Source organism: Salminus brasiliensis, chromosome 1 (genome assembly GCF_030463535.1).
Source record: "Salminus brasiliensis chromosome 1, fSalBra1.hap2, whole genome shotgun sequence".
Lineage (NCBI taxonomy): Eukaryota > Metazoa > Chordata > Actinopteri > Characiformes > Bryconidae > Salminus > Salminus brasiliensis.
The window spans coordinates 28,600,171-28,725,389 of NC_132878.1; the positions used below are offsets into that span (position 1 = coordinate 28,600,171).

Here is a 125,219-nt window from a genome sequence, read left to right on the forward strand (position 1 = left end):
TCATTTCCATATTACTTCATTTCAATTTCAAGTGAAGGCCCTTATAATGGTTTCTCATATACAAACAACAAAGCTGTTGTAGATGGGTGTATCTAGAACCTTTTACCAAATGGTTCTTTAAAGTACCAAAAAGAGTTCCATTACTAGTTGAAGGACTCTTTCTGCTCAGAGTTTAGCGGTGTGTGTTGTCGACACACTCACAAGTCTGCCAGCACCACGTAGTCCTGCAGCGAGCGAGCGAAGTGCATCTGGACGAGCGTGTCGGTGTGCGTGAGTGCCTGGTGCCCGCCGGCACAGAACAGTGCCACGCCCGCGTAGCACAGCAGCGTGGCAGCCAGGCTGGCGTACGGCACTGCGCCAAGGCAACGCACACAGCAGTCATAGCAACCTGCGGGCGAGTAACAGATCAACACACACACCGCACACACTGCGCACACTATACACACACACATCTGGAACACTGGCACAGGAATATAGCGGCTACACACTAACTAAACTTACCACACACACACACACAGTGTAGGAGTCTACTAGCTACATGCTACACTATGTTTAAGCTGTGTCTTACATTCTCATCACACACACCTCCTCCTCAGCACCTCTAGCTAAGTAAGCTAGCTTAGAGAAGCTAATTACTACAGTGTTATTAGCAGGCAGTACAAAGCTTTACCAACTTGAAGCTGGGTCATATACACATGCAAACACACACACACACACACACTTGCAGTGAATACACACACTAATCGTAAACAAACATGACTCTATGCATGGCAAACAAACACACAGCATGTTCTACACACTGTACACACTCCTTGCATTACGCTGAATCTGTTAGTAAATGAGAGCAAAGCACCCAAATCAGCAGGATCCAGAGCAATCATAGCCTAATATGGCACTGTGCGGCCAATCAAAACCTTTCACTCCATGAACAAACATACATCATCCTGAATCACCAAAAACAAGCCCAGAAACCAAAGCAACAGCACTCAGAAAAACTACAAATCCCAGGATGCCGAGCCGGCAGGGGCATGTGAGTGGGTCAGTGGGTGAGCACCAGCGCTGCTGATGCTGATGATGTTAAGCTAGCGGAGGCCGATGGTGCACCTAGGGCTTTACACAGCCACGGCTGCTTCACCGGAAACATCTGCGGCAATGGCGGGGTCCAAGCGCCGGGGAAACGTTGAGAGTCAGCTCAGGTGCTCCGTGCACACAGGGGTTCTAGAGCAATGGAGAACCACTGTCTAAAAGAGACAGATTAATTTGGACCAAAGAAACTGTAGATGGAATGTGTTTCAGGATGTAGATGCTCTAAAAAAAAGAAATGTCAGGCCAAAAAAAAAAAACGAACCTTCCAGCTGAAGATGTTTTGGACTGAAAACCTTTCAAAAAAGAGAAAAGTTTCAGTCTGAGAAGAAGATCTAGAAAAGAGGAAGTTTCAGAAGTGCCGGTCTTCTTCTTAAAAATGCTGACGCTGTAAAACATGAAACCATCCGAGAGTCTTAAGGTGCTCTTCCACCTCAAGGAGGGAAAAAAACACTCTTCACATCTGAAATCTCGCCCACTCACTCATCACTCAGCTCCACACCTCCCTCTCCAATCCTCGTTCCCTCCCTCCCTCTCTCCAGGCTGAGTGTGTGAGTGTGCTCTACGTTTTGCGGTCAGTAAAAAGCCTCAGTGTGTGATCTACAATGGCTTTTGTTTTAGCAGCAGAGACAAAGGCAGGCAGTGTCATTCACAAACAAAACCACCAAGAACTCCACTACACCACACACTCACACACTCACACACATACACACTTATGTCACTGCCTCAGGGCAGCTCACACTGGCACCAGCAGGTCAGGCGGGTTGGGGGGTCAAATTGGGGTCAAGGTCATGGCAGGACTGACCACAATGGGGTGACTAACGTGAGTTACAGTGATATATATATATATATATAAATGTACTGTGTTTGCAATCTGTTACCTGCTGACATTTAGGTTTGTTTCCTAATTAGTTTATTTACTTGAAACATCAACAAAGCTTGTCATTTGATCCGAAGTCCCCAAATTTTTGCATGAGACTGTATATGTACACACATACAGACAAAGAAATACACACATATATATATATATATATATATATATATATATATATATATATATATATATATATATATATATATATATGTCTGTATTTCTTTGTCTGTATGTGTGTACATATACAGTCTCATGCAAAAATTTGGGGATGGTGATCAGTGGTGGGCCTGGACCACTTTTGAAAAAAACTATAATTACTGCTGCTAGTGTATGTTTAAAACAGCAAATTTACAGTAGTGGTGATTATACATTTAACAATCAACTTTAAACTAATAAACATAAAGTCAGTGGTCAGTGAGTGTGTTTACTGTAAAACTCTATATAACATTAGAATAAACCCTAATAAACATAAAGTCAGCGGTCAGTGAGTGTGTTTACTGTAAAACTCTATATAACATTAGAATAAACTCTAATAAACATAAAGTCAGTGGTCAGTGAGTGTGTTTAGTGTAAAACTCTATATAACATTAGAATAAACCCTAATAAACATAAAGTCAGTGGTCAGTGAGTGTGTTTAGTGTAAAACTCTATATAACATTAGAATAAATCCTAATAAACATAAAGTCAGTGGTCAGTGAGTGTGTTTAGTGTAAAACTCTATATAACATTAGAATAAACCCTAATAAACATAAAGTCAGTGGTCAGTGAGTGTGTTTAGTGTAAAACTCTATAAAAACATTAGAATAGACCCTAATAAACATAAAGTCAGTGGCTCATGGAACTCTATTATACAGAAGAGCAGGTTTGGAAGCTGTCTGAACTCCAGACACTGTGTTTCTCCTGTTCCACCAGCAGCTCACCTGACTTACTTTAAAGGAAGGACTGATTACATAACCCAGGTGTTAATGTAATGGGAATATTGGCCTTCCTCTGGGAGAGAACTGAGAATGGGTAAGGAAATAAACGCTTTGATTGTTTACTTGTAGAGAATCAGTAGTGTACAAATAAACTCTCACTTCTTTCTTTTTTTCTAATTTTCTCACTATTTCCCTTCCATAGTTCTATTGACTTAATTCTTAACTTTCTCTTTCCTTTCTTTCCTTTTTCTCCTCCCCTCCCTATCTTACTCTCTATAGTTTTGTCATTTTACTCCTTTTTTCTTTTCTCACATTCTCTCTCTATCCTTCTCTCTCTCTCCCTCTCCCCCCCCCCCCCTCTCTCTGCCTAAAACATTTCCTGATCTGAAAAAGCTCTTACACACACAGACAAAACAGTAACACCACTGAAAATGGATCCACAATGTAGATGTAGCAGTCTTTCTGTGCATGTGCGTGTGTTAACTTGCTAAACTTGCAATGTGTACAGGCAGAATTAGGCAGCCACAGGCGTATGGACTTGTTGTTCTATGTATGTATGTGTATGTAATGTTCATTCATTAGAGCAGAGTCAATGATCATAGAATTAAAACATGTCAACCACCACTTACATCATGTGTAATCATAAAGGGACCAAAAGAAATTATCTAAAATTACTGCAAAATGAAATCCTGTTACACTAATCATTCTGTAAAGATCTCACTTGCATTGAACTTCAGGTTTTATATTTTAAGGTTCTGTAGGATCTAATGTTATATACTGTAAATGTTCTATAGAATTTAATGATTTATTTTGTTTTATATTTCATAATGGAATATTGAAATGAAAAATTATATGTCCTATTGGAAATTTATATTTAACAGAATTTGTTATATAGAAAAAGTCTATGGAATATAACATTTTTCAAAAAGATTTCCATAGAACAGAATGTGTAATATACGATAACGTCTGTAAAATAAAATGTTTTATAGAGAAAGATGTCTTATGAACAGAGCATAATAGATAGATATAGATATTTCAATATAACAGAATTTGTTATAAGATTTCTATGAAACTAAATATATTATACTAGTAGAATTATCTGTAGAACAAAATATTATATCGGAAGATTTCTATAGAACAGAATGTATTATATGGGATGTTTTCTATAGAACAGAATATTTTAGATAAGAAAATAAGATAATAAAAAATAAAAAATTAGACTTTTAACAGAACAAAATGTTTTACTGACATGATTTCAATACATAATGTTTGATAATGGAGAATATTTATATTTTGATATTTTATAGTAGTATTTTATTTTGTAAGATTTCTACCAAACAAAATTATATTAGAAATCTTTAATAATAATTTTCAGTCAAAAGATTGCTTTAGAACTAAATATTTAATATTACAAATTTATTTAATCTATACAGAATATTCGTTTTCTATACCACAGCATGTTTCAGACTAGAAATTGTATATATAACAGTATACTTATATTAGAAGATTTCTGTAGATTAACATTTGCTTTAAAGTGGAAGATTTCTACAGAAATATGTGTTTTGCTAGTTCAGCATATGATCATTTGGGAATAGACTGTAGAGAGGGCAGAGAATTCTAACTACAAAACTAAGAACTTTGGGCTGGAGTTCAGATGGCTTCTTCTTTGTTGTAGGAAGCTGGTCCCTCATCTGATAAGTGTAGCCAGAAAGGAGCTATAGGAGATATGAGTTAACTCCTTAATGCAGCAAGGCTTATAACACACAAAGTCACAGTATTCAGCAATTACAGGGACTTCTGTACACACTGGTGGGGCTACTCTTTGGTAATAACAGTTTGTATAACACTTTCAAGTGAGCCACAGACTGTTTGAAGGGTTAAAAGGGAGGAGAAGGATGGTGAAGGGTTGCAAAGACTACTGCAAAAGACTGACACATGAACAAGGTAGATGTGGTATTTATAGGATGTTAAATGGGGAGGAGGGGCTTTAGGCAGGTTCTTCCTCAGAAAATGTAGTTATTCATAATACCTCTGGATGAACATTCATTTCTACTGGAGGATTTTTATACAAGAGAATGTATTAAATGGGATGATTCTGTAGAACAGAATCTTTTGCACAGTGTTTTACATTTGAACATAATGTGTAACATTAGAAATATTCAATGTCTATGTTCTTTGAAGATTTGTGTGTCATTATATTCTATGTTTCCTTTGTTTAGAACAGATTGTATTGGAAGACTTCTATAGAACGAAACATTTAGAACAGTCCTTTATATTGTAGGTCATTTTTTTTTTAGAACAGATTTTATTGTATTGGAGGATTTCTATAGAACTGAATGTTTAGGTCATTTCTACAGAGCAGAATGTGTTAGATTAGAAGCTTTTTGTGGAACATAAAAATTCTCTATATTTTAATATTACTACAGAACACATCTATATTAGAAAACCTATGTAACAGAATGGTATTATATGTTTGCTTTAGAACATAATGTTCTATATCAAAAATGGTTATAAAAAGTTCTATTTTTATGAGACAGAATGTTTTGTATTCTGTGGAACAAAATCCTAACAAATTTTCTATTTTCAAAATGTTCTATTGAATATCATTTCTATGAAGCAGGGTGTTACATATGTATACTGAATGGTCCTATATTAGTTTGCAGTGAAACACAATGTTTGCATATTAAAAGATGTCTATTAACAAACAAGTTGTCTGTGGAACCCAATGTTCTATATTCGAATCCAGATTTTCAGAACTCTCCCTTCCCGTCTCCCTTCCCACATTAATGATTCACGCTCACCAAACATCTTTCACATTCCACCACCATTACACTCAACTCTACTGTACACGCCTATGCAAATCTATGCAAATATTATGTTAATACATCGTAAGCAGCTGCTACTTGAGATGAGGGGAAAAAGCAAGCGAGAGAGATAGAGCGAGTGAGTGAGAGAAGGAGAAAGAGCGGAAGACCCGATCTGACCCTGAGCAGGAGCTTCTGAGGGGAAGGACACACACATGCATGCACACACTCTCACAAACACATATCAGTAGCTGTGAGGACCTGGATCAGCAGATGCATTCATTAGAACAGCTGAACCAATTAAGAGCCAATTAGCACCAGCAGTGAATAATCACTGCATCTTACCAACACAAACATCTACCTAACACACCTGTCTATACACTCACACATCTACACAACACCTATCAAACACACCTGAACAAACAGATGCTCACTCTCTGACCAGTCACTGGTTTCTACTGAACACTGTATCAGCTGTTCACTAACAGCACACCCAACACACCAACCAAACACCTCACTATAATTAACACTCCTGTCAGTCACATGGAGACAAGCATAAGGTATATGTTTATGCATTCAGAGGAACTTACCCATGTGTGTATGTGTGTGTGCGCGCATGTGTGTGTATGTTGAGCTGAGTATTGGTCCGAGGGTTTTCTGCTCGGCTGCCTCTGATGTGGTGATAAAGTTACTCTCACACTTCTCTTTTAACGTTCTCACTCACGCTTTTGTTTCCAAAACAATAAACAGACCCGCCGTCCACACACATACACACACACACACACGCCACTGGGTGCAGATCTTAAAGACACAGCATCTTCCTATGCCCCAGGCCTTGTTTTTTGTTGTTGTTGTTGTTGTTGTTTAGGGTTATTTTGTCCATTTCAGGTTTAAAGCAATAGAAGTCTATTACATCATTACGAGACACTGTCCATTTCCTTTATCCTTTAACCTATTATCCCGTATCCCCTAATTCTTCTACCATTTTCTCAATTTTCTGTAATTCATAAACCTATACCCTAGGACCATTATGCCCTATTCCATTTGTCCCCTAGCCCCTAATCCTTCTACGATTATCCCTGACCCTACCCTATTCTCTATATCCTCTTAGCTTATTCCCTTATCCTCTAATCCTTATACACTATTCCATTTATCCCCTAACCAGTATATCCTATTTTCTCTATTTTTTAACCCTTATACCCTCTCTCTTTATACTCTTCATGATATAACCCCTATATCCTATTCCTTTTACCTCAGTCCCTACCACATTAAATTTCTCCTCTGACTCCATTGCCCTTGTCATTAACCCCTATACCCTATTTCTGTACCCCTTTACCTTTTATCATTATCCCTTATACCCTTTATCCCTAACCCATTCCCATTCGATTCCCATCTAACCTCTATTCCCTATTCCTTATATCCTTTAACTCCTATACCCTATTTCCTTATGATCTACCCCCTTTAACATATTTCAATAGAATGTCCTTATTCCCTTGATCATCTAACCCCTATACCTCCATTCTATACCTATACCTTCATTCTTTGAGCTCTAATCGGTTCTGGTGGCGGTTTGGATCTGACCACACAGGCTGTGGATGTCCATCTGAAAGTATTTTAATGTCTCTATGCTGTGACCTCAAGACAAAAACACTAAATAATGTAGAATGTGAGCTGCAGACCGTTAGAGTGCTGATAGCAATGTTAAAATAAATAAAACATGCTTCACCTGCAAATGCAACCTCACTGTACGAACTTAAAAAGGGGATCCTCCAAGGGTTAGGCAGTGGAATAGGCAGTGGTTTTGTATAGACCCCAGACAATTCAAAGAACTGTATGGATACCCTGAATGCTTCTTGCCTGCTTAAAGCAATCTTAACTAGAATGGAGGTATTCCTTCAAAGAACGGCTCTATATAGCACCAAGAAGGGTTCCACTGTTGTTACTAGAAGAATAAAGACTCTCTAAATGTCTGAGGTAAGGGCTGTTACAGGGCGTGTGTAATGTTAGGTAAAATCTTTTTAAAGACCGTTAAGGTCATAAGTGTAAAATAACTAAGGCAGCTATATCAACAAATGGGATCAAAGGTGCACTGTAGGTAACCATAGATACAGTCACCACACACTATCCCTTTCATTCATTTAGGATTCATTATTAACTCATTTGAGATGCTTTCATTTACACTACCATGATGCACCACACACACACACACACACACACACACACTGCAGCAGAAATCTGCAGGACTACTGCTGCAGTGTGTGTGTGGGAGAGAGAGAGAGGGAGATGTGGAGTGAGATTGAAACAAGGGCACATTGAGCACAAACTAGCACAGCTGGGAGAGGGAGGAGAAAACACACACACACACACACACACACACACACACACACACACACACATACACAGAAGCTCCACAGTCCCAAACAATAGCGGCAGTGTGTGAGGTCTGTAGTAAACATTTTATGGCTTCGCTAAAAAACATCTCCATCTTCACCTACTCAGATAAAAATAACTCTCTCTCTCTATCTCTCTCTCTCTCTCTCTCATACACACACACACATAGACACAGTGTAAGAATGAGACCGAGACAGCAGCAGTAAGCAAACTGAATATTTACTGCAAATCTGAGGATAGACATGTGTACAGCGTATAAAAGGGGATGAGAGAGGGAGATAAAAGCTTCTATAGAGAGAGACAGAAATAGAGAGGAGAAAGAACTAAGACAAGATGTATAACAGAAGAAAGAGGGAGGGGATAAAGAGAGAGGCAGAATGAGGAAAAGAGTAGGAGAAAAAATGACAGAGAAATGGAGAGAGAGAGGAGAAGAAGGTGGAGAGAAAGAGAGAGGTTTCAGATCTAATGAGAAGGACAGAATAAAGAAAGAGAGAAGTGTTATAAAGCAGTAAGTATTTACAGAGAGAGAGAGAGAGAGAGAGAGAGAGAGAGGACTGGAACATTTGTTCTGCTGGTCATGAGAAAAGTTGTATTTATAGAAATTTGGCACAAACTTTAATGTTCGCCATGGGTCAGTATTCAAGGGGAAAGTCAGCACTGGGCTAAAAGCGACGCAGCCCGATGACATCACCACTGGCATTGCTTACCCAGCGGTCAGCTGTTACCATGGTAACACTCTCCGAGCTCATCGTGCCTGTGATTGGCACCGGCAGTTAGCGCTTTCGCACCATCCCAGTTACCACACACACACACACACACAGCTATAGAAGCCCTATAATGTTCATATATTCACACATTCATATTTCATTAGAAACAATAGAGCAATTTGTCCCATTGAGCAAAAGCCGGCGAGTGGCGAACTATTTAAAAACATCGTAAACATACAGAAATAACGACCATAATCTGAAAACACGGAACGCAAACGTACCAAATCAATCAGACGCAGAAACACGTAGAATTTAAAAGTGACAGATCTGAAAAGAGAGATATATCCGCCAATAGGATGAAGACATTCAGAAAGACCCCAATCAGAGAAAACACACACACACACACACACACACACACACTCTCTCTCTCTCTCCTTCAGTCATAAAACTATGGAAGTCTGTTCCCACCAAACAGAGGAGAAAGGAATAACCTGTTTTTTGTATCTGGCTGCAATGTGTAAAAAAAAAAACTATTTTTTAAAATCAAAATATTTTTGTGTTAAATGTGTGTGTGATAAAAAGTGTGATAAAATGGGCTACAGTCATGTCACATCAGGAGCATCAGCTGATTTGCTGTGATGTTATGGGGAAACAACATTGCAGTAACGTTGTCTCCTTTCGAAATAAGGATTACCAAAGGTTTTACAGTGATTTACTATGAAATCTGGACTCTTGCTTTGTCCATACGATTGCACTGTCTTTAGTGAATCATAACACCACACCGTCATGCAAAAAAAACACACATGGATTAACCCAAATGATTTCACCTTCTTGGTAGCCACATATTTAAAAAGCTTATTCTGATCTGTTGGGATTGAGCATTATGATGAACATTACAGCTGCAGCTGAGAAGAACTCAACTCTCTTAAAAAAGCATTTCAGAGCATTAATATAAAACTTTATGGTTATGATTTAGCCTTTTTTGAATCCATCTGAAGTCAAAGTTTTCTGCCAGAAGTTAAAAGAAGGGAAAAAATACAGGTGAGCAATTTCTCCTGCACCTGGTGGGATTGAGCTTCTGTACAAAACTCCCTTGGCGAAACTCTACCAAGAGATGTGTGTGAAGATTAATCTAAACTGCTGTTCTTCGTAATAAAAGCCCTCGAGCTGAAGATGAATCTATCATTCCTCCATGCGGAGAAACAAAGTGAATAAATGAAAAATAAAATACAAATAAAAACATCATTGTAACATCAATCCATTTCGGTTTGTTCTCTAACAGCTTTCCTGGCTGTGAAAATAAGCAAAGCGTTAACAAGATTAGTGATAATAATCTCCAAACCAAAGCGGCCTGTACAGAGAGTTAATAGAGCTAATACTGAGACTGTACAGACATAGTTATTACTCATTATTACACGTTATTACTGTCTTATTACAACAGACGTGACAGATGGTTTGAAGAGTTGTCCATGGCTCGGTGGAGAAAGTTCTGGAGCCTCGGTTTATTTTTCTGATTGTCTATAAAGGTTTGAAAAGTGAGTTTTATGCCAGACCGCCCCCTACAGTCCAGCCGCAGCACCGCAATACAGTACAGTACAGCCTCTCAGTCCGCGAGCCAACACGGCACAGTCCTGAAACCCAACCTTCGTAATCCAGTGTGTGGATGAACACTTCTTAAACAGCATCACTGTCAGTCCCACAAAAGATAAGAAAATTGGCACATGATTGGACGGAAAAAGCGCCCTGCTCAGGGTAGCACAAAATAACCAGTAATCCACTGACTGTGAGAGATGCCGACTGATCCAGTCAGGGCAGGGAGATCAGAATGGTCCTCCTCTCCAGGCTCTGTCTGCCCACAAATGAGTTCTTCTGTAGCTACTGTTGTGAGAAGCTGATTTAAACTGAGATACATGGACAGGTGAACTGGACATGAAATACTCATGAAAACGTTACTTGTTAATCTTGAAATTTAGGGTTTTTTTATAGTGGTTGATGTCAATGTTCTGAGATGTTTAGTCTAGAGCACTGTGACCCATCACTCTCCAATAAATGCCATCATTCTCTACCAAACCTCATCATTCTCAAACCAAACTCCATCATTCTCCATCTAACACCGCCATTCTCTAATCAAACACTGCTATTCTCCACCAAATACCACCATCATTCACCACCAACCATCATCATTCACCACCAACCACCATCATTCTGAAACCGAACACCAACATTCTTCAGCTAACACCATCATTCATCTAACCATACACTATCAATTTTAACCAAGCACCCCTATTCTCCACCAAACATTCCATCATTCTCCATTTAACACCACCATTCTCGAATTAAACACTGCTATTCTCCACCAAATACCACCAACATTCACCATCAAACACCATCATTCTCCACCACACCATCACTCTCAAACCAAATACTAACATCCTCCAACAAACACATCATTCTCCACCACCATTCTCTAACCAAACATCCCCATTTTCCACCAAAACACTACCATCCTCCAACAAACACAATCATTCCGTCTCCACAGGTACACCCAACCCGTGATGATGTGTTGGAGAATACATACTGGTGCTTTCAGGTATTGGGTACTGGTACTGGTTTCAGAAAGAGGACAAAACTCTACTAGCAACAGACTCTTTTGTTTTCCTGCCTCAGAATTCGCTGGCTTTAACTGATTTAGCATTTTAACTCAAGACATGTGCTGTGAACCTAACGGGTGCTCACCTGGAACTACTACTAAAGAATACTTCCTGGATGCAACTCTGAAGGTGGACTCACAAGAGACCACTTTCTAGGCCAAAAGCAAGTTCTATGAGTAGTATTGTACTAACTCTTGAATATTCTTCTAGAAGCCACCAAGCAAGAGAGACTGTAAGTCAATAAGGTAGCTAGCAAACTTGCTGTCTCCATACATTACCAATTGTTAGAAAAAGAATTTTTGGATCAGCGTTACATAAGCAGCTAAACAATAAGGTCTAGAAAATGGACTAAATATGCTCTATGATAGCATGACAGCAGTATCCTGCTGCAATTTGGCATTTATTTTATGTAGCTTGTTTGAAGTTGGCTCCATTTCATCTCACCCATACACTCCCACTGTAAATCTTGTAAACAAGAGAGTGGAGGGGCTTCACGCTGTCAGGTGATACCATCTGCTGTCCGTCTGTTAAAGTCAAAACTGGCATAACCATAAAAGTGCCCTGTGGGGAGTAGGGATTGGCACAAGTCAGTTAACCGTTACATAACTGTCTGGTTGATGTGTGTGTGTGTGTGTGTGTGTGTGTGTGTGTGAAAGTGTACATTAATACTGGAGGTCTATCGAGATCTGCTGGATTACTGTACTCCTTTCTACTGGTGCTAAAATCTGACTGTGTTGCTGTGTGACCAGGTTTGAACTGGTGAAATTGTAGCTGTAAATGCTGGTTATGCTTATATGTGGCTGAATATAACTGGCTGAAACTGGCTGCCTTGGACCAGTGGTCAGTGCTGTGTTATACTCGAGTTGTTGAGTGTGAGTGGGGAAGGCCGGTGTTGTTGTATCCGTGCGTGAAGGTGTTATAGGGGTGCATGCTCGGATATCCCATTAGCGAACTGGGCGACATTGTGATCGTGTTGGGCGACATGGTGACACTGTTGGGCGTCATGGCGACGCTATTAGACGTCATGGTGGAGGCGGAGTTGGGGGTCATGAGCGGGATGTCGTCGGGTGAGCGCCGCAGGGTCAACGTGTAATCTCGTGGAGATGAGGCCGGCGTCAAGCGCAGCGGGTCACAAAGTGACCCTTCCTCCTTCTCACACCCGCCAATCGAAGTGGGTGTGTAGTTGAGGTCGTTGGGCAGGCCCTGGCGCTGGGGGACAGGCTGTGGGGGCGTGTCCTGCCGACTGCGCTTGTCCTTGCGGTAGTAGAGCGCAGCAAAAGCCAAAACGTTGAGGAATAGCAGTGAAGCTCCCACAGCGATGGTCACGCTAAGCTCAGTGGAGTAGTCCCGTGGGTTAGCAATGACCAATGGGCCGCTGCGGGCCGTGGACTGAGGTGGTGGGCGTTTGCCGGGTGTCCGGGCCTTGCCGCCCCCTCCCGGCCGGGGCGTAGAGCTGCGGGTGCTGTGTGTGGTCTGAGCCGGTGGGACACGAGTGGTGGTAGAGGTGTAGTGGAACATGTCATGCAGGTTGTACAGGTGGGGCACCAGGTGCTTCCAGAAAGCCACCTTTGTGGCACGGTAGTGGTCGCGGACCCGGGGCTTCAGACCGATGTGCAAGTACAGCTGATCGTGAGGGCTGTACTTCGACCAGGAAACCTCTTCAAAACGGTTTGCCTTCGTGTGGATGAACTTGGTGTCCTGAGGAACAGGCTTGTTTGGGTCTCTGAGAGAAGAAAGGCAGAGAGAAAAAGAGAGAGATAGAGGAAGAGAAAGAGAAAGAGAAAGAGAAAGAGACAGTTACTACATTATTAATTATTACGATTGTAAATCATCCTGTGACTGGTATTATCGTTGTAATGTTGTAATTGATTATAATCAATCATTACATTCAGTAAATAATGCACTTATTTTGGTCCTAAATAAAATGTATTCTTTTTAAACATAAAGGTGAGTCTGATTCTGATTCTCTGCCTGATTTTGATTCTCTGCCTGATTCTGATTCTCTGTATGATTCTAATTGTCTTGATTCACAGTCTGATTCTGATTCACAGTCTGATTTAGATTTTTTGCCTGATTCTGATTTTCTTGTTCAGATCCAGTCTGGTTCTCATTCTCAGTTTGATTCTGATTATCTTTGTGATTCTGATTCTCACCTGGAGTCTTAGTTTCCCTCTGATTCTGATCTTTGCATAATTCATAATTCTCAGTCTAAGTCCTCCATCTGATCATATTTACTGATGCTGTCACATATCTCACACTGTCCTAGAGGGTGCTGTTTCACATCACAGTCTGCAGCTGAATTCCTGCATCTCCTCTCTCTCTCATTCTCTCTCTCTCTCTCTCTCTCGCTCTCTCTCTCCTACTGTGACCTACTTCAGGATTCTTTTTCAGGCCATTTCTACGCTATGCACCTGCTGTCCACACCAGCAGAGCAGCAGATGAAACTCTACACACTGAGGATGATGCTGGACCCATGCTGGGTCACTTTGGACTATTTGCTGCCAAAATAATCGGTACTTGCAATGAAATGAAACCATGTCCTTTTCAGTCATTGTAGTTCATTCTTTAAGACTCTTCCCAAATTTCTCCCCAGTTTAGTCCCCACTAGCTAGAACTCCACCCATCACAAGATTCTACCAGCATTGCGAGGGTGAAGGCTTGCACAGTCTTCCTTCTGAGAATGCAATGCTCCACCACATCCCTTCAAACTGCCTCTAACACACAACACTCAACGTGTTTGGAGGAGAACGCTAAAATTATTGTTTGTTATTGTTTATTAGTAGCTCTGTGTTACAAAAATTTAGTTTACAGTAAATGTGTTACCCAGTCTTGGCGAAGTTGGTCCAGTACGTCATGACAACGGCACTGAGCATGATGTCATTGCGTGAGAAGTTGCAGGGGAAAAGCTCGGTGGGTCCTATGAGGGGAATTCCAAACACGTAGGGGATCTCGTCTCCGTGGGCGGAGTCGGCCCAGGCGGGCTTCATGGGGCTCTGGCAGTGGTGGTAAAAAGCGTAGAAGAAAGTTGGGGAACCGTAGCGGGCATGCAGGTCCGCAGTCACCATCGCAGGCTCCACCCACTGGTGGTCAGTGAACATGGCCACCAGTGTTTTGCGGCGGGTCTCAGGGTTGTCCCTGTCAGCCCAGTCCGTGTACATGAACTTTATCGTTTCTCTCAGTGTGTCCTTCCCTTCCGGGTAACCATAGAGACCATCCACAAAGTCTGACACGGCAAAATCAAAATCAGATCCAGAGACTCCACCCTCCTCAGGTTCCACCACGCCTTCGACGAAACGGAGCCCCTCACCCTGGTTAACGCCCAGCATGATGTCGTAGTTGAGGAACTCGCCCTGCTCCATTAACACCTCCGGGTCATCCGGAATAAGATCGCCATCAATGACAGGGCCAAAGGCAATGTGGAAGCGTGCAGGCTGGATATCTTGTTCCACCAGCTCCCTGTAGCTGCGCTTCTGCATGCACAGCACCAAGTCCTGCACACAAACACAAACACAAACACATATAACATAAATCATAAATCTAAAAAACATAAAAACATTAAAAAAAAAAACATAAATCCTAAACATAAACATAAATCCTAAACAGTTAAGTGTTTTACCTGCTCTAATGGCATGTGTAGAAAAAACACAGAAAAACTTTCAATATAACAAATAATGTGGACCTTCATGATAATTGTTATCTTCATTATTTCTAGAAAGTCAAAACATTGACTTACTATCACTTGTAGCAGGATGGAAAAACAATTGATTACCTTCATAAGGAATATGATTGTGATTGTGATAAATACTGAAATAGCAACAGTGATATGTGGTTTTAGTGGAAACACCTACATGGGTGTCCAACACATTGCAGCCCACACGCTCGGCCAGCAGACGGGTGTACTTTACCGGCTGGTAATTTACTGACCAGCTGGACAAAGCAGATCCACTCTGGATGATCGCTCGGTGGAACAGACCTAAAGAGAGACAGAAAGAGAGAGAGAGAGAGAGAGAGAGAGAGAGAGAGAGAGAGAGAGAGGGAATGAAGCTCTAACAACATTAATATCCAGAATAACATAACAACATTTTAATAGCATAAATAACTTAGGGAGCAAATGAGTGAAAGCAGAACAAGAGTGAGTAAATGAGTACATGAGCATGTAAGTGAGGGAATAAGTGAGTGAGTGAATGAAGGTAGTAGGTACATAATTAAGTAAGTGGATGAGTGAGTGAGTGAAGGAGTACACGAGTATGTGAGTGAGTGAGTGAGTGAGTGAGTGAAGGAGTACATGAGTATGTGAGTGAGTGAGTGAGTGAAGGAGTACATGAGTATGCGAGTGAGTGAGTGAGTGAGTGAGTGAGTGAAGGAGGGAGCAGAAAAGTGAGTAAATAAGAGAGAGTGAGACAGTGAGTAAGGACGTTAATGAAACAGTGAGAGAAAGAATGAGTGAGTGAGTGAGTAAGGAAGTGAGTGAGTGAATGAATAAGGGCACTTCCTTATTCATTCACTCACTTACTTCCTTACTCACTCTCACACTCACAGGGAGTGAGTGAGGGGTTGAATCAGTGAGTTACAAGACATGCTTTATATCTTAAAATAATAGCAATTATTAATATGGAAAGGGGATTCACTTTTTGAACAGTAATCTGTGTGTGTGTTGTGTGTGTGTGAAACTGAAACACCATCCCGATTACACACACAGCTCACACAGCTCAAACACTGCACACACCATTTAAACAGAGAGAAGAGCTAAGTGGGTCAAGTAAGCAGGACACTGAACCCACATACATGTTCACACACACACACACACACACACCTATAGAAATATATTCACATAAAGGTCTGCACACACATAGGAAAGGAAGAGAAGAGAGAAAAAAGAGAAGAGAAGAGAAAAGATGAGAAGAGAAGAAAAGAAAAATGAGAAAAGAAGAGAAGAGAAGAGAAGAAAAATTAGAAAAGAAGAGAAGAGAAGAAAATGAGAAAAGAAGAGAAGAGAAGAAAAATGAGAAGAAAAGAGAAGAAAAAGGAGAAAAGAAAAGATAAGAAGAGAAGAGAGAAAAAAGAGAAGAGAAGAAAAATGAGAAGAAAAATGAGAAGAGAAAAGATAAGAAGAGAAGAGAAAAAAAAGAGAAGAAGAGAAGAGAAGAAAAAAAGAAGAGAAAAGATAAAAAGAGAAGAGAAGAGAAAATAAGAAAAATGAGAAGAAAAGAGAAGAAAAAAGAGAAGAGAAAAGATAAGAAGAGAAGAGAGAAAAAAGAGAAGAGAAGAGAAAAAAAGAAAAACGAGAAGAAAAATTAGAAGAAAAGAGAAGAGAAAAGATAAGAAGAGAAGAGAAGAGAAGGAAAGAGAAGAAAAAAAGAAGAGAAAAGATAAGAAGAGAAGAGAAAAGAAGAAAAATGAGAAGAAAAGAGAATAAAAAAGAGAAGAGAAGAGAAATGAAGAAAAATGAGAAGAGAAGAGAGAAAAAAGAGAGGAGAAGAGAAGAAAAATGAGAAGAGAAGAGAAGAAAAAAGACGAAAAATGAGAAGAGAAGAAAATAAGAGAAGAGAAGAAGAGAATAAAAAAGAAAAGATAAGAAGAGAAGTGAGAAAAAAGAGAAGAGAAGAGAAATGAAGAAAAATGAGAAGAGAAGAGAAAAAAAGAGAGGAGAAGAGAAGAGAAGAAAAATGAGAAGAGAAGAGAAGAAAAAAGACGAAAAATGAGAAGAGAAGAGAAGAGAAGAGAAGAGAAGAAAAGAAGAGAAGAAAAGAGAAAAGATAAGAAGAGAAGAGAGAAAAAAGAGAAGAGAAGAGAAGGGAAGAGAAGAAAAGAAGAGAAGAAAAGAGAAAAGATAAGAAGAGAAGAGAGAAAAAAGAGAAGAGAAGAGAAGAGAAGAGAAAAGACGAAAGATGAGAAGAGAAGAGAAGAGAAGAGAAGAAAAGAAGAGAAGAAAAGAGAAAAGATAAGAAGAGAAGAGAGAAAAAAGAGAAGAGAAGAGAAGAGAAGAGAAGAGAAAAGACGAAAGATGAGAAGAGAAGAGAAGAGAAGAGAAGAAAAGAAGAGAAGAGAAGAAAAAAAGAAGAGAAAAGATAAAAAGAGAAGAGAAGAGAAAATAAGAAAAATGAGAAGAAAAGAGAAGAAAAAAGAGAAGAGAAAAGATAAGAAGAGAAGAGAGAAAAAAGAGAAGAGAAGAGAAAAAAAGAAAAACGAGAAGAAAAATTAGAAGAAAAGAGAAGAGAAAAGATAAGAAGAGAAGAGAGAAAAGACGAAAGATGAGAAGAGAAGAGAAGAGAAGAGAAGAGAAGAAAAGAAGAGAAGAGAAGAAGAGAGGAGAAGAAAAGAAGAGAAGAGAAGAAGAGAGGAGAATACAGAAGAGAAGATGAGAGAAAGAGATACAAGATAAAGAAGAGAATAGAGGAGAGGAGAGAAGAAGAAAAAAGAGAAAGGAAGAGAAGAGATAGAAGGAGAAGAGGGGAGACGAGAATAGGGGAAGAAAAGAGGAAAAGAGAGGAGGAGTGAGAGGAAAGGGAAGAGAAGAGATGAAAAAAGAAGGAAAAAGAAGAGCAGAGATGTGGTGTAGTAGGCTACCATGGTTTTTTAGCACAGATTACCATGGCAACACAAGAGGTGCTGGATCTGACCATAGTACAGGTACCACAGTGTTTCTTTACCCAGCACTGTTCATATGACTGTTATTAACACTGACTCTGCTGGAGTTTTCTCTTCAGCTCTTCAACATCTGTGTTGTCTTAGCAGTTTCTTTGGATCATTATCTTTGCTGTAATTTGAAGCAACTGCCAATGAGTTTGGTGGCATTTACTGGAACTTAGAGCAGATAAGATATCCAATTCACCTCAGCAGTAACATCATTACTGAAGATAAGTGCACCAGTACCTGTGGCATCCATATATACCAAAGCCATGACACCCCCCATCATGTTTCTCAGATGCGATGGTATGCTTTGGATCGTGGGTAGTCCACACCTTGCTCCTGCAATCACTCTGATAGAGGTAAATCTTGGTCTCATCTGTCTATACCTTTTTTTTTTCCAGAATACTGTAGGCTTTCTGTTTTAGTGGTCTGCATCTTGCAGTGTAGCCTGGATTTCTGTTCATGAAGTCTTCTGTGCATATTAGTCTCTGATAAATACACACCCACTTCCTGAAGGCTGTTTGTGATCTGCCGGACAGACAGATCTGTTCTGGATTTGTTCTGAAGATTAAAGGATTCTTCTGCCATCAGCATAGGAGGTCTTCCTTGGCTTACCAGTCATTTTGTGAATAATGAGCTCACTGGTGCGCCAATTCTACTTTCATCAGACTCTAAAGGTGTTTCGAAACTTAGAAGCAAGCCTAGGTATCTTACACCTGCACTAATGAAGCAATGGATCACACCTGTGTAAACATAAACACCTGTGAAGCTAAATGTCCCAAACATTATGGTGCCCTGAAATCAGGGGGGTGGTGTAAAAAAAAGCCTTGGAATTTCAACATGGTGCAGCTGAAATGTACGACAATACCCTTGAATTAAAGCTGGAATGTCTGGAATGTTAATCATGTCTGATTGGTTTGATTTGAAATGTTCAACTGTACAGCAGAGGGGCTTTGTCCCAAACATTATTGAGGGCACTGTATGTGGAGATCTGGAATTCTGGGATAAGAGAATGGGGTGTTTGGCATGTGTGTGCTATTTGGCAACTGAATTAAGTGAGGTGGGATTATGTGGTGTTTGGGAATTCTATGATATTTCTATCGTGTGGTGTCTTGGAAATTGTGAGGTATGAGAACTGTGTAATTCTGGGAGTTTGAGAGTGTGGCATTCAGGGATCTGGAGTGCTCTTACCCTCCGAGTGGTGGGAGAGAGTGAGCAGGCTCACACACGATGCTCCGATTCCTGATCCAAACACGGTAACGCGACCTGGGTCTCCTCCAAAAAATCCAATATTTTTACTGATCCAGCGCAGAGCCTGGATCTGATCCAGCAGCCCGTAATTTCCTTTAGCAGCCTGATCACCGGTACTCAAGAAGCCTGAGAGAGAGAAACACACACACACACACACACACACATACATTTACTATACTTAATTTCTTTCCATATAAAAAGATAGACACAACTGGAAACACATGTTTTACAGATTCTTAGTCTGTTAAAGGTGGCAGTTCATTTAGGACATCAAAATTCAGAAACAAAGGAAGTAGCATTTCCAAAATAGGCAAGCTCCTTATAACTGCTGAGATGGAGCAGGATTTTGCCAGCTGTTTAGCTTTTGCCTTGATTAGAAGTCCACACACTGCACATAGGCCAAACACTTGGACTATAAGCTGACATTTAAGTTTCCAGTTTCCAGTGGCAGGAATTAAAGACCTGGTCCTTCTGCAGTATATGAAGCCTACAAATCACAGAATAGCACAGGATATTTCATACATGAGTCATTCTATGATCTGGATGTCAGTCGCCACTGCAGTGTTTGATGCATTAAGCACAGAAATGTTTCAGAAAGGTTTGTTTCCAAAGCTTAAAGCCGTTAATGCAGGTGCTCTTTTAACAGAAAACATTATTTCTTAAAGAGTAACATACTATTTAAATCATTTTTCATTAGTACATGGCCATTTCACATGTCCAAACTCACTAACACTAACTAAATGTTTACATGTATACATACATTTATATATACTATCATGTCCCTGTTTGCATACTATATATGTAATAAATATAATAACATATATAATAAATACATTTTTGTTCAAATGTAATGGCGTGTGTCCCTCATTTTGACTTACCACCTTGTTACACTAGGTTGTTTTGCCTATAAATAACGAACTGTTGCTTTAAATGACATAGCAGAGAGGACAAGACATCATGTCAGCCATTTTTCACCTTTAGGTTCTGATGCTCTTTCAAGGTCAGGAACATGACCAAATTAAGAACTGTGGCCATTTTAGGATGAAATCTACCACCCAGACACATACCACCCGTCAAATTTTAATTGTAAGCATGGCTCCCGTGTCTGCATAAAAACAATAACAATATTAAGGTTTTTATGCCTGAGTGGGAAAATATGCTTTTTTGGACAATGAACATATCTTTCATTGTGTGTACTTTATTAAACGTGTTTGCTCCTGATGAAAACTTTGAAAACTGCATAGTGGAAACTGCAGCCATTTCGAAGAATGACTCATATAATCACTTTCTTTTGACCTGCAGAAATGGAAACAACACATTTGGTGTATTTGCAATTCCTGGTGCACTGCAATAGAGTGCTTAAAGTATCTCATCCAGGGAAACATGGAGCCTTCAAGAGAGCTACAGCTGTTTAGGATGACTCCAGATGTTGAGAGGAGTCATGCAGCAGGCAGAAAGGTGAATGACTGAACGGGTACCAAAGACACACAGACACAGGCACTCGTTAGCCCCCCCAAAAAAGAGTGGGAGGATTGTCTATTGCTTTGTATGATGCAATTCCTTCCTTCTTGAGCTCTTTAGAAATGTGTGTGTACATGTGTGTGTGTTTTCTGTCTGATCACAGCCACACGACTCATAAAATGTTGAATAAAAGCTTTCTGGGGCTGATGTATTTCTTTGGTCTATTCATCTAGAATTATTTGCACAGTGTACAGAGCAGCAACATGATTCACACATTGGGGAAAACTAAAAATGGACAAAAAGGGAGATACATGCTTTTCATTGGACAGCAGTGATATGTTCTTATTTCGTTTTATTGTGTATTCATCAGTGACAGCTCCTATTAATGTCCTTAATATAGGATATAGGATATCTTATATAGAAATGCATGCATTGTTTTTTATGACACTATATTACTACAAAATTACACTGTAAGCATGATATTAAAGCTGGTGTATTGATAAAGCAAGCATTAACCAGAAACAGTAAAAACTGTGGAAAATGTTATGTGTATTGAAGCGTGTTACAGTGAAGATCTGCCATTGCTGAACTGCACTGTGTTCTTTTATAGCACTTTCACTGATCTTATATCTCTCAGGGACTTAGCTGTACATGAAAGCATGCACAGACACGTTATAAAGCATTTATAAAGCACTCTTACTGCTTCTGGGCTTTTTATGACAGCACATATGTTTCATATGAGAGAAATCGTGTCTGAGGCATAAAGCTCTCAAGCTGCAGAGTGACATATACAGCTTCTGAATGATTTATACAGCATTCATTAAATGATTTAGGGCAGAGAATTCATATATATAAAGTGGGGAAAAAAGTATTTAGTCAGTCACCAATTGTGCAAGTTCTCCCACTTAAAAAAATAAGAGAGGCCTGTAATTGACATCATAGGTAGACCTCAACTATGAGAGACAAAATGAGAAAAAAAAATCTAAAAATCACATTGTCTGATTTTTAAAGAATTTATTTGCAAATAATGGTGGAAAATAAGTATTTGGTCACCTACAAACAAGCAAGATTTCTGGCTGTCACAGACCTGTAACTTCTTCTTTAAGAGGCTTCTCTGTCCTCCACTCATTACCTGTATTAATGGCACCTGTTTGAACTCGTTAACAGTATAAAAGACACCTGCCCACAACCTCAAACAGTCACACTCCAAACTCCACTATGGTGAAGACCAAAGAGCTGTCGAAGGACATCAGAAACAAAATTGTAGACCTGCACCAGGCTGGGAAGACTGAATCTGCAATAGGCAAGCAGCTTGGTATGAAGAAACCTACTGTGGGAGCAATAATCAGAAAATGGGAGACCTACAAGACCACTGCTAATCTCCCTTGATCAGGGGCTCCACGCAAGATCTCAGCCCGTGGGGTCAAAATGATCACAAGAACGGTCAGCAAAAATCCCAGAACCACACGGGGGACCTAGTGAATGACCTGCAGAAAGCTGGAACCAACGTTACAGAGGCTACCGTCAGTAACACACTACGCCGCCAGGGACTCAGATCTTGCAGTGCCAGACGTGTTCCCCTGCTTAAGCCAGTACATATCCGGCGCGTCTGAAGTTTGCTAGAGAGCATTTTGATGTTGCGTTGTGTTTGGAGGAGAGTGAATGCTGAGTTGCATCCAAAGAACACCATAACAACTGTGAAGCATGGGGGTGGCAACATCATGCTTTGGGGCTGTTTCTCTGCAAAGGGACTAGGACGACTGGTCCGTGTACATGAAAGAATGAATGTGAGATTTTGAGTGCAAACCTCCTTCCATTAGCAAGGGCACTGAAGATGAAACGTGGCTGGGTCTTTCAGCATGACAATGATCCCAAGCACACTGCCAGGGCAACAAAGGAGTGGCTTCATAAGAAGCATTTCAAGGTCCTGAAGTGGCCTAGCCAGTCTCCAGATCTCAACCCCATAGAAAACCTTTGGAGGGAGTTGAAAGTCTGTGTTGCCCGCCGACAGCCCCAAAACATCACTGCTCTAGAGGAGATCTGCATGGAAGAATGGGCCAACATACCAGCAACGGTGTATGCCAACCTTGTGAAGACTTACAGAAAACGTTTGATTTCTGTCATTGCCAACAAAGGATATATAACAAAGTATTGAGATGAACTTTTAACCATTATTTGCAAATAAATTCTTTAAAACTTATAACTTTTTTTCCCTCATTTTGTCTCTCATAGTTGAGGTCTACCTATGATGTCAATTACAGGCCTCTTTCATCTTTTTAAGTGGGAGAACTTGCACAATTGACAGAATACTTTTTCCCCCACTGTATATATATATATATATATATATATATATATATATATATATATATATATATATATATATAAAGAGAGAGAGAGAGAGAGCGCGAGAGAGAGAGAGACATTTGAACTGTTTGGCCAGAATCAGTGAAAACTTACATCTTCATTGGAACCAAAAACAATATTTTTATAGATTTTTAAGGGGGAGTCAAAGTTATACATACAGCACACCTGCCTGCTGGAAAAACAGCCTGGCTGGCTCTTGACCACCCTAGGGTATGTTGTTATTTGAGTTGGATGGTTTAGCTGATCTACAGGCATTAACAACCTGACCAAGCTAGACCACCAGTATGACCATGCTTGACGCATGTTTGTCAACCAACATGACTAGCATCACCATGCTGGTGGACCAGTATGACCAGCCTCACGAGCAGGTCGACCAGTGTGCCAAGCATCCCCAAGCTTGTGGACCACCGTGACCAGTTTGACCACGAATGGCCAAAACCAAATGAAACATTATGTGTTTAAATGTCCCTTAGCAAGAGGCACTTTGACCAGATGCTTTTGATCGGCAGCAGAATTCAGGTTGTTTGTTTGATCACTATTCTTGGTTGGCAAACCAACTTTTGAACACAGTGGTGGTTCTGGCTTGTATGTATTTAGTTCATTAGAAATAACTGTTTTTTTTGTTGTTTTATGTTCCGAGAGACACTTTGGTGTAGTCGGTTGGGTGTTGTAGTATATTCATTAGCTATGCAGATGTTCATAGACCTGAAGGAATGGTATGAAGTTGAGGGAATAATATAGTGAGGCCCATGGGTTAGACTTGGGGAGCGAGATCCATTCCCAGGCCTAATTTGGTAAACTGTACATGAACTGAACAAATATAGGAAATTGTTTAGATTGGACATACTTTCCATTGTATGTGACCGGGATGTTAAGGGGTCCAGCTGTGTCTTCATGTGTACTATGTATGTTAAACAATGGTGGGGGCTGATTTATATCCCTTATGGATAAGATACTGACATCCTGCATATGGGAACAGTACAACAACATATGACGTGTAGTAGGGTATATATAATGTTCCTCTGTCTAGGGAGAGAGAGCAGAGGGGCACCGAAAATTGGCAGGCTCTCTCCACACTGTACTTTTGATTGGAATAAAATGCTTCATTATTGCAACTGAAAGACGGTGGTCATGAGTCCTTTCCAAAAGAAGTCCTTCCAAGAACACTTCAGTAATCACCATCATGATATCAACTAAGCAGAGATGGAGCCTCATATAGCAGCTATCAAACAGTCCTGTTGGAACACAAAATTGTAAATAGGTTTCAACCATCTAACCGTCTGAGGCTGATTGTCTGAGTTACGCTGAGTCCTCCTATTTTATTTATTATTCCATGGATGCTGGAAGCAAAACGGAACATGATGCTACACCACAATGCTTAATAGTTGGTCAAGGTTTATGAGTTCTCATCTGTACTTCTCCAAACATACATACAGTCATTGTGGCCAAACACCTCCTGACGTACTTACAGCCTATCTTAACCTGCTAGTAACCTCTCGACCCGGACAATGTGTCCTCTCAGGCGCCAGCACTCTGATCTATGGGTCACAGCGACCTGAACAATGTATCTCTTCAGACGTCGGTGTGGCACGCAAACCCTCTCCCCCTCCCTTTTCTCAACTCCCTAATCTATACTATAAATATGTATGTTAAATGCTTTTACCTCAGTCTGTATCGTGGTCACGAGCTGCGTGCAGACTCAATAAAACTTTGCTACTCAATGCATATTCTTGTCTGCCTTATCGATTCTTGACAGAATTCCACGACACACCTCAATCTTTGTCTCATTTGACTATAAAGCTTTCCTCCAGAATGCTTTTTATTTGTTCATGTGGTCAGCTGCAAACCTCTGTCGAGCTTGAGGGTGTTGATTTTGGAGCAATGGTTGGTTCTTGGAAAGCAGCCTTGATATAAACCTCGCCTGACTGTTGACAGTGACACTGGTGTTCCAGAAGTTCCCAGCTGATGGCAGGCCTGTGTCTTGGTGGTTGTTGGATTGTTCCTGACCATCTAAACAAATTTCCTCTGAGCTGAAGCTCCAGACCTCTGCAAAGTAGCTACACCTCCCAATAACTTGCGCATATGCACAATTGTTTGAACTTGAAGATCTTGGAACCTGCAGTGGTTTAGAAAAGCGTCTAAGAGATGTTCCAGACTTGTGTTAAACAATGATCATCCTTCTCAGACCTTCTCAGATCTACACTGAACTCCTTGGACTTTCCCATTGTACTGTGTGTTCGTCAATCAAATGCGTGCTGTCAAGCTAACCTATTTTATAAGTGCAGAGAGAAGCTACCAGGGAGTAGCTAACAGGAAGTTATGACACTGTTATTGACTGATATGTTATGACACTGAACATGTGACTCTGTGATGATTTTAGAAACCCCTAACCAAAAAAAAGAAAAAACAGAGATATGGCTTTCATGTAAATGATGAGGATGTGTAAATGTTTTTCTTTAAAATATTAGTTTTCAAAATAATAATCTTTATATTATTAATTATTATATTACAAATGTAACAAATCATGCAACCATGAAAATAACCTATATATTTTGTCAAATGTAATTTTTGTGATATTCTGTGAGTATTCAGTAAATAAAAATAAACATATATTGTATATATGTATACAAATGTGTGTGTGTGTGTGTGTGTGTGTGTGTGTGTGTGTGTATGTGTGTGTGTGTGTTTGTGTACCCAGTATTCCCACTCTGTAGTTAAGCGTGATGACGATGACATTGCCGTAGCTGGCGAGGACACTGCCATCCATGATGTTTCCAGTTCCCTCCATGTACGATCCCCCATGAATAAACAGCATCACTGGCCGGGGGTCCTCACGTGCCTCACGCAGACCTAACACACACACACACACACACACACACACACACACACACACACACACACACACACAAATAAAAACAGCATGTAAACAGTATGCTTTCAATAACTAGAATATGGCTGTATCCACATGATTATCCTAAATTACACTGTAAACATGTAATCCAACCTGGTCTGACCATTAAGTTAAGCTACATTATACAGTAAATGATAAAGGGAAGCTACATAAAATTTTAAACATATTTCAAACTGAATAGCATCTATTACACTGATGGACATTTGCAAGTTAACACTGTATAGTCAGGGTGTTCAAACACATATGCTTTACCCATCCACACAAGCACAACAACACTGAGAGTGTTTTCCAAGAGCTGCATTTTCAGTAATGCTGTTGATAAGCAGCCAGGAAGCCAAATCGCTTTCAGATATATCCGTCTACATGTTAATGATGTCTTATAAACACAGAAAAAATAGCATTTTGATAAAAATCCAGATTACTGCAGATGTCAAAATAATGATGTTAATGTTGTTTAGTGCTCTGAGTGAACGAAGGCTGAATAGCTGTGTGTGTTGAGTCTGATTCATGTCTGTAAACGCTGGAGCTTCATACAGCATTCTGAATGAGTGTGTGTGTGTGTGTGTGAGTATGTGTGTGTGTGTGTGTAAAAAGCTGAAGGCGGATAGCGCTGTGTTTACACACTCGCTCTGAATCCCTCCAGCTGACGCAAGGCTGCAGAAACCACAGCGCCAATCCCCTTTACCAATTACAGATCGATGAAAGGATTATGAATAAATATTTAACAAGATAAATATTAAAAATGAATAAAAAGAAATAAGATTGATGAAAACAGGAAATACCATCATCTTCCGAATCACCGCCTGCTTTCTTAGTGCCTGCAGAGAGACAGAAAGAGAGAGAGAGAGAGAGAGAGAGAGAGAGAGAGATTAAAACATAAGCCTGTATTTGAGGATCAGATCATCTGTGTTAGAGCTGTATAAGCAGGTTTTCATGCATGCAGATTATATGTAGATATATTACAATCCCCGTCTCCAGGCTCCGCCAAAAATTTGTTCTTCCATAGCAACTGTTGTGAAGTTGGACAACACGAGGTTTGCAAAAAGCAGACAAAGAAATCCACTAGACTAGTGAGCAAGGATAGGCAGGCTTTATGCACCTAGTACATTTTATCTGAGGAACAGGGGAAGGAAGGCGGGGCTTATGCATCTAGTACATTTTATCTAAGAAAAGTGGGCCATGAGGGGCGGGGCTTATGCATTTTAGTGCAGAGTATTAGTGTGCAGGAGAAGCAGAGCTTATGCAGTCTTGGGCATCCTATCTGAGTAAAGTTGAACCAGAGGGGCGGGGCTTAAGCACCTAGTGCATTCTATCTGATTAATGTGGACAAGAGGGGGCAGGGCTTATGCTTTTAAATGTAACCAATCATATTGCGAGAGAGGCAGGGGTTTTGCGTCTAGTGCATTCTGTTTTAGCAAAGTTGGCAAGGAGGGGCTGGTCTTATGTATCTTAAGTATTTTACCTAAGGGGCAAAGTGGCATTGGTTACATATCTGGGTGCATCCAATCAGAATAAAGTGGGTAGGGTGAGGGAGGGGCTGATGCTCTGTTCACCAAATTTACATAGGTTCTACATGAGGTAGTTTAGATGTCTGTTTAGCTTAGCAGAAATGCTCCGTAAGATCATTCTTGTGCACAGAGATATGATACTTTATTTTTTTTTTTCATTTTGAAATAGAGAGTATTTAAACAGTATTTACTGTTTTGACTCTGGAGGTTCTGGAGGTTAAGTCTAAAGAACAAGTTAACATCTAAAGAACATCAGATCCTGTCCTATGGGCATAAATCTGAAGGCCCCTAATGGAAATGTGTACTGACCACTCTGTGTGGGGACGTATATGTTGAGGTACAGGCAGTCCTCGCTCTGCTCCTGCAGGTACGTCGCCACTGTGTCCAGGTTGTACGTGGCCCAGATGGGCATCATAATATCTGGCACAGCATTGCGGACAGTCTGGGGGCAGACAGGCGGGAACCGCGTGGCATTCCGGACGCCAGACCAGGCCGAAGGGGCATCGGGGGGCATGAAGCGTTTCTCCCCCACTGGGGGGGCAGCGTATGGCACGCCCAGATACTGATCCACCGGGCCCAGCCCCTCCGCCGCCACGGCGACCCGCATCCCTCGCAGACGCCCCAGAGCAGTGTTCACTGTGGGCTGGTAGCTCAACGCCGTCACCATGGAGACACACCACGGCAACCACACCCAGCACAGCCCACTAAGGGCAAAGGTCAGAGGTCGCCAGAGTCGGTGAGTGTGTGACGGGTGATCTCTCGTCCGTGTGTGCCACATGGTCTCTTTCACCTCACACACCCACACACACACTTCACACTCAGGTAAGTGTGACTATATTCACACACTCACGTGCATGTTCACCCTTTTCCATAAATTACAACCTAACAAGCTCTCTATTTCTCTCATACACACACAGACTCGTTCATCACCTCACACACACACACACACACACACTCGGGTGGATGTGAAGCTCCGCCCCTCAGCCAGGTGGTTTCTGTATGGATGATGCCATTGGTCAAGGAATCCACAGGTAAATCTCGGCTGCTCCTCACAGTGTGGGCAGACTCCTTTACACCCGGTGCACACCTAAACACAAACACACACACATACACACACACACAGACACACAATAGTCAGTACTGATCTTGCTCATTTTTCCCCATGATAAAAAATGACACTTTTAATATTAAAATTTTTGGGAGTGAAATTATCTTCAACCTAGTAAGCACATCTACTATTTATTTATCTTTTATGTATTTATTCATTTAATTAGAATGAATTTAATCTATTTCTTGACATTTGTATTTTTATAATTTTATCCAGCGATGGTCTTTTCTTCAACTGAAACGAAAATTATCATATAAAACTTACAAATTCTAAACTCAAAACACCATCAAAAACACACATGTTAAATGTAGGGATGTCCTGATCTTGTCCAGCAAGGCAGCAGAAACACATGTTTGCACTGTCATCACTGACAAAAGTGTTAAATATGGTGTATCAGTTAAGCCCTAGCAAAGCTAGATATACTGCCCAATGGTTGTGGGCCCTTGAGCACGGCACTTCACCCTCTCTGTTCACCGGACACCGCAGCAATGGCTGCCCACCGCTCCGGGCATGTGTGCTCACTGTCCACTGTGTGTGTGTTCGATCACTAGTGTGTATGTGTGTGTTCACTGTACTGATGAGTTACAGGCGGAGGCCAAATTCCATCTGTGTCCAACACTAATGGTGATTATGCTTGTCCTGTCTAAAGATTTAGGGAGTGAATCTACACTGATAACCGTTAGCATTATCTTAGCAGGCAGGCCGAAACAGCTTCAAACAACAACCCAGACTCAAATCTATCTTTCTGGAGCTCCACTGACCCACGTTCAGTGCAAAGACCTGGTTCTGAGCGAGGGACTGGTGTTGGAGTGACAGGACGATCGAATCTAATCAGCTCTGTGGTGTTGAGCTGAGTCATTGCCCTGCCATGCTAACGCTAGCGTAATGAGCTCCAAGGTACTCTTCTAACCACTGCTCAACATTTAGCAGCTGCTGTTGAATTTATCACTCAACATTTTTTTGGCGGATGAACTGCAAACCCTAGCTTCTGGTTATTAAGGTTATAATGGAAGATCATTTTCCTGCTCAGTCTGTTCACCACAAGCAGTGTAGCAGGAAAGGGATGGGGTTAAGAACGCAGGAGTTGAGGGAATATACAATTTGCAAAATCATGCATATTCATAAATCATTGATCTTTACACTGAATTTTTAGACATGCTCCTGTGCTATTTCTTTGTGCTATCACACTTTCCTGGGCATAGCAATAAGAATGGAATTTTTTGCAGTTTGGGTTTGAGACATTAATGCCATTTAATTTACAATACATAGATTTTCATGTTTATTCAGTGTTAAGCTCTTCAAAATCAGTCTGGATATTAGTAAGTCTGGATATTAGTAATAGGTCTTTACACTTCATCAAAAAAAGTCACACTAGCATGACTGCCTCTGTAAGCCAGGATCAGTCTACAGTCTTTACTCATGTGGAAAATGACTTTGAGGTAAGAAGGAAAAATCAGATGGGCCCAAATCATTTTTTATTTTTTTTTGCGTGAGCTCCGTTCCCCTCCACATGTTTCCGCTCAGATGGTTCGGACCTGAACGAGTTTGGCAGCTTGCCGTTGCTGAACTGACGGCTGTGTCATCCATAAATAACGCAACACAAATTCTACAGCTGACACGTCTCTACACTGCTGTAAAATTAATGAGGGAAATGAAGTTAAAGTGATGATTGCCTTTCATATACTTTATAAAATATTTAGTACAGAAGCCTCTATGAGACTGAACTGATAAGCCAGCTGTGAAAATGTGGAAAGCCAGCGTTAGCATCATTTGTACTGGCTCATCAGTTTAGTCTCATAGCATGTACATTAGCATTGATGCTAACACTGCATTAGCACATTTGCAGCACATGCCAGCACACATTTTCAACATTTATATTGTAGTTTATAGGATCAGTCTGAGAATTGACCTTAGCAGAGATACTAGCACTATATTTCAGCACTTTTACTGTGGCTTATCAGTTTCCTCTCACCAAGTATACATTAATGGTGCAATGTATACAGCAGCCACTGCTAGCTTTCAGTATTTTTAGAATGTCTAAGCAGTGACGGAAATGCTGTTTTTCAACAATATTACCGTGGTTTATCAAGCTCACTGGCAGTGATGCTAAATATACATTAGCAGTGATGCTAACAGTGCCTTGGTTGTGATGCTAGCATTGGCTTTCACTGTGACTTAGCAGTCAGGTCTCGCAGACTGTACCTAAGCAGTGATTTCAACATTAATATCATTTTTACTGTGGCTCATTTAGTCCAGTAGAATGTGGCATAATACTAATGTGCCGAACAGCAGGAATAGAAAACAGCCTGTACAAAATGTCAAGAGTAAAATGATGAAACAAAATGGTGCTTTAATTATCGTCTGCACTGATTAAATGGGCTGTATTTTCTCAGCAGGCCCAATCAAACTGACATTTTTTAAAAACATAAGTGACCCCTTGAAATATATGAGTTTTTTAACTGTGTGTGTCAATTCTGCAGGTATGTGGAATTTTCCTGGATTAACTCGCTACTGCATGTAATGAACAGAGAGGGCACAATACAGGTCCTGCAGGAGGCCTCTTCCAGCCAAGACTGTCAATCACTTCATTCCTAAGTGAAACCCGCCTTCTTATATTATAGTAAACAAATTTCTGGGGGGAAAAAATGGGCCAGTATTAGCACAGGAGGAACTAACTGCTGGAGTTAGACAATGGAGATGGAAATGTTGCACTATGCTAACTTCGTGCAAAGTTCGTATTAGAATTAGCGTTGGTTTTTTTTATCTCTCCAGCAGCCCAGATGTGAAGCGGGGGGCTATGGGTAAATGTGTGTGTGTTGTTCGCATATTTAAATGCAAGTGTAATTAGCCTGAGGGTAAGTAAAGAAACATCTGCAGAGAAAACACTCACAACATCCCACAACAGTTAAACCTTACAGCAGATTTAGCCTACAAGAACACCACCCAGCTATATTTCCATAGTCTGACAGTTCTGCTGGTTCTGTGCGTGTTTAAATTGACCAACAGAGCATACGAAAGGAAGTGTCAGGATTCTCAAACTGGCTCTTCTGCTACAACCGAGCACTGTTAGCAGCACCTCAGTTTTTACATCTTGAACGAAGGGGTGGGGACCACTGCTCATACCACCCAACCCATCCTGTGATTAGTGTTTTATAAGCATTGAGGCCGTGTTGCACTATTAAAAGGGTTCTATTTAGCAGGGTTTCTCAAACCTTCTGCAGCCAGTGACCCCTTCCTCCACAAACCTCCATAGATTTCTTTTAATGAACACAGTTCTACTCAAATACATATTAGGCAAATATGTCCCATAAGACTTATTGGACTGGAGAAATAACTCTTCTCCAGTGGTTCATCCATTTACTGTGCTGGCCAGACTCACTGTTCACTTATTCTAGAGACAGTGCTCCTCATTCCTACGTTTAAAACAATATTCTGTTCGGCTGGAGTAGTCAGGGTGCTCTGTGACCAAATGCATTGCCTCATTTGTGAGAATCCTTAAGACAGAATATAGTTCACCCCCCCCCCAGGGTGAAGGCTAGCACAAACTAGCATCAAGACTTGTGAAGCTACACCACATCTCTCGCCATGTTCCTTTCGTGATGTCTGCAGTCACATTTTTCAGTGGCCAACATATGTTTTTAAAAAAGCCCAAGGAACCACACCCCCTGAGCGGTATAATGCTAATGAGACTGCTTTTGATGTAGAAGGCTGAGCCAAATCAGAATGCCGTGTTGAATGCCCTGTCTTCTCGCAGAGAGCTTACAAAAATGACTAGGTTGTCTTCTTCTCAGTCTGTGGGCTGGCAGGCTCTCGAGATATATATGTGCAGAAGCACTAAAACCGAGAGCTTTTCATAATATGCCCCCTTTGAAATGAAATCTTGTTACATTAACTTTGGGTGAAGTTACTGTTTTTGAGATACAAGCAAACAGAAATGCCTCAGAATGGAGATCAGGTTTTAATAAAATTCAGTAGTATTTTATTCAAGAATTATTAAAGTAGGAGAGCACCAGAAATAACTGAGAATAGGTAAACAGTGTGTTTTTAAGGGTTTCAGGGGCAGCTTTGTGTGTGTGTGTGTGTGTGTGTGCGTGTGTGTGTGTACAGATAGTAATAGGATTGTGTTTATGCTGAGGCATCAGAATCTGTAGGACACCAAAAGAGTCACAACACACACACCGGAGTATGTGTATATGTGTGTGGTGTGAGTGAGGTGGACCAGGGTGAGGGTGGTGGATGTGTGTGCAACAACCATTAAAGCTCAGTGACAGAGTCTGTTACAAATAACACCCAAAAATATGACTTTCTACATTTACGGCATTTGGCTGATGCTCTTATCCAAAGCGACTTCAATTTAAATCATGTTACACAAGGACTCTTATTGATATACTTGCCCTGCCAGTGAATCAAACAAGTCTCACATGGGGAGGGCATGGTTATTGCCTTGTTCTAGTTATCCTGAAATCTGTGGCATGCTTGGGCCCTCATAATTGTAATTTATCATTTATTGGTGGTAACTAATCTCTCATAGCATTTACATATGACTAAACACATTCAGCCTACAGCAGTTTAGCCCCATCCATTCAGTCAACAGCAGTGTAACCCCACCCATTCACCCTACAGTAGTTTAACCACACCCATACAGCCTACAGTAGTTTAACCACACCCATACAGCCTACAGCAGTTTAGCCCTATCCATTCAGTCAACAGCAGTGTAACCCCACCTATTCACCCTACAGTAGTTTAACCACACCCATACAGCCTACAGTAGTTTAACCACACCCATACAGCCTATTCAGCCTACAGCAACTTAATCCCACCCAAACAGCCCACAGCGTTTAGCCACGCCCATTCAGCCGTTCAGGAGTTTAACCCAAACCATTTACACTAAGTCTGTGGTTCAGCCTAGCTTTTTAAACAGGGTAGCTGTTTTCGGTTCATAAACTCAAACAAATGTTATAAGTGCAGATCATGAGGACGTAATCAGAGGAAAAATGTAGAATATGGACCCTTCAGTGTTTCCTGCCTCTTGCTTCTGTGAATAATGTGTAACGTAGTTCTGTGTTCTGGGGTGGTTTTAATGCTATTTTAGATGTTTCTGATTGTGATTTTAAGATATTTCTGCTCTCATTGTGTGTGTGTATGTGTGTGTGTGTGTGTGTGTGCGATGCGTTGTGTGTGTTATAAGTTTGCTTAAAGGGCTAAGATGTTAAATGATTAAGACATGACCAAAGCTCTGTTCTAGAGAAACGTACTGAGTCAGAATTGTTGAAAGGTTAATGAAGAGGTTAATGCCAGAAGGTTACCAGCCGAATGCACTTGGGTGTAAACAAACGGCTACAAGACAACTCAGAGTGGATACCCCGACTGCTTCAGCTTCACACAGCAAATCTGCCAGCGTTAGTGTTAAAGGCTTCAGTTTCAACTCATAGACAGATGACCTGACATTCTCTTGAAACGCCTGTGGTAAAACTGCACTAGAAAGTGACAAAGAGCCCAAGCTGAGGTCAGTGTTCAGAAGGTCAGAAAAGGATCCACAGAGGAACAGCACAGAGGACACCGTTCAATCCAAAGTTCTTGAACAATGTCCTTTAGACAGATTAATCTCAAGCAGAGCTTTTTGGCCAACATGGACCCCCTAATGTCTGACAAACAAACATTACTGCTTTTCAAAGACAGAACCTCACAAAAACTAAATCATTGGGGATGTTTTGCAGCATCAGGATGTGAATGCTTTGCTACCACTGAAGAAACGATGAGAGTTTTTCAAGAGAATGTCAGGTCATCTATCCTGGAACTGAAGCTAAGGCAAAGCTGGGTCATTCAACAAGACGCATAGGACACACAGAGGTTAAAAAACAGGAAATGCAAACTTTAGGAATGGCCCTCTCAAAGTAGCATCGGTGGCAGAATTTTAAACATGCTGTTTTTGCTCAAAGGCCTATAAATGTCACTGAGCTGAGACAGTTTATGCATGAGTAGGTTTTGGTTTAAAGGTGCTCTAGAACTGAAAATATAGGTTACAATGGTAACTCACATCTACACTGTTAAGATACTCATATCTACACAGCCCTACTTATATCTGATCTGCACACTGTACTGAACATCTAAAATTCATTGGGAGTCAGCTTGTAATGCTTAAAGATATAAACAGTGTGAACTCCAGCATTTATGTGCCAAGGCAGCAATAGAGAGCGAAAGTGTGTCGCTGTCCATGGTGCTGAACACTCCGGCGCTGAAGCTCCTATTGCTTCCTAGCTTTAGTGCTAACTGATAGGGTATAAGCTTCCAAAAGGGACATCACTTGTTGGCTGCATTGGCATCATAGCTCTGGTACTATTAAGTGAGGTATAAGCTTCCATTACTTGTTAGCTACTTTAGCCTCAAAGCTGATTTGCTTAGTGGTGGGGATATGGTCACACTCCAGTTTCGCTAAAATAGCCTTGTAGATCCACAGCTAATTGGTGGCGTACAATTAGATTAATTCAATCAATCACTGTAACACTGACGACCTTTTCTGATCCATGACCCCGCCTGTTGTGTCATCTCACACAGAACACACTTCGGTGCAGACGGAGAAAAGAAAATCCCCCAAATGGTGTGTGCACTAATATTTCAGTCCCAGTCCAGCAGCGTGTTTGTTCTACTCTGTTCTGAATTAGTGAAGACACTAGAGAGAGTTGTGGAAGATCTACAGTGATATCAGTGCACTGATGAGTCCCGAGTAATCATTACAAGTGATCTCTTACATCATTCACAATGTGCTTCAGCATCGACGTCCTGCAGCTTTCAAGGCTGCTTCAATATTTCATAATTTAACCTTGAAGTTCCACACACTCACTTTCAGTCTCTCTCTCTCTCCTTCAGCTTTAATCTGACTCCTCAAACAATGTTAATAGTTAAAAGTGTGTGTAACCTTATACACAATGTCTATACATTGTTGACCTTATTGCACCACAGCCACATTTACAGTTTGTGTTTGAATTTCTGGTCATTTCGTATCAAGTGGTGTGTGGTCATATTGTATTCATAGTGAACACAGTCTGAAGTAAGCTACTGCTGTGGACACTGATCATAAAATTACTAGCTATGCTAACTTAACATCCCAGCTAACTTGCTTTCCTACACAACCTCAAAACATTGGAGTGTTGTGGGGCACTATTTAACTGATTTCTACTGACTTCCAAAGAAGAGGACCTGCGTCTGAGGCTAAATTTAAAACACCCAAACATTCATAGGTCTGCTCTTACAATTTTGAGGAGGGCTGCTTGTGAGGCCCATACTGTGCTCTTACACTACATCTATACGTTATACATTAAACAGTACAGTCTTGCACTATATTTATGTATTATACACCACATACATTTATACACTATACTCTATACATTACAGACCACAATATATCCATGTATTATACCCCTCATACTCGTATATTATATCTATACATTAGATATAGATAGTGTATTCTTACACTATACCTATACATTATACACTATATAATACCACATTACATTACATCCATCCATTATACACAATACTCTTACTCTATATCCATCCATTATACACTACACTCTTATACTATATCCATCCATTATACACTACACTATATCCACACATTATACACTACACTCTTATACTATATCCATCCATTATACACTACACTATATCCACGCATTATACACTACACTCTTACACTACATCCATCCATTATACACTACATTCTTACACTATATCCATGCATTATACACTACACTCTTACACTATATCCATCCATTATACACTACATTCTTACACTATATCCATGCATTATACACTACACTCTTACACTACATCCATCCATTATACACTACACTCTTACACTACATCCATCCATTATACACTACACTCTTACACTACATCCATCCATTATACACTAGACTCTTACACTACATCCATCCATTATACACTACACTCTTACACTACATCCATCCATTATACACTACACTCTTACACTACATCCATCCATTATACACTACATTCTTACACTATATCCATGCATTATACACTACACTCTTACACTATATCCATCCATTATACACTACATTCTTACACTATATCCATGCATTATACACTACACTCTTACACTACATCCATCCATTATACACTACACTCTTACACTACATCCATCCATTATACACTATACTCTTACACTACATCCATCCATTATACACTACACTCTTACACTACATCCATCCATTATACACTACATTCTTACACTACATCCATCCATTATACACTACACACATATATTACAACCTTACACTATATCCATGCGTTACACACCATACTCTTACCCTGTACACCATATCCATGCATTGAACTTCTACATTAGGTACTACATTGGTACACTAAGCACAGAGCTTGCATTTGTAAGGTACTATCACCTTACAGGAAACAGCATCATGCATCAGGTTTTTAAGTATAATGTTCTCAGTAACACTTCTGACATTTCGAGCGGTGTACTGCACACATTATAATGCAAACGTAGAAACATCGACTGAAGGAGAAAGACATCTAACTCACACTCATGTGAACTCATGTGAACACACACACACGTTCAGAAGTCAACAGGCAGCTCCCGGCTCTCAGCATCAGCCCCCTGACTGCTGCTGGAGTGTGTGGAGCTGTGAGGTTTCTGTGAGTTCAGGTAAAGAGGGTGAAGTTGTCATCAGTGGTGACTGACCGCGCACTACAGGTAGCGACAAACCAGGCCAAATAAAGTTCCCCTTTAATTTATGTGTGTGGTGTGTGTGTGTGTGTGTGTGTGTGTGTGTGTGAAGGTCCACATTCAGCCAGAGAGAGGGTGTGTGTGTATGTGACGGTGGATCGAGAGACTACAGTACGAGTCGTGAATACCAATGTGCTCGTGTTTCCTCCTCCGTAGCGCAGTGGCGGATGATAAACTATGCGGAGGAGAATCCGCGCAGGCGCGCACACACACACACACACACACACACACACACACACACAGCTTCTCTTGCAAACACTGTGGACTCGGAAATTCACAAAAACACATTCAGGGTTCATTCGGTAATGCGCGCGAGCGCGATGGTGTGCACACGCCACACACACACACACACACACACACACATCTGCCACACACATATTCACACATTCACTCGCGAGCGCATCAAGCAAATGAAACCAACAGATGGCTAGATCACCATGACAACTCGAAGGCACGCGGGGCTTCTTCTCTCTGTAACGGTTTGCCTCTGTAACGGAGCTCGGAGTAACGGAGTGTGTGTGTGTGTGTGTGTGTGTGTGTGTGTGTGTGTGTGTGTGTGTTGATGCACAACAGGTGAGCGGCCCATTCTCAATGTAGGGTGCTCTCTCTATCTCTCTCTAGCCCTGTCGAATGTGCTGGATCTCCCGGCCTGTCTGCCATCAGTCCCCAACAGCCAGCTCTGACACACGCACACACACACACGCACACACACACACACACACACACACACACGGGAAATGAAGGGTGCTCATGAGACACCCCATAATCTTAATGTTTCTCTTTCTTCATTTCCTTCTCTCTCTCTCTCCAACTCTGACTCGATCTCTCTCTCCCCTCTCTCTCTCTCCACCCCCCCCTCTCTCTCCATCTCCCCCCTCTCATCTCCTCTCTCTCTTTCTTTCATCTTCTCTCCCCTCCATCTATTTCTCTCATCTCCTCCATCTTTCCCTCTCTCCATGTCTTTTTAATCTCCTCTCTCTCTCTCTCTTTATCTCTGTATCTCTCTCTCTCTCCATTTATACGTCCATCTCTCTCTCTCTCTCTCTCTCTCTCTCTCTCTCTCTCTCTCTCTCTTTCTAATGGAGATTTGCTGTAAAAGCCTTAAACCCAGAGGCGCGTGCAGTATGACCGTTAGCGCACGGTTCTGACCCTCGTCATTAGCGCGTTAATAAATGCGCGTGCTCGTGAGCAGATGGGTGTAAAAATAAGGACCGTAATTTGGGCTCACCTGCCGAATCCCACATCCGGTGTCTCGCGCGCTCGGTCCGCCTCTGCGTGTCCTGAATCTTTAATCTCATCCTGATGCTGATCAACACCCGCCGCCGCGCGCCGCCTCACCTGCACCTCCACCTCCACTCCCGCTCCTCTTCGCCTGTTTTCCTTTATGTTCTTATTTTATAATTAAGCCCCCCGGTCTCTCCAGCTCGATTTTTTTGAGTGCGGGAGCGCGCAGCGCGGTCGCGGACGCAAGGTCAGGAGCGCCCACCGCCGCTCGCGCGCGCGTTACCAGGCAACCAGGAGGACACGGCGCTCACAGGCACGCGCCGACAAGGAGCGGTAAAAGAAAAAGAAAAAAGAGAGAACTGAAGCAAAGAAAGAGAGCGGGAAGCACATCCCGCGTGCGTTCCTCAGAAAAACACAGCGCACAGAACCAGTAATAACAGAGAATCCAGTGAAGCCCCTTCTCCCGCTTCATTCTTTCCCCACCCGTATTGTGACAAACCCCGCCTCCTGCGCGGGGATTGGATACTAGTCTCTGCTCCTGCTAGGAACACTATTAGCCAAACGTAACTGGAGGCAGGATGCCCTTAGCCAATCATAACGGTAGGCAGGATGCTACTAAATTACTTAAATGTTCTAGCCAAGCACACCAGGAGACAGGATGGTACTAGCCAATCATAACTTGAGGCAGGATGCTTCTAGCCAATCATAACTTGAGGCAGGATGCTACTAGCCAATCATAAGTGGAGGCAAGATGTTTATAGCCAATCATAACACTAGCAAGGATACTACTAGCCAATCATAACAGGAGGCAGGATGCTACTAGCCAATCATAAGTGGAGGCAAGATGTTTATAGCCAATCATAACACTAGCAAGGATACTACTAGCCAATCATAACAGGAGGCAGGATGCTACTAGCCAATCAAAACTGGAGGCAGGATGCTACTAGCCAATCAAAACACGAGGCAGGATGCAACTAGCCAATCATAAGTGGAGGTAGGATGCTATTGGCCAATCATAACTTGAGGCAGGATGCTTCTAGCCAATCATAACAGGAGGCAGGATGCTACTAGCCAATCAAAACTGGAGGCAGGATGCTACTAGCCAATCAAAACACGAGGCAGAATGCAACTAGCCAATCATAACTGGAGGTAGGATGCTATTGGCCAATCATAACTGGAGGTAGGATGCTATTGGCCAATCATAACAGGCGGTAGGATACTATTAGCCAATCATAACTGGAGGCAGGATGCTACTAGCCAATCATAACTGGAGGTAGGATACTATTAGCCAATCATAACAGGCGGTAGGATACTATTAGCCAATCATAACTGGAGGCAGGATGCTACTAGCCATTCATAACTGGAGGCAGGATGCTACTAGCCAATCAAAACTGGAGGCAGGATGCTACTAGCCAATCAAAACACGAGGCAGGATGCTACTAGCCAATCATAACTGGAGGCAAGATGTTTATAGCCAATCATAACACTAGCAAGGATGCTACTAGCCAATCAAAACAGGATGCCATTGGTCAATCAGCAAAACGAGTTGATGCTACTAATCATTCAGATGATATGTTTAAAAGCCAAGCATTTCAATAATTGGCTATAATAAAACTATTTGATGAAAATGATGGCATTTATGTTGCATTATATTTCACAGTTGTGGTAAAGGCGCAGTAAAAGAAACGTCTTTCACTGTTGGAGAAATGACGTATTTTATGCAGCTTGGAACCAAGTGGCTCAGAAAGCCTGAGAGGAACAGACCAGAGCTGTTCAGCATAGTTCTGATCTGCTGGTAAACCTGAGCTCTATGTTACACACATTGCTGGAGGAGCTCATGCCTTTTATTTGTTGAAGGTTTATAATGTAAAAAAAATATACAGACTCTTTCATTTGAGTCATAAAGGCCAGCGCTGTTCCCTCATACAGCTTTTCTCTTTCTTTTCTCTTTCAGTTCCTCACTTTTAGTTGTTTTATTGCACATGTTGGGGTGTTAGCCTGGTGAGCACTGAGTGCAATCAGTACCTGAAGGAGTACACATCACCCTGTCAGCTACTCACAGTGTGAAAACAGCACATTATGGAAAGTCTGTCCTTGCTAAATCATGAGATGCTAAAAAGCAATGATGCAGAATTTTTAATGGAATATAAACTTAATGTTAGGAAAGCTGAATCTTCTTTTATAATATGATCATTACTTATTATTATTATTATTATTATTATTATTATTACTACTACTATGATTACACTTCTGTTAAGAAGTAGCTGAGCGCCAGTGACTGTTCTTTTTAAACAGTTTTACTCAGGTTTATAGTTCATAGTAAATATGCTGTGAACAAAACCACATCCACAAGCCTGAGAGTGGCTTAAGCAGGCTAAGAGAAGCACTGCACCACGCTTTGCATTGCTGTTGGTGATGTAAGGCTTGGGGGTAGCTGCTCGGTCACGGAAACCCATTCCATGAAGCTCTCTTCACACTGTTCTTGAGCTAATCTGAAGGCCACATGAAGTTTGGAGGTCTGTAGCGATTGACTCTGCAGAAAGTTGGCAACCTCAATCACCGCAGTATCCGCTGACCCCACTCTGTCATTTTACGTGGCCTGAGACTACGTGGCGGAGTTGCTGAAGCTTCCACTTTGTTATAATACCACTGACAGTTTACTGTGGAATTTTTAGTAGTGAGAAAATTTCACAACTGGATTTGTTGCACAGGTGGCATCTCATCACAGTACCACACTGGAATTCACTGAGCTCCTGAGAACGACCCATTCTTTCACAGATGTTTTGTAAAAGCAGTCTGCATGCCTAGGTGCTCGCTTTTATACACTTGTGGCCATGGAATTAAATGGAACAGCTACATTTTTTTTACTTGGACAGGTGAGTGAATATTTTTGGCAATATAGTGTACGTTGCATATTGTAAGTGAGATATGGCTTCAACCTGGGGCACAGGTAACAATGCTCCCAATGCTCCCATGGTGGGAGTAAAATACCCTGAGTTTCAGCAAACTTTTAAAAAATCTGATCCTTAAACCCAGCATGCTTTGAAAAGAAAAGCTGAGGATTGGAGAGCCGGGTGCTCCATTAGGAGGGCCACTGGTCATTTAAACCTAATTATGATATCATCATTTTGCAGGGTGCGAAACAGTTATATATTTTAATGCTTTAAGGTTACTAATCTTATCTAGATGATGTACATTTCATCCATTTGCTTATATAGTCAAAACTAAATGAATTATAAAATGCTACTATAAACACTACATATTCTGAATGAATAGTTCCTAATACATACTAAAACATTCATAGCAGATACTGAATAATTTGTGGTAGGTTCTGAATAATTCAAAGTAGATACTGATCACTTCATGACAGATACTGAACATTCATAGAAGATTATAAATAATAATAAACCATAGTAGATTCGGAATAATTTAATAGATGCTGAAAAGTCACAGTTGACACTAAACATCCATAGAATATTCTTAATCAGTCATATAATAATCAATAATCAATAATGAAATACCATTCAATTCATGGTAGATACTAAATACTTCATAGGAAATACCAAAAAAATCATACAGTGTGTTGTATTTGAGAGGATTCTTTTTATTATTGAACAACAACTATGTTCTCAATCAACCCAAAAGACTGGAAGGATGAGTGGGGTTTTTTTTTTAGATTTTAGATCTTAGGAGGATATCTGTTTGTGCAGGTAACTATTACTGTGCAGAATTATTAGGCAACTTAATAAAAAACAAATATATACCCATCTCACATGTTTATTTTTACCAGGTAAACCAATATAACACAAAATTTAGAAATAAACATTTCTGACATTCAAAAACAAAACCACAAACAAATCAGTGACCAATAGAGCCACCTTTCTTTACGATGACACTCAAAAGCCTTCCATCCATAGATTCTGTCAGTTGATCTGTTTATGATCAACATTGCATGCAGCAGACACCACAGCCTCCCAGACACTGTTCAGAGAGGTGTACTGTTTTCCCTCCCTGTAGATCTCACATTTCATGAGGGACCACAGGTTCTCTATGGGGTTCAGATCAGGTGAACAAGGGGGCCATGTCATCATTTTTTCTTCTTTTAGACCCTTACTGGCCAGCCACGCTGTGGAGTATTTGGATGCATGTGATGGAGCATTGTCCTGCATGAAAATCATGTTTTTCTTGAACGATACCGACTTCTTTCTGTACCACTGCTTGAAGAAGGGGTCTTCCAGAAACTGGCAGTAGGTCTGGGAGTTGAGCTTCACTCCATCCTCAACCCGAAAAGGTCCCACAAGTTCATCTTTGATGATACCAGCCCATACCAGTACCCCACCTCCACCTTGCTGGCGTCTGAGTCGGAGTGGAGCTCTCTGCCCTTTACTGATCCAGCCTCGGGCCCATCCATCTGGCCCATCAAGAGTCACTCGCATTTCATCAGTCCATAAAACCTTAGAAAAATCAGTCTTAAGATATTGCTTGGCCCAGTATTTTACGTTTTATCTTATGTTTCTTGTTCAAAGGTGGTGGTTTTTCAGCCTTCCTTACCTTGGCCATGTCCCTGAGTATTGCACACCTTGTGCTTTTTGATACTCCAGTAACGTTGCAGCTCTAAAATATGGCAAAACTGGTGGCAAATGGCATCTTGGCAGCTTCACGCTTGATTTTCCTCAATTCCTGGGCAGTTATTTTGCGCCTTTTTTTCCAACACATTTCTTGCGACCCTGTTGGCTATTTGCCATGAAGCGCTTGATTGTTCGGTGATCACGCTTCAAAAGTTTCAAGACTGCTGCATCCCTCTGCAAGACATCTCACAATTTTTGACTTTTCAGAGTCCGTCAAATCTCTCTTCTGACCCATTTTGCCAAATGAAAGGAAGTTGCCTAATAATTAAGCACACCTTATATAGGGTGTTGATGTCATTAGACCACACCCCTTCTCATTACAGAGATGCACATCACCTGATTTACTTGATTGGTAGTTGGCTTTCAAGCCTATAGAGCATGGAGTAGGACAACATGTATAAAAAGGATGATGTGATCAAAATACTAATTTGCCTAATAATTCTGCACACAGTGTAGTGGAAACTGAGTACTTTATAATATGTAAAATTATAGTTGATACTGACAAATTCATAGTGGATACTGAATCATCCATAGTGGATACCAAATAATTCATAGTGGACACTGATAAATTCATAGTGGATACTGAATTAATCAAAGTATCTACTAAATTATACATTGGACAATGAATAAATCTTACTCAATACACAATTATTCATTATAGTTACTGAATATTTTGGCATAATTTCCACATAATCCACAGTGGACACTGAATACTTCACAGTAGTTACTGAATAATTAAGTGGACACTAAACTTTATTATAGACATTAAACAGTTCATCTAAATCTTTTATAACCTTTATGGAATACATGAGAGTTATAATAAGAGAGAATAATAAACTAAAGTTATGTTAATGAGCTAATCTTATTGTCTTTACTGTCTTGTATTGTTTATATGTATTTATAATTCTGGATTTTTATATCTATTAATACTTCTCTTGTACCTAATTATAACTTTTGTACTTGTGATATGAAGATTTCTTGTTGAGTGTAAAGCCACCTCGAGTAAACTTCAGATTGAAAAATGTACGACACAAACAGAACGAAGTTTGCTTGCTTTGACTGTGTACCTCTCTAACTCCACAGCAGGCAAACACTCCAGGGACTCAAGCTCATTTTCAGTCTAACCTTTATTAACAAAACGTAATAAAACTAAAATGACTACAGGCATTCATGCAGGGAGTCTGCATTTCTTTTCTTACACAGGTGAGAGATAAGACCAGAAGAAAATGTGAGAAGAAAGAGGAGAAGAAAGACAAGAGGAAGAGGGGGCATGAGAACCTACCATTAACCTCACATGCAATCTTAATCAGAATTAATCAGCAGTGTTTATAAAATGACCTAAACAAATATATTTGAACAGATTCATCTCCCAGTGATTTATAAAACTAGAGATCCACTTTCTCTTTTCTCTTTAACATTTATACAGTATTTAACTTTTATTTTAAAGAACACAATCACAGTTTCTTTTTTTTAAAGTCATTCAACTAAAATAATAAACTATAAAACCTGTGATTTTAACTCGTAAATCTTTTTTCAGCAGGTCATTGTGATCTAAAGGGCAAAAGCACAGAGAGAGAGAGAGAGAGAGAAGCAGAAAGTCTGCATTCAGAAGCATTTCAACACTGAGCTCCTTTAGCGACCACACTCTGTTAGTGCCTGTTCTGTTTTTATATGAAGCTTTAATGAGCGTTAAAAAATGGCCAAGACCAGAAAAAAAGGAAAGGATAGAGAGAGGGTAAAGATTTCGGTCAGTTCAAAAGGTGGCCAGGCTGATGGAATGATCTGAACTGCTATGGATTGAACATGGCGCAAAAGTCTCTGGAATGGAGTTGAATCACTCTGAAATGGTGCTAATCTAATATGGAATAGGACGGAGGTGCTCTTGAATTGGGCTGAGCTGAACAGTTCTGGAATGGAGCCAAACTGTGGAGTGGACCGCTGGACCACAGCTAAACTACTCTAACATAGAGCTGAACTGGCCAGGATTGGGCCTGAACTGCTCTACACAGAAGATTAAGGGCACTATTTTAGCAATCTTTTGACGAGCTGGCAACAGTGCACCGCACAGCTTGATTTGGGGTGTGTCAGTGTATCTTTGCTATCATAACGAGCAGGAAAAGTATGCCTTGTGCATCTCGAAACGTGCAAAAGGCATGTACTAAGTTTCTTAATTATTCATGGGTGTGTTTTGGGCATAACGTGTAATAAACCAATCAGCATGTCACTTGATATTCCTTTAAGAGCCAGGTTTGTTATTTCAATGGTGTAAAGTGGGGGTGTACGCACGCTGGGCACGCGCCTGTGTTGACAATTCACTGCCAAGATAGCAATGAACGTCTGACTGTTGACGTCTGCCTAGGTTGTTTTCAGTCAGTGGCACACCTGTGTTTTCCATTGGCAATACAGCGATACTCCAGAAATTTACCTGAACACACCTTTTTTTCACAAGCACCGTTGCTATTTAAACAACACAGGTGGAAGGTGTGAAAATGGACTGTTGGCGGGGTGTAAGATAGCAATGAGCATCGTGACGCGCCTTGCGCAGGGTGTAAGACCGGGCCCTAACTGTTCTGCAGTGCCTCAATGGAGTGGAGCTGAACTGCTATAGGATGGAAATGAACCACTGCGGAACAGATGTGAACGTTTTCTGGAAAGGAGCAGTATCACTCTAAAATTAAGATGCTCTGGAATTGGGCCAAACTACTCTGAAACTGTGATGCTGTCCTTGGATCTGAACTGCTCTAGAGTGGCTTGCTGGGGTATAGCTCAACTATCGTAGGACATGTCTAATCTACTGGAATGGAGTCAAAGTGAGCGGACATCTTCCAGCTGCACGTCTCTTAGCAGCAGAGGTTGTAACCTTGGTCAGTGTGGAGTCACTCCTGCTGTGAACATGCAGCAAGCAGCCAGGAGAGCACCTTAACATCCCTTGTGGTGTGGGTTGCTATGGAGACCAGCGTATGCCTGTCAGTCCTATTGTACTGAGAGCGCCGGCAGGGAAGCACTGTGATCTGAGCATGCTCAGGGCAGACTGGATAGAGAAGCAGCGGAGCTTAAGTGCTTGGACACTGAAACGGCTCTCAGCTCAGTTGGACTCATTGGACTCTCACAGCAGGCGCATCGTTTGGTGGCATGTGGGTATTTGTTTGTTCGCTTGCATGTCCAGGCGAGCTGGAGGGATGTACTTCTGTAAGGCACTGCGAGACGACAGGTCATGGAATCCGAGAGTGCAGTCGCTATGGTTACAGCAAAATCAGGAGGAAGGGGAATAGAGCTGGGATGTCTGTTGAGGAGAGTGGTGGGATGGCCCACTCTGTATCTGGTTCAAATTCAAAGTCTCTGAGAATCTGGTCCCCCCCCTGTGCATCTGTGACATCTATAGGTGGGGACGAGCGTCCATCTGGGAACATAAAAAGATCTGTCTCAGTGCTGCTGTAGGAACATCTGCTAACAACACATTTATTTCTGTGAAAAAAACAACAACAAAAAAAACAGGCTGACTGACATCAGCATGGAGCTATGAACAACAAATGAACTCTTCAGTGACAGAGGCTGTGTTGATCCAGCACCATCTGTCAGTGTGTAGCAGTGTGAAATCTACAGCTGTTAATGGAACAGTTTGGCAAAAAAACAAATGAATATGATTGATTACTGACCTGAGGTGCAGTCAATCAGCCAAGCCATGTTTAGCATCGAAACTGTGCCTCTTTAGTTTTTACAACGAGAGATGCTTGGCTAATGTTGGACTGGGATTGTCACTAATCTCATTTCTCATCTCTCTCTCTCATCATTTCTTTGACTTCTAAATAGGTGAATGCTCAAATATTAATGGAGTTTTGACTTTAGTGCTTTAAAGTCTAAAGTAAGTCATACCGTGTTCCAAACGACATCAATTCACCAAACAAAATAAGACCTGAATGTATATCCAGAGACCTTTTGGGCATGTATTTACAGAGATGAGATTGGTGACAGTCCAGTGTTTGTTAGCAGCAATAGCCTAGCATCTCCTGTTGTAAACTTAAATGAAACACTGGTAAAGAAGCAGTTTGGCGAAGTACACACTGGAGGTTGTGTAATTTTTTTTTTTCACCATGTTGTAAGCACCGTGAAATAAATTCCCTGCTCCCAATTAAACAAGCAAACTGTGATATCAGGTAACATCTGTAGCCTATGTAAGGATCAACACAGTCAGTTCTGCCAGCATTTATTGAGGCCATAAGCTACAGATCAGGCAGAACCAAGGAAAGCAGACAGGAAAGGAAGTCTGCTGTATTTGGACGTAGCCACGAGCAGAGAGCTTGGCCTGGCCGATTAGGAGAGCAAAGTTTATAAGCTCTTTCTTGCAGTTCTTATGTTTGAGTAGTTAGTTGCTTGAAGACGCTTAAGGGCTTAGCATACTTCCTGCGAAGTGAAAATTGTGAGCATTGCACAAAGTACCTTCGCTAGTTTACAAGCTCACATACTTTCTGCAATCACAGGCTTTATCGCGCCATGTATGCGTCTGTGAAGTTACGCATGACGTCTGCAGTCATTTGCTTTCCCTGCAATTGCGTCACACTGTTTGCCGCAGTCGAACGCTAGGAGTATGCTGAGGCCTTTATTTGTTGCTGGCCATCATCTGGGCTGTCATGCCAACATCTGTGATTGCTTGAAAGAGTTATTGTTGCCTGCGGCAGTTCACAACAACAAAACATGGGGAGAATAAACTGATTTTGGTGAGCAAGACCTTATCAGCTCTATGTGTGTTCCAATTTATTTAATACTGTCTGAATAAACCACACGAGTAAATCACACAAATAAATTGCATTGGGTGTGTAACAGCTTTTAGTGTTGTTCCCGCTGCAAAAACACAACACAAAATTCCTAGAGAATTCCTAGGCCTTTTAACCTCCTTAAACATGTATATATTTTTTATCTAGTAAAATGGTTTGCTCTTTATATTTACACAAAGAATAATGATGGTTTAGAAGAATGTAAGAAACATCACCAGTCCAATGCATTCCTTTCTGAGGTTTCCATCTACTGTCACAATGTTAAACATAGTTGAGATCTTTAAAAATAGAACTTGCACTATAACTGCAATCCAGACTGAGAGGATCAACTCAGAGAGTTGTCAGAGAAATCAGAGAAATTTCAGGTCTATTAGTAAACTCACCAACAGCTGAATTTCTTTACAATCCATACACAACATTAGACTGAGACAATTTATCACTGAACCACTCGAAAATGCTACATGTGGATCAGTGGAGTGAAACAGTTTTGGATTAGGGCTCGGCTGCTCGGCTGAAATGGGACTGAGGCACTCTGGAATTGATCTGAACTGCTCTGGAATAGTACTGAACAAGTCTTAAATGGAGCTGATTAACTGTGTAGTGGACCCTTTGGAAAACAGCTGAATGAGCAAATCTGTGCTGAGGGTGCTACAGAATTATATTGGTTTTAGGTGTATCCGGCATTTACATGAACCAACCAATCCTGTTAATGCACACAGCTGTTCAGTCAGGCTATGATTTTGTATTACCTCAGGGTGGAAATGTTAGATTTCATATTAAATCATTAGATTCTATAAACTCATTCCTGAAACTTCATTACTGGTGATTCCCACAATACTCATCACAGGTTGTCTGGTCATCCCTGACTGTGCCACTGGCCTCTGTTTATCTAAGTGCTCACTGACCATATGCCACTTTACATCACAACAGCGCTTACTGTAAATATTATATTAATATAATATAATTAATATATTATTATTATATATTAATATATTTATATTAATCTATATATTAATATAAATTAATATAATAAAATATAAATATTGACTGATTGATTGATTGAATCATTTATTCATTAGCTAAAGCCTGATGTCATGACAACGGAAATGGAAAATCTACCTAGAAGGCCTACCTTCTTTTTCATAGGCTTACCCAAACACATATTTCTTCCCAGAGTCTATAGAATGATCTATCGAACTATAAAAATGACTAAATTCTACCTGAATTAAGGTACATTAAAGGTCAGACTTTTTCTTTTTCCTATAAATGTACCATTTCAGAGATACAACATTTTGTTCTGGCAGTGATAACTAATTATAATTATAATACCACACTGAGACAGCATGCTTCTGTACGCACTGCATGTGTTATATCTTGACGCTCTCTGTGCCGTAGACGTTGTATCCTTCTCTGTAGGTGGCGAAGCTCTGTGTGTTTGCTGGAGGAGCAGCTTTGAAGTTCTGAGCGTTTTTGGCCAGTTTGAGCCGTTTGGTCTCCTGCCGGGATTTGTAGCAGAACTCAACCAGCGCCACAGTCATGGCCAGCCCCAGACCGCCCACCAGGATGTAGAACACACCCGCCACATTACTGAGGCTCAACGCACTCGTCTTATCCTGCAGAGCACAGAGACACAGTCACACACATACATACACACATGATTCAGGAGAGACACTATTAGAGTACACACTCTACAGCAGAGTTTCTAGAGAAACACACACATGCACATGAGCAGGCACTCACACTCTGCACTCACGCTTGCGTGTACACGCATTACCATTACACACACTCAAAGGAACTGGAGAGATTGGGTTAGGGAGGAAGTGTGTGTTGGTGGTAAGGATAGGAAAACATTAGAGATGAAAGGTTAAACCAGAGATACTTAAAGTACAGTCCACCGAGTACTACAGTCTTTCCAGTGTGCCCTTAACCATCATGGAGGTGTGATTACACGTCAGCCAATGACTGAAATTAATGTACAATGTAGGGTTCGATTTAGATTGTAGGGTCTAATTTGGAATGTGGGGTATGACTTAGATTGTGGGGCCTGTGTTATAGTGCAGGGTTTGACGTAGATCGGGGGACAGATTTAGATGGTAGGGCCTGTGTTATAGTATAGGGTTTGACTTAGATTGCAGGGTTTGATTTAGACAATATAGTCTAAACTCCAGGTTTTGAATTAGACTAAGACTATAGGGTCTTATGTAGACAGTAATGTGGGGTTTTACTATGATTGGAGGCTAATTTAGACTAAGGGGCCTGGTTTTGGATTGTAAGATCTATATTTAGACTATATGGTTTAATTTCACCATAATACCTGATTTAGACTAAAAGGCATGACTTGGACTGTAGGGTTTCTTTAGACCATAGGGTCTAAAAAAGACAGTAAGGTCTGATTTAGACAGCAGGATATGATTAAGAATGCAGAGTTGATTTAGACTGCAGGGTATGATATAGACTGTAGGGCATGATTTGGACTGCATGCCTGTTCAGACTGTTGGGCCTGATCTGGACTGCATGCCTGTTTAGACTGTAGGGCCTGATTTAGACTGTTGGACCTGATTTGGACTGCATGCCTGTTTAGACTGTAGGGCCTGATTTAGACTATTGGGGCTGATTTGGACTGCATGTCTGTTCAGACTGTAGGGCCTGATTTGGACTGCATGCCTGTTCTGGCTGTTGGGCCTGATTTAGACTATTGGGGCTAATTTGGACTGCATGCCTGATCAGACTGTAGGGCCTGATATAGACTGTTGGGCCTGATTTGGACTGCATGCCAGTTCATACTGTAGGGCCTTATTTAGACTGTTGGGCCTGATTTGGACTGCATGCCAGTTCATACTGTAGGGCCTGATATAGACTGTTGGGCCTGATTTGGACTGCATGCCAGTTCATACTGTAGGGCCTGATTTAGACTGTTGGGCCTGATTTGGACTGCATGCCTGTTCAGACTGTAGGGCCTGATTTAGACTGTTGGGCCTGATTTGGACTGCATGCCTGTTCAGAGTGTAGGGCATGATTTAGACTGTAGGGCCTGATTTGGACTGTAGGGCCTGATTTGGACTGTAGGGCCTGCAGAAATTGATTTAGACTGCAGGGCTTGATTCAGACTGATTTGAAATGAATGGCCTATTTCTGAAGCCCTAATTAGTAGTGGAGTTCAAGTATCTCTGGATTAACTGCTCAGGTTGGCTTTGAGAGGTGGAGCTACATCATATCTTCTCTCTTTTATCCTCCAAACACTCCACTGGCCAGAGGGACAGAAAAGTACTGAGGATCACACACACACACACACACACACACACACACACAATCACATACACCATTATAACCATGCACGCTCACACACACACATACACACCACTGCAGAGCCAACACTGAGCCATTAGAAGTGAACACAAATCAGCAGAGCAGAAAAATGAACTGGTATTAATATGGTAAAGCTATCCAGTAAAGTCCTCGTTCTTTGGTTTCTCCGGGTGGCCGTGTGGAAGAGGAGGGTGAGGAAGGGTTAAAATGTTATTATGGCGATTCCCCTCTCTGAACTACTTCTGCAAACTTCACAGCTCTCAAAACTCACTGAAGGACACCGGCATGCTCGGCTGGCCCGTGGAGCAGCGTCACATATCAAACACAGACAAGCCTCAACAACTCACGCACACAAACTCACACACTCTCCCACACCGTTCTGCTGCCGCAGCTACCTGCCCCGCACACACAAGCGCGCTCGGTCGGCGTGAGACCATTCACATTTTAACCCTATGAGAGCGGTTGCCGTGGCAACAGAGGCAGCAACAGCGCGGCTCTGTTGCTGAGGCTGTGCTGTGTGTCTGTAGTTGTGGTTGCCATGGTTATGGGCAGGGAAGCTGCCATGGTTACTTGGCTTGGTGTGTGTTCGCAGCTCAGAAGGTTAAATAACTGGTTTGTCGTGATCCGTTAATGTTGCGTCGTCCAAGGCACCGTCCTCTCCGCTGCGCTGTCTCTCGTTTTCAACATCGCCACGGCAACACTCTCCTGCACAAGTGATTCATGGTGAGGTTGGGGAAGAGGCGGAGTCGCAGGAGGAATTGGCCCTTTGCGCCGCACAACGTTAATGGACGCGACACACGCAGTTGCACACATGCAAATCTGACGCACGCCAACAAAAACGTGTTTCGGCGCGAGGGCGGCCAGTGCAGCAGCAGAAGGGCCAGATCTAAAGGAGTATCTCTATAGGAGTAAAAATGAGCCTTTAATGCAGCTTTACAGCACTTATATAGTGTCAAAATACTTATACTCTAGTAAAAACTTCAACACATTTTTAGTGTAAATTAATAGTCTAAATAATTTACTACACACAAAATTACTTATACTCTAAACACTCTCTTAATGCTGTGATCACTTAAATGCACTACTGAAATGAGAACTTGCTTAAATATAACACACTATATATTATAAGGTACTCAACCACTAGCTATACTTATGCAGTACTTATATTAGCTACTAACATACGTACACTGATCAGCCATAACATTAAAATCACAGACACTGATCATCTAGTTATAATGTCACATGTCTAGGGTGGGATATAATAGGCAGCGAGTGAACAATCTCTTCTTAAAGGTGATGTGTTAAAAGCAGGAAGAATAGGCAAGCATAAGAATCTGAGACCAAATTATGATGATGGCTAGACGACTGGGTCAAAACCTCTCCAAAACATCAGGCAGATCATGTGGGATGTTCCAGGTATGCAGTGGTCAGCACCTACCAAAAATACTCTCACTGAAAGACAACGGGTGACAGGATCATAGACACAGAGGCCCGTGATTGATGTGATCCACGGAAAGGATCTGCTGCATCGTCTTATGTCAGATACCACAGGACACCTTCAGACGTCTTGTGGAGGCTATGTCCATGTTTTGGCAGCACCAGGGGGGATCTACACAATAGTAGGCATTAGGTTTTAATGTTATGGCTGGTTGGCGTATGTATTAGTTAGAACTTATCATGCGCTACTTGCTCTAACTGTGCGTGCAGGTGGTGTAATGATGAAGCAGTTTTGCTCACATTAAGGTTTACGAATAGGAAATCGTAAAGACCAGTACTGTAGGAGGCGCTGTGCACTTCTCCAGTACTCATGTCTTAGCAATGAGCAATGAGGCCAAATTCACTGCAGTGGCAAAGAGTGGCTAGAATGCACTGTCAGGCTGATGCTCTAAGCGTAAGTGTTTTTGGGATGTGTGTCGCTATGGAAACTGACCTTACTTCCCGAATCCTTGGTCCCACATTCCCCTTTATCGTACCACCACTTGTTTTTCAGCTTGTCTAAGATGCCTTGTTCACTGAGTTTCAATACTGCAAGGTTTACAGGAGTTCTTCACGAGGGAAATAACATAAATAACATCGCAGCATTATGTTATTTTATGTTATTAATACTTAACATCTACTTTTCTTTTTTTTTTCTTTCTTTCAGATCTCTACAACCAAAGCGATACTGTAGGATCACCAGGTCTGGATAAACATTTTACAGTTTACAGCGAGAGCGATAGAGTGACAAGAAAACAGAGAAAGAGAGAGTGAGAGAGAGAGAAAGAGAGGAAGGGAAAGGAACAGGCAAGCATGGCTAGCATTGGTGTTACCTTTTGACCTGGCAGTGCTACCTGACAGTACCAGGACCTACTGTAATCGCTTTGAGTAATCGGCACTCACTGTTCCAACACAGGCAGAGAGAGACTGGTCACACAGTAACCATGGTAACACAGCCAAAACAGAGCACACAGTAGAGAGCATTGGAGAAGGTAAGTAATGCTAGTCGTCGCTGCTGTGGTTGCTGTTGTCATTCTTAAAGCAATTAGTTTTGTTGTTGTTGTTGTTTTTTTTGTCTTTACAAAAGTGCAGCTTTTCTTGAGCCTGAATTAGGCAAGCTGGATCAGGCAGGATCCGGAACCCTTTCTTGACTAACAGACAGAAAATCAGCATTCAGAGAGGGCGAGGGCACAGGCCGAACAGTTTTACACGCCAAAACACCTCACACGCATGTGCACATTACGTTTTCAACCCACGCCATTAAAACCCAGGCTCGTCTTTTCCTCTACATCCACTCTGAAGTGCAAAGCTAAGCTGCTGATCTGTCAGGGTGCCCCGTCTGTGTTTGTTTCTTTGCCAATTCTTGCTTTTTAATTCCGAATCACATTCCTGTGAGGTGTTTTGATGTGTAAGATGTTAATTATGTCATCAACAGGGCTGCTGGGTAACTCAGTTTATTTCCTTTCTGTTGAATGACGACGGTTTGTAATTCGACACCAGCAAATATACGTCACTCGGCACTCACCAGGGTCCTGAGGCTAGCTAATGCTCTACAGTCTCAGATTTGAAGTGGACCTATGGCCTCTTAAACCTTTTACACTTGGTATTACGAAAGTCATCATGAAAAAATATGTACAAATAATCAGCTGAATAAAGTAATTAAGCACAGCTCACACAAAATGACTCAACTGACTTATCCACGCTCTGCCCAGAATCACGTGAATGCGTTTTGTTGTGGCTACCGTTTGTGAGAACATTATTAAAAATCCCATTTCACCTAAAGAGAAATTCTAGCACACAGCTCATTCTTCCTTGATTTTAAATGATATTGGCATATGGTAAGAACAACCAGGCCCTTAGGCCAGTCTTGCACATACTGTATCTGCATAGTCTGAGCGATGCAGCAGCGCAGATGCTACAGCTGGCACGATTTGGTCATTCACACTTACAGCATAAATGGTACAACCGGCTTTATATCCGAAACACCGGATATTCATTTCTAAATAGATAAGCATTCATAAAAGAGCTCTGTCTACCAGCAGCAGTTTTCTGACTACAAATTTGCTGTTCTAAACACCTATTTTCTGAGGTATCATACATCCAGGATTTTTTTTTATGGCTTTTAATGCTTCAAAATTTTTGCTGGTTGTAGTTTTTAATGAAGGTAGGCAAATCTTTCTTTCCGTTCAATTTCAACGGATAAATGGATTGTCGTTAGCCAGAAATGCTGTGAAAATCTGCTGTAATGTCTACCTCTGCTGGCCTCAGTGGGGATTGTACATGAATAGGCCATGTGCTCCAGTGTGCATTGGCTAGGCTCCACCCCTCACACCTGAGTGCACTCATCAGCCTCAGCTGTGGCTCATTCCAGGTCTCATTAGTCCGGAGCATTTTATAGTTCTTTGTCTTTTCTGGGTTTGACGTGTTGCGTTGTTATTTTGATTTGAGTATGGATTTACCTGTGATTTGCCTGCCTTGCCTGCTTTTTGACCTCTCCCTGCCCTGACGATGAGTTATAGAAAAGTCCTATTAAAGTCTCTCTGCATATGCAGCCTGCCTCCAACCATTCATTACACCTGCATTAGAAAAATAACACACTTATTCATCAAACTCATCAAATTAACAGAATATCCTGATCAGTAGATGAAACATTCATAATCCATAACTGATCCAACAATACTCTTTTGCAATGATATGACACCAGAAAAAGTCAGTTTGATGGAAACAAGCTGCTGAACATTATATATTATATTGTATAAAATGTAATTTGTGTAATTTGTGCAGAGATACAATGGACACACAGCTGTATTTAACTTCTATTTCATTTGATAACTATAATACTTCATAACTGAATTGCAGACCTAATTTACATGTTTTATATTGCTTGTTTCACATCTTATTTCATAGTCAAAATAGGCACTGTACCACACACTAAATGTAGGTATTGTGGTATAAACTGAGGTGTGTGTTACAGTCTCTCATTAGGTTGGATATTAATAACACTCTAAATGTAGGTATTGTGATATAAACTGAGGTGTGAGTCACAGTCTCTCATTAGGGTTGAATATTAATAACACTCTAAATGTAGGTATTGTGATATAAACTGAGGTGTGTGTTACAGTCTCTCATTAGGGTTGAATATTAATAACACTCTAAATGTAGGTATTGTGATATAAACTGAGGTGTGTGTTACAGTCTCTCATTAGGTTGAATATTAATAACACTTTAAATGTAGGTATTGTGATATAAACTGAGGTGTGTGTTACAGTCTCTCATTAGGGTTGAATATTAATAACACTCTAAATGTAGGTATTGTAATATAAACTGAGGTGTGTGTTACAGTCTCTCATTAGGTTGAATATTAATAACACTCTAAATGTAGGTATTGTGATATAAACTGAGGTGTGTTACAGTCTCTCATTAGGGTTGAATATTAATAACACTCTAAATGTAGGTATTGTGATATAAACTGAGGTGTGTGTTACAGTCTCTCATTAGGGTTGAATATTAATAACACTCTAAATGTAGGTATTGTGATGTAAACTTAGGGGCATGTTACAGTCTCTCATTAGGTTGAATATTAATAACACTCTAAATGTAGGTATTGTGATGTAAACTTAGGGGCGTGTTACAGTCTCTCATTAGGTTGAATATTAATAACACTCTAAATGTAGGTATTGTGATATAAACTGAGGTGTGTGTTACAGTTTCTCATTAGGGTTGAATATTAATAACACTCTAAATATAGGTATTGTGATATAAACGTAGGTGCGTGTTACAGTCTCTCATTAGGGTTGAATATTAATAACACTCTAAATGTAGGTATTGTGATATAAACTGAGGTGTTACAGTCTCTCATTAGGGTAAAATGGGATGTTTACCAACGTTCAGTGAAACTTGTCTAGTAATTCAGAATAATGGCATCAGTGGGAGGGAGATGGAGAAGGAATTTTGCTGAAATTTTCAACCCAGCCTTTATGCAGCTGAAGGAACTGACTCCAGGATATGCTGACTTCATTGTAATTTCACAGACTGAGTCTGACCTTCAAAATGTCATTAGTAGCAATGATGTTAGCAACAAGTTGAAAACTGTGACGCTACCGGTACATTTATGCATATGTGTTCTGATGCATTTTATGGAGAGTTATGCTCTCTGATCCACATTAAAAAGTACACAAAAAAAATATATTTGTCACAAGTGAAAGTACACAGTTTGGAAATGAATACCAATTCAACACCAAACCTTCTGCTGGAGATGAACACCAAACCTTCTACTGTGCACTAAACCTTGTACTGGGTACCATAACCAAACCCTTCACTGGGCACCAACACCAAACCTTCTACTAGCCACCAACACCAAACTCTCTAGTGAGCACCAACAGTGGATACTGGCAGCCAAATCTCTACTGGGAACCATAAGTTGATACCAACACCAAAACCATCATAGCTCCTATGAAAATCGTTACATGATACTCATGCACAAACCTTCTATGGTTAGCAACAGTGCATACCAACACCACCCACTAACCTCCAATGGTATACCAACAGTGGATAGCATTGCAACAAACATTAGCATCACAATGTCCACTGGAAACAATTAGTTTATACCAACAGCTATATACGTTATATACAAACATCTTACCAATAGTCAGTGGCAAGACTAATGCCTCCACTGGTTACCAATACTAACATATCTCAATTGGATCCCAACATTAGGCCCCACTAACAAACGTTTTATTGGGAAGCAAAACTTAAACCTCAATTGGATCCCAAAACAAGGATCTTACACTTTTAACAGTACATAAAGGCAGTGAACACATGCATCCTGGTTAAATACCCTTGAAATAGTCAAATTGTCAAAAAAGAATTACAGGTGTGAAATGTGAATGACGCCAAGCCCGAACATTTCCTGCAGTAATGTAGCAGGAAATAATTGAGTTGCATTAATTGAGAACCAGTGGAAAAAAGGGCCAACATCGCTAAAGCCCAAAAAAGGGAATGAGAATTGTGAAAAGGAAAACGTACTGCTGAATAAAATTGCGGTGAGTTCTGGGATGCTGCATAAAGGCTTAGTTGAAAAGAGTTTATGAGAATTACACGTAGTGAGCTGCATCATAAAAAATCTGTACCACAGCGAACAATCATTTTTAAGAACACATTTCCAAAGAACTTACATTTTGATAATACAGTTAATGCTGTGAAACATTAGGTCAATGATTAGGTCAAAAATGAGGCTAAACGTAGCAATGTAATAAACACATACAGGTTAGGTAAAATGCGAAATGTTAATTGAACGTCTTACCCCACATGATTCCTCAGCACTTTTTCACCTGAAAAATCCACACTGTCCTTTCAAATCAAACATACCCGCTCTGAAGAAATATTTACATATCTACATGGAATTAAATTAAATACATACATTTCTAGCTAGACCAGGCCATAGGTCATCTAAACACTGAACTACCACTAAACCAGTCTAGATTAAACCAGTGTTTATTCAGTCATAATAAATGTTTTATTTGAATAAAAATGAATGCTGAATAAACATTTCATAGTCATGCAGAGCTGAAACTCTCTGCTTTCTCTGCAATTCTGGTTCACGCTGTACACAACATGTGCAGTATATTTGCTGTGAAGAGTTGAATTACTCCCATCATGCATTGCAGGGCTACAGGCAGGTGAATAAATGAGAAACATGCAGTCCTGATGTCATAACGGACTAGACACCCTCTACCCAGCATGCTCGGCACAGCTCCACACAGATCAAGCCATTTGGCACTTGTTGCTGAAACGTCATAGAATCTGGAAGCCAATCAGAGAAGAGGAGGACCTGCTAGAGCCAATCAGAATCTGAAGGTAGGCTGCTTTACTGTGTGGGAGTGACCAAGCACTGGGTGACTAAAACGCAAGCACAGGAGCTAGAGAGTGTGTTTGTATGTGTGTGTGTGTGTGTGTGTGTAAATGCTTTTTTCTTGGAATATAAGTGTTGTGTAGTTTGCTGTATGTCGTAAAGGGGCGGGTTCATTATTGCTTCTTCCAGGATGAGTGGCAAGTGAGCCTGCTGTGTGAGGGATTGTGGGAGTTGGAGTTTTTATTTTTCATTAGAATTCTCACGTTTGCCTGTGATGCTTAGTCCCCTCAAGACTTCGCTGTTCGCCTCGCTGTTCCTGACTCTTTACCTTCCACCTTGCATCCCAACGGTGGAGTTTGGCAGCTCTAGTGAGCTGAGTTGTTGAGATTTGATCAAAGAAATCACTAAAAAGTTTATGAAATGCATATGATCCGATTAAATATGGAAATCTACTTCTACATCCCTGTGACCAGCCTGTGACATATCCTGATTGCCATGGAGATGTGGAAAGCTACCAAAATGCACACGCCACCTTTCACAACTGCACAGCAACCCTAACTACCACCAAGCTACCAAGAAGTCTCACATCCAAATTATAACCACTATTTACATTCCTCCTCAAGCTATGACCAAAGTAGCTACATTACTAGCTGTACTTACACAGAGAAAGTGACAAAGCTAGAAAAACACTACCCAGGAATAAAACATCCAGAGGAAAATACTGCTAGACTAACCCAGCGTTTACAATAGGGGGCGACAGATTGCTAATATCACGCTAAATTTGTCTCATGTGGGCATTCAAGCCCACTCTTGTTGTCATACGAGTGTTGCGTGTGTGTCTAGACTCTGATTTGGAAATATCTGCTGTGTGTGTCACTGTTTATGTGAATGGCAGTGAGTTACAGTCCAAAACAGAATGTTGTACACATAAGATTGTTGGGGCAGTGGTGGTTCAGCGGTTGGAGCTCTGGGCTATTTATGACAAGGTTGTGGGTTTGATACCCTGGCTCGGCAAGCTGCCACTGTTGAGCCCTTGAGCAACGCCCTTCACCCTCCCTGCTCCGAAGCAATGGCTTCCCACTCACTGTCACTGTGTGTGTTTAATCACTAGTGTGTGTGTGTGTTCACTGCACTGATGGGTTAAAGGCAGAGGCCATTCATTCTATTTGTGTCCATTTGGTTGTCCAGTTTTTGTGGTACTTCCAGCTGGATAACTCATTCGGTCACAGCTTATTTTAAGGAGCGGTAAATACAACTGAAATTAAATTATAAGAGTGTTTTTTAAGGCTGCTCCCTGTTCGACCCACAAGGGGGCGCTAGAAATGTTGTTTTTTTAAGTGTTTCCTGTTTTCCAGCTTTCAAAAGCAGTAGAGCTGCTGTAGAGGTGAAGACAGTGAGAGAAAGTTGAAGCACCAGGTTTGCTAATAATATTAACTATCACATCAGGAGTGTGAAGTGAGAATACTTAGCGGTTCTCACTGCCTCGGTTTTAAGTGTTCTTACTTTCCTGTAGATTACAGGATCAGGATTAGTACAAAATCCTGTTCTATCAGTGCAGTGCTAATGGTGTCATCCATCAACTGTCCAGTTAAGTTGGCGATAGAATCAAAACGCTATGTCTGCGACTGGTTTGAGGAATTTGTTGCAGTCAGTCCAGACTGTCGCTTCAACGTATCATAATTTGACCTATTTCCATTTAACAGCTTGTAGCTACAAATCTGCTGCCCCAATTGGAAACTACTGGCTCTGGGTTGCTCTGTCGCCTGCTAATGTGAACGCAGGGTCTGAGAGAATATGCTAATCTTCTCTAAACCACATAAATCACAATCAAAACTTTATTTTTAAGCTTCAGAAATAGACTACCCTTGGAGTTTGCACATCCTTCTTTTGTCTCTTTCTTTAGTTTATCTCCCTTCCTTCCCCTCTCTCTCTCTCTGCTCTTTTCCCTCCGTTAGCCTGGTAAAGGGTTCAGTCTGATCGCAGTTTGCTCAATCAACACCCAAAAAATAAAACAATACAGCAGCGGCAGTGACTGGTCGTGACAGTCGTCATGGTAACAGGCTCAGGCTGTTAGCATTGAACCCTGTCAGGGCTGTGTTACTGTTGCTAGGGGTCATGGGTCACAGCCTTGCCGATTACTCGTTGCAGGTTTCTGTTTGTTTGTTTGTTTGTTTGCTTGTTGAGACTGAGGCTGACCTTGGAGTCGCCTCCCCCGCTGCCACACTCCCCTTTGTCGTACCACCATTTGTTTTTCAGCTTGTCCAAAAGGCCCTGTTCATTCAGCTTTAGCACAGCCAGGTTCACAGCACTTCTTGAAACGATAAAACATAACTCGTAAGAATTAAAGGATCAGGTCCGTGAGAAATCTAATACCGCAGTGGACTGATAATGATGGGTCCTTAGCAATTGATCCCTCGCATCCAGGCTCCACCCACAAGCGTGTCCTTCCTTAGCAACGTTTACAGATTACTGGTAAAAATAATCTCAAATAACCTTAAGAAGAGACTGAAGCACTGAAGCACTCTTTTTCCCTTCATTTTGCAGCTTGATTTTGCTGGTATGTTTCTACCATATTGTAGCTATATATGGTATGTTGCACTTTACACCTGCAGAAACTTATATGACATCCCATTCGAAATCCATAGGCATTAATATGAAGTTGGTCCCTCCCCCCCCTTTTGCAGCTCTATTAGCAGGTTTAAAGCAGCAACCCCGCTATGTAAATTTACGTGGTTGCTAAACACCAAGTCTCTCATTAGGGTTAAATATTAATAACACTCTAAATGTAGGTATTGTGATATAAACTGAGGTGTGTTACAGTCTCTCATTAGGGTTGAATATTAATAACACTCTAAATGTAAGTATTGTGATATAAACTGAGGTGTGTGTTACAGTCTCTCATTAGGGTTGAATATTAATAACACTCTAAATGTAGGTATTGTGATATAAACTGAGGTGTGTGTTACAGTCTCTCATTAGGGTTGAATATTAATAACACTCTAAATGTAAGTATTGTGATATAAACTGAGGTGTGTGTTACAGTCTCTCATTAGGGTTGAATATTAATAACACTCTAAATGTAGGTATTGTGATATAAACTGAGGTGTGAGTTACAGTCTCTCATTAGGGTTGAATATTAATAACACTCTAAATGTAGGTATTGTGATATAAACTGAGGTGTGTGTTACGGTCTCTCATTAGGGTTGAATATTAATAACACTCTAAATGTAGGTATTGTGATATAAACTGAGGTGTGAGTTACGGTCTCTCATTAGGGTTGAATATTAATAACACTCTAAATTTAGGTATTGTGATATAAACTGAGGTGTGTGTTACAGCCCTCATTAGGGTGGAATATTAATAACACTCTAAATGTAGGTATTGTGATATAAACTGAGGTGTGTGTTACAGTCTCTCATTAGGGTTGAATATTAATAACACTCTAAATGTAGGTATTGTGATATAAACTGAGGTGTGTGTTACAGTCTCTCATTTGGGTTGAATATTAATAACACTCTAAATGTAGGTATTGTGATATAAACTGAGGTGTGTGTTACGGTCTCTCATTAGGGTTGAATATTAATAGCACTCTAAATGTAGGTATTGTGATATAAACTGAGATGTGTGTTACAGTCTCTCATTAGGGTATTTTTAGCAGCGTTTTGTAAAGCCTGTCCAACCGAGTAACAGTCGCTGTGAAAGAGCACATCTGTGGACGGAGCCTGGAGTGAAGAAATTAGGCAGAAACAGAGCTATCAGTTACTTTGTTAAAGGGGAGAGTACAAGAAGGAGAAATTGGTTAATTGGTTAATTGAAGGAGTTGTTTGATTTGCCGGTTGTTTAACTGCGTTTGCTGGGTGCAGGCAGAAGCGTGTGTGAGCGTGAGAGGTGTGAAACACTGAGCAAAGACAGCGAGAGAGAGTGTGGGTGGGGTTAGCGTAGAAATGCAGAATGGAGGGATAGTCCGTCATCAGGAGGAGAAGAAAAAAAAAACTAAAGAGAGGCAAACAGCATGCAGACAGAGAGAGAGAGAGAGAGAGAGAGAGAGAGAGAGAGAGAGAGAGAGAGAGAGAGAGAGAGGAAGAGACAGAGGAAGAAAGAGAGAGAGAGAGAGAGAGAGAGAGAGAGAGAGAGAGAGAGAGAGAGAGAGAGAGAGAGAGAGCAGTCGCACAACAACGGGTAGCAAGAAACAACACGCCAGAATGCGACACACACATAAGCAGGCTGAAACACTTCAGAAATTCATCCAGCAGAAACGAACAAAGCACAGAGGGAGGAGGAGGAGAAGAAAAGAGGGAGAGAACGAAAAGCAAAAATGCACCACATATGGAAAACTGCAAAAATGAACACAATACGTTTCTTTCTGTTGAGAGAAACACATCAACAATGTTAACACAGAGCAGAGAAAACGTAAACAAATAAACAAATGAGTCTCAGTGCCTTTCAAACAGATGATTACAGACAAACAGAACACATGACACTGCATTACCTCTTCATGACCTCAGAGAGAGAGAGACAGAACAACACAGAGAAACATACACAAGAAGGACAAGAAAGACGAAGGAAGAGATGAACAGAGAAAGAAGGAAAAGAAAGTAAAAGATGTTTAAGAAGGACCAACGAGGATGAAGAAACAGAGACAGGAAAATTCAAAAAGAGGAGAAATATGAAAAGAAAAGAGGCAGGATTTTTGAAGGCAAAAGAAAAGAGAGGGTGGGAGAGTGAAAAGGTGGGAGATCAAATGGACAGACAGAGAAAAAAAAAGAGAGAACGTGTGTGGGGGTGCAAAGAGAAAGTAAAAGAGGAGGAAAAAAGAAAATGTGAGAAAGATATAGGAATTGAAAAGCAGAAGGAGAAAGGAAAAGAAAAGTGAAAAAGGAAGAAGAGAAAGAGAGAAAGAGAGAAAGACATACAGACAAGAGAAGAGAAGGACAGACAAATAGAGAGAGCAGGACAGGCAGAGAGAAAAACAGAGAGAGAGAGAGAGAGATGGTGGTATCAGGGGGGGTGGAATACTATAACAACATTACTGGATTGTTATATTATTCCACCCACCTTAATGCCGACCCCTTGGGCGTGGCCACTCCGTATCCTTTGGAGTCCAGGTTCCCTCCCACCTTCATGGTGTCGCACGGCTTCCTCTGCTCAATGTACTCGTTCATTGTTGACTCCAGAAGAAACGCAAACTTCCCCTTCGACTTCCGCACACGCGCCACTCCATCCGGTGTTGTCTTTGCAAACACAGACGGCTCGGCCGACTTCATATATGACCACATCTTCTCATAAACCGCAATCTTAGAACGCTGAGAAACAGAGTGAGAGAGAAAGAGAGAGAGAGAGAGAGAGAGATTTTTTTTCTTAACCTGAAAATAATCCCATCACAATCTAAAAAATAACCCAATCATAACCTGAAAACAATCCAGTAATAGAATGAAAATAACCTAGTCATAACCTAAAAATGTAACTGGGTTGTGTCATAACCTGAAAATAACCCAATCATTACATTAAAATAATCCAGTCATAACCTGAACATAAACACAGATAAAATGAAAATAAAAACACATAACTTTAATAAATTTAGTCATAACCTAACAATCCAGCCAAAATTTGATAATAATCCAATCATAATCTGACAATAATCCAGTCATAACCTGATAATAATCCAGTCATAGCTTGACGATAACCCCATGATAATCTGAAAACGACCCATCTGGGTGGACAAAAATCCAGTCCTGATAATGGTACAATCATAATCTGACAATAATCCAGTCATAACCTGAAAATAAACCCATAACCTGACAATAATCCAGTCATAACCTGAAAATAAACCCATAACCTGACAATAATCCAGTCTAAACCTGAAAATAAGATTGTGATATCATAAAAATAATCCAGTCATAGCCTGACAATAACCCCATCATAATCTAAAAACGACGCCTCTGGGTGGACAGTGTGTTTCTGCTGGAGAAATGTGACCTCGTCTCCTACAGAAATGCTGCTAACTGCCACCAAGTGGAAGTCAAGAGAAACCTCTCGAGAACACACACACACACACACACACATGCAGACATTAATAGGACAAACACACATACTCCTTAGATAAGTAGGACAAACTCACGACTCTGCTCACGCACGCACACACATACCATAGAGCTTAAGTAGGTTAGCATGACCTCCAAACAGCTGGTGTGTGAGGGTTTATTCTAAAAAAAACTAGGAGTGTGTGTGTTTGTCCTCTTTCATTTCGGAGGTGTGTGTGTGTGTGTGTGTGTGTGCACCTTTGGGAAGTTTTAAGGGACAGACTGAACTGCAGAATAAGCAGCTAGAGCAGATTCCAGCTGAGCCCAAAAACCTGAATATTAATTTCTCTAAATGCAAATAATGACAAATAGCTGTAGCTGGTCAGAGTGTAGAACAGCTGGTGAGAATTCCAGGATAGATCATCATTGGAGTTACAGTTTCATTAATTGGAGGTCATGATTTTACCCCCTATTTGACTCCTCTGACAATTTGTCACACTCAGAAGCGAATCATCGAAAGCAGTTGGCAGCATGAATGAAGCCCTTGAGTTCAAGTTCAAGAAGCTTCATTGTTGTTTCAACCCTACACAGATAAGCTAAATTACGTTCCTCCAGGAGCATGGTGTAACATATTGCAACACTACACAAGAATAACCAGCAAATCCTGAGCGAAAAAAACAATACAATAAAGACGATAAATAAACAGCACCCCCCACAGTACTGAATATGTGTGGTTAGGACAAAGCGTAGGAGATATGGAACATACTATGACATATAAGGTATCCCGTAGACAGCCAGAATGACTTTCAAGTAGTCAATAAAAGAGCTATGAGAACAAATATAATACAACTAGTAAAGACCTGTAGAGGGACAGGGCTTGTCCAGTGGATATGGATGAGCTTCACCAGCCTCACAATCACATCTACACATAAACAGAAATGTTAACTGCTATGTTCAGCATGACGTGTTCTATAATCCTTCAAAAAGTATACCTTTGGACAGCACCTTTAGCTGTAACTGTACAAGGTGCAGTGATGTTGACTGTGTTAGAATGGTGGCACTGCATCAGAAACGTATGTACGGCAATGACAGTGTTGAGCTGAGACTAATAGCTGGTCAGTTATGCTCTCACTAAGCGCTGATCTGGTTACCTCTGCTGATCTTGTCAGTCTACTCTAATTTCAAAGGGGACAAAAGGGATGGGATCCTAAAACTACTAGAACAGAAACTGTGGTCATATTGACCTGGTTAAGTTTAAGGTTGTTCAATGGCCAAGCACCCAAGTGCTTATTTATGCCATAACACAACAGATTAAAAATAAATACAGTATCACTTTACTTGGATGGTCCATTGTAGATGTTCATCTGACATTCAACTAACATTCAGCTGATAATGTATTTAAATGCAACTGAACTCTAAATGATGGTAAATGGTTGTCCACTGGCTTCCTGTAGCTGCCCGCATCAGATTTAAAACCCTGACGCTGGCATACAAAGCCAAGAACGGACCAGCCCCTCCGTATCTGATGGCAATGGTCAAAAGCCGATCCGCACCAAGAGCCCTTCGAGCTTCAAGTACGGCTCGGCTCGACCCGCCATCCCTCAAAATCTGAGGAAGACAAGCGTCCAGGCTTTTTTCTGTCCTGGCACCAAAGTGGTGGAACGAGCTTCCCCTGGGTGTCCGAACGGCCGAGTCGCTCGCTGTCTTCAAACGCAGACTTACCCACCTCTTCAGAGAGTACTTGGACGAATAGTTCTATGGTCGCCTTATTGTATTATGTTTAGTAATGTCTAAAGCTTAGAGGAATCTTTTGAATTATTAGTCTATTCTAACTAGCTAAGGCTTTTCTTGGGTAAATAGCAAAGCACTTTGTAAGTCGCTCTGGATAAGAGCGTCTGCTAAATGCCGTAAATGTAAATGTAAAATGTAATGGTTGTCTATTGAATTTAACCCTGCACCTAACCCTAACTTTAACCTTCCTCTAACATTTGAACCAACCCTGAATCCTAACCCTAACCTTCCTCTTACCTTTGAACCAACCCTGAATCCTAACCCTAACACTAACCTTCCTCTTACCCTTGAATCAACCCTGAATCCTAACCCTAAACTTAATTGTATTCTTGAATCAAACCTGAATCCTAACACTAACCTTCATCTTACCCTTGAATCAACCCTGAATCCTTACCCTTGAATTAACCCTGAATCCTAACCCTAACATTCCTCTTACCTTTGAATCAACCCTGAATCCTAACCCTAACCTTAATTGTATCCTTGAATCAAACCTGAATCCTAACACTAACCTTCATCTTACCCTTGAAGCAACCTTGAATGCTAACACTAACCCTAACCTTCATCTTACCCTTGAAGCAACCCTGAATCCTAACCTTACCCTTGAATTAACCCTGAATGCTAACTCTTACCTTCATTTTACCTTTGAATCAACACTGAATCCTAACACTAACCCTAACCTTCATCTTGCCATTGAATCAACCCTGAATCCTAACCCTAAATCCTAACCTTAATTTTACCATTGAATCAACCCTGAATTCTAACACTAACTTTAATCTTACCCTTGAATCAACACTGAATCCTAACACTAAACATATCCTTCATTGTATCCTGGAATCAACCCTGAATCCTAACACTAACCCTCATCTTACCTTTGAATCAACCCTGAAACCTAACCCTAAATCCTAACCTTAATTTTACCCTTGAATCAACCCTGAATTCTAACACTAACCGTAATCTTACCCTTTGAATCAACCCTGAATCCTAACACTAACCTTAATCTTACCCTTGAATCAACACTGAATCCTAACACTAAACATATCCTTCATTGTATTCTGGAATCAACCCTGAATCCTAACACTAACCTTCATCTTGCCATTGAATCAACCCTGAATCCTAACCCTAAATCCTAACCTTAATTTTACCCTTGAATCAACCCTGAATCCTAACACTAACCTTCATCTTACCTTTGAATCAACCCTGAATCCTAACACTAACCCTCATCTTACCCTTGATTCAACCCTGAATCCTAACCCTAACCTTACCCTTGAATTAACCCAGAATTCTAACCCTAACCTCAATCTTACCTATAAATCAACCCTGATTTCTAACACTAACCCTAACTTTCATCTTACACTTAAATCAACCCTGAACCCTAACCCCAAATCCTAACCCTAAACTTACCTTTGAATCAATCCTGAATCCTAACCCTAACACTACCCTTTTAGTGACAAGTGACTGCCACTGTAGATGTACAGCTCCCACACACTGCTTTGTGACACTACCCTTTTAGTGACAAGTGACTGCCACTGTAGATGTACAGCTCCCACACACTGCTTTGTGACACTTTTGACAGACATCTGGTGCTTTGCAATGCCTGAGATGTCTCCTCCCTTGCTACTGCTTTTTTTTTTTTCAAGATCGGTGGCAGCTGCTGCTGCACCAGTCTGGATTCATGGAGCACCAGTCCTGTAGCCTTTGCATTCATATGGATCATGTGAAACTAATTTGCTAGCTGGAGCTTAGCTGGAGCTTGAATAAAGTTCACAGTGCTGAGCAGTGCCCTGTCCAGATCATGTGTGTGCTTCCTTGCTGTTGTGTTTGTTGTTGAACTTCAGAAATTGTATATTGTCCTTTCGGGATGTGGACTCCAATGAGAACTGGAACACCTGTATAACTGTGTACAATCATGGAGGCTGACATCCAAGAAAGCAGCACTTTAAAGCTCCACTAAAGTTGCAGCTGACCATATGGACACAGAAAAACCTTCTAAGCATGATGGTGGTATCATCTCTTTTGCTGCCAGTGGAACAGGTACAAGAAGAAGGCTTTCCTGCAAACTGTACAGACTTACAACTCAATGTTAACACTATCTGGACATGTTCTGTGCTGTATTCCATTACATTTACATTTAAGGCATTAAGCAGACGCTCTTATCCAGAGCAACTTACTACAGTGCTTCACTGTTTACTCAGAAAATACCCTGATGAGGTGGGTCTTCAGTCTGAGTTTGAAGACAGTGAGTGACTCTGCCGTTCGGACACCCAGGAGAAGTTCACTCCACCACTTTGGTGCCAGGACAGAAAAAAAAGCCTGGACACTTGTCTTCTGTGAATCTTAAGGGATGGCGGGTCGAGCCGAGCCGTACTTGAAGCTCGAAGGGCTCTTGGTACAGATCAGCTTTTGACCATTGCCATCAAGTATAAAGGAAATGGTCCATTCATAGTTTTGTAGGGTTCAGGGTTTTGAATCTGATGCAGGCAGCTCCAGGAAGCCAGTAAAGAGAAAGCAGCACCCATAATCTTCTACTGTTATCACACTCTCACTGTTACGACATTTCCACTTTTATTATACACTCTATGCTGATATTATTGCAGCTATTGTTCCAGAAGCTTGTTGATGGCTACCAGAAGGGGAAACTTGAGTGACATTTCATCTAATATTAGATGTCATATATGTATATATTTGACCTGTGATTTTAGAAATAAATAATTCTATTAAAGATGTGTGTCGTTACTGAAAGCTCAGTAATGCCATGGCATTCATGTCCATTATGAGTTCATGTAATTGTCTGACTGTGGAAATGTATGTGCCTGCCTGAACAATGTACATATTTTGAGCTTATTTTAAGCAAATCACTTTAGCAGGCTAACTTAATAAAGCAACATAATGCTAACACGATGCTAACTCTAGCTAATACCAAGCTATTCTAGTGCTAGAGCGGCAGCTGTTAAGGGAAACTTAACCAATGTGTGTGAGTTTACAGCCTTGGATTATGCATTTCATGACTGGCAGTAAATATGATAGAAGTGGACTGAACCAAAACAGTGGTTATAATGATGACCTCTTGCTGCTCGCTCTTCACTTGCACTTGTTCCAGAGTCCAGAATGGTCCAGGTTTTAGTGTTTCCTGTTTTCCAACTTCAAAAACTACAAAAGCCAAGAGATTGATTCCTATAGAGGAGTTTGTAATTATTATTGTTTTTATGTATGTAGTAAAGGTTTCTTTATTAAATCACATACATGGTTTGTATGACTGCTAAGACTGGACAAATGTTCCTGTATTGGCTCTAAGTTACTGTGGTTAACAGGTGCGTGTTTTGGAATCCCTGCATTTCTTTTATTCTGTCACACCAGCAGATCACCACTAGAGGGCGACAACATGCAGCCTTTAAAGGTCTATCTGCAGCACTAGGTTCTGTGGTAGGTACAGTAGAGAATGTATTTCTAATGAGAAATGTCACTTAACTTGACGTCTTAGGGGTTTCCAAGTGAGTCTAAAATGAAAAATCCTGATTTATATAAATACAGAAATCTTTCCTCATCACAGAACAGCATGAATTATTTCAGCTCTGCTGTCAGATTTTTAAACACTGTTAGATTCTAGTTATACAACTTTCTAACACTGACTGATGTCAGTGAGCAATTCACCGTGCCTGTCAGTCAGCACTCAGTAGTCAGAATGCCAGACAATCAGCTGCCCCTATACAGAATACCAACCAGTGAGCACATAATAGAGCACTTAATAGCTAGAATGCCAACAAATCAGCACTTAATAGACAGAATGTCAGCCAATAAGCACTTAAAAGCCAGAATGCCAACCAATCAGCACTTAATAGTCAGAATACCAACCAATCAGCACTTAATAGCCAGAATACCAACCAATCAGCACTTAATAGCCAGAATGCCACCCAATCATCATTAATGTCATCCTGCCCTAAATCAGTTTGATGCTGAAAAACAGAAATCTGCTGCTATCTGTTCAGGGATTTTTAAATACATTTTTCCACTTTTCGCAAACAAGATTAGATGTTTAGCTTCATTCACATCAATTTAATACAGATTTGCTGACTATTTTTAGTTTAATGGGCGGAATAGGAGATGACCAGGCTTTGGACATAGAACGGACACAGAATATAAATAGAATAAAAGATTAAATTACACTGTAAATTGAGATTCCCTCCAGTCAGAAGCTACAGGACGAGTGTCAGCACTGGACAAGAAATGCTACATCATCATTTCCGTCCTAAATCAGCGAAACTCTAATATGAAACTGATGCCAATTGTGCTTTATTTAGTTTCACTGATTTAGGACGGAAATGATGACGCAGCATTACTTGTCCAGTGCTGACACTCATCCTGCAGCTTCTGACTGGAGGGAATCTCCATTTACAGTGTAATTGAATCTTTTACTCTATGTTTATTCTATGTCCATAGCCTGGCCGTCTCCTATTCCAGGCTATGGACATCATAACATGATAATAATATGGAATATAAATAGAATAAAAGAAACTCCTCCAGTCAGAAGCTACGGTGCAAGTGTCAGCACAGGTCATCATTTCAGTCTTAAATCAGTGAAACTCTGATATATGAGACTGATCTCAATAGCGCTTATTGAAGTTTTATTTACAGTAATACTGATTCCAGGTTCTTGGTTGTTGTGTTTTATAATAACATTGAAGTCTAAAAGCCTGTGAGGTGCCGTTAATATGTTAAGTCTGTGTTTCAAATATTAAAACCCAGGCAGCAGGGCTGAACAGGTGTAATTAGGTGTAATAAGGTCAGAAATGAACTTCGCCCTCTAGGGGCTGGATGGTTTCCCCTACGGAGCTCAAACACAGCGACAGGTTTTTAGCTCAGATTTTACCCAAACAGCACTGTTTACAACTTAGGCCATATGAGCAACAGCGCTATAATCTGCTGAGTCACACACACATACACACACACACACCACAGGCTGTTTGTGACAGTAATATGTGGTGACAGAGATGACCTCATCACGTCAGCAAAGTGGACTATCTGGGTCAGCCTAAAAAAATGCCCGGGCCTTATGTCCCGATTCTTACACAACACACACAACCTATAATACAAATACGGCTACATACATGTGGACACACTAGGAACATGTTAACAGACACACGTACACTCATATTTTGAATCGGTTGCAAGCTAAAGCACCAATCATTATACATGACATGTCCAAAAGTATCCAGACAGTCCTTGCTAAAGCAGGCATTCTGATACACACAGCTTGTATAATGTCCACAGACACACACTGGCCAAAGGAACAGGCTGCTCTGGAGCAGCCATGAGCATGTAAGCCTAAGGTCACTGCGCCCAATGCAGAGTGGGAGCTAGAGGGGTTTAAAGCCCTCAGCATTGGGCTGAGGAGCAGTAGAACTGTGCAGTGGAACGGAGTGATGAAGCTCCTTCCAATACATTTGGGATAAGCTGGAGTGACAGAACTAATCTGCACCTGACCCCACTAACATCAGCAGCTAACCTCACCAATGCTCTTGTGAGGCTGACTGCAATCAAACTCTTCTTACAGCAATGTTCCAACATCAAGTATAAAGAAAGAATAGTGTCTGATACTGCAGTCTTTGGTTAAAACCCTTAATTTTGGAAATATTCAGTAGGAACACGCGTCCAAACACTTTTGCAATATATGCGTCATGTGTTAATTAAGCGCACTTGGTCAGTCTTACAACAGTCAATCACTGTCAAATCAGAAGACGCTAATTATCTATACTTAAGATTTTAATTCAGTCTACAGCAGTTTAGACACACCCTTTCATCCTACAGAAGGTTAGCCACACCCTTTCATCCTACAGCAGGTTAGCCACACCCATTTAGCCTACAGCAGTTTAGACCCATTCTTTCATCCTACAGCAGGTTAGCCACACCCATTTAGCCTACAGCAGTTTAGACCCATTCTTTCATCCTACAGCAGGTTAGCCACACCCATTCAGTCTACAGCAGTTTAGACCCACTTTTTCATCCTACGGCAGTTTAGCCACTTCCTCATTTTAAGGTTATAAGACGTGTTCTTTCCTAGACTACATTTCCCAATGGAGAACAGAACAGGACCGCCAGGCAGAACAAAGCCCATTTACATATATCAGTCCTAAAGACACATTAACGGAAACAGTCGGTTCAAATGTAAGGGCTAAACAGAGTCTGGAAAATTAATTATGACAAGTATATCTGAATTATGGGGCTGAACCTTAATTTACATTACCATTTAAAAAGGCTACTTATGACAGGTAGCGGCCATAAAGGCTGATTCTCTCAAAAGACGGTAGACAAGACAACTCACCACCTGTCTAGTGATCTAGGTTGTTACTGGCATTGGGTTGTCATGACATTTTCTGGTGTGTTTTGGCACGTCCTTTACCCTGAAAAACTCTTTGGTGGATCCTGAGTCTAGCGTGCCATACGCTATCTCTGTCTGTTTGGCCAGATCTTCTGCACTCTCTATAGGAGACACCATCCTCTCCACAGTGAGGAACGCAGCCAGGTTAGCCGTGTAAGACGAGATGATGATTAGGGTGAAGAACCACCAAACACCACCTACAATACGACCTGAGAGAGACCTGAGAGAGAGCAAAAGAAAGAGGGAGTGAAGGGGAAACAAAAGGAAAAAAAGAAAAAGAACAGAGAGCACATACAGAGGAAACATAATGAGAGAAGAAGATGGACGTGAAGATTGGTGGGATAAAGAAAGTAAAAAGAGAGAGAGCGAGAGAGAGAAAAAAGCAAGCGTATTGCAGTAGACATGTTAATCCAAATCAAGAAGTTAATTTTATTATTTAAATAAATGCTAATCCAAAACAGCTAAAGATCAGTGTAAATGTTGAACAGCTAATTCTACTGTAGAGCAGTGTAAATAATGAACAGCTAATTGTAGAACAGTGAAAATCCTGAACAACCAATCCTACTGTGCAGCAGAGTAAATCCCGAACAGCTAACTCTACTGTAGAGCAGTGTAAATTCTGAACAGTTAATACTACTGTAGAGCAGTGTAAATCCTGAACAGCTAATCCTACTGTAAAACAGTGTAAATCCTGAACAGCTAATCCTACTGTAAAACAGTGTAAATCCTGAACAGCTAATCCTACTGTAGAGCAGTGTAAATAATGGACAGCTAATTGTAGAGCAGTGCAAATCCTGAACAACCAACCCTACTGTACAGCAGAGTAAATCCTGAACAGCTAATCCTACTGTAGAGCAGTGTAAACCCTGAACAGCCAATCCTACTGTAGAGCAGTGTAAATCCTGAACAGTTAATCCTACTGTAGAGCAGTGTAAAGTCTGAACAACTAATCCTACTGTAGATCAGTGTAAATTCTGAACAACTAATCCTACTGTAGATCAGTGTAAATTCTGAACAGCTAATCCTACTGTAGAGCAGTGTAAATAATGAACAGCTAATTGTAGAGCAGTGTAAATCCTGAACAGCTAATCCTACTATAGAGCAGTGTAAATCCTGAATAGTTAATTCTACTGTAGAGCAGTGTAAATCCAGAGCAGCTAATCCTGGAGTAAAGGTAATCCTGAGGGGTTCATTTTATCCTACTTTCAAGAGTCCAGACTAAGGCTTCTGTAGTGAAATTCTTCTCCAGATTGGTGAGAATCTATAGAATTGCTCTCTGTGCTGAACGCTGAAGAGCATATTCACTATCTCAGATCAGAGAAATGACACATAGCACAGTCCAAAGTGATGAAGAGGAAGATGATGGAGGGCGACAGGAAAGCATCTCTGGAACGGAGACTTCAGAAAATAGGACTGTCAGAAGATGGAAGTGAAAATGGAATAACCGAATGAATGAATGAAGGAAAGTGCCGACGGGCATGATGGAATGAGTGGTGAAGGAAGAATGATGGAGTGATGAAAGTGAAGTCCTGGTGAAGGAGTCAAGCGAGCTGAGAGAGCTTCCACTAAAACAGCTCATACACACCACACTGCTGAGAGTGAAATGGAGACATGCAGCAAAAACACGGTAACCCTCCAAGAGAAACAACAGAGAAAGAGAACTAGGCAGAGAAAGGATAGAGAGAGAGTGAGAGAAAGAGAGAGAAACACAGATTGAGAGAGGGAGGAAAAGAGAGAGAGAGAGAGAATTTATTGTTGCTATTCTTTTTTAACATTTCTTAATTTTAATGTATTTAAAAATGTGTATACAAATTGTACATACATATTTATATATATATATATATATTTAGAAAATGTGCCAAAATGTTTATTTTGATTATTACCACCTTTTTATTATTAAAACCCAGTTTTCTACCCAATTTGAAGACCTAAAGCCTGTTAATGCAAACTCCCCCTATTACTAGCAATGCCCTCAACACTTTGAGGGTGACACATGTCTCCATCTCCACATGTGAAGCCAGTCACCACCTCTTTTCGAACTGCTATGTTACTACTGTTGTCACTTGTTTTGTCATTATTGTTGCAGTTATTGCCATTATTGTCGTTGTAATGCTTAGGCAGTACCGTACTCCTTACAGTCAGGCCAATAAAGCTACTATAAACCTTGCTTCTCTTTAAAGAGACAGGATATAGAGACAGGATAGAGAGAAGAACAGAAAAAGCTGAAAGAAACAAAGAGAGAGAAAGAAGCGAAGACACAGAGACACAACGAGAAAGAGAGAGAGAGAGAGAGTGGCAGAGAGAAATACTCACTGAGTCTGTGCATTTTACAGTCAGCACATGGTGAATATGAGTTACTTTGCGGATACTCCCTTTCATAAACCGCGGTGAGGAGGAGAAAGAACAAATCGAGGATAAAAGTAAGAGAAACTTAAACAAGTAAAAGAGAGAGAAAGAGAAAGAGAAAATAAAGGGACGCGAAGCAGTAGTGAACTGAGGGACGAACAAATAAACGACTGAATTAATGATTGAATGACTGAATGAATGAATGAATGAGAAGTTAATGGAACGGAAGCAATCAATGTTTACCAGAAATAACAGATAAGCACCATGGCATCGTGACTGAAGGACGAAATGACCATAAAATGCAGAGAAACAACTGGAAGGACAGAAAGTGAGACATAGAAAAGAGAGAGAGAGACAGAGAGAGAGGGAGGATGGAGAGATGATGAAGATGAAGAAGGTGACGGATGGTCGTTGCTGGTTTCTGAACGGAGAACCAACCTTGGCGAGATATCGCATCCTTGCTGCATGAAGGCTCCCAGAGAGAACCACAAGCTGTTGAAGATGCCAAAGTCATTGGGGGGGTCCGGAGGGGTCTGCGGATCCTTCGCCTCGTCGCTGTCGTCCAGGTGCCACTCATATGGGCTGAAGCGGCTGACCAGGAAAAGAACGACACTCACGCCAATGTAGGCGAACACGATGCACATCCAGATCTCGTAGGCCAGCGGGTCCAGGAAGGAGAACACGCCGGGCTTGGACTTCTGCGGCTTCTTGATCATGATGGAGATACCCAGGCTCATGAAAGGCTTCGAGAAGTCTATCACTTCTTCTCGTACCAGAGTAATGGTCAGCGGCGCAACCGCTATGTCCGCCCTCTACAAACACACACATAGCATGCACAGAGATGGTTACAATCACATACCATTAATCACCAAGAGGTCAATCTCATTTACACAGGCTCCGTCCCCTTTTTTCTCTCTGTTGGGTGTCTGAAGTTTGCTTAGTTAGTTTTACACTGTTGCTACAAAGGTAATGGAGATAACAAGTAATGAAAGCTTTCTCTTCAACTAGCATTGGAGTTCCAAAGCTAACAAGCAATGGAAGCCTGTACTTTACCAGTTAGCCTGGAGCTACGTGACTAATGTAGCTAACAAGTAATAGAAGCTCGTACTTCACCAGTTAGCACTGGAGGTACAAGGCCAATGTAACTAACAAGCAATTAAAGCTTTTTTAGCAAAGCCACTCAGTGTGGGCACTACTAAGACAGGTGTAATTACTGCACATTATTTTAAATGTACATTATTCGTAAATGCTATTGTCTGTAAATACTATTAACATTTGATATTTATTTTCCTTATATGCCATAAATATAGTTGCTCACTGCCTATTTGTGGTTCATAAACCAAATTACCACCCCAACCCAGAAGATACTGTTTCCCACAGTATGAGCCCTGCTCTAATCCAGTTCTCTGAACTGCATCCAGAACACCACAAACTACCACAATAGGTGACCATTGGCCACTACTAAATGTAATAAATTCACAAAATGATTTAAATCACTAAATTTGATTTCCTTAAATATATAGTAGAATGTAAAACAAGCTGTAGTTTGATGTTCATTGAAGCTGTTAAGGTGAGTGTGTACTGATTTAGGCATGTAAAGGTGCACGTATTTGTCACTGTACACTGTACAGCAAAATGTGTCCTCCGCATTTAACCCATCTGTGGTAGTGAACACACACTCGTGAACTAGGGGCAGTGAGTACACACACACACCCAGAGCGGTGGGCAGCCAACTCCAGCGCCCAGGGAGCAGAGAGGGTAAAGGGCCTTGCTCAAGGGCCCAACAGTTATCGATAACCCGGCGCTCTAACCGCTGAGCCACCACTGCCCCTATACAGCAATTTTTATACTCCAGAGGGGGCACCCAGACTTGAACTGGGGCTCTCTTGATCTGCAGTCAAACGCTCTGCCACTGAGCTACATCCCCACCATCAAACTTTTCCAGTGCCTGTTAACTACATCAGCCTCTCAGCAGACAGACTATGTTTGTGGTAAGGGGGAGAAAGGAGGCAGGTGTAAAATGACATTGTCCTCAAAATGATTTTTCCTTAAAATGATGTATTCATTCAGTTTTGGGTGGAAAAATCAAAATGTGTAAAACTGTAGAAATTACCTGGTTAATCAATCAATAGCAGCCCATGACTCTGAACGGACGATGCCATACTGTACATTACTCTGTACAGCCAGACAGAGAGTACTGATCTACTGCTGGATCCCTTCTAACCAGTTCATCTAAACCAAGAGGTCTGCAGCTCTGATTTAGCATATCCAGCACTTTCGCTCTTATCACACTTTTTGACGTATTACAACATATTTTGTCATGTTATTTAATAATTCCATTAAGATTACGTATTGAAAAGCAGTAAGGAACACAGAATAGGCTGCATAAATGATTACAAAAATACATATCTACATATCTAAAAATACATAATAGTTGTACAGTACTAATCTTATTTCTCATTATTATAATAATCTCATTATTACATTTTAGTGGCAGTGAAAGGGTTATATTTAAATAAAACTACATTAAACTAAACCAGAGTGAGCAGGTTTCAGTCAGTTGTTAGAAATGAAGAATAGTGGTGGCAGCTCTTTACTAAAAGAGACACTGTAACAGACGAGGTCAAATAGAGGCTAATACCTGTTCCAAGCTTGAATGGTCATGTTTAATCTAGAATGAGCAAAACATGAAGAACTGCCGTTAGCTTGGGACTAACATACTCCAAGATTCCAATGAGGGGCCATGATTGAATTTAATTTTGTTGTCTGTGACCTGAACTGAAAGTTATCTTTGTGTTCAAGGCAGAGAAAAATAGTACGTACAAAAACAAACGCCATCTTACCGTTCCAGTGCTCAAAGACGATCAATAGGCGAAGCTGATTCTGGCGTCTTAACCATTAACACTTAACGCAAGCCGTGGTAAGCTGTGTATCTTATAACGTAGCTGTGTCTCCTTAGTGTCTGTTTCAGTGGACAATAAGTGAGCAGCATTTGAACCTTAAAGAATATCAGTGTAAGAATATGAAAAGAATATGTAAAGGAAATATTGAGTGTTACTGGTTTGTTGTTTATTTGGTAGTTTAATAGAGGCTGTAAGGAGGTGGTTCTAACTGTATTCACATGACATACAGCCTCTATTTCATGCTTTTAAGCACAATGCTGCAAATAATGGTTAAGCCATAATACAACTGCAGCAGAAATGTAGCGAAACATCTCAGTCACAGTTAAAGGAACAGGCTGGTGAACAAGACTGATCACTGATGTCAGGCGTGTTTGATATCTTGATATGCTTCTTTAGTTTAGTTTAGACTAACGTTTATGCGAGTTCGATTCAGAAAACATGCCGGACATAAATGAGTTAAGCTGACTAGAGACTCGAGAGGCCAGAACGGCACAGAATGCACATTTGTACAGACTACGTTCTGCATTGCGGCCTCTATACTCCTGAAAAAGCAAGTGGTGTTGAATTTACAGGGCTGTGAAAGCTGACCAAGACCGAAGACCTGGGTGGAGTTAGCAACACTCAGACAAGAAGACACGTCCAGCCACAGATCACCCCAGAGTGCCAAAACTACACTGAAAAAAGGTGCAGATCACATAATAGTGGCTAAGAATGTTTTTCTAAAATAAAAAATATGCAGAATTCTTATATTGAGTAAAATCTAAAATATCAGAGATGCTACATGTTTGTGTGTAAAACCATATAAAAGACTCCAGTCTACCACAGAGCGTAATGCTTCTCAAGTATATAAACAGTCACCTTAGTTTTATACACAATTTGAAAGAATCAGCAAATGGGAGTGTGGGGAAGGGTTTTGGTTAGAACATGGCAGTAAGTTTCAGCAAGTATAGAGAGAAGCTTACATACATTTGTTTTTTGTTACATGCATATATTCTCCATCCTTTGAATCCCGTAGCTGCTCTGTACATTGTGTAAATAATTTTGCATGAATAGACCAATAGAAATGCACCAAATTGATTTGGATTTGACTTTTTACGTTGACTTTTATTGAAGGTTAAGAAGATTTTTCCCTTCTCCTGTAAAGCTGCTGTTTTGGAGATGCATGTTTTTCTTTGGACAGCAACAACATGTTATAATACACATTGTATGTAAGTATATGTAATACTAATACAATTATTCCCCATAAAAATTATACATTGTGCCTGTTACATAAAAACTATGTTGTGCTGTGCTACACCAATAAGAGCCCTTGGGCATGACTCCTAACATTCCATTGGCCCACCTCTGTAATGCGAGTATCCTTGTAAGTCGCTCTGGATAAGAGCGTCAGCCATAAATGTTTGTGTGTGGTCTTGTTTTGCAGAAAAAAAATGTTTACATTTTACCATTTTTTTGTATTTAACATAATAGGACTGGGGTCATATTTAATTGCACCATTACACAATTCAATTTAAAAGTAATTTGTTTGTTGAGATTTCTGGACAATTTTGGAAAGTCTTGGTATCAAAGCAAGTCATTTTGGGTCGATTTGATGATGAAATGTAAATGCCATTTATTGCATTAATATGTAGATGTATAATCATATAAAGGGAAAGTAGTGGCTCTACATGTGTGGAGTGTGTTTTGATATTTTTAGGTAAATTGTTGATGTTGAATGTTTGATGTTAAATATTAAAAAGGTAACTACACAAAGTGTAGCAAGGTTTTTGACATCAAAGCGGGTGACTTTAGCTGGAGTGTTGCTAGCTTCACACATCCATCCTTAAATAAAACCCACCCCCTGACCACCTGTCGTGACCTCTGACTTACCCCGTACACCAGTTCTCCCACCATGCCGTTCCAGGTCCTGGTCTCGGGGTCACGGGCCCCATATTTGCCATCGCCCACGATGGACAGTTTGTATTTGATTCCTACATGCTTGGCGATCTCTGAGGCCAAGTCCACGCAGTAGCCCTCATAGCGTTCATTACCCTCCAACTGCATATAATTCCGCTTATACATCACATACGGAGCCTCCTGTTAACCAGATCAGACAGGGGTCAGCAGGGGTCATCTTAAACACACGCATAAACATTCACAGGAGGTATGAAGACAACAGTGGGCTACATGCATCCATGCTGAAAAGGCCACACGGGCACTCATGCAAACATTTACACACTCATTAAAGATAATATCTCTTCAGTTCACTGTAACACAACACACACACTCAAGATTAGTCACAAACAGTAATGCACAGTAATTGTGGCCCGAGCCACAGCAGCCAGCCTTCATTAGAGTGCACATAAAGCAGTAAAGCGGGGTTCGTTCTGGGTTAAATGGGGTCGGTGGGGTCACTCTGTGTTTTCTGCACTGTGGGTAGTAATTGTGGGGAAAGGACTTTGGATAGAACTTTGCTGTGAAATTCATTAAGTAAAGAGAGCAGCTCTCTCACACACACACACACACACTTGTTTTTATACCTTGTCAGGACTCATATACTGTATATTTTCCATTAGTTTCATATACAGTATATGTAAGAACCTATATTTATATATATATATATAAATAACAATACAAAGACCCACATGTGTTTTACATATATGCAGGTAAGCCTATAAGAAATATATTAACAAATATATTATAATAACAAGGATATATTACATATATACTATATACAGGGGTATGCAAATATTTGGGTACCTTTGGCCAAAATATCTGTTACTGGGAAAAACTAAAAGAGTAAAAATGACACATTTCTTTAATATTTTAAGCAAGATTACACGGCAAAATCTTCCGCTTGCACCTTCTGAGGTAGTCCATTGTGAACTGATAATGTGATGTTTGCCGCAGGAATGTATTGCTATTAAATTAAATGCTCTCCCACTCCCTATGCCACTGGCTGCAACACAATCGCAAAGCATGACTGATCCACTCCTGTGCTTAACAGTTGGAAAGGTGTTCTTTTCATGAAGCGTACCTTTGCTCACCGTGGCCAAAGATTTCCATTTTAACTTCTTCAGTCCACAGGATTTGTTTCCAAAATGCTTTAGGCTTGTATAGATGGTCCTTTGAAAAAATCTGACCCTGAACTTTGTGGTGAGGACGCAGGAAATGCTTTCTTCTGATGACACTTATATGAAGGTCATATTAGTGCAGGCGTTGCTGCACAGTAGAACAGTGCACCAACACACCAGTGCCTGCTAGATCTTCCAGACCTCAAAATGGCAATCACTGCTCCTTTTTACTAGCATATCTTATTTACATACTTGGGAAATGAGTACCTTAAAAGGCTTTGCTATCTTCTTACAGCCTTCTTCTTTAATCATTCTAATTGTTAGACAGTTGCCTAACTGCTGATTGTTGGGACAAGGTTTTAGGAGTTTTTATAAAGCTTGGAAATTTGCATCAGCTGGCCTCAAGATGATTGCGAAAAAGCCATAACGCTAACAAATGAGTTCATTGGTATGTCATCTTGGTGACAGGTCTCAAATCTTTTGGGGTACCCAAACCTTTTCTGTTTTTCACTTTAAAATTGTGCAAAAACCAAAACAATACACTAATCCTATTCAATATGTCAAAAAGTATGTTTCGCCTAAGAATTTTTGTAATTAATAATATAGTAATAGTAATAACTAGGTTTGTCCTGAAACTGTATGAAAACACTCACACACACACAAACGCTTGTATTGCTACACTTGTGAGGAAGAAACACTTCAGTAAATGTCGTGTGACTAAATCTCACACAACCTAAACCCTTACACTACATCTAATCCCAGCAGCCTATGATCACATTTAGTCTTCACAAGTGTAGCCATTCTCTCTCATTCACTCGCACACACACATACACACCCCAGTGCATGCGTGAGTTGGGTGGGGTATTCAGTGGTTTCCTCAGATTTGTGCTGAAAGCCTTTATAGAGCACAACACATGCTGGGTAACACTAACACTGACCATTAGCTTAAACCTGAATCTTGCACCATAGAAACACCAGTCTTACAACTCCTCTCACATTCACATTCAGCTCAGAATAATTAACTGAACATTATAACATTACATTTACTTTTTAGGAAATTTCGATCTCAATGTTTAATGACATGTGGTTTGAACCTTATTTATATTCCACTGTTTTTTATTCATAGTTCTAGACGCAGTTTCATGCCAACATACTGTTCTCTGTTCAGTATTTTGCATGAGGGGATTATTGAACTACACAAGAATTTCGCAGCCATCCAATCAGAGCAGAACTGGACCTCGCTTTTCTCCCTGCTAAAGCGTGTTAGCTTAGCATGTTAGCTCTGCGTATTAGCCTGATGTCGCCTAACGCTGTGTTAATGTTACTTTTTTGTCGTTCTGATTTTGCCTATGATGAGCAGGTCATAGGCAGAGTCAGAAGAAGCAGTCATGTCCTTTAAATGTAAGATAAGGCGAACCTTATGGTACATTTAAATATGACTGTGGATCTCTGGCAATCTACACTAGCCTAGAAAATCCATTCGCAAGCTAAATTAGCCTAGCAAATGTATTTACAACATTACTAAACTAGCCTAGAAAAAGCTTATATGCTTGCAAAACTACACTACACTACACTTCTATCAAAACTACTAACATAAAACACAAAAAGCAAACATGAAATCCAGTCACGAACTAAAAACTAGCGTAAACTAGTGAAACAGACCTGCTAAAGTGTCTAAAGTAGCTTAGCAAGTATCAAATCTACTTACTAAAGTCTTAAATAAAGTAAGGTATTAATAAAGTAAAAACCTGCTTACAATCTAAACACGTCTAGGGAACGTCAAATTTTCGCAATGTCCAAACAGTAATTCTTAATAAAAAGGTACACTAGCCCAGCAAGCACCAAATCTGTTCACAACCCACACTAGTGTAGTAAAAAAGTGCCTGCTTACAACCTACAGCAGCCTAGCAAACCTGTTTCCAGATAATCCTAATGATTAGTAAATCACCTCACAAACTAAACCAGCCTTGCAACATTAAATCCACATACAAGCTAAATTAGCCTAGCATAGCAAATATTAGCCATTGATGGAAACGTTCATATTGAGTTAAGCGCCCTATTGGAGGTATTCTGTATCAAAGGCCGTTCTGTAGTCAACTCAAATTATTTATTTATTACGTATTATTTATTTACGTCAAGTAGGATTACATGGTCTGTATGATCATACTTATAAATAAAACTATCCTAGCAAACCCAAATTCAAGCTAAATTAGCCTATCACACAGTAAATATACTCATCAACCAATCTAGCCTAGCGAGAAGTACAATTACTAACAAACTAAAGCCGCTAGCAAACGGCAAATCCAGACACAAAATATACCGAATTCAAACAGCAAATGCAGTTAGCCTCCTAGATCTGTCCCTGTGTGTTAGCAAATATTGCAGGATTCATCATAAGAAGTTTAGCAATTCTGTTCATAAAGCATTCATTAACAAGTACTAGCCTAAGAGCGACTACAAATTTAAAAAAGCTCTGCCCTGCCCTCTAAATCCTCTTCATCTCTTCACTTGTTAATGACCTGTAGCATCAGCTTTAGTGCCTCCTTATGTAATTAACGGAGCAGTTTCATTAATTATTTTCATCTACTGTTTAATTAACACTATCCTCGTTTCCTCCCCCAACCTCTGCTCTTTAGTGTCAGGCCCTGCTGGCTTCGAGCTCCAGCCTGCTAACCTAGTGCAATTAGCAAGTCTTTAGAGTTCTCTCTCTCTCTCTCTCTCTCAAACACACACATTTACAGTCTTCTGGGCCATCAATTAATTGTCCCATATTTATGGAAATGAATGCTGTTTCAAATTCTAATATTATGAATGCACATTTCTCAGAACACTGAACTGGGGGCTATGAGCTGGTTTCACATTTTCTATTTTTGGACTCTCTGTGTTCACACAGCAGATTCTTATTTATATATTTACTTTCATTTCAGCATAACGTTTCATCAAAGTGACAGCAATACTTCATATCAGTTCAGTTCTGTTCTGTTTATTATAAATCATAATGATATATACACTATAAAAACGACTATAATAATAATAATCCTATTATTTATTATTTTTTCCAAATTAAGTACTTGAATTAGTGTTATGTAATAATTATGTGAATATAACATAACTGTATATTATATTATATGAGATTTCACATAACATCTGACTAATTCCTGCTGTAGCTTCTATAGTAATCTCACTAATAATGTTACAATGGATGTCCCTCTCTCTGATTGGTTGATCTTGGCTGCTCCTGATTGGACGGCTGGATGTGAAAAGAAGGCGCTTCAGCACAGATCGAAGGTGACACAGAACAGAGTAGAGATCTGAGAGTGAGCGGGGTCTGTAAAGGCCAGAGGTGGGCACTTTACGCCCACTTCAAATACTCATATCTTTGTGCCACCGGTGAGAAAATCAGTAAAGGTCAGTCATCTATGTGAATGTGTATGAGTGTGTGTGTGTGTGTGTGTGTGTGTGTGTGTGTGTGTGTGTGTGTGTGTGTGTGTGTGTGTGTGTCATTTGCATCCATCCAGATTGTTGCGGCTCGTTTAGCAGCATAGGTGAGTACTTACGTATGATATGCGCAAGAGAGAGATAGAGAGAGACAGAGAGAGAGCCTAGCCTAATTCATTACCAAAGCCGGTATTGTGATGTCACTGCTACAACAGGCCACCGTGGTAGGGAAAGTGACGATGCTTTGGCACCCACACGGATACAGTTGAAGCACTCACAAGTGATCGACTGTTTCAACATGTAGTGAGTGGGTGGAAAGCAAAATGAAAAGAGAAAAAGGTTCTGCCCCCCCGGGACCAAGCGTAACGCCGACACTCTGCCCGGAGTGGCAGAAGGACTCATGGTTGGGACGTTTTTAAAAGCAGCTTGGGAAAGTGTACCATAATAGTAGTGACCACAATTGTTCGGTTTTCCACAGAAGATGACTCGTTGGTAACCTGCAGCTCCACTATATAAACAAATTTCTCATATTCGTTCCAGTACCCAATCTGTAACACACACAAACAACAAACAGCAATTACAGCAGTGCACAAACACAACATGCACATTTTTACATCTGTTATATACATCTGTCTGTCTATTTATCTATCTACAGTCATGTAAAGAAATTAGAACATCCCATTAAATAATTAGTTCTACATTCAGAAATTTAGACATATCCATATTTGATCTTCTTTCAAACAATATCTACAGGTAAATGTGGCTTCATCATTCACCATTTCTTTATTTTCTGCCGTTCCAAGGTGAACTTACTGGACTGTTTTGGGTCATTGTCATGTTGCATGGTCCACCTGCGCTTAACAGTTGGCTTAACAGACAGAGGCATGTCCTCTGTTACTGTGTCCAAATAATTCAGCTTTGGAAATAATCTGTCAAAAGCACATTGTTTCAGAAGTCCTGGTCTTTGGCTAGCTGTTCTCTGGCAACCTTAGTCTGATTGTCCACATGCACACCTCCCTAGAAAATCAAACGGTTTGGGTCTCTTTTCTGATGGTAAATGCTTTTGGACGGCCTGATCTGAAAATGTTTGTTGTTTCCCTTGTTAATTATTTAGCGCATAGATTTTTGTAATTATACTGAGATCTTAAATCCCATCCCAGTCTCATATTCATCAACAATCTTCTAGCTGAAGCTCTTTGGCCCATCTCATCTGCCCATGGTTAAACCACTCATTTCAACAATCAGGAGCAAACCAAACTAAATGTCTGAGGGTCTGAAGCACCACCTGATTTTAGGTATTTGATGTAGTAATGTGTTGGGGTGTCCTAACTTTTTTTCTACAAAAAATGCATTTCTATTGATTACATTTTACAAATGATTATTAAAACATATGTCTTCAGTTTTATGTGTTTAGTTATATTACCCCATAATCTCTCAATATTGTTCAAGCGAAGATCAAATATTCATATGTGTAATATGTTAAAAAAGACAAATGTTTGCATGTGGAAGTCTTTCCCCTGACCTATCTCTATCTGTCTGTATAAATGTCTGAAATTATGCATCTATTATCTAAATAAATATATGACACAGAAATAACTATTGCCTGTTGTATAGTTACACAAAACTCTTTGTTAGAGTTGGACTGTAATGTAGTAATATCACTGTGATGGTGAAATGATGTGACATGTTCTCACTAACCTTTCTGGCTCCTCCCGGCTTTGTCTCATAAACATCAATGGTGTAGTTGGAACGTCGACCGAACGAGTCAAACTGAATATTCCCTGTCATCCCCTGAACCTGAACCTGGAGAACAACAGCACACAGAGCAACAGTAACACCCACCAAATAACAACACACAGAGCAACTGTTACACCCATTGATCTCTCTATCTATCAATCTATCTATATGTGTTTCTGTCTATTTATGTGTCTGTTTATCTGTTTGGCTGTCCCTCTTTCTGCGTGTCTGTTTTTAAGAGTAATGAATCATTTGAAAACAGCGTACACGTGTGTAAAACCTGTCACATATGATGAACAGACACAAGCATTAGCATGGCTGATGCCCAACAGATTCACCATCAAACCTGAGTTTCAGGAGGGAAAATCAGCTGATCTCATATGAGAGTTAAACACTGTTTTACTGTGAAATCCCTGAAACTCTTCCTGAAAAGAGTGAAAATTGTTTTTATATCAATGTTGACAAATTGATAGAACCCTAATATAATATTAACCCTATTAATACCAAACCATTATATTATCGTCTGGGCACTGTTGAGCACCCTCCTACCATTTTGAGCGCCCTCTCGATGTCAATGCCCTGGCTCCAGGGCACGGCCGGATTAGCCAGACAGTCTCCCGCGCTTCCCCGCCGGGAGATATCCACTCGCTGGCGACGCAGGTACCGGAACGCCTCCGCTATTACCAGGATTGCATCGTGGGTCAATGCTGAGGTGTACTAAACAGACACACACAGATTCCGTTTGATACCTTGTATATTGAGTCTTTATATTGTATACATTTATAGCTATCAATCAAGCAGCCCTCATTTACACTGTAGCCCAGCGTTCATACAAAATAATCAAAAAAGCAGCGGGAAGTGGAACTCTGAACATTTCTGATGCATTTCTGAACAAACAGAGACGGAGCTGTCACTGAAAGTAAAATAAGCATGTAGACTGACTCTACAGTGGGATTACAGGATTTTAAATGAATGAATTAAACATACTGCAGTTTGTGGCGTGCTGAGCCCGGAGTAGCAACGATAGCAGCACCATTCTCTCTATTACGGGTCAGTTATTTTAAAGTAGAAATACCACATAGTGTTGCTTTAAGAATAAAACTGTTGAAACTCTGTTGAACAATCAAATCAAACAGATCTTTAGCCCTTTCAAGCCTGTACCATCAAATACTATCAGTTGCCATATAACCTACATATATGACTTTTAGTTTGCATCATATTTGATACAGTAAAATATATTGCTCACAGCACGTTTTTTTAAAACACACTAAAACAAATAGAACACCTAACTCCTAATGCTGCCCCTTATGCAAATTTGTATAATCTTGAAAAATCTGCATGTATTTTTCTGGTGTATGCAATGCACGGATAATCCACCAGAAACCTAAAATGTGCATCTGATTTTATTATGTATATAATTATTTAATATTTATTTTAATAGAACATATTGTTGTTGTGAATATATTATTTTATGATTCTTATTATTTAGTATCGTACAAGCTGTTGAGCATGGTAATGGTCACAACATGCTCTGGTGCTGTTTTGGACCTGGTACATTGCACAAAGTAAATATTTAATGAAGGAGAACTACCTCTACATAACCTCAAGTCATCATCTAGACGGTTAACACAATCCAATATTTCAGCAGGGCAATGACACAAAACACATGTTCAAAGTGAATATTGGACAAAGCTGGCTAACATTAAGCTTTGGGATGGCCTTCCCAATAGTCTGACCGTAACCCCTTAACGCAACAAGGTTTAAAACACACTATCGTAGGGACTTCTGTTCAAACTGGCTGTTTAAGTTCATGCCCAGAAACAAAAAAAAGGGAATCCATGGGGTCCATGATGAGTGTAGGTAAACTTCAGCAGATGTAAATGTCCTTGTAACCTGTAAATGTAATTCATTATGCATATAACTAATTATGCAGTTTATCAAGTAATTAACTTAGAAGTGTGTTAGTGGCCGTGTCAATCAATCATACAGAACAAAGACAGCAGTTAATAAAGAGCAAGAGACAGAGACCTTTAGTGGTGTGTTTTTAGCCTCAGGAAATTCTCGCTCATCCAGCCGGTCCCAGCGCTGCAAGAACTGCTGAACTATCGGGTTCTCCGGATTTATTATCTGGAACCCTGTTATATTAGCACCTCCAGAGAACACCTTATCCACGCTCATATTGGAAAAACCCTGCAGCAGAGGAAAAGACAGTAAATAATAATATTAATAATAAGTACTAATTGTATGCAACTTTCATTTTAGGCAGTTTATTCAATTACATAAAGTGCATTTAAATAAAATGCAAAAACGTGAAGCAAAAATAATACTAATAAAAATTATTATTATTATCATCATAATATTTTATTATTATTTCTATTGTATACATCAACAACACCAGTAATGCGTTCTCACCAGGTTAGCCAGAATGTAGTGATATCCACGGCTATTCTTCCCTGAGGTCACAACCTGCACACAGATACACACAGATGTTACAAGCATCATTTTTTTAAATTAAAGATCATCCTTCTGTATCTAATTTTTAATAAATCAAATAAATATGTGTGTCAAGTCCACAGTGGTTGTGCCGTACTCTCTCTCTCTTTTTATCCTTCCACTCCGTCATATAGTCCCTCTAATCTTCACCCTAAAAATAAACCCAAAACTGGAGCATCTTTGTCCCGATCCCTTTAGAACCCCGCAAACCATAACTGCAGAGAGCTCACCTCCCCAAACTCCACGTTGCAGATACACAGGGAACAAGCTGAGGGCCACGTGAGGCTCTGCAGCAATTCAAACAGAATCACAATCCACTGAACATCCAATAAAGAGGAGGGCTGTTTTAATGGGCTTTAAGGTGCCCCCGTTTCTGACACAGGCATTCACATACAGCTGCTTAATCTCCATAGAAAAGCACTGAACAATACTCAGTGACGCTGTGGAGCAGCTGTGAGCACATGAACCTGAGGTCACCCTGAGGGGTATAAAGCCCTCCACTGTGTTCTCTGGAGTGATGGAGCTCCAACCGGTACATTTGGGATGAGTTGGAGAACTAATCATCCAATTACGTCTCATGTACTTGCTCTCAGGGCTGAATGCAACGAAATCTATCTCATAGCAATGTTTAAAAATCGAGTCTAAAGCCTTCCTAGAAAAAGGTTGATTTAGAATATAAAAGCTTGTGTTCAGATATTTTGGGCCAAAAGCAAATGTCTGTGCACTCCTGTTCAAATGACACAGTTTAACAGAACCATTAATGTGGTTTTGTGGTATTAATGTGGTTGTAGGTATTGTGATATAAACTGAGGTTTGTGTTACAGTCTCTCATTAGGGTTGAATATTAATAACACTCTAAATGTAGGTATTGTGATATAAACTGAGGTGTGTGTTATGGTCTCTCATTAGGGTTGAATATTAATAACACTCTAAATGTAGGTATTGTGATATAAACTGAGGTGTGTGTTACAGTCTCTCATTAGGGTTGAATATTAATAACACTCTAAATGTAGGTATTGTGATATAAACTGAGGTGTGTGTTACAGTCTCTCATTAGGGTTGAATATTAATAACATTCTAAATGTAGGTATTGTGATATAAACTGAGGTGTGTGTTACAGTCTCTCATTAGGGTTGAATATTAATAACACTCTAAATGTAGGTATTGTGATATAAACTGAGGTTTGTGTTACAGTCTCTCATTAGGGTTGAATATTAATAACACTAAATGTAGGTATTGTGATATAAACGGAGGTGTGTGTTACAGTCTCTCATTAGGGTTGAATATTAATAACACTCTAAATTTAGGTATTGTGATATGAACTGAGGTGTGTGTTACAGTCTCTCATTAGAGTTGAATATTAATAACACTCTAAATGTAGGTATTGTGATATAAACTGAGGTGTGTGTTACAGTCTCTCATTAGGGTTGAATATTAATAACACTCTAAATGTAGGTATTGTGATATAAACTGAGGTGTGTGTTACAGTCTCTCATTAGGGTTGAATATTAATAACACTCTAAATGTAGGTATTGTGATATAAACTGAGGTGTGAGTCACAGTCTCTCATTAGGATTAAATATTAATAACACTCTAAATTTAGGTATTGTGATATAAACTGAGGTGTGTGTTACAGTCTCTCATTAGGGTTGAATGCAACCTCACAACAGAAGAACCTGTAAGTGGACAGGGCTTGGGCCGCTGGGGTTTTTGTGTGTCTGGTTCATGCATGATGGACTCTTTTTTATGAAAACCCTTTAATATGAAACATACACACACAGAAACACATACACACACACACACACACACACTAATGGACCAATGCCCTGAGGAACTAGCAGATATTTAAAGAGTTTCTCTCTCTAGCACGCACACACATTCTTCCATGATCATGTTTGGTTTAAATATTGGTCTCTTGAGCACCTCCAACAGGTATGGCCAACAGCACTCATCAGACCAGGCCATAGCATAGTCTTAGTAAACACTTGAACACTAATGAGCTTAGGGCACCCGGCACCCTGGTGCCAGTTAGTGGTCTGTCCTTGCTCAGACCACCATTGATAAGTACTCACCACTGCTGACTAGGAGCCCCCCTCAAGCCTTGCCGTTTGGCAGATGCTCTGACCCAGTTAGATGGCCTTAATGATCTGGACCTCATCAGAGTGTCTAAGGTCTTCGTGCTGCTTATTTCCCCACCTTTCCAATATGCCAACTATGAGAACCGCCTGCTCAGTTGCCGTCTAGGAGATGCCTGTTCAGTTGCCGTCCAGGCCTTTGCATGTAGCGCATTCACGACATAATCAACATTATTCACTTCATCTGGGAGAGATGAGAATGTTTGGGTGGTCATGGTTCTATACAGAACCACTGCCTTTACAAAACTACTGAAGAAACTCCACTTTTTTACGGGTGTAAAAATGAGGACAGAAGGGTTGAGTGTATGTGTGTGTGTTTGTGAGGCTAGAGTGTACTGCCTTTGTTCTGCAAATACGATTGATGGCTAGAAGAGAGAACACACACACACACATACACAGAGGGCATAAGACAGCCAGAAAGGATGCACAGAGGTCAAGGTAAACAGACAGAGTGTGTTAATGTGAATTATTGTGTGTGTGTGTGTGTGTGTGTGTGTGTGTGTGTTGCGGGCTCTGAGAGCTGTATTTTTGGAAGAGAAGGAGGAGGGAGTGTATTTTTAGTTTTCTGACTGTTCCCTTGTTGCAGGACGCTATGCCCTACTTACACACACACACACACACACACACACACACACACACACACACACACACACACACAGAAAAACGCTCTTTTACTTTTTCACCAATACTTTTATTTTGTACTTATTGTGTACTTATCTGAACCACAAGTTCCTAATAACACATTTATACACAGTTACACACCCCCCAAGGCACAGCATCTCCCCCATCCTCTCCCATGCAATTATTAACCCCTTAAGGACCAGCGCTGTTCAAATCATGCAAGACATGTTGGAGCTGACCTTGCAACGTGATTGCCTGAGAGGCATTCTATGAGTGCCAATATCTACCGATAGCGGCATCATACACCTGCAACCTAGCAACCTCCACTGTTACCGCCAGTGTTTGGCTCCCGAGTGGGATTGCCACTTAAGCGCAGGCTCTGTCATGATTAGGTCGTCAGCCAACGATGCAGTCATGCCCAAACAGCGAGTACGGTGAGCGACAACCACAAAACCAAAACCAAAATACCATTATTAACAACCAACCAGAGCACTGTTTCTGACCATTGCTAATTTCTGATGGAGAGAAGGAGCTTTTAAACAACAAAAAGCTAAAGTGAAACCCCAAGCAGAGGTCAAGGCACCGATCTCAGGGCTGAAGGGCCAGAGAACACCCAATAAACTTTAACATGAGTAAAAAACAGGGATTTAACCTGCAACCTCCCGATGAGAAAGCCAACAGACATGTGCGCCACTCAGTTAGGTCTCATAACATCCATTCTTAATGCGTACCTGTTCCAGAATAGCGTTAATGCGCTCCACCTCACAGTCGATCAGAAAGCGTTTCTCCTGCCGCCGGTCCATCTCCTCTATAATCCTGCGGAACTCCAGAGGATCCACAATGTTCCCCACAGAGCGGGCCGTAACCTGCCAGTTATTCGCCACTGCTGACTCCATTATAGCCTGCAGCATAGAGAAACCTGAAAAATGGGGGGGGGGGAGGTGTTGTTAAATTAATACAATAACACAAAATAGCAAAAACAGCATTTCATGAAGAAACTGCAGAGTGATTTCTAGGTGGTAGGTAGGTGGTTGCTATGGAGTTACATTGCTACATTCTATGCTGTTGCTAAGCAGTTGATGAGATTTCTAGGCAGTTGCTATGCTATTGCTCAGTGGTACTATGTTGTTCCGAGTGGTTGCTTTGCTGTTGCAATGGGCAGTGGATTGCAGTTGCTAGATAGGGTTGACAGGGTGTTGCTATGTGGTTGCCATTCAATTTCTTATGGTTGTTGGGATGCTGAGGTGTTTGCTTTGGTATTTCACATGTTTGCAAGTATGTCTGTAGTGTAGTCTAGAATCGCAAAGACATGGGGGGGGTACACAGACTTTCGCCTCACCTTTTAAGAGTGTGTGCCTGTAAGAGTATGCTCTCATTCTGTCTACAGGAACGAAAGCCTCGTCCATCTTTTGTACCGAAGTAACAACATGGTAGCTCACAGAAAGCGCTGACCGATTCTACAAGCTGATGTATTTTACTGTCTTCTCCTAAAAAAGCTATTTTCAAGGATTCTTCAGTAAATGCAATGGTCCTAGACTTCAGAATGTCCTTCATGGGACTCCTCAAGGGTTCTTTAGTAAAGGCAAAGGTTAATTCCTGTCCAGTTATCTGAAAAGTCAAGTTAAAAACAGTCAATCTTGCTGGAGATGCTGGAGAAAAAAGCATGGAGCAGTTTCTCTAGATCTTGCTGGGACACTAAGTCTTTGATTCTGGCTGCTTTTATGGCAATAAAAGGCTGGGTTTTTTTTGGTGACTGTTTTGATGTTTCCAGTGATGACGAGATCAGAGTTTATTCAAACGCAGAAACTTCAGACTTGGTCATGAATGTCAAGTCGAACTCAAAGTCACTACACGCCTGATTTCTTGTGTTTAAACCTTTAAATAGCCCTGAAATTGTAAATAGTACTGTTTCTGTCCTGTAGTAACCTTATATGTGAAGTGATTACTGAGCATTCCACTGCAGAGGTAGCTCAACTAGTGTGCACAGAGAGGGAGAGAGAGAGAGACTGAGGTTGAATGGGCTGATGGTTGCAGGTGTAGTAAATATCGTTTTATGGGTTGGTAGTTAAAGTGTCTATTGTAATCAAAGACATGTATCGGGTTTTCTGTGATTTATGAAAATGAATAAAATGTATTAAACACTTTGTGAGAGTGTGAAGGTGAAGCAGTCGACAGAAACAGGCAGAGATGAGGGACAAGAAGAAGATTTTAGATTTAATTACTAAATAATAATCGGCTCTAATGTATTAGTGACACACACACACACACACATAATAACCCTAACCCAACCACAGAATTATAAAATTGTATTAAAAATATCTTAAATTGTAGTGTACGAGCAAGTGAGAAATAAGGATATATTGAGTTAACACTCTCTGCACCTCCAGGGGTTTGCAAGAATTCACACAAATTCAGCTGGTCGTCACAGTTTTGTCCAATAGCTGCATTATTTCTGCACAAAACACGTACATCTGTGAAGCTCTTTAACAGTTTAATGCCCAAAACCACACACTGCTGCACTACACACTATGATGAATGTGCTGCTAATGGAGCTGCACTGTTTTACACAGTAATCAGGATTCTAATCACTTTGTCCTGATTGGCTGTCTGACTCCTGGTCTGACAGGAATGGACTCCTGGTCTGACAGGAATGGACTCCTGGTCTGACAGGAATGGACTCCTGGTTCCCACAGGATTGAACTCTAGATCTGACAGAAATGGACTCTTGGTCTGATGGCCTGTTCCAGAAGCGTAGACTCCTGGTCCAAACAGAATGGATTCCTGGTCCAAACAGCATAGACTCTTGGTCCAAACAGAATGGATTCCTGGTCAGACAGCATAGACTCCTGGTCCAAACAGAATGAACTCCTGGTCAGACAGCATAGACTCCTGGTCCAAACAGAATGAACTCCTGGTCAGACAGCATAGACTCTTGGTCCAAACAGAATGGATTCCTGGTCAGACAGCATAGACTCCTGGTCCAACAGCATAGACTCCTGGTCCAAACAGAATGGACTCCTGGTCCAACAGCATAGACTCCTGGTCCAAACAGAATGGACTCCTGGTCAGACAGCATAGACTCCTGGTCCAAACAGAATGAACTCCTGGTCAGACAGCATAGACTCCTGGTCCAAACAGAATGAACTCCTGGTCAGACAGCATAGACTCCTGGTCCAAACAGAATGAACTCCTGGTCAGACAGCATAGACTCCTGGCCCAAACAGAATGAACTCCTGGTCAGACAGCATAGACTCCTGGTCCAGTTATTAAGTTGTGACTATGGGGATGCTTGTTTTGGCAGTAATTTATATAAGAATGGCAAATGTTACTATAATTTAGCCCTGTGCATGCAATCAGTTTAGCCCCATCCATTTAGCCTACAGCAGTTTAGCCCCACCGATACAGCCTACAGCAGTTTAGCCCCTACCATTCAGTCTACAGCAGCTTAGTCTCTACCATTCAGCCTACAGCAGTTTAGCCTCTACCATTCAGTCTACAGCAGTTTAGCCAAATCCATTCAGCCTACAGCAATTTAGCCCCACCTATGCTGCCTACAGCAGTTTAGCCCCACCTATGCAGCCTACAGCAGTTTAGCCCCATTCATTCAGCCTACAGCAGTTTAACCTCTACCATTCAGCCTACAGCAGTTTAGCTCCTACCATTTAGCCTAAAGCAGTTTAGTCACACGTCAGTAAGAGAAACTGTTTTACTCTGAGGGACAAAGAGAGGTTAGAAATTTGTCAAATTATTTGTGATCGTTTGATGGAGGTATAAGTACGATATGTGCTCTTTAAAACATACATAGACCATTTTTCCCTTTACACACACACACTCACTCTCTCTCTGTTTTAATTAGCGTGTGTGTGAGCACTGCCCTGCTGTGTCGTTTAGCTGTGAGCGATTAATCACGTCTGACTCACTCTGCATGCAGCACACACACACACACACACAGGCTGATGTACCAAGACACACATAGAGAGTAGTTCACACAGTCCCCTACACATTTACATATGCAATGCTGTTAATGTATGTGAGTGTGTCTCCTAAGAACATACAAGGTTTGTTAAATAAAATGAGTAATGAGTGATTTTAAACTTAGCAAACACAGCAAAAAGAGGATCTGTGAGGGAAGCCACACTGAGAACAACAATCACTCTGAAGGAGCTAAAGAGTATGTGTCTGATGCTGGAGTAAAGGTGCACCAGTCCACAATATCAAGAGCTCTGCGATCAACAGACCTGTAAGTGTGGTTAGAGAGAAACCATTACACTTTATTAACAATGCCCATTCCCTCACAAACACTATTTCAACAGTGAAGTATGGTGGTAGCAAGATCATGTTGTGGGGATCTAGTTATAACTGAAGGGCAGAAGAATGGATGGTGCAAAACACAGGAAGATACTGCAAAAAAATTAGCTTATTATGCACATTTTTCCCTTTTTTTCAGTTTGCTGATGAAAGTCATTTAGGCCTGGGATTACTAAGCATTACTAATCGGTAACTACATGCAAAGCAATGCAAACTGGCTGAGTTGGGGAAAGTGGCGGCTCAGCAGCACCAGAAGGAGAGGAGAGGTTTTATAGGGCACCTTAATAATAAAGAGGAGGAGTTTGGCTGTGGTCCTTCTCCTTAAACTTTAGTCATTCATAACTATATTTAGTTTTACTAATTAATATGCAATTGAGATGTACAGAAGAGTCACATATTTTATTTCATCAGATGGAGACCTCAGAACAAACAAGGTGGTGATTAGGACCAATCACAGTCAGTGGGAGGTCTCACTAAGGTGTGTGTTTGTGTGTGCTTGTGTTCTAACCTCTGTCCGTATCGTACAGGTAGACGAATCTGTCCCATTTGTAATGTCCAAGCAAGCTGAGCAACGCCCCCTTCAGGCTGGGTCTCATCTGCAGGACGAACTGAACGTCGGCATCAAGGGGGAACGATGGAGTGATAAAGGAGGTGTGGAGTGCACCACAGAACGACGAGAGCGTGTTCATTGAGCGCTGGTCATAGAACCCAAAGATTGCATACACACCCCGGGAGAACTGAGAACAAACTGCAGAGAGAGAGACAAAGAGAGAGAAAGAGAGAGAGAGAGAGAGAGAGAGAGAGAGAGATAGGTTAACATTTTAGCTTTTTTTCAATATTATTAGTGATTAGTGACACAATGGCAACACCTGTATAACTTTGTGTATACCAGAGCAAAAATCGAGCAGGACCAGCAACCACCTAGGACATCACAGAAACCACCTAGCAATACAACTGGAACAACCACTGGAAACAGCTTGAATAGAGCTTGACAACAGCCTAGCAACACCCTAGCACTTTAGCAAGGAATTGCTTAAGCTATGCAATCACTTGCATTTTCTAATAGAAGTGCTGTTTTCTAACATTTTTATTTGTCACTTAAAATTAAATCTAAGACATTATTTTAGATTTTTACAGCTTTCATAAACACACACACACACACCTGTGTCTCTGTCAGACCTGCATATCTTTTCTTTTTTTTATCTTTTCTCCTCAGTGGCTTTTCTGTGTGTGTGTGTGTGTGTGTGTGTGTGTGTGTGTGTGTGTGTGTGTGTGTATGTATGTATGTGCGTGCCCTTCTATTGCTAAAATTGTCCTGCACAGGGGAGAGCAGCAGCAAATAGACACACAGACACTTTTGTTTACATAACTGTAGATTACTATCATCTGCAGCGAAGGTCACCAGTAATAATATGAACAATATGATTTTTGTAGAAACAGAATTATTCGTTTTTTTATTCGTTTTAATATAATCAAAATATACACCAAGTGAAACATTATGCCACATTAATACTGGGTTGGGCCTCCCTTTGTCCCTCACAACAGCCTCAGTTCTTCATGGCATGGATTCCAGAAGATGTTGTAAGCATCCCTCTGAAATTCTGCTCCATGTTGAGACGACTGTGCCACACACTTCTTGCAGATTTTTGGGAGCACTTTCATGCTGTGAATCCCCTGTTCTACCACCTCTTCAGTGGCATGTTCCTGAAACCAGTTTGAGAGACCTTTGCTTTGTGATATGGTGCATCATCATGTTTGAAGTAGCCCTTAGAAGATGGCTAAATCGTAGTAATGAAGGGAAAAACATGGTCAGCAACAATACTCAAACAGGCTGTGACATTCAAGCGATGACTGATTTGGTATTAATGTTCAAAAGAAGCTCAGACCTGATTCTCTGTAAAGCAGTTTTGTGACAACACTTTGACAACACCTTGCAGGAAGCTCTACACAAATACATTTCAGTACAGTTCAACTAATATACTCCATATCCACAATTCATTATACAATATCTCCTTTCACTATTAACTGATCAGTTTCTACTAGCAATTGTTGAGAAACTCTGAATCATTTAGGATCTACTACAAATTATTCAGTATCCACAGTGAATTACTCAGTGTCCACTGTGAATTACTCAGTGTCCACTGTGAATTACTCAGTGTCCAATATGAATTTTTCAGCATCCACAACAAATTATTCGTTTTCACTTATTAATTATTTAGTATCTACTATAAATGATTCAGTATCTACGATAAATGATTCAGTATCTACGAATTATTCAGAATTAACTATAAATGATTCAGTATATACGAGTTAATCAGTATCTACTAAAAATAATTCCGTATCTATCAGATATTCAGTATCTACTATAAATGTATATCTACGAGTTATTCGGTAAATACTATAAATGATTCAGAATCTACAAGTTATTCAGTTTCTACTATAAATGATTCAGTACCTAGGAGTTATTCGGTATATACTATAAATGATTCAGAATCTACAAGATGTTCAGTATCTACTATAAATGTATATCTACAAGTTATTCAGTATCTACTATAAATGATTCAGTACCTATGAGTTATTCGGTATATACTATAAATGATTCAGAATCTACAAGTTATTCAGTATCTACTATAAATGATTCAGTACCTATGAGTTATTCGGTATATACTATAAATGATTCAGTATCTATGAGTTATTCAGTATCTACTATGAATTATTCAGTACGTGAGAGTGAGGGTTAAATAGGGGTTAAATAATGAACATAAATGAAACATTTGCTGATGTCAGATGGTATTTCTACACATGAACAGAGATTAAGCAGGTCAGAGCTAGCATGGTTTAAGGGGCAACATACACAACTGCGCACACACAGTGCAATGGCTTGAATGCATGCACCAGCTGTTTATGATCTGCCTGAAGCTTCAAACCTTTCACTCATACACACACACACACACACACACACACAGAGAGAGAGACTTACACACTATGCATTACTGTGTTTTTCTTCCACTCGCTCCAGTGATACAGAAACAAATTCTTCTGTTTTTAGAGGACGTCAAACCTCTAACATTTAAACATCTGATTCATATAAAACAGCCTGCAGCTCTGTGTGTGTGAGTGTGTGTTTATGTGGAGCTGTTTGTGTGTGTGTGTGTGTGTGTGTGTGTGTGTGGAGGTTGATGACAAAACCATCACTTCCAATAAATATCAGAGGTTAGCATGGTGACATCACAGATAGCTGTGGCGACAGCAGCAGCACTGCTGCATCCTGAGCTTCTTAAAGCAAAGACGCTGATCTGCTACAAACCAAGTCAATCACTCTAGCTGTACAATACACACACCACTCATCAACATCCACACCCCTTTCCTTAAACCTGACTACTACAGTACAGCAGTACTACCCAACATTCATTACTTCCTGCAGCACATTACTACACTGTTCACTTACTGTCCACAGTGCTCACACACTGTCCACAGTGCTCACTTACTGTCCATAGTACTCACTTACTGCCCACAGTACTCACCCACTGTCCACAGTGCTCACTTACTGTCCACAGTGCTCACGTACTGCCCATTATGCTCACTCACTGCTCACAGTACTCACCCACTGTCCACAGTGCTCACTTACTGTCCACAGTGCTCACTTACTGCCCACAGTGCTCACTTACTGTCCACAGTACTCAATTACTGTCCACAGTACTCACTTACTGCCCATTATGCTCACTCACTGTTCACAATACTCACTTACTGCCCACAGTACTCACTTACTGCCCACAGTACTCATTTTCTATCCATAGTACATTACTGCACACAGTGGACACTTACTGCCCACAGTGCTCACTCACTGCCCACTATGCTCACTTACTGCCCACAGTATGCTCACTAACTCCCCCACTAACACTACTCTCTTACTATTCACTGTACTCATTTCTAGTCATAGTACATTACTGCCAACAATACTCACTAACTGCCCCCTGCCAAATGCACTTACCGCCCACAGTGCTCACTTTGGTATTACTCTAATCTGAACTAATTCTATCAATCATACTCTGAAACTGTCCTATAAATAAACCAGTATTGGCAAAAGATGAAACCTGGTGCTGTGTGTCCTGACTCTAACAGCCTGAAACCCAAACCTCTCAAAAGTAAGAAAGAGAAATTGATCTGAAGGAGAGAGACACAACACCACGGGAGAGAGGGGAAAGAAGAGAGAGAGAGAGAGAGAGAGAGAGAGAGAGAGAGAGAGAGGGAGAGAGAGAGAGAGAGAGAGAGAAATAGAGGACAGAGGTGGAAGAAGAAAAACTCCCTCAAGCAGAATAATGTGATGTCAAATTTTATGATGTCAGCAAAACTAGAAGATTATTACTTAAACCACACAGTAACAGCACTACAGCCAATGAGATTCAACAACACCACACTACAGCCAATGAGATTCAGTAAAACAACATTACAGACAATGAGATTCAGTAAAACTACATTACAGCCAATGAGATTCAACAACACCACACTACAGCCAATGAGATTCAGTAAAACAACATTACAGCCAATGAGATTCAGTAAAACTACATTACAGCCAATGAGATTCAACAACACCACACTACAGCCAATGAGATTCAGTAAAACAGCACTACAGCCAATGGGATTCGACAACACCACACTACAGCTAATCAATACTGTTTTGTGTCATTGTGTTTTGCATTGTATTGTAATTGTTATGTATTTAATTGTACTGTACTGTATCATATGGTACTGTTATGTATTTAATTATACTATACCGTATTGTATTGTAATTGTTATGTATTTAATTGTATTGTCCTATATCGTATTGTATTGTAATAATTGTGTATTTAATTGTACTGTACCATATCATATGGTATTGTGATTGTTATGTATTTGATTGTATTGTACTGTATTAAATTGTATTGTAATTGTTGTGTATTTAATTGTACCGTACCATTTCGTATGGTATTGTTAAGTATTTAATTATACTGTATTGTATTATATTGTATTGTAATTGTTATGTATTACATTGTATTATAGTAGGCATCAGCATCATATCAAATCCTGTACTGTACTGCATCAGGTGGTATTTTTTCTGTATTGTATCAGTATAGCAATTTGTGTCGTACTGTATTGTATTATACTGTATTATAATGTAGTGTATCATATTGTTTCACACTAAATCCTGTGAATCACTGCATTACACAAACAGTGCCACTGCTGCCCATGTCTGTGAGAGACATTATCAACTGGATGACACACATGGGTTAGACAGGTCAATACACACACACACACACACACACACACACACACACACACACACACACACACACACAGACAAGTTAGACAATTCAATACACAGACCTACACACACACGCAAGGGTAGACAGGTCACACACAAACACACAGTACAATTTCTCAAAGACAAATACACAAATATATCCACACACTCGCTGAAACGTTTGCACTGGCAAGACAGAGTGTGTGTGTGTGTGTGTCAGGCCGGGGGTGGGTCAGTGACATTGCCGATGTCAGAACACACTCTGGGATGAAAAATCCTCCAAATGTTCCAGAATCCGTAGGGCTTAACAGAAGATTCACACTCATAGAAAAGGAGAGAGAGAGCGAGAGAGAGAGAGCGAGAGAGAGAGACAGAGAGAGAGAGCGAGAGAGAGCGAGAGAGAGAGAGAGAGAGAGAGAGAGAGAGACAGAAAGAGAGGGGGCAAGAGGGTGAGAGAGAGAGAAAGACAGTCAGCGTGAAAATAGAACTAGAGAAAAGGACGAGTGAGAGAAAGAGCAAGAGAAAACGTGTGACAGTGGAAACGGAGAGAGAGAGAAAGAGGGAAAGAGAGAGAGTGTGCTAATTGGTGGGGTTACATTACTTGTTAGCTACAATAGCAGTAATAACAGTAGCCCCAGAAGAAGCACCAAATTTGGCTGATGATTATGATTGCAGTCAAAGTCTGTGTCCCCCCCTGGTCAAAAGTGCGCTTTTTCTCACACAGAGGACGAAAAAACACTCATGGGGGTGGTCATTCAGCATTCACTGAATGCAGTCAAATCCTCAGTTCTCCAGAATCTAGTAGCAAGCCTCCTACCCTGGACAGCAGAGACAGTTACTTCAAGAAAAGCGGGATAAGCTCTTCTATATTGCCATGATTTCAGAAAAATGAGCAGTGAATGAGCAGGTGTCCAAATACTTTTGCCCATATAGTGTGCATCCATTTACAGCAGCGTGTATATGTGTGTGTGTCCATTAGAGGCTTTAGAAGCTCTTAGCGCAGCTGCAGTGTATGTGTGTGTAGAGCTGCTGCTGAATGATAAATGACGGTCCATTTAAACCAGCCTTACGTGATGCAACACGGCCGCAATGTTTATTCCTCAAAAAACAAAGTTAGAGAGTATGTGCAAGTGTGCGTGTGTGTGTAATTGTTGTAGAGAGAGTGTACTGTGTTTTTGTGTGTGTGAGACCTGTCTACCCTTGTGTGTGTGTGTGTGTGTCACCCCAAAACACCTGCCGACAGCTGAACCACACACACACGCACATGCACAAGCACACACACAGATGCTGTTTCACACACACACACACACACACACACACACACACGCAGTCTCCAGCCTGTGTAACTGAAAAAGTGACACTGGAGGGAAAGTGAGTGAATACTGAATGCATTATCCCTCACCCAGTCCCTCACCCAGTCCATGAGGTCAACAGTTTTGACTGTCACGCTCATTTAGCTGGAATATTCACATGTAATTTATTTCGATGGCTGACGAAGGATCCAAACAATTGTGCAATTAATTTGGTGCAGTTTATCTTGATTAAATGTTTGAATTGTTAGTATAGTGGTTTACCACAAAGAAATCACAATTATTTGCTGTTTGTGTGGGTCTATGCCAACAAATTGCTAAAGTCTATTGTTTTGTGGTATGCCCTGATTAATCGCATCGTGTGTGTGTTGTGACAGTCATATTTTGTGAAGTCAAACCATGAAGTTGATCTCGATTAATCATGTTCCTTTGTCTATTTATTTGTAATTATTGTCAATTTATTTTGCATATTTAGTTGAGATTAGTCACAACATTTTGAATTTCCTTTCAAATTATTACATTATTTTGTGTATTTAGTTGTGATTTATCACTTTATTTTGTTTATGCAGTTGCAAATAATCACATTTTATGCTTTATTTATCTATAATTATTTTTAGTTATTAATCATATCAATCCTTCTTTTTGTGTAGAGCACATTATTTACAGCAATTAATTACAATTAATTGGATTATTCTCTGTATTTAGTCAGAATCAACAGTTGTAGATCACATTATCCCATTGTTAACTTTTCAATGAGGGTAAACACAACAGTCTAGCTCCACCCATTCCGCCTACAGCAGTTTCGCCCTGCTCATTCACACTGCAGTTACAAGAAGTGTAATCAGAATACAGCTCATTTTCAGTCTAAAAGACCCTGTCTGCATAATTTTAAGGGATTAAGAAAAGTTGGGAAACGGTCATGTTGAATTGAATTATGATTGTTTCTGGTCAATAAACTCACACTACAAGTGGAGCCTGGGGGGAAATAAAGTTCATGCAGATATATGACGTAGATTTGAGCAGCATTTTAGTGGATTTTCCAAATGTTCAAATGAGTAAAGAGGAAGAGCTGTTCTAGATCTACATGAAGCACAGCAGCTTAGAGAGCAGATACCCCTCCAGCACAGCTCACACTATCGACCTGCACAAATGACTGACACTGTGTGTGTGTGTGTGTGTGTGTGTGTGTGTGTGTGTGTGTGTGTGTGTCCGTCCGGTGCCCTCACACTATCGATCCAATCTCAGTGAGGCCAACCATCATCAAGGGTAAAAAATCACTGCAGAGAGTTTGAGAGAGGGGGGTGCGAAGGACAGGGAGAAACACAGAGAGAAAAGAGAAAAAGTGTGAAGAGAAAGGATGAAAAAATGAATACAAAAGAGGGACATAGAGAGGGAAAAGACAAACAACAGACAGATGTAGAAGGACAAAAACGAGAGAGACTTTTAGGGAAGTATGGGGTCCACTCACTAGATAGGACAAGCATTTCAGTCCTGCATGCTGAATTCTGCATAATGAAAGACAGACAAACCCAGACAAATGCAAGCAGAGCTGAATTAGACCAAGTAATGATCCCATTAATCATCAAAACTGAAAAATAGATGCCTCCTAAATCAAGTCCCAAAACAAGCTGCTTCAGTAGGAGCTGAACCCTGAAAAGCGTCCCCTGAGACAGCTGGTTCAGAGGCTGACCAACACGCTGACCCATAACACACTGCTTCCCAAATACCAATCAGTGGAAACCACCTTACTAAAACACTGCAAAAGTAGTATCTTGAACACTGGACAAACTAAATTGTGTCCTAAAACATGAACACACACTGGACTAATTTCTGACAGATCCTCATCAAATACAGACTCACAGACTCTAAATACAGACTCAGTGACCAGAGCCTGGCTATTGAGAAAGGCATGGTTAATAAAGTGCTGGCTACAGACTGAAGGAAGAATGTGTGGTCACTGTAAGACAGATGAGGTTGAGCCAGAGCATAGTGCAGAGCCCAAAAATTTGACACCATTGTTTTTAATGGAGGTAAGCACACCGGCGCCGGCACTCAAGGACTCTGAGCACTATTGAACTCCTGTCAGAGCGTATCACATAGGATTTGATTCTTATTGCATTAAATGAAAGCAATACTGACACCACAGAAATTTATTAAATGACTCGACTGCAAAAATAATTTTTTTTTAAACAAAGCTTTTCACTTGAAGTAGGCTGGCTCGCAAAAGCTTTTCAAATCACTTTTAAAAAAGATAATTTATCACATTTTTCCTTTTTTCTTCTTATTTAGTACTGCCAGTTAACTCACCTGTTCATAACGCGCCCTAGCACAATCAATGCTATCAACACTAGGAGGGTAAGGACTTGGACATGTCTACTCAGATGCATGCAACGCCAGCCACCGCCTCTTTTCGAACTGCTGCCGAAGTAGCATCGCTTGGCAGCCAATGTGTTCGGAGGAAAGTGACAGGTCCCCAACTCCAACAAACCAGCTAACAGACGCCTGTGCTGGCCAACATTGTTTAAGAGTGATGAGGGGAGCGAACGCCATCTACTCACCCGCAGAGAGAATGGCCAATTGTACTCTCTAGGATTCCAGCCCAATTGTAAGAGTAACAGAACGAGTAACAGAATAAGTAACAGTTAAGCTAACAGTAAAGACGTTAGTAGGAGTAACACAACGTGTAACAGAATAAGTAACAGTAAAGCTAATAGTAAAGGCAACAGTAGGAGTAACAGTAAGACTAATAGTAAAGGCATTAGTAGGAGTAACAGAACAAGTAACAGAATAAGTAACAGTAAGACTAATAGTAAAGGCATTAGTAAGTGTAACAGTAAGACTAATAGTAAAGGCATTAGTAGGACTAACAGTAAGACTAATAGTTAAGGTAATAGTAGCAGTAACAGAACGAGTAACAGAATAAGTAACAGTAAGACAGTATTACAGTATTACCTTTACAAGTAAAGGCAATAGTAGCAGTAACAGAACGAGTAACAGAATAAGTAACAGTAAGACAGTATTACAGTATTACCTTTACAAGTAAAGGTAATAGTAGGAGTAACAGAATGAGTAAGAATAAGAGTAAATTAGTTTCACTGATCTGGTGGAATGGCCGCAATGTTTCCTGTTTAAACAGTCTTGCCCCCATCTTTCCGCCAGACTGACTCAAATACATGACCTCTCTCTCTCTCTCTTTCTCTTTTCTTCTCTAATCGAGTGGACAGGTTACAGCTGCTGTCATCTATTCTCACTATTCGTCCATCTGTCACTCCAACACTCCACCGAGCAGAGGAAAGAGAGAGAGAGCGAGAGAGAGAGAGAGAGAGCGAGAGAGACAGAGACAGAGAAAAGTGAGAGAGAGAAGCAAAACAGAGAAAGAGAGAGAGACTGACAGAGCGAGAGAGTGAGATGTTCTCCACCTGAGGTATTGCGTATATAGGGCTGAAAAACAGCTCTTTGACAATAGTGTATCCCTTCTTTACAATAAACCTACATCTGTCCCCCTCTCAGCCTTTTTTATACTCTGTTAAACAGACCGTTTTCACTATAGACTGTTCGGACCATCTGCCACTCTGTGTGGTTAATCGGGGAGTCATGGTGCCTTGCGGCTGAGACGGCATCTCTGTCCCGCCCTAATGGGTTTAGATGTGCTCCCACCGCTGAAGAGACCTCCGAGGACATGCTTCTAGCAGTGGGTAAAATAAGTTGATCACGAGCCAATATGCTGCGCCTCAGACGAATAAAGGATGAATGTTTGGTTGATCAGTTAGTAGAAAGCTCCACCTGGCTGTTGGAGATTTTTGTATCGGAGTCTCAGTTTTTTCCCATATATATATCTCCAATGTTCTGCCATTTCCTTGTAGTGAACTACTTGCCAAGGAGCTTAGTTATTCTGAGAAATCTTCTGGTACGATTACTGTGATTCTGCTGGGCTGCAAAAATGTCCTGTCCTTTAGGCGGCAGGTGTTTCTTTCCATGTACCTCACAAAGAGTGCCAGTCTCAGATGTTTTCCGATGTGGTAATGTCAGGCCTTTATGTTTTTCCACAGAAGAGCCAGGCCACTACTTTAGCCAGACACAGTGGGGCTACTGCACTGGACCCCACAGATAAAACGCCTCAGGATTTGGGCGCAGGTACATGTGCAGTTCCAGTGGAGGTGATTGAGCGTTTGGTAGAAAATGGTTGAGAGAAGCAGAGTGATGACCAGCAGACTGGTCAGAGTGAATATAAAGCTGATGCCCACTAGCTAGTGGAGTTAGTGGAGAGGTCAGTGGTGTGATGGGCAGCGATGCTGAGCAGAAGCTGGGTCGAGTGGCAAAGGAGGCAGTGTGGTAGATCAAGAGCCTGTAGCAGTGAGTGATTTGCAGTCAGGTTTAACTGTGCCTGTAGATGAGGGTATGGACGAGGACGACAGGCTGTCTGGGGTGTCTGATATCAGGGACCAACAGTCTGACAGTATGAAACGTACACAGTGCATCAGAATAACCCGTTTTTGGATGAGACCTGTGGATGTTTCGCTGATTTGGAGAGGTTTTTGTGTGCAGTTTGAGAAGTTTTACTCTCTCAAGGGACAAACATAGAAAAACTAACCACGATCCAAGAAGCGAGATCTGTGTAGTCTGGTGCAAGGGCCTCTTCTGAACGTATGCATATTTAACTAGTGTGCACATGGGGAAAGGGCTTTTCCTGTCTGCTGTTCCCATCTTCTCATATCCTAGTTTTTAGGGTCTCTGAATGTTAACAGGTATAGAGACAAAGCTATGTAACTCTGGTGAAGCAGGCAGAACATCGCTCGCAAAGACTGTAGTGAAAGACATAATATGTGTCTTAAAGAGACCCATAGTACCCATACTAATGACATAGTGGCTGATTATGGTCTATCAAGGAAGGGGAACATTTCTTTAGTCATGACATCAACATGTTAAACAGACTGTTTTCACTATAGACTGACCAGGACAGGCTGTCTGGGGTGTCTGATATCGGAGGCCAACAGTCTCACAGTATGAAACGTACACAGTGCATCAGAATAACCCGTTTTTGGATGAGACTAAGGGTACACCTGTGGATGTTTCGCTGATTACAAGAGACCCATAGTACTGATGACAGTACTATGGCTGATTATGGTCTATCAAGGAAGGGGAACATTTCTTTAGTCATGACATCATGACATTGGACTAGAATGTTGCACAATACATGATCTCATGATCAATCAGAGTGCCCCTGGGCTACCGATGTGGCAGGATGTAGGTGCTATTTAAAATGAAGGGGAAGGGGAAATGAAGGCAAATGGTGCATTAGTTAGATCAAGGTATTTGTACATGATATGGATGCCATGTTTCACAGGCAAACATCAATCAGCAATGTCCTTAAGTTAAGCTAAAAGCACTTTCACCACATACCCCATTAAGCTGCAGCGACTGGCTGTAGATTTGATTTCCGACCTGTTTGCTGTTGTAGGCTCAGATCAGTCTTGTTCTGAGGTGATGTGCACAAGCCATTTCTCAGCTGAACCTCACTGGAGACTATGCAAGGTTTCAGTAACTGATAGGACACCAGTGGACCAGTGGAAGGTGTGCTGGGAGTTTAAGGAGGGACTCGTTCAGTTGTTTTCAGGCCAGCTCTAACACTGTCCTCTGTCTTCTGCCAAAAAAGGGTGACCTCAGCCTACTTAAGACTGGGCTCATCTTGTCATTCTGTAGGCTTTCTTAAGTACTGTTTTACTGTTCATGAAGTCTTCTGCAGATGGTAGTCTCTTACACACCTGCCTCCTGATGGGTGTTTCTGATCTGTTGATTTTCTGAAGATTAGAGAGGTTTCTTCAACCATCAGCAGAGGAGGTCTTTCTTGGCCTACCAGTCCTTTTCCGATTAATGAGCTCACCAGTGCGCTCTTTCTTCTTAATCATATTCCATTCACAGGTGATTTTTGATGATGGTTTATTCTTGTTTTAGCTTCATTGACTTGGCACAGCTTCTGTCCTCATGTTAAACAATGGCTGTGGTTAAACTACACAAGCTTAGAAGCGAGCCTAGGCATCTTAAACCTGCCCTAATGAAGCAACACCTGTAAACACCTGTGAAGCCAAATGTCGCAAACACTATGGTGCCCTGAAAGATAGTGAAACTAATATGTACAAAAATACCCTTGATTTTAGGAATGACACCTGAAATACCCTTAAAGTCTGGAATGTGTACTTTATTCATGTCTGATTGGTTTGTACTTTGAAACCAAGGCAAAATGTGTCTTTGTCCCAAACATTCAAGACGGAAGATTTATTTGACTGAGAGGAATACAGTGCACAGTGCAGATGCAAACACATACAATCACACACATCCACATGGAATATAAAAAAGCAATGATGTATGACAAAATGAACGTAATGGAAAGGAATTTAGTATCCTAATAGCTGATTGGGTACATGCTGAAACTGCAATGTTCTGCATAAAATACTCTGAAAGCCGAGACGGGTGAGTGTGATCCATATAAATTTTAGATGCCTTCTTTTGCAGTCTCCTAAAGTATATGGAGGCAATAGATGGTAGTTCTCAGCCAATGACTTTAGAAGCAGTATGCATATATTTTCTAGCCCATCTCTCTCATAAGCTGTAGTATTACCATACCACACACACAGGGAAAAGGTCAGTTCACTTGTGTACATATGTGTAACATACACCTTCTGGATTCTATAAATCACTCTCTCTCTCCCTCTTCCTTTCTCTCTCTCTCTTTCCCCTTCTCTCTCTCTCCCTCTCCTCTTTTCTCTCTTCCCCTCTCCTGCTCCTCTCTCTATCCCTTTACCCTTCTCTCTCTCCCCCACCCCTCTCCCTCTCTCCTTCTCTCTCTCCTCCTTTCTTTCTCTCTCTCTCTCTTTCTCCCCCTCCCCTTCTCTCTTTCTCCCCCTCTCCATCCCTTTCCCCCCTCTCTCTCTCTCTCTCCCTCTCCCCCTCCCCCTCCCCTCTCTCTCTATCTCTCTGCTGGTTGGGTTAATTGAAGGATGTTTCAGCAGTGATGGGTTTGTGTATTAAACTTTAAACACGCCTCAAACTTTAGTTTACTTTCATCTGTGTATTGCAGTTTGGAAAGTGTGTGTGTGTGTGTGTGTGTGTTTACTCACTCTGAGTGCCCGCCAGTGTTTCCCCAAGGTAAATCAGCCAATCAGCCGGAGGCAGATTCTGTGTATGCTGCTCGCACACTTAAGGGCTGTACAATATATGTCATATTAATTGTGATATTGGGAATACTGCTACCACAAAAACTTGCAATATGCAAATCAGCCGACTAACTGTTACCACTAATCACAAAAAGCATTACACACTATAATAACCACAATAAGTAGCGATCTAACCACAATACATTGCATTACACCACAATACATCCCAAAATAAACACAATAAGGAGCAATATAACCGCAATAAGGAGCAATATAACCACAATAAGGAGCAATATAACCATAATAAGGAGCAATATAACCACTATAAGGAGCAATATAACCGTAATAAGGAGCAATATAACCACAATAAGGAGCAATATAACCACAATAAGGAGCAATATAACCGTAATAAGGAGCAATATAACCACAATAAGGAGCAATATAACCGTAATAAGGAGCAATATAATCACAATAAGGAGCAATATAACCACAATAAGGAGCAATATACCCACAATAAGGAGCAATATAACCGCAATAAGGAGCAATATAACCACAATAAGGAGCAATATAATCGCAATAAGGAGCAATATAACCATAATAAGGAGCAATATAACCACAATAAGGAGCAATATAACCGTAATAAGGAGCAATATAACCGTAATAAGGAGCAATATAACCACAATAAGGAGCAATATAACCATAATAAGGAGCAATATAACCGCAATAAGGAGCAATATAATCGCAATAAGGAGCAATATAACCACAATAAGGAGCAATATAACCGTAATAAGGAGCAATATAACCACAATAAGGAGCAATATAACCGCAATAAGGAGCAATATAAACACAATAAGGAGCAATATAACCATAATAAGGAGCAATATAACCGCAATAAGGAGCAATATAATCGCAATAAGGAGCAATATAACCACAATAAGGAGCAATATAACCACAATAAGGAGCAATATAACCGCAATAAGGAGCAATATAATCGCAATAAGGAGCAATATAACCGCAATAAGGAGCAATATAATCGCAATAAGGAGCAATATAACCACAGTAAGGAGCAATATAACCACAATAAGGAGCAATATAACCACAATAAGGAGCAATATAACCACAGTAAGGAGCAATATAACCAGAATAAGGAGCAATATAACCGCAATATAACCCTAATAAGGAGCAATATAACCGCAATATAACCCTAATAAGGAGCAATATAACCGCAATAAGGAGCAATATAATCGCAATAAGGAGCAATATAACCGCAATAAGGAGCAATATAACCACAATAAGGAGCAATATAACCGTAATAAGGAGCAATATAATCGCAATAAGGAGCAATATAACCGCAATAAGGAGCAATATAACCGCAATAAGGAGCAATATAACCACAATAAGGAGCAATATAACCGCAATAAGGAGCAATATAATCGCAATAAGGAGCAATATAACCCTAATAAGGAGCAATATAACCATAATAAGGAGCAATATAACCACAATAAGGAGCAATATAACCACAGTAAGGAGCAATATAACCACAATAAGGAGCAATATAACCGTAATAAGGAGCAATATAACCACAATAAGGAGCAATATAACCACAATAAGGAGCAATTTTACCGTAATAAGGAGCAATATAACCACAGTAAGGAGCAATATAACCACAGTAAGGAGCAATATAACAACAGTAAGGAGCAATATAACCGTAATAAGGAATAATTGGAAGCAATAACACCACAACATATAGTAATTTAATGACAACAGCAAAACAATCCCAACATGAAGCAAAGCAACATATGGCTGTATAATTGCAGAATGATTCTGAACTATAATTATTTTTCAAATGTTCATTTGGTGCAGCCACAACACACACACATACACACACAAACAAGAAAACACACACATGTCTTGCTTAAACCAGTACCAAAGCCTGGTTTTAGAAGTGACAAAGACACTGACCTTTTACACAAACACACACACAACCTCAGATGAGCAGTCAGGGCAGTTAGAGACACAGAGTGGTAATGACAGAAGCCGTAAACAGGCATTTTATAATCACACACACACACACACACACACACACACACACACACACAGTGCTGGTTACAGGGCACTGAGTCTTCCACTGTTCTGAGCTTGTGTGCAACCGTCATTCCTCAGCACCATCAAACACACATACACACACAGTCCCTGAAGCTCCATCTCTTCAGCTCTAAAATCTCTTCTTTATCCTTATTCTTTAGCCTTTAACCCTCAGAGTTCTCTGCTTATTAACCAAACTGAAAGAGGTGAAGGAACAGGGTTGAAAGTGCAGACTGTAAACTTTCACTCCATCACACATCAGTGTCTGTATGTAGAACATACATGATTTTGATGTAAAGTTAGTGTTTCTAGTTTTAATAATATATTGATTTTAAAAAACACTGTTCACTCCCCCACTCTGACCAACATATTATATCTGTCCAGCTTACAGCCACACTCCCAGTGTGATGTTGGTCAGCACAGGCGTCTGTTAGCTGCTGTATCAGAGCTAGGGAGCCGCATCTTTCCTCCGAGCATGCTGGCTGCCTTGCGCTGCTGCATCAGCGGCAGTTGAAAAGAGGCAGTGGCTAACTTCATATGTGTTGGAGGAGACGTTTAGTGTTGGGTGCATTTCTAGTGATGGGGGAGTTCACATGAACAAGGAGTGGTCATTGGCTTTTCAAATCCAGTAGAAAATGGGATAAAATTAGATTATGACAGTTTATAATTCGTTTTTACTAACCTGTGTGTGTGTTTGTGTGTGTGTGTGTGTGTGTGTGTGTGTGTGTGTGTGTGTGTATGAGACTCACAGGCGTGTGTGACGGAGAAACTGTTGGAGGACTCCAGATTGTCCACGTTGTAGTTGAGGTGGAACGGTTTCTCTGTTACGTTCTGATTGGTGTTGTAGAGCTGAACTGCGAAACGGAACGCGCTGTGTTCCTGAACCGCAGAACGCATGAACAGACCACCTGAGAGGGAGAGAGACAGTGAGAGAGAGATAGAGAAAGTAATAAAGTAAAAAGAGAGAGCATAGAAAGAGAGAGAGCATTGAACGAGAGAGAAAGAGAGGGAGAGAGAGAGAGAAAAAGAAAATAATTTTAGGATTCCAGGGTAAAAAAAAAATGCATTCAATTCATCAGCGAGAATAGAAAGGGTAAACGTGCAGTCCTGTGCTGGTGTGTGTTACAGTATGCGTGATACAGTGTGTTAACAAACACCAACACACAAATACACTGTAATAACACATGTCCTATTACTGTGTGTAGATGTGTTATTGTATGTGTGTTACAGTCCGGTGATTGGTGTGGCTCAACAGATAACACCACTACCTGCCAGTGAGCTACCACACCATGCGGGAGACTGGGGTTCAATTCCTGGTCTAGGTCACTATGCTGCGCAACACCAATAAGACTCCTTGGGCAAGACTCCTAACACTACATTGGCTAACCTTGTAAGTCGCTCTGGATAAGAGCGTCTGCTAAATGCCATAAATGTAAATGTAAATGTTACAGTATGCGTACTACAGTGTGTTGGTGTGTGTTTTGCAGTGTTACAGTGCATTAGTGTGTGTTATCGTATGAGTGCTGGTGTGTGTTATGGTGTGTTGGTGTTTCTGTATGTGTGTTAAAAAGTGCTGGTGTTTGTTACAGTGTGTTGGTGTGTATTACCGTTTGTGTGTTGAGTGCTGGAGTGTGTTGCAGTGTTTTGGTGTGTTTTACTGTATGAGTGTCATAGAGTGCTGGTGGGTGTTATAGTTTGTTGGTGTTACTGTATGTGTGTTAAAAAGTGCTGGTGTTTGTTACAGTGTGTTGGTGTGTATTGCCGTTTGTGTGTTGAGTGCTGGTGTGTGTTGCAGTGTTTTGGTGTGTTTTACTGTATGAGTGTTAAAGAGTGCTGGTGTGTATTACCGTATATATGTGTTAAAGAGTGTCGCTGTTTGTTATAGTATGTGTGATACAGTATGTTTGTGTGTATGTTACAAGGCATTGTTACAGTGTGTTTTGGTTACAGTATGTTGTGTGTTACAGTGTGTGTTTCACTATGTATAGTGACCATTAGTTTGTAGCTCATTAGCACCACAGGCTAATCAACATAACTTTTTTGGAAATGGAGAATCACACAACACCAATGAATTCTCACCTGCTAGTCATATTAAGACCACATTAAAATATGAATTAAAAAAAGAAGCACAAATAAGTGCAATACAGGTTAAGTTTGAAGAAAGAAAGAAAAAGAATAAAAGAATAAATTTAAAGAAAGAAAGATATAAATAAATCTATAAAATAAGTAAGTAGCAAGCAAGCAGTAAGTAGATAGATAGAAATATATAAAGAAAGAATAAAAAAAAATAAAGAAAGTACAGATAGAAAAAGACAGAAAGGATGATCTGATAGAAAGTAAGAAAGAAAGAACATACATAAAGCAAAAAAGAAAGAAAGAAAGAACTGATAAAAAGAAAAAAAGAACAGATATAAAGACCAAAAGAAAGAACAAAAATACAAAGAAAGAAAAACAGATAAAAAGAGGTATTTTGCATGCATGAAGAAAAAACTGATCAAATGAATGTAAAAAGAACAGATAGAAAGAAAAAACATAAAAAGAAAGACAGAACAGAAAAAAGAAAGATAAAGAAAGTAAAAAAGAAAGAACAGAAAAAAGAAAGAATGAAGAAATAGATAGAATGTAGGAAGGAAAGACAAGATAGAAAGACAGAAAGACAGAAAGAAAGAAAGAAAGAAAGAAAGAAAGAACAAATATAAAGAAAGAAAGAAAGAAAGAACAGATAGGAAAAAAGAAAGAAAGAACAGATAGGAAAAAAGAAAGAAAGAACAGATAGGAAAAAAGAAAGAAAGAAAGAAAGAACAGATAGGAAAAAGAGAGAAAGAAAGAACAGATAGGAAAAAAGAAAGAAAGAACAGATAGGAAAAAAGAAAGAAAGAAAGAACAGATAGGAAAAAGAAAGAAAGAAAGAACAGGTAGGAAAAAAGAAAGAAAGAAAGAAAGAAAGAAAGAAAGAAAGAACAGAAAGAAAGAAAGAAAGAACAGATAGGAAAAAAGAAAGAAAGAAAGAACAGATAGGAAAAAGAAAGAAAGAAAGAAAGAACAGATAGGAAAAAAGAAAGAAAGAACAAATAGAAAGAAAGAAAGAACAGATAGGAAAAAAGAAAGAAAGAAAGAACAGATAGGAAAAAGGAAAGAAAGAAAGAAAGAACAGATAGGAAAAAAGAAAGAAAGAAAGAACAAATAGAAAGAAAGAAAGAAAGAACAGATAGGAAAAAAGAAAGAAAGAAAGAACAGATAGGAAAAAGGAAAGAAAGAAAGAAAGAAAGAAAGAACAGATAGGAAAAAAGAAAGAAAGAAAGAACAGATAGGAAAAAGAAAGAAAGAAAGAAAGAACAGATAGGAAAAAAGAAAGAAAGAAAGAAAGAAAGAAAGAAAGAAAGAAAGAACAGATAGGAAAAAAGAAAGAAAGAAAGAACAGATAGGAAAAAGAAAGAAAGAAAGAACAGATAGGAAAAAAGAAAGAAAGAAAGAAAGAACAGATAGGAAAAAAGAAAGAAAGAAAGAACAGATAGGAAAAAGGAAAGAAAGAAAGAAAGAACAGATAGGAAAAAAGAAAGAAAGAAAGAACAAATAGAAAGAAAGAAAGAAAGAACAGATAGGAAAAAAGAAAGAAAGAAAGAACAGATAGGAAAAAGGAAAGAAAGAAAGAAAGAAAGAAAGAACAGATAGGAAAAAAGAAAGAAAGAAAGAACAGATAGGAAAAAGAAAGAAAGAAAGAAAGAACAGATAGGAAAAAAGAAAGAAAGAAAGAAAGAAAGAAAGAAAGAAAGAAAGAACAGATAGGAAAAAAGAAAGAAAGAAAGAACAGATAGGAAAAAGAAAGAAAGAAAGAACAGATAGGAAAAAAGAAAGAAAGAAAGAAAGAACAGATAGGAAAAAAGAAAGAAAGAAAGAAAGAACAAATAGAAAGAAAGAAAGAAAGAAAGAAAGAACAGATAGGAAAAAGGAAAGAAAGAAAGAAAGAACAGATAGGAAAAAGAAAGAAAGAAAGAAAGAACAGATAGGAAAAAGGAAAGAAAGAAAGAAAGAAAGAAAGAACAGATAGGAAAAAAGAAAGAAAGAAAGAAAGGAAGAACAGATAGGAAAAAAGAAAGAAAGAAAGAACAGATAGGAAAAAGAAAGAAAGAAAGAAAGAACAGATAGGAAAAAAGAAAGAAAGAAAGAACAGATAGGAAAAAAGAAAGAAAGAACAGATAGGAAAAAAGAAAGAAAGAAAGAACAGATAGGAAAAAGAAAGAAAGAAAGAACAGGTAGGAAAAAAGAAAGAAAGAAAGAAAGAAAGAAAGAAAGAAAGAACAGAAAGAAAGAAAGAAAGAACAGATAGGAAAAAAGAAAGAAAGAAAGAACAGATAGGAAAAAGAAAGAAAGAAAGAAAGAACAGATAGGAAAAAAGAAAGAAAGAACAAATAGAAAGAAAGAAAGAACAGATAGGAAAAAAGAAAGAAAGAAAGAAAGAAAGAAAGAACAGATAGGAAAAAAGAAAGAAAGAAAGAAAGGAAGAACAGATAGGAAAAAAGAAAGAAAGAAAGAACAGATAGGAAAAAGAAAGAAAGAAAGAAAGAACAGATAGGAAAAAAGAAAGAAAGAAAGAACAGATAGGAAAAAGAAAGAAAGAAAGAAAGAACAGATAGGAAAAAAGAAAGAAAGAAAGAACAAATAGAAAGAAAGAAAGAAAGAAAGAAAGAAAGAAAGAAAGAACAGATAGGAAAAAAGAATGTAGGAAAGAAAGCAGATAGTAAGAAAAAAAGAAAGCAGATAGTAAGAAAAAAAGAAAAACAGATAGTAAGAAAATGAAGAACAGATAAAAAATAAAGAGAATGTAAGAAAGAAGGAAAGTAAAGAAGAGAAAGAGCAGAGGGATGATGAGGAGAGGGATGATGAGGAGAGGGATGATAAACAGTGTAATATTCAGAGCTGTGCGGTTCATTCACACTGCAGAGAGGAGAAGAAGGAATGGAAGGATGGGGGGATGAAAGTGGGACAGACGCATAAATGAGGAGAGAAGAATGAAGCAGATGTTGTTAAAGTGAGAACCCGCATGGTTATTCCTCAGCATTGGCGCTAGAGGCTAATTAACCTTCTGAGGGGAAACTTTCCGGCGGGAAAATTCACCAACAAGCGACTCACATCACACCCGCGAGAAGCGTTACAATAAGGAAATCAGCCAGCAGGTCCGTCTCTGAATAAACAGACAGACAGACAGACAGACAGACAGCTCGCTTACCTATATTGATCTGGTTCGGGAATCCGCCTCGCGATTGGCTCGCGAGCCACGGCAGGAGCAGCAGCGGCGCGAGCGCGCGGGACCCCATGGCGGGTGTTTTGATGGCGGTTTTGATGATCTTCGGTTGTTCACCTCGCGCGCCGCATGAAGAGAGACCAGAGAGCGCGCGCCTCAGCCGCGCCGCATCGGGGAAAAGAAGCAGGTGGGGAGCGAGAGACAGGAGCGCGAGGCAGACACGCACGCAGCGCGAGAGCCGGACAGAGCGGCGTGCGCCCTCAGCGCTGATCGACCTGATGTGACGTGGAACTCCAGCAGAGCGCGCGCGCGCACGCCAACAACCCCGTGCCACTGCAGAAACCCGCGCAGCCGCGTTCCGTCCGCGTGAGCGCAGAAAAGCAGCACGCGAGCTCCCCTCGTGTGGACGTGATCGGTACACTAACACACACACTCACACACTCACTCACACGTACCCGCATCCACTCGAGAGGTTTGCAGGGGGAGGGGGTCTCTTGCGCGCGCTTGTGTGTACTGAACTGAGGATATTTCTGAGAGAAAGGCAAAATCACATACACAAACACACACACACACACACACACACACACGCACACACACACACACACACACACACACAACACTAGTCCTGAGTCTCGAGCAGCTCCACATACTACTGCGCTCTCTCTGAAGAAACGTGGTCTAACGCGAGGTCTAACGGCTGCATACAGCACACCTAATATTTATTTAAATGTCCTGTAGTACGTTTCACCTTGACCAAACACTTTTGCTAGCCATCAACTATAGCTTCCGGCAAAAATCTGGTCAGATATTTGACCATTCTCCTTGGCAGAATTGGTAGAGTTCAGTTCAATTAGTTTCTGTTAGTTTTCTGGCACAGTCCACATATTTACGATAGGGTAGAGGTCAGGAGACTGGGAAGACCAGTTTAAAGACTGACAATAACCTTCTTCATCACTTGCTTTCCAGAACCACCTTTGATGTGTGTTTGGTGTCATTATTTGTTTCCATCTTTCAGTTTTGTGCATGTGCACTAGCTCCACTGGCAGCAAAACAGTCTCAGAGCATGATGCTACCATCACCACGCTTAACAGTTAATATGGCTTTCCTGGGGTTAAATGCTTCACCCTAATAGCTCATTTACGCCAGACGTTAAATACGGATATGGATACAGACGGAGCCTACTGTCCGTCCTCTGCGTTCGTATTGTCCATATTTGTTCACGTTCTGTGAAAGCTTACAGGTATGGCCAGAAGAGAGCACTACCACTGGAAATCGTGCGGGCAGTGTAGCCAATAGCAAAACATGACCACTGCCATATGAACCATATGGACTTGATGAAGAAGAAAGTGAATGGCCTCACAGATCACCGCTGCTTACACTGCAGCATTATCACAACCTCCTCCACCGTCGCCATGGTTGCTGTCAGAAACGTTCAACCATAGTGGATGTATTGCTCAACATCTATGCCAATGTAAAGGGTGCCTAGAAGTATGTGGGCTGTGACAGTCAGGGGTGCCACATGGGTGGGGGTTGGTAGTTGGGAGGATTCTAAGGGGTTGTGACTGACAGAGGCCCTAAAAATATTTTGAATAAAATTGAGTATCGTGGGGCCCAGTATAAAATCTGTTGCTGGGGGTCCAAAATCCCTGGCAGCGCCCCTGGTGAGGGTTACATGGTTTGAAGCATGTATATAAATGGGAGTATTAAGGGAGTGCTTTGTCCCGTCTGGCTATTAACATTTTGGGTCTTGTTCCAGAGCGTATACAAGTGGGCCAAGTCTGCTCATTTGAGACTGGATTTAAGTACTGGAACTCCAGTATTTAGGCTACATCCTGGTACATCATCACTGTCAGGTGCAAAACTAACTTTAAAGGACACAGAAGCGTTCTCTAAAGGTAAGTTCCTAAAACCTTTAATGGAAGGTAATGTAACAAGTCATTTTGGACCATTTCTGTTGGTGCAATTATCATGACGATGAACTGCTGCTTGACTCTGGGGTAGAGGGGGGCTACAGCACATTGACTGACCTGTTTAGCAGTGTTTATTACAGACTGCAGTCGCTCTGATCAGATCAGCTGCTCTGATTCATTCATCCTAAGAGCACTTCACTGCTCAGAGCTCAGTCTGAATCAGAATCATCACCAGACCAGCCTGAACTGATTCAGAGTCTAATCTCTCCCTTGAACATCCATCAAACAAACACACACACACACACAGTACAATACAGGAACTGGACCAGACAGGAGATACTCTAACACACACACACACACACACACACACATAGTGCAGTGAGAAGCCTGAGGGTAGGAGCTGTCCTATATTCGGCCCAGCAGAGACATCACTGCTCCAAATACACCCACTGACACTCCACTGGCTAAGTCACTCTCTCTTTCTCTCTAGCACCCCTTACACACACACATACACACACTTTCATGACCCCCTCTTTTTTTTCTAACTCTTTGTCATCTCTCTTTACCCCTCCCCTTTCCCTCTCTCTTTTTTTTTTAAATATTTTTTGAACATTTCTATCTCTCTCCTCTCTCCTTTTCTTTCCACACAGACATTTAAACCACCCTCACTCTCTTTTCCCATCCACAGGGCAGCTGAAAACTAGCTAAAACTCACAGCCTCTTTCTCTCTCTGTTTCCTTTTCTCCTTTGTGTATCTTTTATATCCCTTTCTTCCCCTCTCTCTCTATCTATTTATCCTTCTCTTGTCCACCAACCATCCTCACCAACATTCCCGCTTCACTCCTTCCTCTCAGCATCTCTCCACGCTTTAATCTCAATCATTCTCTTCATTTAAACATCAGAAAGCTGCAGACAAACGTAAGTCCTTCAGCAGTGCAGGAGATCACAATCAAGTGGGTTAAATAGATATTTTATATAGACAAACATCTCCTGTGTTCACAGCAGCCAGACAGACAAAGACAATACACAACTAGAAGTGTATGTAATGCTCTATAATGTTCATATGATCCCCACACTCATTCTGACAGACTGTAATACACTACAGGAAGTGTAGGAGGTGCTCTATAATGCTCTATAATGTTCATATGATCCACACACTCATTCTGGCAGACTGTAATACACTACAGGAAGTGTAGGTGCTCTATAATGCTCTATAATGTTCATATGATCCACACACTCATTCTGACAGACTGTAATACACTACAAGAAGTGTAGAAGGTGCTCTATAATGCTCTATAATGTTCATATGATCCACACACTCATTCTGGCAGACTGTAATACACTACAGGAAGTGTAGGAGGTGCTCTATAATGCTCTATAATGTTCATATGATCCACACACTCATTCTGACAGACTGTAATACACTACAGGAAGTGTAGGAGGTGCTCTATAATGCTCTATAACGTTCATATGATCCTCACACTCAATCTGACAGTCTGGAATACTCTACAGGAAATGTAGGAGGTGCTCTATAATGCTCTATAATGTTCATATGATCCCCACACTCATTCTGACAGACTGTAATACACTACAGGAAGTGTAGGAGGTGCTCTATAATGCTCTATAAAGTTCATATGATCCTCACACTCATTCTGACAGATTGTAATACACTACAGAAAGTGTAGGGGCCAAACTGTAATGAGAGCTAAAAAATAAGCTATGTAGCGAGCAATACAGAATAGATGTATGTTGATAGTTATGCCACACACAATAACAATGGTCTGGCATAATATATAAGAACTGGGTGATTGACATTGTTATAGGTGCATTACAGTTGTATGTATTATGTTAATAATACTGTATATTAACTCAAGTTATATAGTTAATAGTTATGACAGAACAAGCAACAATTCAGAGGAATATATTTATCCCCACATTACACATATATAATTACATTGAAGAGAAGGTTACAACTACTGGGGTACTGTTCTCCTGTAATCCATTTACACCCGTTCAATAAATCACCACCCTGTTGCTGATGGATTTCTAATGTGTAACTACACAGTTAATAGAGACATGTAATATTACGTGGATTTTAATGCTGTGTGACAAACAAGGGGCAGGAAGGGGAGCTGAATCTTGGGATGAGGGTGTAAATTCAGCAATGAGACAGAGCGAGGCCTGACAAACCCAGAATGACAGGTTTTATTTGTTTTCTAACATGAAACATCAACATTTCCCAGTGTTTAGCACTAGTCATGCCTGCTAACCGTTATCCACCTTGAACTGTCCTGAAGCCCTTAGCGTACAAAATTCAGTCTATAGAACTCTATAGCGTTCATGTAATCCATGCTGGGCCAGTGTGTGTGTGTGTGTGTGTGTGTACACATGTATGTAAAATGATGTGCTGGTGTCTGTCAGCTTCATGTCACTTGCTGCTCACTGAGTGTGTGTGTAATTAGCACAGACAGGCAGAGTGAGGCTGTGTGTGGTGTGTGTGTAATTAGCACAGGCTAAAGTGCTGATGCTTCAGTGGTCACAGTGTCCTCAGGCAGACTTATGCCTGCATGTGTGTGTGTGTGTGTGTGTGTGTGTGTGTGTAATCAGCTGTTTTTGTAAGTTTAGTGTTTGTGGCAGTCGTCCAGTGATATCACCACAGCGACAGCTGCAAGAAAAGACACAATAATAAATGTACCCAGCAGGGTCTGCTGGTGGACGGCCGGCCGATCAAATGTCAGTGTCGGCTCAATCAATCACCAATCAGTGTGAACACACATAGACAACAGAAACGGAGAACCAACGGAACAGACCTGAAAATCTTTAGGCAGGAGGACTGAAACCTCGCCACACGTGGAGTCATCTCTCTCTCTCTCTCTCTCTCTCTCTCTCTCTCTCACGTTTGGTCAGAGCCAACACTAACTACTCTACAATAACACTGACTAACATCAACAATGGAGCTAACAGCAGATGTACACTAATGCTACAGTAAATGCTAATGTGATTCCAAAAAACATTCCAGCTACATTAACACTACAGCTAACACATGAGCTACATTAACACTACAGCTAACACATGAGCTACATTAACACTACAGCACATATTAGAGCTACATTAACGTTACAGCTAACACATGAGCTACATTAACACTACAGCACATATTAGAGCTACATTAACGTTACAGCTAACACATGAGCTACATTAACACCACAGTGAATATTAGAGCTACATTAACACTATAGCGAATTCCAGAGCTACAGCAGTCTTTAATAGTCTTTACTTGACCGTAGCAGTCATTAGCATAACAAGGCCGATGTTTTATGGCAGCTAAGACAGATATAATTGTACCCTCAGCTAGACACTACCGTCTCTTGTTGCAGAACAAGTAACTTTAGTTCTATTACTAATATGGCAAAACTGGGAGAGATGCATGCATGTTCAGATGCTCTCTGAAGACTCTCTCTGTTTCTGTATCACAACAGTGGCTTTTTTCATGGTAAGTGTGCTTAGTGACAGTGTTGTGTGTGGATGTCACAGAACGTAGTCCTAAGTTATTGAATCTCCTGCTTGGTGCCTGCAATAGAGCATCATTTTGAGCACCATTTCATCATTGAGGCAGGGCAGCACTGCGTTTTCAACCTCTTGGCGGTGCACAGGTCAGGTTTGTGTACTGCCATAAAATATTGATGTTATTGATGGACAAATCACTTGTTGTAACAAAATTCTTCAGTGTAGAGTTGCTCTTTAGGAGAACTGCAAGTTCCAGGAGAACAGCATTGGTGGTGGATGGTGTTGGAAGCCGATGGCTAAAACACTGCAAACTTCAGAGTTCTTCCTCCTTTAAGGCTCCTGATTCAGCTCAGCAGCAGGATAGTGAGGCCTGTGGGAGCTGAACACAGGTGTAGAGAGCTGATCTCTGCAGAGATGCGGCCCGGAAAGAGCACAGTCTGACCCAAACTGACCCCTGCGCTTTAGTTTCCAACTGGAATCGAAAATACGCGCTTGTTATTTACCACTCTCAACATACAATAAAAAAAGATGCCCTTTTAGCCAAGATTGTATATGTCAGAACTGTTACAGTAGTTCTATCTATTGCTAAACCAACCAAACATAATTTAAATTTAATGACGACTGCAGTCTCACAACTATTCAACCCCTTCATGACAAGCGTCTTTAGTACTTAGTCATGACCTGCTGCAAGCGTGATGTATAGCCAGACACCAGCTTCTGGCAGCGTTCCTGAGGAATCTTAGACTTTCCTCATAGGCAGCGGCCTCCAGTTCACTAACACTCTTGGGTTTGCTGCTAAAAACGCCTTCTTCTAATCCCACCAGAGATTTTCTATGGGGTTCAGGTCAGGCGACTATAATAACCAACAACTTCAGAAATCAAGCCTTGGTGGACTTTGAGGTATGCTTGTGATCACTGTTCTGTTGGAAGGTCCAATGATGTCCAAGCTTCAGCGTCCTCACAGAAGGCATGACGTTTTAACAAAAGTTACAAAAGTGCTTTGCTGTTTACTCAAGAATAACCTCAGCTAATTTGAATAGACAACAAAATCAAACAAAAGTTTAGACACTACTAAACACAAGTCAATATGGAGACCACAGTACTCTACTCTTCGCCCAAGTTCTCTCGGAAGAGGTGGGTCTTCAGTCTGCGTTTGAAGATAGCGAGCAACGCTTTTCAGACACCCAGGGGAAGCTCGTTCCACCACTTTGGTGCCAGGGCAGAAAAAAGCCTGTACGCTTGTCTTCTGTGAATTTTGAGGGATGGCGGGTCGAGCCGAGCCGTACTTGAAGCTGGAGGGGCTCTTGGTGCAGATCGGCTTTTGACCATTGCCATCAAGTACGGAGGGGCTGGTCCATTCTGGGCTTTGTAGGCCAGCGTCAGGGTTTTGAATATGATGAGAGCATGAGCTACAGGAAGCCAGTGAAGAGAACGCAGCAGTGGAGGGACATGGCTGAATTTAGAAACGTTGAAGACGACCCGTGCCGCTGCATTCTGGATGTGGTGCAGGGCCCTGATGGTGCGCAGAGGAAGACCAGCCAGAAGAGAGTTGCAGTAGTCAAGTGAAGAGAGACTGAACGAGCGCCTGGGTGGCCTCTCTACATAGGTAGGGTCATAATGAACCAACGATATGTCTGTCTGTCTGTCTGTGTGTATATATATATATATATATATATATACACACATACATATATACACACACACACACACAAAAAAACATCTTTCATCCTCTCTTCTCATTTAATTTTTTTCTTTCACTATATTTTACACACTCCTGTCTTTTACGTTGGTGTGTGTGTTAGTCCCCGGCTGAGATTCGTCAGTGGAGGTGCAGTGAAGCATTCAGACTTGCTCAGAGCTATGCACACACACACAAACACACACTCTCTCTCTCCTCCCCACTAAACAAATCAATCATTACATCAGTCAAACAATTCACACACTTCAGCGAGTCTGTGTAAGTGTGTGTGTGTCATTAATTCATAAAAGCCTACTAAAAGGCCTGACATAAAATCACAGCTTTTATTCACACACACACACACACACACACATACCAAAAAAACACAACACACTGTTCAATAATGCATCAAATACAAAAACACACTGTACTGCAGTAAGAGAGAACGCAGGAGGGAGAGCAGAAGTGTGTAGTTTGGAGTTTACAGTCCTGCATAATTCTCATTAGTGCTAATATGATGCTAATGATATGTAAATATGTTAATGAGCTGTAAGTGTGCCATGCTGAGTTTGAGTGATATTTAAATAAAGATAGAGATGAGATGCTAGCCCAGCTTATTCTGTCCGACATCTGTTTAATTATTAACAAATGTTAAAAATATGTATATACAAAGTGTATAGCGTCTTGTGGTATCTGACACCAAGAAGTGCAATACACCCTTGTAACCACCTGGGGTACTATAAGAACCACCTAACAATGGCCTAGCAAACCCTAGGAAAACATAGGAACTACATAAGCAACCTCCAAGGATACCACAACAATTGGTTAGCAACCACATGGCATACCTTACAGAAATCGGTTATCTGCAGTGCTGGACATTGACATAACAACTGCCACTAGTCACCGCTCGTACACACACACTCCTAGATTTCAGGGCATATGCAGTCTTCATCGATCAACAAGTGCATCCAAACGTGTCCTGGGGAAACTGCAAGCTGCAAAGTATTCCAACCCCTTCCTGATGGGTTGCTTATAAAAGTGTCCCAGGGGAAACACACACCAACGCACCGCATCCGTCACCAACACACACCAACTACAGCCTGTGTGTGTTTCTGCAAGATGCTGACAGAATTCAGTCTCAGCCAGCATCTCT

General features: G+C 40.7%; 3 protein-coding genes across 7 annotated transcripts in view; all 3 read right to left on the reverse strand.

Annotated features, from left to right (window-relative positions):
- Nucleotides 1-6,377, reverse strand: part of plp1b (proteolipid protein 1b) — a 13,547-nt gene extending 7,170 nt beyond the window's left edge. Inside the window, exons 1-3 of one of the 2 annotated variants that reach the window (XM_072676677.1) lie at nucleotides 1,349-1,605; nucleotides 1,105-1,241; nucleotides 202-388 (exon numbers count right to left, since the gene is read on the reverse strand). In XM_072676677.1, coding sequence (XP_072532778.1) covers nucleotides 202-388; nucleotides 1,105-1,144 — 227 coding nt within the window. In that variant the 5' untranslated portion in view covers nucleotides 1,145-1,241; nucleotides 1,349-1,605. Of the gene's footprint in view, nucleotides 1-201; nucleotides 389-1,104; nucleotides 1,242-1,348; nucleotides 1,606-6,268 lie in introns of those variants that run through there. The other variant, XM_072676678.1, reaches the window with a different exon arrangement.
- A 1,894-nt stretch (nucleotides 6,378-8,271) lies between these two features.
- On the reverse strand, nucleotides 8,272-39,126 carry nlgn3b (neuroligin 3b). Its single transcript, XM_072676652.1, has 8 exons — nucleotides 38,656-39,126; nucleotides 27,862-28,639; nucleotides 26,827-26,862; nucleotides 25,828-25,983; nucleotides 19,249-19,434; nucleotides 15,276-15,400; nucleotides 14,251-14,918; nucleotides 8,272-13,150 (listed from the first exon to the last, which is right to left on the reverse strand). Exons 2-8 carry the CDS (start codon nucleotides 28,328-28,330, stop codon nucleotides 12,280-12,282), a joined length of 2,511 nt encoding a protein of 836 aa, XP_072532753.1. The 5' UTR covers nucleotides 28,331-28,639; nucleotides 38,656-39,126; the 3' UTR covers nucleotides 8,272-12,279.
- Nucleotides 39,127-44,439: 5,313 nt separating this feature from the next.
- On the reverse strand, nucleotides 44,440-117,233 carry gria3a (glutamate receptor, ionotropic, AMPA 3a). 4 transcript variants are annotated; one of them, XM_072676647.1, is made up of 16 exons: nucleotides 116,957-117,233; nucleotides 112,479-112,637; nucleotides 96,411-96,650; nucleotides 92,326-92,513; nucleotides 88,758-88,811; nucleotides 88,374-88,535; nucleotides 86,895-87,062; nucleotides 86,307-86,411; nucleotides 85,049-85,156; nucleotides 79,987-80,193; nucleotides 75,653-76,026; nucleotides 72,890-73,088; nucleotides 63,740-63,987; nucleotides 60,881-60,995; nucleotides 49,411-49,664; nucleotides 44,440-46,679 (listed from the first exon to the last, which is right to left on the reverse strand). In XM_072676647.1, the coding sequence occupies exons 1-15, from the start codon at nucleotides 117,042-117,044 to the stop codon at nucleotides 49,419-49,421; spliced, it is 2,661 nt and encodes an 886-aa protein (XP_072532748.1). In that variant the 5' UTR covers nucleotides 117,045-117,233; the 3' UTR covers nucleotides 44,440-46,679; nucleotides 49,411-49,418. The 4 variants fall into 4 exon arrangements, with proteins under 4 accessions (XP_072532748.1, XP_072532750.1, XP_072532749.1 ...); XM_072676649.1 differs by lacking the exons at nucleotides 44,440-46,679; nucleotides 60,881-60,995 and having other exon boundaries at nucleotides 49,555-49,664; XM_072676648.1 differs by lacking the exons at nucleotides 44,440-46,679; nucleotides 49,411-49,664 and having other exon boundaries at nucleotides 60,886-60,992; nucleotides 63,736-63,987.
- Between the last annotated feature and the right edge of the window lie 7,986 nt (nucleotides 117,234-125,219).

What these genes read in the sequence shown, in the direction of transcription:
- gria3a (XM_072676647.1), bottom strand. Translation starts at nt 117,044, where the DNA reads ATGGGGTCCCGCGCGCTCGCGCCGCTGCTGCTCCTGCCGTGGCTCGCG. An exon ending in TCGAGAGGGCGCTCAAAATG is followed by an intron (nt 86,412 to 86,894) that starts GTAGGAGGGTGC and finishes GTTGTTCTCCAG; the next exon opens with GTTCAGGTTCAGGGGATGAC. An exon ending in CCCAAGGGGTCGGCATTAAG is followed by an intron (nt 60,996 to 63,739) that starts GTGGGTGGAATA and finishes TATCGTTTCAAG; the next exon opens with AAGTGCTGTGAACCTGGCTG.
- nlgn3b (XM_072676652.1), bottom strand. Translation starts at nt 28,330, where the DNA reads ATGTGGCACACACGGACGAGAGATCACCCGTCACACACTCACCGACTC. An exon ending in CGGTGATTCGGAAGATGATG is followed by an intron (nt 25,984 to 26,826) that starts GTATTTCCTGTT and finishes TGTGTGTGTTAG; the next exon opens with GTCTGCGTGAGGCACGTGAG. An exon ending in GCAATGTGTTGGACACCCAT is followed by an intron (nt 14,919 to 15,275) that starts GTAGGTGTTTCC and finishes GTTTGTGTGCAG; the next exon opens with GACTTGGTGCTGTGCATGCA.